This window comes from Carcharodon carcharias (assembly GCF_017639515.1).
Source record: "Carcharodon carcharias isolate sCarCar2 chromosome 18 unlocalized genomic scaffold, sCarCar2.pri SUPER_18_unloc_1, whole genome shotgun sequence".
Taxonomy (NCBI): Eukaryota; Metazoa; Chordata; class Chondrichthyes; order Lamniformes; family Lamnidae; genus Carcharodon; species Carcharodon carcharias.
In genome coordinates, this window is record NW_024470559.1 from 242,369 (window position 1) to 365,055 (window position 122,687).

The following is a 122,687-nucleotide window of genomic DNA, read 5'->3' on the forward strand; positions in this document are numbered from 1 at the left end:
GTCCAATCATTAATTTTGCCAGTTATTAATTTTGCTTAAGCAATTAACATTTTCATACCTAACTATTAATTGACCTTCATCTTCAGAATCATTTCTCAATTAATCTCACTAATCCATCTTTAGTATATCAAATATTAAATTGATTTTAATCATGCGTTATTAGCATAATCAAATAATTCTTAATATGAATAATCCATCATTAGCTTATTAATAAAACATCTCAAATAATACTTCTATTTCTAACTATACAGATGTAATACCTTATTCAGAGCAATGAATTAAAAAATAATTCAATTCTCAAATCTTTATTGAACAATTAATATGCAATCTCAGACGCAAACTTAAAACAGTGGTTACTTCGAAATAATTTGCAAAATAGACACAAAATTAAGAATTCCTCACACTGTAAAGCCTGCAAATTAATCCTTAGACACTTCAAAAATAACTTCCACTGCCTGAATTAAAAAATCAACTCAGCTTCATTGTTGGATTTGTTGAATTACTGAACCAGTTGAGTGTGGTGCTTGAAATTGGTCTGTTTCTGGTGAAGGTTAGAGTACAGGTTAAGATTATAAGGGGAGTTGAGCTGAGTGGACATCTCTGTCTTTGGCACTGGTTGATCAGTTGAGGGTGAAGGGGGATTGCGGGGGTCTAAAGGGCTCCCCAGGCACCCTGGGCAGAGAGGAGTTGATGATGACTAATGAACAGGAGGTGATGTCGAGTCATTGAGTATGATGAAGATAATGACTTGCCCGACCTGATCATGGATATCGAAGATGACGTCTTGGACGAATGGGATTATGAGGATGTCGAAAGCCAAAGTGAGTGCGAGTGAACAAACTCCTGCCCGGCATTGGGTCCATTCTCCTTGCCCTCGAGCACCTCCCCAACCCATCACTGCACAATACCTGCAAAACCTCCCTGCTCCCTAACTTTCATCGTGGTCTTGTGCGCACCACACATTATAATAACTCAAACAGTGGTAGCCAATCCTTTGATTTTCTCTTCAGTGACTGGGCGGCGCACTGTCGGAGGCTGAGTACTGAGGGAGCGCTGTGCTGTTGGAGGGTCAGTACAGAGGGATTGCCACACTGTTGGAGGTTCTGTGCTGAGGTAGTGCTGCACTGTCGGACAGTCAGTGCTGAGGGAGTGCCGCACTGTCGAAGGGTCAGTGCTGAGGGAGCGCCGCACTGTTGGGTCTGTGCTGAGGGATCGCTGCAATGTCGGAGGGTCAGTGCTGATGAAGGGCCGCACTGTCAGAGGGTCAGTACTGAGGAAGTGCTGCACTGTCGGAGGGTCAGTACTGAGGGAGTGCCGCACTGTTGTGTCAATGCTGAGGGATCGCTGCACTGTCGGAGTGTCAGTGCTGAGGAAGTGCCGCACTGTCGGAGGGTCAGCACTGAGGGAGCGCCACACTGTCGGTGGGTCAGTGCTGAGGGAGCGCCGCACTGCCAGTGGGTCAGTACTGAGGGAGCGTCACACTGTCGGAGGGACAGTACTGAGGGAGCGCCGGACTGTCGGAGGGTCGGTGCTGAGGGAGCGCCGCACTGTTGGGTCAGTGCTGAGGGATCGCCGCACTTTTGGAGGGTCAGTGCTGAGGGAGAGCCGCACTGTTGTGTCAGTGCTGAGGGAGCGCCGCACCATTGGAGGGTCAGTGCTGAGGGAGCGCTGCACTGTTGTGTCAGTACTGAGGGAGTGCTGCACTGTCGGACCGTCAGTGCTGAGGGAGTGCTGCACTGTTGTAGAATCAGTCCTGAGGGTGTGCTGCACTGTTGTAGAGTCAGTCCTGAGGAAGTACCGCACTTTCGGAGGGTCAGTGTGGAGGAAGTGCCTTACAGTTGGAGGGTCAGTGCTGAGGGAGTGCCACACTGTCGGAGAGTCAGCGCTGAGGGAGTGCCGCACTGTCGAAGGGTCAGTGCTGAGGGAGTGCTGCACTGTTGGGTCAGTGCTGAGGGATCGCTGCACTGTCGGAGGGTCAGTGCTGAGGAAGTGCCGCACTGTCAGAGGGTCAGTAATGAGGAAGTGCCACACTGTTGGGTCAGTGCTGAGGGATCGCTGCACTGTCGGAGGGTCAGTGCTGAGGAAGTGTCACACTGTCGGAGTGTCAGTACTGAGGGAGCGCTGCACTGTCGGAGGGTCAGTGCTGGGGGAGCGCCACACTGTCGGACGGTCAGTACTGAGGGAGCGACGCACTTTCAGAGGGTCGGTACTGAGGGAGCGCCGCACTGTCAGTGGGTCAGTGCTGAGGGAGAGGCGCACTGTCAGCAGGTCAGTACTGAGGGAGCACCGCATTGTCGGAGGGTCAGTACTGAAGGAGCGCCGGACTGTCGGAGGGTCAGTGCTGAGGGAGAGCCGCACTGTTGTGTCAGTGCTCAGGGAGCGCCGCACCATTGGAGGGTCAGTGCTGGGGGAGCGCCACACTGTTGTGTCAGTACTGAGGGAGCGCCGCACCGTTGGAGGGTCAGTGCTGAGGGAGAGCCGCACTGTTGTGCCAGTACTGAGGGAGTGCCGCACTCTTGGAGCATCAGTGCTGAGGGAGCGCCGCCCTGTTGGTGGGTCAGTGCTGAGGGAGTGCCACACCGTCTGTGGGTCAGTGCTGAGGGAGTGCTGCACTGTCTGTGGGTCAGTGCTGAAGGAGCGCCGGATGGTCGGAGGGTCAGTGCTGAATGAGCGCCAGATGGTCGGAGGTTCAGTACTGAGGGAGCACTGGACAGTCGGATGGCGAGTGCGGAGGGAGCGCCGGATGGTCGGAGGGCGAGTGCGGAGGGAGCGCCGGATGGTCGGAGGGCGAGTGCGGAGGGAGCGACGGACGGTCGGAGGGTGAGTACTGAGGGAGCACTGGAGGGTTGGAGGGTGAGTCCTGAGGGAGCGCTGGACAGTCGGAGGGCGAGTGCAGAGGGAGCGCCGGATGGTCGGAGGGTGAGTACTGAGGGAATGGTGGACGGTTGGAGGGTGAGTACTGAGGGAGCACTGGACGGTCGGAGGGCGAGTGCGGAGGTAGCGCCGGATGGTCGGAGGGCGAGTGCGGAGGGAGCGCCGGATGGTCGGAGGGCGAGTGCGGAGGGAGCGACGGATGGTCAGAGGGCGAGTGCAGAGGGAGCGCCGGACGGTCGGAGGGTGAGTACTGAGGGAGCACTGGAGGGTTGGAGGGTGAGTCCTGAGGGAGCGCTGGACAGTCGGAGGGCGAGTGCTGAGGGAGCGCCGTATGGTTGCAGGGTGAGTCCTGAGGGAGCACTGGATGGTCGGAGGGTGAGTACTGAGGGAGCGCCGTATGGTCGGAGAGTGAGTACTGAGGAAGCACTGGACGGTCGGAGGGTGAGCACTGAGGGAGTGCTGGATGGTCGGAGGGTCAGTACTGAGGGAGTGCTGGTTGGTCGGAGGGTGAGTACTGAGGGAGCGCCACACTGTCCGAGGATCAGTACTGAGGGAGCACATTATAGCGCAGGTCCCACCTGCCACCTGAGGTGGATGTAAATGTCCTCCTGACCAGCACTGTAAACGAGCTGGGGGATTGGGGACATTGCTCCCCAATTCCCTGGAGCCATGATTTCCCCCTCAACCCACATCACTGGGAGCACAGATGATTTGGGTCCTTATTTCCTTGCCATTTGGGGTTCTTGCTGTGTGTAAATGTGGTGACATGCTTCCTGTACTGTAACCGGGTCAACTGTTCCAATATTGTGGTGATTGGCTGGTGAATTGTGATAGAAGAATGCAGTTTCTATTATTCCCTTTTCTTTCTGTGATGTCAGGGGCAGCTGCCGGTGAAAAGAGGATCCAAACTACCTTCACAGCATTGGCAATCGCTGGTGTCGTCGCCTGTGTGGTCCTACTTTGCCTAGTGTCATACGTTGCAACAAACTGTAAGTACACAAGCACGGTTGGTGAGACCGCTGTGTCTAGTTTGCTCTCCTTAATTAACGAGAAATCTCCTTACACTTCAACAGTTCAGGCAAGGTTCACTGAGCTGATTCCTGGGGCGAAGGGGTTTATCTCAGTGACGAACGAATTCGGAGCAGGGCTGGGCCCCTCAACCCCTTGAGCCTGCTCCGCCTTTCAATAAGATCATGGCTGATCTGATTGTAACCTTGACCCCACATTCCTGCCTCCCCCCTGATAACCTTTCACCCCATTGTTAATCAAGAATCATTCTCGCTCCACCTCAATAATATTCAAAGGCTCTGCTTCCACGACCTTTTGAGGAAGACACTTCAAAATACTCACGACCCTTTGAGAGAAAACACTGCTCTTCTCTGTCTGAAATGGGTGAACCCTCATTTTAAAACTGCTCGTTCTCCATTCTCTCACAAGGGGAATCATCCTCCCCACACCCTCTCCGTCCACACTCCTCTGGATCTTAAAGTTTTCAACCAAATCGCCTCATACTTTTCTAAAGTCCAGTGGATACAAGCCCAGCCTGACCAACCCTACCTAATAGGACAACCCGCCCATTCCTGGTATTAGTCTGGTAAACCTTCTCTGAATTGTTTCCAATGTATTTACATCATTTATGAAATAAGGTGATTAATACTGTGCACAGGACTCCAGATGTGGCCCCACTAATGCCCTGTATAACTGAAGCATAACTTCCTACTTTTGTATTCGATTCTCCCTCGCAATAAGTTATAACATTCTCTGAGTTTTCCTAGTAAGTTGCCCTACCTGCAGACTAACCTGTTGTGATTCATACGCTAAGACAGCCAGATCTCCCTGAAACAAAGTTTCGACAGTTTGCCGACAAATCGGCATTCATTAGAATCAGAGGTGATCTTATTGAAACATATAAGATCCTGAGAGGTACTTGAGAGGGTGGATGCTTCCCCCTCACGGTGGAATCAAGAACCAGGAGACTCAGTTTCTGTATGAGGGGCCCCCCATTGAAGATGGTTTTAGTTGATTCTTTTGGGTGTGGCAAGGTCAGCACATGTTACCCATCCCTAATGCCCGTTTCCATGGACTGAGTGGCTTGCTTGGCCATTTCAGAGGGCAGTGAAGAGTCAACCACATTGCTGGGGTTCTGGAGTCACAAGTAGGCCAGGCCGAGTATGGACAGCAGATTTCCTTCCCTGAAGGACATTAGTGACCCCGATGGGTATCGAGAACAATAAGTGATAGATTTTTGGTGGCCGTTATAGAAACTAGATTTAAATTTCAGATTTTATTACTTGAATTTAAATTCCACCAGTTGCTGAGGTAGGATTTGAACCCCAGAGTACCAGCCTAGGGCTGCTGCATTATTAATCCAGTGACGTTACTTCTCACAACCACCGACTCCCCAATTGACATAAGGCATTCTTTTTTTCCTGTGTTTCCTGTGTTAGTCTGTGGATTTCTCACCCCCAGAGAGCAGTGGATACCGAGTCATTGAATATATTCAAGGCTTTGTTAGACCTGTTTTTGATCAGTAAGGGAGTCCAGGGTTATTTCGTGGGGTCGGGGGGTGGGGGGGTGAGGGGTGGGGGCGGAGATGGGGGTTGGGGAGAGAGTGGGGAGGGGCAGGCAGGAAAGTGCAGCTGAGTCTACAATCAGGTCAGCCACAATCTTACAAGACGGTAAAGCGCAGGAGTAGAAGGTGGCCATTCAGCGCATTGAGTCTGCGCCACCATACAGTGAGACCATGGCTGATTTGATAATGCTCAACTCGGCTATCCTGCCATTTCCCCATGCCCCTTGTTTCCCTTCCTGATTAAAGACCTGTCTACACCAATCTTGAATATAATTAACGATTCAGCAGATACAAATCCAGGATTCCACAGATCCACCACGCTCTGAGAGAGGAAATTCCTCCTCATCTCTGTGTTAAATGGGCACCCCTTACTCTGATATTATGCCCTCTGGTCCTAGACTCTCACACAAGGGGAATCAGCCTCTCAGCAGCTACCCTGCCAAGCCCCCTAGGAATGTTTTATGTTTTATTAAGGTCACCTCTCATTCTCCTAAACTCCAATGACTACAGGCCCAACCAACTCAACCTCTCCTCATAAAAAATCCCTCCATCCCTGGGATCAACCTAGTGAACATTCTTTCGGCTGCCACCAATGCCTGTTATCTCCTAACTAGACTAACTAGGACTAAAACGGTTCACAGTATCATCGGTGTGGTCCAACTGGTGCCTTGAATAGTTTTAGCAAGACTTCCTTGTCTTCACACTCCATTCCATTTGATATAAAATCCAACACTCTATATGCCTTCCCGATTACCTGCTGAATTATGTATTAGCTTTTTGTGACCCATGCACAAGGACTCCTAAATCCCTCTGTGCCATAGCTTTCTGCAGTCTTTCTCCATGTAAATAACATTCAGTTCTTCTAATCGTCCTGTCAAAGTGCTTAACTTCCACATTTTCCCATATTATATTCCATTTGTCAAGTTTCCGCCCTCTCACTTAACCTGCCAATGCCCCTATGTAGACTTATTTTGTTATCCCCACCACTTGCCTTTCCACCTATTTTTGTGTCATCCACAACCTTGGTGATAGTACATTCACTTCCACCATCCAAGTCATGAATGCATGTTGAAAACAAGTTTGGCCCCAGCACTGATCCCTGTGGCACTCCACTTGTTACAGGCTGCCATCCTGAAAATGCCCCCATTATCTCAACTCTCTGTCTTCTAATAGTTAGCCAATCCTCTATCCATACTCATATGCAACCTCGTACACCATGGGCTCTTATCTTTTTAAGGAGCCTTATGACCGGTACCTTACTGAATGTCTTTTGGAAGTACAAATATATCACATCTACTGGTTCCCCTTTATCTATCCTGCTTGTTACCTCTTCAAATATTTCTAATAATTTTGTCAAACATGGTTCCCCTTTGTTGAACCAATGCTGACAATGCTTGATTATATTATGAATTTGCAAATGTTCTGCTATTACATCCTTTATAATAAATTCTAATATTTTCTCAATGGCAGATGTTAAGCAAACTGGACGATAGTTAGCTGTTTTTTTGTCTCCCTGCCTTTTTGTATAAGGGTTTTATTGAATATTATTGAATAATTATTAGTGTTATTATAAATATTAACCTATTGAATTGTTATTGAATTATCTGACTGAATGGCGGAGCAAGGTCGAGGGGCCGAGTGGCCTACTCCTGCTAATTTGTATGATTTGATGATCCTAACACACCTACTTCGTGGGAGCTTTCTGTGCACAGGTTACTGCTGGAGAGAAGACAGGAAGCCGAGTTTCCTTTATTTATTCATGGGATGCGGGAGTCGCTGGCTGGGCCAGCATTTATTGCCCATCCCTAATTGCCGCTTGAGAAGGTGGTGGTGAGCTGCAGTGCATCTTGTAGATGTTCCCGATGGCGGGAGTCTAGAACAAGTGGTCACAGTCTGCGGACACGGGGTAGACCATGTGGTTCTGAGATGAAATGGAAATTCTTCACCCAGAGAATGGAGAGCCTGATGAATTCGCTACCACAAAAAAAAGATTTGGCCAAAATATCGCATGTTTTCAAGAAGGAGTCAGATACAGCTCTTGGACAAAAGGGATCAAAGGATAAAGGAGAAAATGGGAGCAGGCTGTTGACTTGGGTGATCGACCATAATCATAGTGAATGGCGGAGCAGTCCCAGAGGCCTGAATGGCCTACTCCTGGCCCTAGTTTCTATATTTAAATGTCCGTGCTGTGTGTGTGTGTGTGTGTGTGTGTGTGTGTGTGTGTGTGTTGGCCTTTGAGCACAGTACTCTGCTGCTGAGACTAAAGGTGCACTTCGTGAGGTGCGGAGTGTTGCGGTGGCAACACCCGATGCTCTATTCTGGTGTTGACCTTTGCTGTCTTATTCGTCCAATGTTTATGGAGATAAATCTAGATTCCCTACTAAATTCAGGGAACAACTGATGAACGCGGGGAAATACACGTTGAAAATAAACGTCAGCATATTTAAATATGCTAATCAGAGGCAAACGTTTCAAAGTGTTTTACCTCGGCACATTCAGGAGAGAACCTGCATTCTTTGGAGGAATTGCCTTTAAACCAATCCTTCAAATATTACAGAAAATACCTGGTGGGAATGATTGTGATTTAAGCACAATGACATCATTGTTTACTCGTCATTCTTTATTTATAATATGTCATGAAATAAAAGATGGAATGAAACGTATACTGAATATGATTTAGTCTTTTCTTGTTCTGCTGAGAACACTTATTTGGATGACCTGAAAGGTAGACGTAACATTTCCTTACTTGAATCATTTCTTTCAATTAGAATGTAGTGGGAGAATATAAAAATTTTAACCCGCGACAATGAGATTTTAATTAAAAATTGCGGGCTGATTAATATAAGTGAGCGCTGATTGGTTCATGGTAAATCTTCTTTGTGTAACCTCATTGAGTTACTTGGTGAATCAATGGGGAAGATGGATGAGCATAATGCTTACTCAAGTGCAAATGGACTTCACAGGTTAGCCAGTATGGTGCCACATCAAAGAATGTTCACCACTGACGTGCATTGGTTTAAAGGGGGAATGGCTCTGTGGATACGATATTGGCTAACAGTCAGAAATCATCGAGAAGAGTCAACGGATGTTCTGTTTCCCCCAAAATGAAAAGACGGATTCCAATTCTGTTCCTCTAGCTCTCGCTGATGGGACCGCTGCACGCAATTTTGAGACATACAATTATAATTAGAGAGAAGACACGGTATCAACGATTCCAGAGGCAACCTATTTAAACACAGAATAAACAGCATGAAGCATAGTAGCATGTGACAGCGGAGCTTGGGAAATGCACATGCAAGCGTCAAGTGGCATTCATTCAGGGAAACGTGAAATAATATTTTTTTATCACGAATATTAATGGGCACAGTGTCACGTAAATGTCACAAGGTTAAGGAATGCCCTGGAGAGATAGAATTGGGGCTTTAATCTCTGAATTTCAGGGTTGTAACTGGCTTCACCACGCTCTCAGACCGTGCCTCCAAGAGGCTGTGCAATTGGTTGTAAAGGACACATTTTCCCAGATTTCACCATTAAATTGTTTTGTCAATCACAATAACTTGCTACGAAATGGTTCTTGATCCTTCCACCATTGAGTACGGAATTGCAATTCATCTGTTCATATGTTCCATTCATTTATGGATGATACACGCGGCTCCCACTATGCGTCAGGAGCAATGAGAGTGAATGTTTAAGGACTCCGCCATCATTGAGTTTGCATTGCATTGGATGGTGTCGAGCATCTCGGATTCTGTCGAAGGCATTTTTCCAGGAAATTGGAGACAGTGCAATATCTTGAAACGCACACCCATGATCTACCCGCCGGCCATAGCTCCCACACGGCCCTTGAACCAGCCATTTGCTGATCAAACTCTCAGTTCACCAACAGCCCCGTTAAGAAATAACGGTGATCCAAGCCGAAGCTTAGTGCCCAATCCACTGCTGCCGCTCAGCGTCTCCAGTAACTGAGATTCGGGAACATTTTTAGTAAATGATGAATAGTTCTTCAAATTACGGCCATCTCCCTCCCCCACCCCTCCCATTTATGTGTCGGCGTTCTGGGCGCCTGCCCATCGGTTTATAGCAGCCCTGATTGACTTTTGCTAAGAGGAATGTAAACTGATGTGCGCAGAAAATTGACTGATGTAAATTACATTAAAACAGAATGTTGTAGCTGGAATATGGATTTCACTTTGAAAATCTTAGAATCTTCATGTTGATAGAGTTGTGCATTGCGTAAGATAATCCTTGAGATGCGGAAATGTGGTTAATATAAATAGACTTAAGTTAATTTTGGCAAGGAAATGGGCATTTTCCATGCAGATTTTGGTTACAATTCCAACATCGAAGGATAATCATTAATCCGGGCTACATCGTAGTGATCGTCTGTTTCACTATTATCCTGGTATTTGGACTCAAGTTTTAATTAACATGAACCTTGCAGAGAATACAGGGCGATAACAGAGAAAGTGACAATGCAGCAACATCCAATGTACTCAGCAATACACAAGAATTGCTGACATGCTGCTAAATCACACCAGATTGAATGTTACTAGTAATATGACAGATTGAAAGGAGTCCCTTGACAATTTCCTGCAGTACTGTTGAGCAGAATCATTTATCCCAGACTCAGTGACTTTCTTGCTCTTCCTCCAGAGAGCACAGTTAGAATTCAGCGCGAACTCTAACATCTGTCTGATGGCTGGCATTGCACAGCCCAGCAGTTTCTTTTTAGAAGTTAATGTTTATGAAAGTGTATATATTATATGATCTCTCCGTGCTGAACTCACTCTTTAACACAATATGGTCTGCTTCACATGTTTGCTTCTCAGTTATGGTGTCCGTCCCTGTGGGGATACTTCACTTCCTCATCCTCTTTATAGGACGATGATTAAAATGGTGCAATCTAGACCCTTGGGGGTAGACGGAGCTAACGGTGCCGGTCCAGCTTTTGAAACCCATTGTTTGTTTTGCTCTGGTTACTATTTTTGAACTGACCCAATTGGAGAACATTTTGACTGAGCTGGAAGAAAGAAAGTAGGCGTTAGAGGAGGCTGGTGTGGGGGAACTTGTTCAGAGTTATCTCGTTAACTTAATGTAACATTGATGAATGTATGTAACTTTAAGCAACAAAACGAACCAGTGCACTGTGTAGCGAATGATGTCCTCCTTTGCCTGGGCTTTTGCTCAGTGAATGTTTCTGTTTCATATTCCTGATCTGCCGCACACTGTGGCTCCACTTCTCTTTGAGTGACTTCTTCTGTATCAGTTCTCTCATGTTTTTATTCCCTTTCTGTTATTTAATTTACTGTCTCCCCGACTACTCCACCTGTTTAGTCATCTTCACTCAACCTTCCCCGGATTTCATTTTTGTTTCCTTCCACTCCCTTTCACATTTACCCCTTTTGCATACATGTGACGCAAATGTTCCATTTACCTCACATCTGCCATCAGTTCATTTCTTCATCGTTAGTCCCTTCTGCACTTTCCTATCTCTTTAAAATATATTGCTAAATGATATTCTATCTCTGTGTTTAATGAATCTAGAACTCGTACCTGAGTATGTCCTCCTTCTCCTTGCCTTCCCCCCTCTTGTTTGCTCCTGGGTTCAAGTCCTTTCCCTTTCGCTGTCCTCCCAGTTTGTGTTTATTTTGGATTTTCTTTGTATGTTTCACTCTCTGAAACTTTATTTCATATTTTAATTTCTTCATCCCGTTTCTTCTGTTCTTCCTAAATTTCTATTTCCATATCACTTCCTGATGTATCCTCACACTTCACGATTTGTCTTGATCGCCAACTTATGTCCTGTCTGCCTTTAGCTTTCTTGGTGCAATCTTTGTGTCTATTTGTTTCTTTCCTTTCCTGGCTCCCTCTGGAATCTCTCTTTAGTGCACATTTCACGAGCAGCTCTATTGATTGCTAAAGGCAACATATCGACATTCGTCACTTACACTGTTTAATTGTCTTGTTGCTCCCCCGTTTGTATGAATCAGCCCAGGCCACTGGGATCAGTATTCAGATGACAGGGTAGATACAAACCAAAGTCGCTGAAATGCTTGGTCCATCCGTCAAAACAGTTAACCATGTTCTTTCCACTGGCACGTGTCAACAGCCCCTTCATGCAACCGCTGAGAGTTTGTCGAAGTTGAGGACCATAAATTATGAGGCAGCCCAAAGAGAGCGGCGAATCGGGCCATCCTCCAAGGCCACAGCCCTGAATGGGGATCATCGCGGGTTGTGAATGCATAGAGCTCACAAAGGCCCTGAGACATGCTGAGCACCCTTTGCATCTGGAGCGTCTCCAGCCGCTCTGGTCGCTCTTTTTACTGCATATAATTATTCCTGGAGGAAAGGTGGAGGCTGACGATCAGTGTATTCTCACTCCGTGCATTCGAATTCATCAATAAATCATGCTAATCATTTTTAATGATTTTATTATTTATGATACAACATCTCTCAGTAACAAGCTCTAGTGACAATGGGATGGGGGTTAAACAGCAGTTCATGCTGCAGTGGGCGCTATAACCACAAACCTGCAGTCGGGCTATTCAATCCATGGGATCTTTAGACACTGGATGGAAGACAAAGGGGAAATCAGCCGGGACGAAGCGATTGAGCAGCGCTTCTCAGGATCAAACTGTTCACTTCCTGCTATGAGGGACAGACTGGGACAAATTCCCTGACAGTTGTCTGTTTAGGCCAAGGGCATAACCGGGAGTCCCACTGGTAAGGAAATAGGTTACTTATTATTAAATAAATAAAATGTGAGACGGATCTCATGATGAATTGCACAGGCGCACTCTCAAGTTAAACCTCAGAGCCGCCACATTGCAGGAAGATTTTCTTTGCTAAGTAGTTAGTTAGGTGAACACGCAGATCGAAACATTCAAGGAACTTCGCCTGCCTGAGGAGGGACCAAAGAAGTAAATCTCAGGTCACATATGCTGTTAATGACCATGGAAATGTAAAATGGTGGGAAGCTTGTACAAGGCTTTTTGTCGTGAACAATAATTTCAATATGTTGTCTTGCCTTCCTAAACGTGTGGTCTGATGGTAATGGAACTGCCGCTGCATTAAAACATGCAAACAACTCTCGTCAGATTGCAGATCCAGTCCATGAACGGCACTGAAGGGTTAATGCACGCATTTTAAAATCACAGGGTGAACGTGGGTTTCTTCCACACAATATCAGTCAACTTCATCATTTTTGGTGACTTCATCACATGGGTTGTTGCAGATAACCAGACATAGGAAGGGCTCACAACAAACATGACATTGGAAGTTGCTGTGCTGCAAATGGGTGAAGAACATCGCCTTTTAATCAACTGTTTTCCACCACTCCAATTGGAACATGAGTCAATGGGTGCACCCCGGCTCTGACCACTGGCTTTTAATCGACCATGTCATCACCAGGCACAGGGCAGGTATGGTGTTCGGATAATGAAGCCTTGAGAGGCGTTGGTTGCTGAGCTGACCACTGTCTTATCCTTTCAAACATACACATTTTAGGCTCACACATTGGTATTGTCAGGTCTTAAAGCACACAAGTCTTTCAAAGTCTCAAGTTTGAAACAGGCAGGCAAGAAGGAATCTCTCTCAGAGAACTTCTGAGTGACAAATGAACAGGGAAAATGTGACACTGAATTGAGGAGATGTGGGCAGAATTCAGGGATGCAGAGTACTCCAGTGCTGTCCATGAACTTTGTCTTACCATTCATATGAATCAACATTTGTTGAATGAAAACTATCAACGGATCGAATAACTAATGGAAGAGAATCATTGCCTTTACTGGGATGTACTCAATCACATGTCCGCTACATTTAAGCACGTAGACTACTCAAAGCTCCGCAGCATTGAAGGATGCAAGCTCAGAAAGATGTAAGACGAATGGTTCAATCAGAAGAGCGAATAAATTGCCTAATTTCCCGACAACACAAGATAGAAGAGTTCGAATGATTCTCCAAAACTGCTGGAAGTCACAGGCCTTGGTTGGTTTATCAGCAGCCTTCTGAGCCTATGGGCCAAGACCATAGGTAGAGCAAAAACACAATCTCCAAAGATGGGCGGAACCCCACAAAAACATTCTCATTCGGCTTTCATACATCAATGAAAAGGTACGTTTTCCATCACCGTTCTCTTGACAAAGCTTCCACCAAACAGAAAACGAATAAAACTGTCAATCTTCCGTCTTTAGTTAAATGTAAAGAAGCTGATGATGTCCCAACCATTGTCTGAATGACTGGATGCCAATGCGTCGTCAATAGCGTAATTAAATTCATTCACCCTATGAGGGAGAAAGAGAATGTTCCAGAATAATACAAGGTACCTCATTGCCAAGCTGCACAAATGGAATGGAACCCGCCAACCATCAAACAATCATAGTGAAATTTCACGCCACATCATCTGTGGGAAAAGCTTCACTATAAGTGTTCCGATCATCTTAGTGCAACATCTCGACCAGGATCTGGTGCCAGTGGAGACTGCAGTTCAATCAATGCTCCTAGAATCACTGACTTGGCTCTTGCAGTAAGGCAGCTTAAACACGTCGGGTTAGAAATTTCAACTAATTGGTTTTGGCTTCTAAACCACTTATGATTATTTGAAAAAGGTCAGCCTTGAGAGGCTTTAGAAGGTCAGGAAAACATTCTGCTGCCCTGAGAAATTCATCACTCTGGTCCAACCGTCCCACGACGCCATGGTCACAAATTCCCTGGAAGATGGTGAGTCTTCTCACCTGTATCTGGTCATTAATGGAGTTAAACAGGGCTGTGGGCTGGAATCGACTCTCTTCAGCATGTTTCCTTTTCTCTCCATTCTCTTCAATGCCCTCCATATGGCGATGCCGAGATTGAAATCAAATATCACACAAGCAGGAATCTCAACATCCTGTGACTACTCCAGACAAGGAACAAAGTGTCTAAGAACATTCTTCATCACTTTGTGTTTTCAGATGACTGTGCCCGTGCTACCAGTTCAGAGCTGGGAATGCAGGTAGCACAGACTTGACCACCAATCATGCAACAACTTGTACCTCATGATCATCATGACGAAAAATGAATGAATGTACCAGCATGTACCAGGGCGCAATGATTCAGTCTATGCACACAAGGTGTTTACAATGGAGCGCACTCAATCACACTATAGTTAAAGAGGCTTGTTCAAGAATGTAAAACAAACATGAAAAGTGTAACCTTCGGATGCCTCCTGAAATCAACCTGGAAATGAAGAGTAATCTGACCGCTTACCTAAGTGAAAGTCCACACTGCAATATGACTGTCAACGTTGCACAAAGTTTGCAAATCTGATTGTGCACAAACACCATGTCATGAAGCGCAATCATTTTTAGTTGAGCTGCCTGAGGAAAGCTCTGCAGCCCAGATAGCTGGGAATAATACTAGACATTGAACTGACACGTCACACATTCAGTCTTTCACCAGAAACAAAGATGTCCTACCCATTTTGTGCAACCAAAATACTTTAACAAGTTAACCAAATTAAATTTCTATGGAGGATTTGAGCCTGGGTTGCGCTCTCATTGAAGACAATGGAAGCGCTGCAGGGACACTCTGAAGACTTCTCTTTGGAGTTTTAATATTCAACAAGAGTGAGGAAGAGTCTCATATTGGACAAGGAAAATATCACAGATGTGTAAGTAGGACAGTCCGGAGGGCTCATCTACAGAGGCCTCATGGGTGGAGCTGAGGAATGGGGAAGGTGTGACCACACTAATAGTGTTGTATTATAGACCGCCCAATAATCAGAGAGAATTGGAGGAGCAAATATGTAGAGGGATAGCAGGCCGAAGTAAGAAACATAAACGTGTGATAGTAGGAGATTTTAACATTCCACATATTGACTGGGATTCCGATACTGAAAGGGCTGGATGGCTTGGAGTTTGTCAAATGTGTTCAGGAAAGTTTTCTAAATCAATATATAGAGGTACCAATGAGAGAGGATGCAATACTTGATCGCCTATTATGGAACCAGGCAGCTCAGGTGACAGCAGTATGTGTAGGCGAACATTTTGCATCCAGTGACCACAATGTCACTAGTTTAAAGCGAATTATGGATAAGGATAGGTCTGGTCCTCGAGTTGAGATTAAAAATTGGAGAAAGGCGAATTTTGTGGAAATGAGAAAGGATCTAGGAAGAGTGGATTGGAATAAGTTGTTTTTCTTGCAATGATGTGACAGTATGTGGAAGGCATTCAAAGGCGAAATTTTGAGATTGCATGTTCTTTGTTAGGACTAAAGGCAAAGTTAACAGGCATACAGAACCTTGGTTTTCAAGGAATATTGGCGATCTGGTTAAGAAGAAGAGAGAGGTGTATAGCAGGTATAGGCAACAAGAAGCAAATGAGGTACTTGTAGAGTATAGAAAACGTAAGAAAAAACTAAAAAAAGGAACTCAGGAAGGCAAAAAGAAGACATGAGGTTCCTTTGTCAGATAATGTGAAGGTAAACCCGAAGGGTTCCTAAAAGTATAGTAAGAGTAAAAGGATAGGAAGGGACACAATTGGTCCCCTGAAGATCAGCGTGGTCGTCTATGTGCGGAGCCTCACGAGAAGGGGGAGATCATGAACAGTTTTTTTGAATCAGTTTTTACTCAGGAAAGTGGCATAGTGTATATGGAAGGAAGGGAAACAAGCAGTAGTTTCATGGAACATATAGATATTAAACAGAAGGAGGTGCTTGCTGCCTTACAGCGAATAAAGGTAGATAAATCCCCTCGGCCTGACATGATATTCCCTCGGACCTTGAGGCAGACTAGTGTAAAAATTGTACGGGCCCTGGCAGAACTATTTAAAAAGTCCTTTGACACGGGAGAGGTGCCGGAGGATTGGCGGGTAGCTCATGTTATTCTGTTGTTTAAAAAAGTCTCCAAAAGTAAACCAGGTAATTTCAGGTCATTGAGCCTGACGTCAGTACTAGGTAAATTATTGGAAGGTGTTCTGAGAGGTCAGATATATAGTTATTTGGACAGTCAAGGGCTGATTAAGGTTAGTCAACATGGCTTTTTGCATGGTAGGTCGTGTTTAACGAAAATTGCAGAGTCTTTCGAGGAAGTTACCAAGAAAGTAGATGAAGGAAAGGCTGTGGTTGTTGTCTACATGGACTTTAATAAGGCCTTTGACAAAGCCCCCATGGGAGGTCAGTTCAGAAGTTTCAGAAACTTGGGTATCCATGGAGAGGATGTAAACTGGATTCGAAATTGGCTGTCTGGGAGAAGGCAGGGAGTGGTAGTGGATGATTGCTTCTGAGACTAGAGGTCTGTGACTAGTGGTGTGCCTCAGGGATCTGTGCTGGGACCATTGTTGTTTGTTGTATATATCAATGATTTGGATGATTATGTGGTGAATTGGATCAGCAAGTTTGCTGATGGCACTAAGATTGGAGGAGTTGTGGACAGCGAGGAAGGCTTTCAAAGCTTGCAGAGAGATCTGGACCAACTGGAAAAATGGGCCAAAAAATGGCGGATGGAATTTAATGCGGGAAAGTGTGAGGTGTTACATTTTGGAAGATCAAACTAAGTTAGGACATACAAAGTAAATGGTAGGGCACTGAGGAGTGCGGAGGAACAAAGGGATCTGGGAGTTCAGATACATAGTTCCCTGAAATTGGCGTCACAGGTAGACAAGGTTGTAAAGAAAGCTTTTGGCATACTGGCCTTCATAAATCAAAGTATTTAGTATAGGAGTTGGGATGTTATGGTAAGGTTGTATAAGACATTGGTGAGGCCAACTTTGGAGTATTGTGTGTAGTTCTGGTCGACTAACTTCAGGAAGGATATCAGTAAGATTGAGAAAGTGCAGAGAAGATTTACTAGGATGTTTCCAGGTATTAAGGAGTTGGGTTACAGGGAAAGAGTAAACAGGTTAGGACTTTATTCATTGGATACTAGAAGAATGAGGGGAGAAATGTTATAAGTTTACAAAATTATGAGGGGTATAGACAGAGTAAATGCGAGTAGGCTTTTTCCACTTAGATTAGGAGAAAAAAACATGAGAGGACATGGCTTTAGCGTGAAAGCGGAAAGTTTTAGGGTGAACATTAGCGGGAACTTCTTCACTCAGAGAGTGGTGAGAGTGTGGAACGAGCGGCCATCTGACATGGTAAATGTGGGCTCCGTCTTAAGTTTTAAGAATAAATTAGAAGGATACATGGATGGGAGAGGTCTGGAATGTTATAGATTATGTGCAGGTCAGTGGGACTAGCGGAGTAATATTTCGGCACAGACTAGAAGGGCCGAATGGCCGGTTTTCTGTGCGGTAGTGTTCTATGGTTCTATGATTCTAAGAGCCTTAGAATAAGCTCAATGAAGATGTTTGTGCCTTTGTACAGCCAATGTAAAAATGAAGGTTAAAGTCTTTAGTGTTTCAAATGGCATTTATTTCTCGTTCTTGAAATCCATCTTCTCGCTGAAGTATTTTAATAATCTAACAAGCAGTTTGAATGGGTATATCAACAGGTTCTTAAACTCCTCTCTGAATTTCGCCTGTGTCACAGCGTAAATACACGTGTTGGTGCAGGTACTGAGAAGCTGCAACATCATTGCTGTACTTTCTGTGATATAAAGGGGGTCAGTGGCACGAAAGACATATTGTTCTGTAATTCGTTGATAAGCGGTCATTACAACCTGTGTCACCCATAACATTAAAAAACTGCCTGTTATGCTGAACAGTAAAATGATAGCTTTTCTTCTCTGATCCATCTCTGGATCCTTGCGGTTCTCTCCACTGCTGAGGCTCTGGAGACCCCTGCGGACTCTGCTGGTCACTAAAATACATCTGACAGTCAGAAGGTTGAGAATGCAAATTAGAATAAATGGGACACAAGGAGACAAAATTCGGTGAAACAACTCATATGCTGCCCAAGCAGGAGAGTTAATGAAGCTAGATTTACGGGTACAATACCAGGGAACGTTATCAATTATAAATACAGGTTCAGAGGTGAAGTACCAAGGGGTACACTCTAAGGAGCATAGCACAGTCACTGTTGCTAGAACCACAGCTGCCGTTTTCGGGGTACAATATTTTGTTTTCAGCTTCCCGCAACAAATTGCCACGAAACGATCAAAGGTGAACACCACTGTTAGCCATACAGAAACAGTCGTGGCTGCAAAAACCAGGAAGTTGTTGAGGGAGCAAACGGGAGTAATGTCCATAAATGAACCTGGGAAGTATCTTGGAAATATGCCTCTTAAGATAGGATCAGTGATGATGACGAGCAGATCGGCCATTGCCATGCCCAACAGGTAACGGTTGATACATTTGGAGAGACAACACTTTCCTCTGAATAATATCAGAATCGTTAGCACGTTAACTGGAACAGAGGAAAGTAATGAAACACATAAACAATGATCAGCCATTGAAGAAATCCGCAGTCTGTCAGTTTATAGGATGACTTTGCTGTTGCATCCAAAATGGATTGTGTAAGAAATGGGTTCGGTGGTGTTTTTGAGCAGATATTTTTTTTCTCAATTTATTGTAAAATCATATTTGAGATCTATCGGTTATTAATGCGAATACATTTCACACTGGAGTGAGTGAAAGGGAAAAGTGAGGTTGTCGAACCATTGCCTCGGAGTGAATGTCCTTCAGAAAGCAACGACATTGTTTGTTTAAACCAGCTTTGGGTTCCATGCCGATGAAGAAAATTCGGTACATGCTGAAAGCAACTAATTAGTTGTTCAAGCTTATGCAAGCTAAACTTGGTTCAGACAAATCAGAGGGAAATTAATCAGTACGAATGGGGAGGAGACATTAATTGTGGGAATTGCTTGGGAGATTCATCTAGAAACTGAACATATGCCTGAAATTGGGAGGGAGCCGTCTAAGATCTGAATGGGATGCCTGAGCAATTAGTTTGGGAAAGTGGGTAAACCTGAGTGTTGGATAAGAAGATAGAGGATTCAGTGCAATGCAGTAAGAGACTGAGATTCTGAGATTGGTATGGAAGTAAAACCTGAGGGGAAGTCTAATACATGGATCACCTATATACACAACTCAATTATTAGGTTTAACCATTGATACCTAATATAATTGGGTTTGGGATAGAGCTCAATGGTCCTGAAATACGTTCCATAAAATTATATTTCACATTCCATTGCTTATAAATGAGAAACGGACACAATGAAGGTAATGCACATCGTCCTTGATGAAATTGAGCAAATACGTATTTTCAAAGCATTATCTAATAATACATCAGGTTTAGTGAAAAAGAAAGAAATGGTTCAATCATGCCTGTTCACTCTGTTCATATATCGAGAAAAAGAACTTCACGGAATGAGGTAAACACACAACAAATGAGTGTAACAGTGAAAACTAACGAACCTGCAACATATTTCGTAGGCCCTCATTTCAGTTTTCCTCACAAATCCTTCAATAAACTTTAGCATTTGATCACCATAATTACTCACACCGTATGGTATCTTATTTACAACCCACTTCTCTGCCCCCCACGTCCGCGCCACCTCTCTCTCTCCCTAAATCTCTGTCTCTCTCTAACTCTCACTCTCTTTCACTTGCACCCTCTGTCTCTCTCTCACTCTTTCATTACTTTTCCTATGTCATCTCCTGCTGATCCCTCTATACCTCTAACATCGTTCTTGCATTGCTCCGTTTCACATCTGACTTACTGCTATTATCCTGAGCGAGTATCCTAGTCATAAATGCTACTTGCTTGTATTTAAATTTCGGCGAGTATTTTTTATGTTCATTTAGAAATGTTTGCGAAAAGTTTAATATTTCAACAGATGATCACAGTCTCTACTTGTTAACTTGTTTTTTTTTTTCTTGTTCAAGTCCGTTCCTTTACTTAAAAGAAAAAAATACAGACCTCATATGTTTCAGGTGAAAGTCCACAGAATCGAGTAATTAATGAAAAAAAACAAGCAATAATTTAGTGTTTGCACACACTTAACCATCATTATCTCATGATACGCGGCCTATCGAGATTACTCATGACAATCACATTCCATATTCCAGCTTGACCAAGAGTTTCTTCAAGCGTCTTAAAATATGTCAACATTTCGGCTCCATATTCCATGCAAAATATATTAAGATAATAGTGCGTCAAAATACAAAAATATGTACATCAGAGGCATAGAAAGAAAATTCAATTCTATCCTCTCTCACCCTCCTTCAATTACTGATTCATGGTTATATCATTAATTACATTTCATTAATTTAACAGTCAGTAACTAATCATAAATTTGCAGGAAAGTAAAAAACTCGGTTCAGTGACATCACTTATTTATTCTGCTCCCCGTCTTTGCCTCCATTTCCCTTAGTGAATGTATTCAATTTTCAGAAGAATGTTGTTTCTCTCATAAGTTAAATGCAAAATACTGCGGATGCTGGAAACCATAAGTAAAAACTGAAGACACTTTTGAAACTCAGCAGGTCGAGCGGCACCTGTAGAAAAAATCGAAACGGAATTAGCGCTTTGTGTTCGTATGACTTCTTCCAGATCTGAAGGAGGACCGTACCGACGCAGAACATTAATTTGGTTCCGCTTTCCACAGCTGCTGCACGTGTGCTGACCCGCAAATATCCCGGGAGACAAATAATGTGAGCATTCTGTCCCACGTCATGTTCAATCTGTGTGCGAAGCAAGGAACAAGCAAAGCATCATTGCTTTGTCAGAGAACCCTAAACTTAAATGAAACTCCATTTGTCGTAATTGTAAAATTCAGATTGAGCAGGGGGATTGTCTAACACAACATTGATACTGCTCATCCTAGATTACAACTAACATGAAAGATTTGTTAGTCTCTCAGATGCACTGTAAACAAATTCAATATAACAGCAATACATTCCATTCCACAATCAGTTCCGGCAACAGCCTGTAAATTCATTCAAATTCATTCAGGGAAGACTATGTGAAAGAAACAGGAACAGAGTGAGTTCGGCAGCGAAGCATACAGCGTGGCAGAAGGGAATAATATTTTGGATCACTGAAAAGGAAAACAATGATTGAATTTGTGGCAAAACTGATTAATGTTGTTTAGCTTTAGAGGTCTGATATTGCGCACCCTCCTGTAGCAGCACGCTGCCTCGTTATGAATCACTGAGAAGATTTGAGAAGTGATAATCCACGACAGATTCGGACCGCAAAGTGATACTGGCAGGAACAATCGATCCTCTTCTGCGTGTTGTTATGACACTGGTGAGAGCCAATCTGTTATGTCACACGCAGTATTGATCTACTGAGATAACGGGTGAAATATTGAATTGGAGGCAGTTTAGGCAAGGATTATTGGATTTGGTTCTGTGTTGACAGAGTTATATGAGAAAATTTTGAGCTGGTTGCATCCACAATCAAAGGAGTTGATAAGAATAAGAGCTGACATTACTGCAACGTACAAGATACAGAGGTCGTTTAAAGAGGAATTGACAGAATATATTCTGCCAGGATTTTTCACCTCATGAACTAATAAAGGCCATATGGGCACTATTTCATACTCACCTTCTGCACATTCAAACTGGGGATGATTAAGGTTATATTCACTGCGAGGGTCTGAAATCTCTGGAATTGTCTTGGAAAAATAAATTTGGATGCCCAGATATTGAAAATACTCAAGGTTTTGATAAACTGGGATTTACCCTATAGCAGAGTAATGGAATATTGGGAAACCAATGGAAAATTGAGCTTTGGGCGCCTTCAAATGAGTCAATAACTGATCGTCAGGCTGAACAGGCTGCTCGTGCTGTCCGCCATACTTCACCTCCTGTTTCAATGTCCTTGTGTTCTTACCCAGACAGCTGAAAACAATTCACCCAGTAAACAAATAATCTTTTAGAATTGCCAAGATTGCATCCGAAATGGTCAAGCAGATACATGAAATTCACAAAGGGTCGACAGAGCAAAAAATAAGGAATTTCATTCCTCAGCGTATAAATCTGATAAGTCAGCTTTAAACATATACTTACTGAAACAAAGGCGATTCGAGCAGTTATGTCAAATACCGAGTTAGAACATTAAGAACTGGACGCAATAGCTCACCAAATACTCCAATTGGCGGAAGAACAAGAAAGTAAGTATCTTCTATTTGATAGATGACTGGATATTCCATTACTGTGAGGGAGACTCGAACCCACAGCTCAGGCACGCACTCTGAGCTCACCCATTCTGATGGTAATTGATATATCAAGGGTATGTTATTCCGCAGAGGCGGTTGTATACCTGATTAATGTTATTAGTCACACTGTGTAAACAAACACATTACATCAGCAGCTTTGACTCCGCTGTAAATTACATTGTGTAATAATTATTCTGAAGCAAGATCGCATCAAAAAACAGGGCATAGTGTAATCCCTGTAAATCCCGATAACACGATGCAAACTATGATTGCCGAGCAGCAACATAACAATAAACAAAGATTGAAAATTACATTGTTGATGCTAATATTCGCTTTGTCTGTTTAAGTTAGATCGTTAATGGAATGGTACTGACAGAAATGGTTCGGCACAGAAAGCGAGAGAGAGAGAGACAGAGAGCGAGACAGAAAGACTGAAGAAAGAGAGCTGGTGGGAGAGCAGAGAGTGGAGGGTTAGGGAGATTGGTAGAGAGCCAGAATTCATTTGTGCATGTTTACTATTCGCCAGCCAAAGGTCTCTCCATTTTCTCTGCCGGCTACCTCTGTATTATCATAATTCATGAAGCTCTCAAGAATGGAGAAAGCTCAAACCTATATCATTCGCCTCATCAGCAACATCGTTCGCTTTGCACCAACAACATTCACCTCCCTATCTGGTGCTTTAAGATGATTATGGATTTCTTTTTCATCGATTCCTAATTCCTCTCTGTCACGGGTTTCCAGTATCATTGCTCCTACACCACATTTCTGAATCCCTCAAATGACCAGTTGCTTGTCTTGCTTGGGCTCATTTTCCGAATGTAAAATGTATTTGTTACATAGACTCTCTAACCTTCTCCTACATTCCATTGCCATTTTCTATCTCTGACATCCATCTCTTAGTTGGGCTGCCATTATTGGATTCCACTCTTACCCAACCGAACTAAAGCAGAGAACCTCCAGCACTGGCTTCTCCCACGACTTTGCAATATCATGGTCTTTGATGGGTCTCCACTTTCCTATCTAAATTTCATATGGAAGGTTATCATCAGCAGGAGTGTGTCTGGATTTCGTTGTACGCTAATGACATCAGCTTCTTCTCTCGATGTAATGTCTCATCAATTCTTCCCGTTATCGCTGTGTAAGCTGTACAACTATCAAATGTCATGCTTGCAAGGTTAACATGTTAGTCTTATCATGCACTGACAAGGCGGAATGCGCCACTGTCAACTGAAACAAAACAACCATGTATTAAAGTCACTAAGTGAAATTCACATCATTTTCATTTGCTGCTAGTGATCATCAGCACAATATTTGACGCCCGCTTATCTACCAAGCCCATGGGCCGCAGTTTGAAAAATGCTGCCTTCAGTGGGTTTGGTGCGATTGCTCTCACCTCAGTCCAGCTGACATTATGTTGTTCGTCCATGTCTTTATCTGTTGCAGACTCAGCTATGGACAAATGCACCTAGGTGACACTCATCGCTCTTTCCGTTATTGATCCAAAGCCCTGATTCCCTTACCTATTTTTTTTTTAGGAAATTACTGATCTCCTTAATCACCTACATTGTATGGAGCATTCTCGAAGCATCACATTTTTTCCACTCCTTCCCTGTATTTAAAACACAGGACGTACTAAACCTTCCTCAATAAAGTGTCTATTCTCTTGATGCTGTATTCTTTCACATTATTGATTCCTGATGAGACTCAGTGTGGCAATTTTCAGTTGACGCCACAGATTTCTGTACAGTACCTGACAACGTCTCTCCGAATCTACAGTTTCTAACTTCTGATCATTTAGGAAATACTCTGATCCGTCCATTTCCAGTGGAAAGTAGATGACATTGCACAGCAAAAAAAAATTATGCCCTGTAAGTGTCGCTGGCCAGTTCATGATAACTTGTCGTTTTTGAAGACAATATAAAATAATTTTACAATTCAAAAGAATGTGCAGCTACACTGTGAAATTTGTTTATATATGCACTTGTTGTTGGAGATTTTGGAAAGGGGTTGAAAAGGCTTAAAAGGTCATGATGTTTATAACTAGATAGAAACATCTGATCAATCTTCATGAAGTAGTTGTCGGTCTCAAATGTGGTTTTGCATCCAACTCCTCTCCAAACTTATAAAAGAGTAGAAGTGAAAGCAGATTGAAACCATTTGAACTGACATCAAACCCTGTGCATCAAAAGCTGCAATCTCTCTTGGTCCCACCAGATATAGTTCCTAACATCAATCTTTCGAGCTTTATTTATTTTTATTTGCCTGATTGCAGCAACTATTCTGTACAAGCCAGCATCTCACCGGGCAGTCTTGTCCATCGCTAATTCCCAAAGTATTTTGCCATGTGAAATTAATCATTGAACTGCATGTTGTATTGAGCTTCTCAATGTAATTAGTTTTTTTTTTACTGTATAAATAGACGCTTTGCTAATATTATTATTCCATGTTAATGGCTGATTGAATTTTGTGTTTTTATGTCAGTCACCTGGTCTTCATCCTTTTCTGATACTTGCATTTTTTGGCCACGATTAATGATTTAATCTCGATTCTTTCCGAAATCACCTTTCCAAAGCTATATTTGAACAAGCGATAGGCCACTACTATTGTCAAGCAGAGCAGCATGTCTAAATGTGGACGAGACTGAAATATGCCCTTACGTAATAATTTATCAGCACTTTCGCAGACAGTGAACATATGGGCACCTATCTTTGTGCTCGTTTCCTCAAGATTAACGTTTAATTTGTTTTGAATTAGTGTCACGACTCCCAGTGGTGAATGTGCTGTAATGCCAAATTCCATTGTTCCTGAGCAGCGAGAAATGCGATAAGTTTGAATGAACCACCAGGATTCCTCAATTCTAATGTATCCATCATTTGAGGTTAACAGAGTACGAGCACTAGGTTTGGAAACTTAATAATTTAAAAAGAAACTGTTTAACGACCAAACTGTCATTGACCAGTGGCAGAAGTATGAAATATGAGCGACCAATTTATATCTCTGGAGCCTAAAATCTAACTCCTTTAAAATCCCTCTACAATCACATAGAGGACACATAAGACACACAAATAAAATGTGGGATTTAAAGGTGGAATAAAATAGCTAGTACATGCAGTCTATGGTGTGTAGGTACATGAACAGTGCTGATAAGATGTCGGTTGCAATATTTGATTCAGATAAACTGAAGGAAATGTAGCATATTAACAAGTCAAAATAAAATGCTGTAGTTGTTGGAAATGTTTAAAAAATACTCGAAAAAACTGAGCAGATCTGACAGCTTCTGCAGAGAGGAAAACAGGGTCAGCCTTTGGAGTCCGTTTGAAGTTGAGTCATACGGACACGACACGTTTTTGCTGACTTTATTTCCATATCTGGCTGGTGAGTGACTTGGAGGGGAATTTCCACGTGCTGCTGTCCCCATCTTACCTGCTGCCCTTCTCCTTCCAGGTGGCAGTGGACATTTATTCAGATGGTGCTTTCGAAGGATCCCTGGTGAATTCCTGCTGTGCACCTTGTTGATGGTACACACAACAACTAATGTGCGTGGGTGGGGGAGTGATAGAATAATTGTTGTTGCAGTGCTAATCAAGCGGGTTGTGTAGCCATAGACTATGGGATGCTGTTTGAGTTGAGGGCAGAAGGCCAGCTCACTGTTCGGTCAGTGCAAGGAAGTGGGGTGAATAACAGATGGCCCAGCCAATGGGAGGAGAGAGATGTCAGTGTCGGGGACGTCGTTCGCTAACCTTGGCTAGGCAGGAGGGATTGCTTGATGGAGAAGAGTGATGCCATTGTGGGAGGCTGAGATCTCTGTACAAATAATGCAAGGGGACAGCTTGATTGGCAGGTGGACCAGGGGCAGATGTGAGGACGGGAGAATCGATATCAAACAGTTTCATGGAGTGGGATTCTGTCCAGGTCATATTGGCCAAAGGTAGGTGAGTGATACTCACTGTCGATGCCAGGGGACAATATGATGAAGATGATTTGGCTAAGGGGGTGTGCTGGTTCACGTGCAATGAGAACGAGGGAGCGTGACTTCTCAAGGTGCGTGGGGTTTCAGGGAGCAAGAAATGGGCAGATGGAACGGCCAATGATTGACGGATGCTGCAAGAAGTGGGGGATATTGATCTCCAATAGGAGACAGTTTCGTAGATGATTGGCAGCCAGGCCAGCTAATAGGAAGGGACCGATGCTGGGGGTGGCCCGACACCTCACTTTCCAATCATTGTTAGAGAGCAGAGTGATAGACAGAGGGGTCAGCTAATGAGAGAGCAGTGATAACAGGGAAGATATCTTGTTGTCCAATCGCTAAAAGGGATATGAATTTCTGAATGCCGATTTTTAAATATAATAAATGACTATAGTGCCATGTTACCCCCATGTATCTGCTTCCATAATGACATCTCCTGCTGTGTTACCAAATTGAGGTGACCACCAGCTCTGTTATCGTCATCATGCACTGCAAACTCTGCTCTTGCGATATTGGCACCACCCCACTCTGAAACCATAGTGACATCTCCAGCTTCTCCCTGAAACAACAACCACCGGACCATGTGGTGCATTGCACAGCACTGTTCCAAAGTGACAGTCCACCTCCAGCCCTGTGTTCAAAGTAACGAGCCCGGTTGCAATCTTGGATACATAAGCGAAATTCCCCGCTTTGTTTTTATGGTGACAGCCAAGTCTGGCACCTGTAATTGATTGTAAAAAAATGTTGTAAACTGCCAGTGCCTACTTCTTCATATCATTGAATGAACTTAAGGATTGGGAACAAGGGGTATTTCAGCCCTATCTTCAACTGCTCTCTGAACTTTTCTGGGACACGGCATAATTACATGTGTTTGTGCAGCAAGTCAAGACCTGCAGCATGACTTCCAATACCCACACAGAATATCCCATCCACGCATTCATATACCCCAAATGCCAAATCTGGAACAAAATGGAATAAACTATTAATAGTGACCACAATGAACGAAATTGGCAGAGATAACACATAGCAAAATGATAGATTTCCTTCGACTCTCCAAGTCTGGGTCCCTGCCACTCTCGCCAGTGCTCTGTGTCCATGATCTCCTGCGGGCTTTGTGTTCAGTTAAATGTGTCTGACGGTGAAAATATTGTGCAGCATAAATAGGAAAACTGGGATCAATGGAGTTAGAATTTGATGGAGGAACTCGATTGTTCCTCAGGCTGAGAAAGAAGAACATCTATTGTTCCAGCACAATAGCTGGGTCCGTTCGACCATGCATAGAGACCTGTTTACATAAAGTACCAGAAAATGTTCTTTAAAAAGCTCAGCACAGCAACTGATCCCAGAGGCAAAGTTGCAGTTTTCTCCATGTAATATTTACATTTCACGTTCAGGAAACATGGCCAAAAATCAATCAAAGGTGAAAGAAATAGTGAACCAAACAGAACAGTCCATGGCTGCATAAAGCAGGACAAAATGGATAATACGCAGAGAGATGGAATAAAGGAAATAAAAATATTCATAATCAACAATTGGAATATGCCTCAGTATCGGGTCGAGGATCACAACAAGGAGATCCGCTGCTGCCATGGCCAAAGGGTAACGTGTGACACAATTAGAGAGAGCACATTTTTCGTGACTGACGATCACAATTGTTAAGCTGTTGACTGCAAGGAAATTAAATAATTATTAAAATTATATACCAGGCTTGAGCAAAAATGTTATTTCGATTAACTATATATCCGAGCTTTAAAAAATTTACTCTATCCAGTTATATAATGAGGTAATTGCACATGAAAGAGCGAATGTGAGGCGCTGTGATATGCTGTAAAGCAGGGTCAATCAAATGGTAAAAGCTGAGGGTAATGTGCGAGGGGATGCAGGTCTCCTAAGGAGCAGGGGTAATGCTGGATAAGCAAGTGATGAATGTGATGGGAAAGGAGGGGGTTAGAAGTGTTGCAGTGATTACATGGCAGCTTCGGGTTAAGGGGTTAAGGAGGGGATCCTGGGATGAAGGAGGGAAGTGAGGCAATGGGCCTGGCACCTGTGAACAGGAAGTTGAGTGGGGGTCAGGGGAGAGATCAAGATGCCATGGAAGCCCTGGTGAAGGATAGAGCGTGAATCAAGGTTTATGGGGGAAAAGCCAGGAAAATGGTCTTCAGGCTTGTCAGATCAGCCATGATCTCACTGAATGGCGGCCAATACATGATGGGACGAATGACCTGCTTCAGCTCCTATGCTCTCTGTTCTTATAGGATAGTCCCGAAAATTTGGGCCTGTGTCTCCTATTGACAGGGGCAAGAAACCTTGGTCAGCATCATCCCCACCAACCCACCTGCTGCAGGTTCATCTGGCCATGACGAGAGTATTGGTAGGAGCGACCACCTCTTGGTATGAGTGCAGACGAAGTCCACACTTTCCACTGAGGGTAGACTCCAACAGCAAGTATCGAGACACAGTCTCATAGCGAGGCAGAGATAATGTATACAAGCTCTACATATTTGAAGAGACTTTAATGGGCTCAGGAGTTCCAAAAATACTTTTTCAGCCAATGACGTGTGGCACCATACAAGAATCAAGCTAAGTAAACACTAAAAACTGACTTAGCTACCATCGGTGGCCTGCAACGCAAAAGGAGTGTAAGTTAAACATGAAATCACATGTGATTTAGGAATCATTGTATACTATGCGTTACACACACAATAAAGCACACGTCAATAATTGGCATGTTTGCGTTGATGGGATGTGAAGGAATTGGGGTGAGTCTTTACTATTCAACCTGCGACCCTCTGATTTTTGATCTTCTCCTGATCCACTCTGTCCCAGACCCGTCATGATTTTGAACAGCTCTCCTCCAGACCAAATCTTCTCTGTGGAGAAGAGTCCCAATTGCTTCAATCGATCCATGGAACTGAAGTTCCTCATCCCTAGAACCATTTTGTGCTTGCACATTTTCAGCTTCGACTTTTCTTCAGTCTGCCTGAACTGAACGGCTGGAAACACATTCTGACCGATGCAGTTGGTTGAACGGATTTAATTAAAAATCCCAGAGGCAAACTTTAAACAACAGCCATAAACTATAATGTTGAGTGTTATGTTTGAGATACGACTCTAAATTCAATAATTAGACCACCAGTTCTCATGGTTTCACATTAAAGTAAATGAAACATTTTATTAATTTACACTGGTTAAAACACATGATTAAAAATTAATAGTATCATTACTTATAGCAAATTCCCAAACCAATCTCCATTAAGGCAACAGCAGCCCGTAGAGTTAACGAGATACAGGCAAAACATTGGCACCTTGCGAATTCAAAATGAGGTTCTTTTCACTTTGGTTCCAGTGAAGCCCGTTGGAGGCTTACAGCTGCCTTTTGATCTCACATTGTTTCTGCCCTGCTCACCCGAAAACTGCTGAAGTTACACCCACCAGGCCCATTGCATGTGAATTCTCATGTCATCAGCAACGTCTGAACTAAACCCCTTTAACAAATAAAACCCCTTTCATAGTGCCGATTTGATTGGTAATGTAAACAATATTGCTTTGTAGCTGCTAGACAGGTGTCATCTTTCACTCCACTTCTTCAATGATTCAATCAGAAAAATGCAAATGCACTCTATCTCACTACTGTATCAAAATTAGTGCCCATCACCAGATGGCTTTAATCCAGTTAAGGCACACCCACAGACTAAACCTCCATTCTGAATGAAAAATACTTCCAATAATATTACATATATTAATGCTTCCTGACACACATGATCAGCCGCTACTGGTATTGGATGGCTCTGTTACGCTGGATATGGACTCAACCGGATTCTGTTTCACCACAACTTTCCTTTTTAGTTGTTGTTTTCTTGGAAGCAGGGAGGGAAAGGTTCCTTTCATTGTTTTAATTTGTTTCCATTTCCAGTTTCCGCTCTCACTTTCCCTTTTCAGTTTGAGCCTGCTTCTGAAAATACAACCTCTGACAACACAGACTCCAACACAATCCCTGTTGCTGCTGCTGCTGGGCCGAAGGAGGCCCTTCGTCTCTGTGCTGGCTTTCAGATTCAGGAAATAATCAATTTCCCCCCTGCTCCCGTCAATCCAGCACATTCCTCCTTCCCGGGTAACAAACCGATTTCCTCTGGAACTAATCAATACACCCTTCAGCCCCCAAACTCTCGGGAGCGCATTCCAGGTCCTAACCCCTCGATTGACCATCCCTCATTAACCCTCTCAGGCCCTAAATCCAGACCCTAACCCCTGGAATCACCCTCCCACCTGGACACTCTCAGGCATTGCAGTCCAGATCCTAACCCCTCGATACACCCTTCATTCCTGGACACTCTCAGGCATTGCGGTCCAGATCCTAACCCCTCAACACACCCTCCATTCCTGGACACTCTGAGGCATTGCGGTCCAGATCCTAACCCCTCGATTGACATCTCCTGCCTCACCTACACTCTCAGGCAGCGCGTTCCAGATCCCAACTGATCGATTGACGTTCCCTCCCCTACACTTACAGGCAGTGCGTTCCAGATCCTAACCCCTCGATTGACCCTCCCTCCCCTTCAATCTCAGGTACCGCGTTCCAGATCATAATCCCTCGATTGACCCTCCCACCCCCTCAGTCTCAGGCAGCACGTTCCAGATCCTAACCCCTACAGTGACCCTCCCTCCCCCTCAGTCTCAGGCAGCACATTCCAGATCCTAACCCCTCGATTGACCCTCCCTCCCCGTCAATCTCAGGGAGCGCATTGCAGATCCTAATCTCTTCAGTTAGCCATTCCTCCCCCACACTCTCAGACTGCACATGTCAAATCCTTATCCCTCATTTTACACTCACTGCACCATACTCTCAGACTGCACATTTAAGATCTTAACCCCTAGATTGGCCCTCCATTCTCAGGCAGCCCGTTCCAGATACTAAAAACTCGCTGCATGATAAAGTTTATCCTCATGTCTCTTTCGGTCTTTTTATCCAGTTCCCTGACCGAGGTCTCGTCTTGTTTGGGTCTAGTGAATGGGCGGGGCCAGCTCATTTGGCCAGGGTCTATGGGTTTTAGGGTCTAGTCCCTTGTTTGGGCCAGATCGCTGTACCCAAGATCTGTGGGTCTTTGGGTCTAGTCCATTGCCTGGACCCATCACTGTCCCGAGGTCTGATGGTGAAAACATTCAACAACGTCAGCATTGAAAACACCAACAAGTTGAACAACCTCAACATTGAAAAAAACAACAAATTCAACAACATCAGCATTGAAAACACCAGCAAATTCAACAACCTCAACATTGCTAAACACCAAAAAATTCAACAACATCAGCATTGAAAACACCAACAAATTCAACAACAACCTCAACTTTGAAAAACACAAAAAAATTCAACAACATTAGCATTGAAAAACGCCAACAAATTCAACTAAAGCCTTTCCATGGAAAAAAAAAATTTGAACAAATTTAACAACAACCTCAACTTTGAAATAATGAAACAAATTTAACAAATACAAAATTGAAAACACCAATTATTAAAACAATAAATTCAACATTGAAAGCACCAACGATTTCAACAAGAAACTCAACATGGAAAATCGCCAACAAATTCAACAATAACATCATTTTTTTTAAAACCACCAAAGAATTGAATACCAACTTTTACATTGAAGAACACCAACAAATTCAACAACAACTTCAAAATTCAAAATTACCAACAAATTCAACAACAACCTCAAAATGCAAAATTACCGACAAATTCAACAACAACCTCAAAATTCAAAATCACCAACAAATTCAACAATAACCTCAAAATTCAAAATCACCAAAAAATTCAACAACAACCACAAAATTCAAAATCACCAACAAATTCAACAACAACCTTTAGATTTAAAAATAAAAAATTCAAAAACAACCGCAACTTTGAAAAACTATGACAAATTCAACAAGCTCAACATTACCAAAACACCATCAAATTCAACAACAACCTCAACATTGAAAAAAACACCAACAAATTAAAAAACAACCTCAAGACTGAAAAATGCCAACGAATGCAAAAACAACCACAACTATGAAAAACTACAAAAAATTCAACAACAACCCCAAAATTGAAAAAAACACAAATTCAACAACAACCTCAAGATTGAAACATACTAAGAAATTCAACAACAACCTATATTTTGAAGAACTCCAACATATTCACCAACCTCTACACTGAAAAACACAAACAAATTGAACAAGCTCAAAATTGAAAAATATTAACAAATTCAAAAACCACAGGATTTAAAACACCAACAAATTCAACAACAACCTCAACATCAAAGAAACACCAACAAATTCATTAACATTAACATTCAAGACTACAAACTAATTTTCTAAAAAAACACAAATTCAACAACAACTTTAACTAAGGTTGCAAAAAATCATCAGCAACATCAACATTGAATGAAAACAACAAATTGAACAACAACTTCATTTTTGAAACACACCAGTAAAGTTAACAAGATTGTCAACACCAACAAAATTAAAAACAGCCTCGCCACCGAAAAAAATCACCAAGAATTTCAACAAGAAGCTCAACAATGAAATGACCAAGAAATGCATTAACAACCTCAAAGTTGGACAACAAATAATTAATTAGCAAACTCACCATTGCTGAACAGCAACAAAGAGAACAATTGGTTCACACTGCCAAACACAAACAAATTCATTAACAAATTCAACATAAGAAGAAACAACAAATTGATCAACAACCTTGACATTGAAAAAACTGGAGCACTTTCAACAACTTCAAAATGAATAGCACATACAGATTCAACAGCAACCTGAATATTGAAAAACATGGATTTAAATTGAACAATACGCACAATATTGAAAAGCACCAAGACATTTGAAAACGACAACATTGAAATCACCAACAAATTCAACAACAACCTCGACATTGAAAACACCAACAAATTCAGCAACATACTCAAAATTGAAAAGACCAACGAATTAAAAAAAAACAACCTCAACATTGAAAAACTACAACAAATTCAACAAGCTCAACATTTCAAAAACAACAAGAAATTCAACCACAACCTTTCCATGGAAAAACCCCAACAAATTCTACCACAACCTTTCCATGGAAGAACCCCAACAAATTCAACAACAACTTGAACTTTGAAATAAAGCAACAGATTTAACAAACTCAACATTGAAATCACCAACTATTTCAATAAAACATTCAACGTGGAAAAACACCAACACATTCAACAACTTCTACGTTGAAGAAAGCCAACAAATTCAGCAACAGCTTCAAAATTGAAATAAACACCAACAAATTCAACAACAACCTCAAGATTTAAAAATACCAACGAATTTAACAACAACCTCAACTTTAAAAATGTTCCAACAAAGTTAACCATCTCAACATTTCAAAAACACCAACAAATTTAACAACAACTTCAACTTTGGAAAAAATACAACAACTTTAACAAACTCGACATTGAAAACACCAACTATTAAACAACAAAGTCAACATTGAAAGCACCAATGAGTTCAACCGCAAACTCAACGTGGGAAAATGCCAATAACTTCAACAACAGCATCAAAAATGAAGAACACCAACAATTTCAACAGCAACCTCAAAATTGAACAAGCACAACAAATTCAACAGCAGAATCAAAATTGAACAAGCACAACAAATTCAAAAACAACCTCAAAATTGAAAAAATCAACAAATTCAAAAACAAAGTCAACTTTGAAAAATTATAACAAATTCAACAACCTCAACATTTCAAAAACAGCAACATATTCAACAACAAATGCTACATTAAAAAACACTAAGAAACTCAACAACAACCTCACCTTTGAAGAACTCCAACAAATTCAACAATCTCAACATTGAAAAACATCGACAAGTTCAACAACAATCTCTAAATAAATAAAACCAACCAATTCAAAAACAACCTCAACAGTGAAAAACACCAACAAACTCCACAACAGCCTCAAGATTTAAAAATACTAACAAATACAACATCAATCTATAATTTGAAGTACTCCAACAACTTCAACAACCTCTAGATTGAAAAACACCAACAAATTCAACAACCTCTACATTGGAAAACACCAATAAATTCAACAACATCTACATTGAAAACACCAACAAATTCAACAACATCAACATTGAAAATCAATAAAAAATTCATCAACCTCTACATTGAAAAGCAATAAAAAATTCATCAACCTCTACATTGAAAAACACCAACAAATTCAACAACCTCTACATTGAAATCACCAACAAATTCAACAACATCAACATTGAAAAACACTAACATCTTCAACAGCCTCAACATTTGAAAAACACCAAGAAATTCAACAACAACCGCAAAATTGACAGAGGGAGAGAGATAACCGGAGAGACACGGACCAGAGAGAGCCACAGAGGGAGAACACAGTTAACAATCTGAACACAGAGGCGTCACTGAACATCGGGCCTAGTCTGAATGCAGGTTTTCTTTGTACACAGGGCCAATTCTGCTCTTAACGCCGAACCTGAACACAGGGCCCACTCTGAGCAAAGAGCAAACACTGATCACAGAGCTCACACTGAACACAGAGCCCAAAACTGAACATAGAGCTCACACTGAACAGAGAGCCCACACTGAACACAGAGCCCAAAACAGAACATAGTGCTCACCCTGAACAGAGAGCCCACACTGAACACAGAGCATGCACTGAACACAGGTCACACTGTGATCACCGAGGCCACGCTGAAAACAGGGCCCTCGCTGAATTCCGAGCCGACACTGGACAAAGGACCCACGCTACATACAGAGACCATGCTGAACACAGAGCCCAAAATGAACACAGACCCAGAAGTGAACACAGAGCTCAAAATGAACACAGAGCTCAGACTAAACAGAGAGCTCACAATGAACACAGACCAACACTGAATTGGCGGAGCTAGCCCACAGACTAGTCGAGCATCTGGTTGAAAAACTAACCCGCTCACAATCATACCCCGAAGCCAATAGCCCAGACTTCCCTTTCACCGTCCCAGGGAATAATCAAATCCAGCGTCAGGGCAGGCTCACCAGAGTCAGGAGGGGGTAGTCCAGAGAGCACTCGACGTTCACTCCACATCGCGTGAAGTCTCATGGTATCTGGACAAAGAATGGGGATGATGTCTTGGCACAGAATCGCTTCAGTGTCCACCCTCTCCAAGATACGCTCCACCGACAATCCCGGGCTCCTTCAACAGAGCCTTCCAAGCCTATGACACCAAGCACCTTTTAGGACAAAGGCTTCGGGTACATGGGAGGACAGTCATTGAAGTTACGTCTCCAAGCCACACATCATTCTGACTGGAACTATATCACTGTTACTGCACTTTTTTCCTAGCTCCAACCCTGGAACTCCTTCCCTAACAGTGCTGTGGATGTACCGACACAACAAGGTCTGCAGTTGCTCAAGAAGGTGGCTCACCCACCACCTTCGCATGGGACAGTTAGGGATGGGCAATGTATGTTGGTTTTTCTCTCAGTATGCCCACATTATCGTCACATCACTTACGTTGATCACAGGTTCTGTATGTGTATATTTGTCTGTGTATGCATACGCTGCTAATGGAGCATCTGCACCCAGTATATCGCAGTATTTGATGGATTTGTCTGATGATATGTGGACGTTGAATAGTTGAGTGTTTTGTGTATTGTACCCACAGGTAGGCAGTGATCTACTGGATTATATCCAGGGACAGCTCATTCCTAACTGGAGTCAGACAGGATGGTGACTGGGGAAAGGCCAGTTCTGCTTCAGCGGCAAATATTTAACAAACCGACGGTGGCCTGAAATTATAAATATTTAACCACCTTTGTACCTCATCTCCTGTCTCAGCAAACCGCAACATTTTTGCCACACAAATGACAGGCAATGGCCCGGTGTTCAGAGCTGGATGTATTAATAAAGCTGTGGCCTCAGCAGGGATTAATAATTGTTCAGAAAAATATTCCCTGGTTTTGTACCCAACACTTGTATTTAAGAGTGTCAGTTCATGACCATCTCCAACAGGAGAGAAACTAAGCATTGCCCCCTTGATGTTCAATGGCAATACCATCACTGAATCCCCCACTGTCAACATCATGGGGGTTACCATTGACCAGAAACTGAGATGGACAAGCCAATTTAATTCTGCAGCTCCAAGAGCAGGTCAGAGGAATGAGAGGGAATAAGAAGGAGGGAGAAAACAATAGAGGTTGAAAGCGGGGCTGAGAGATAGTGAGATGGAGAGAAAGAGAGAGAGAGACAGAGACATCAGAGGGAAATGGCCGGAAATGCAATTAAAATGAAAGGGAGACTTTTCTATCACCCCTTTCAGTGCCCCGGGGTATCCCACAGTTTCCACAGAAAGTGAAATAATGTTGGCATTTGCCTATTGTTGTGAAGTAGGGAACATGAAAGTCAATTTGTGCACAGCAAGATCCCACAAGCAGCAGTGGTATAATGGCTGTAGAACCTGTTTTGTTGATTCTGGTCGATGGAAAAACCTTGTGACAATGGGATCTAGGGCGAAATCCTCAATTCTACTTCCAATAGTGGTGGTGGAGTGTTTAGAGGGTGGATAGTTTGGGGGGTCAGCAGAAATACTTTGATAATAATTCACAAATGAAGTGGAGGGAAGATGAAGAGAATGTGTTGTTGACACAAAGCTGTTGTGATCGGAAATGTGCCGCCCAAAAAGCTATTGAAGCAGCTTATACAGCAAGTTTGAAATGGGGATTTGTAACAATAGCTGACATGGAAAATAATAGCGGGGCAATAGGGAAAGAGAAGAGATTGATGTGGCATAAATCAGGATATCTTTCACAGAGGCAGCAGAGACACCCGTTGGCCAAATGGCTCCCTTAATCTGAAAAATGTGTCTTACTTTAAACATAGAGATGAATCCTTTCACCCTTCAGCTTTTCAATCTTTACAGAGATGCGTCTCTCTGTTGATTACTAAAATCCGGTCTGGGAGATACATGTAGTGGTGGATTACAGTTACTGTCGGCCTCAGTTAGTGAATTGTTCCTTTAACCTGACCAAGGTACAGCCAACACTCACGGTGTGTCTGTGATTATTAACGACTTAATTCTCTCTCAGTTCATAGAAATTGCTTGCGAGCACCAGTCATCTCACCAACAAATTCAACAGCCTCAACATTGTGAAACACCAACAAATTCAACGACCACCTGGACATTGCTAAAGACCAAAAAATTCAACAACAACATCAGCATTGAAAACACCAACCAATTCAACAACATCAACATTGAAAACACCAACAAATTCAACAATCTCAACATTGAAAACAACAACAAATTCAACAACATGAGCATTGAAAACACCAACAAATTCAACAACCTCAGCATTGAAAACTCCAACAAATTCAACAACATCAACATTGCGAAACACCAACAAATTCAACGACCACCTGGACATTGCTAAAGACCAAAAAATTCAACAACAACATCAGCATTGAAAACACCAACCAATTCAACAACATCAACATTGAAAACACCAACAAATTCAACAACCTCAACATTGAAAACAACAAAAAATTCAACAACATGAGCATTGAAAACACCAACAAATTCAACAACCTCAGCATTGAAAACTCCAACAAATTCAACAACATCAACGTTGCTAAACACCAACAAATTCAACAACCTCAACATTGCTAAACACCAACAAATTCAACAACAACCTCAAAATTGAACAACCACAACAAATTCAAAAACAACCTCAAAATTGAAAAAAACAACCAATTCAAAAAAGTCAACTGTGAAAAATTATAACAAATTCAACAACCTCAACATTTCAAAACCAGCAACATATTCAACCAGAAATGCTGCTTTAAAAAACATTCAGAAATTCAACAACAAACTCACCTTTGAAGAACTCCAACAAATTCAACAATCTGAACATTGAAAAACATCAACAAGTTCAACAACAATCTCAAAATAAATAAAACCAACAAATTCAAAAACAACCTCAACATTGAAAAACACCAACAAACTCAAGATTTAAAATTACTAACAAATACAACAACAACCTATAATTTGAAGAACTCCAGCAACTTCAACAACCTCAACATTTGAAAAACACCAAGAAATTCAACAACCTCTACATTGAAAAATACCAACAAATTCAACAATTTCTACATTGAAAACACCAAAAAATTCAACAACATCAACATTGAAAAACACCAAGAAATCCAACAACAACCGCAAAATTGACAGAGGGAGAGAGGTAACCAGAGAGGCACGGACCAGAGAGGGCCACAGAGGGAGAATACAGGTAACAGTCTGAACACAGAGGCAACACTGAACATCGGGCCCACTCTGAATACAGGCTTTCTCTGAACACAGGGCCAAATCTGAACTTAAGGCTGAATCTGAACCCAGGGCCCATTCTGAACAAAGAGCCAAAACTGATCACAGGGCCCACACTGAGCACAGAGCCCAAAACTGAACAGAGAGCTCACACTGAACAGACAGCCCACGGTGAACACAGAACATGCACTGAACACAGGTCACACTGTGATCTCCGAGGCCACGGTGAAAACAGTGCCCTCGATGAATTCCGAGCCCACACTGGACAAAGGACCCAAGCTGCACACAGACCCCGCTGAACACAGAGCCGAAAATGAACACAGAGCTCACAATGAACACAGAGCTCAGACTGAACACAGAGCCCGCAAGGAACACAGACCCGACACTGAATTGGCGGAGCGAGCCCACAGACTAGTTGAGCATCTGGCTGAAAAACTAACCCGCTCCCAATCATACCCCGAAACCAATGGCCCAGACTTCCCTATCACCGTCCCTGGGAATAATTATCCCCAGCGTCAGGGCAGGCTCACCAGAGTCAGGAGGGGGTGGTCCAGAGAGCAATCGACGTTCACTCCACATCCCGCGAAGCCTCATGGTATCTGGTCAAAGAATGGGGATGATGTCTTGACACAGAATCGCTTCACTGTCCACACTCTCCAGGTTGCACTGCACCAACAATCCAGGAATCCTTCAACAGAGCCTTCTCAACCTATGATCCCAACCACCTTTTAGGACAAAGGCTTCGGGTACATGGGAGGACAGTCATTGAAGGTACGTCTCCAAGCCACACATCATTCTGACTGGAACGATATCACTGTTACTGCACCTTTTGCTGGCTCCAACCCTGGAACTCCTTCCCTAACAGTGCTGTGGATGTACCGACACAACAAGGTCTGGTGTTGCTCAAGAAGGTGGCTCACCCACCACCTTCGCATGGGACAGTTAGGGATGGGCAATGTATGTTGCTTTTTCCCTCAGTATTCCCATATTATCGTCACGTCCCTTACGTTGATCACAGCTTCTGTATGTGTATATTTGTCTGTGTATGCATACGCTCCAAATGGAGCATCTACACCCAGTATTTGATGGATTTGTCTGATGATATGTGGACATTGACTAGTTGAGTGTTTTGTGTATTGTCCCCACAGGTAGGCAGTGATCTACTGGATTATATCCAGGGACAGCTCATTCCTAACTGGAGTCAGACAGGATGGTGACTGGGGAAAGGGCAGTTCCACTTCAGCGGCAAATATTTAACAAACCGACGGTGGCCTGAAATTATAAATATTTAACCACCTTTGTACCTCATCTCCTGTCTCAGCAAACCGCAACATTTTTGCCACACAAATGACAGACAATGGCCCGGTGTTCAGAGCTGGATGTATTAATAAAGCTGTGGCCTCAGCAGGGATTAATAATTGTTCAGAAAAATATTCCCTGGTTTTGTACCCAACACTTGTTTTTAAGAGTGTCAGTTCATGACCATCTCCAACAGGAGAGAAACTAAGCATTGCCCCCTTGATGTTCAATGGCAATACCATCACTGAATTCCCCACTGTCAACATCATGGGGGTTACCATGACCAGAAGCTGTGATGGACAAGCCAATTTAATACTGTAGTTCAAAGAGCAGATCAGAGGAATGAGAGGGAATAAGAAGGAGGGAGAAAGCAATAGAGGTTGAAAGCGGGGCTGAGAGATAGTGAGATGGAGAGAAAGAGAGAGAGAGGGAGACATCAGAGGGAAATGGCGGGAAATGCAAAGAAAATGAAAGGGAGACTTTTCTTTCACACCTTTCAGTGCCCCGGGGTATCCCACAGCTTCCACAGAAAGTGAAATAATGTTGGCATTTGCCCATTGTTGTGAAGTAAGGAACATGATAGTCAATTTGTGCACAGCACGGTCCCACAAGCAGCAGTGGTATAATGGCTGTAGAACCTGTTCTGTTGATTCTGGTCGATGGAAAAACCTTGTGACAATGGGATCTAGGGCGAATTCCTCAATTCTACTTCCAGTAGTGGTGGTGGAGTGTTTAGAGGGTGGAAAGATTGGGGGGTCAGCAGAAATACTTTGATAATAATTCACAAATGAAGTGGAGGGAAGATGAAGAGACTGTATTGTTGACACAAAGCTGCTCTGATCGGAAATTGCCGCCCAAAAAGCTATTGAAGCAGCTTATATAGCAACTTTGAAACGTGGGTTTGTAACAATAGCTGACATGGAAAATAATAGCGGGGCAATAGGGAAAGAGAAGAGATTTTTTGGGGCATAAATTAGCATATCTTTCACAGAGCCAGCAGAGACACCGTTGGCCAAATGGCCCCCTTAATCTGAAAAATGTTTCTTATTTAAACATAGCCATGAATTCCTTTCACCCTTCAGCTGTTCAATCTTTACAGAGATGCGTCTCTCTTTTGATTACTAAAATCCGGTCTGGGAGATACATGTAGTGGTGGATTACAGTTACTGTCGGCCTCAAATAGTGAATTGTTCCTTTAACCTGACCAAGGTATATCCAACACTCACGGTGTGTCTGTGATTATTAATGACTTAATTCTGTCTCAGTTCATAGAAATTGCTTGCGAGCACCAGTCATCTCACCAACAAATTCAACAACCTCAACATTGCTAAACACCAACAAATTCAACTACCACCTGGACATTGCTAAAGACCAAAAAATTCAACAACAACATCAGCATTGAAAACACCAACAAATTCAGCAACATCAACATTGAAAACACCAACAAATTCAACAAAATCAACATTGAAAACAACAACAAATTCAACAACCTCAACATTGAAAACACCAACAAATTCAACAGCATCGACGTTGAAAAACGCCAATAAATTCAACAACAACCTCAACTTTGAAAAACACAAAAAAATTCAACAACATTAGCCTAGAAAAACACCAACAAATTCAACCAAAGCATTTCCATGGAAAAAAAAAGAACAAATTCAATAACAACCTAAACTTTGAAATAATGAAACAAATTTAACAAACACAACATTGAAAACACCAACTATTAAAACAACAAATTCAGCATTGAAAGCACCAAGGATTTCAACAAGAAACTCAACATGGAAAATCGCCAACAAATTCAACAATAACATCACATTTTTAAAACCACCAAAATATTCAATACCAACTTCTACATTGAAGAACACCAACACATTCAACAACAATCTCAAAATTCAAGACTACCAACAAATTCAACAACAACCTCAAGATTCAAAATTATCAACAAATTCAACAACAACCTCAAAATTCAAAATTACCAACAAATTCAACAGGAGCCTCGAAATTCAAAATCACCAACAAATTCAACAACCTCAATATTCAAAATTACCAACAGATTCAACAACAACCTCAAAATTCAAAATCACCAACAAATTCAACAACAACCTCAAAATTCAAAATCACCAACAAATTCAACAACAACCTCAAAATTCAAAACCATCAAATTCAAAAACAACCTCAAAATTCAAAATCACCAACAAATTCAAAAACAACCTCTAGATTTAAATATAACAAATTCAAAAACAACCACAACTTTGAAAAACCATGACAAATACAACAATCTCAACATTACAAAAACACCAACAGATTCAACAACAACCTGAACATTGAAAAACAACACCAACAAATTAAAAAACAACCTCAAGATTGAAAAATGCCAACGAATGCAAAAACAATCAAAACTATGAAAAACTGCAACAATTTCAACAACAACCCCAAAAATGAAAAAAAAAGCACAAATTCAACAACTACCTCAAGATTGAAACATACTAAGAAATTCAACAACAACCTATATTTTGAAGAACTCCAACATATTCAACAACCTCTACATTGAAAAACACGAACAAATTCAACAAGCTCAACATTGAAAAATATTAACAAATTCAAAAAACACAATATTTAAAACATCAACAAATTCAACAACAACCTCAACATCGAACAAAAACCAACAAATTCAACAACAACTTTAACTAAGGTTTCAAAAAATCAACAGCAACATCAACATTGAAAGTAATCAGCAAATTGAGCAACAACTTCAACTTTGAAACACACCAGTAAATTTAATAAGATTATCAAGACCAACAAAATGAAAAACAGCCTCGCCAAAGAAAAACATCACCAAGAAATTCAACAAGAAGCTCAACAATGAAATGACCAAGCAATGCATTAACCAGCTTAAAGTTGGTCAACAAATAATTAATTAGCAAACTCACCATTGCAGAACAGCAACAAAGCCAACAATTGGTTCACACTGCCAATCACAAACAAATTCATTAACAACTTGAACATAAGAAGAAACAACAAATTGATCAACAACCTCGACATTGAAAAAACTGGAGCACTTTCAACAACTTCAAAATGAATACCACATACAGATTCAATAGCAACCTGAATATTGAATAACATTGATTTAAATTGAACAATACGCACAATATTGAAAAACACCAACAAATTCAACAATCTCTACATTGAAAACACCAAGAAATTCAAAAACATCAACATTGAAAAACACCAAGAAATTCAACAACAACCGCGAAATTTACAGAGGGAGAGAGGTAACCACAGAGGCACGGACCAGGGAGGGCCACAGAGGGAGAATACAGGTAACAATCTGAACACAGAGGCAACACTGAACATCGGGCCCACTCTGAATACAAACTTTCTCTGAACACAGGGCCAAATCTGAACTTAAGGCTGAATCTGAACACAGGGCCCATTCTGAACACAGAGCCCAAAATTGAACATAGAGCTCACACTGAACAGACAGAGCTGCTGAACACACAACATGCACTGAAAACAGGTCACACTGTGATCTCCGAGAGCACGCTGAAAACAGGGCCCTCGCTGAATTCCAAGCCCACACTGGACAAAGGATACAGACCACGCTGAACACAGAGCCCAATTGAACACAGAGCCCTAACTATACATGGAGCTCACAGTGAACACAGATCCCGCACTGAACACAGACCCAAAAGTGAACACCGAGCTCACAATGAACACAGAGCTCAGACTGAACACAGAACCCACAATGAACACCGACCCGACACTGAATTGGCAGAGCTAGCCCACAGACTAGACGAGCATCTGGCTGAAAAACTAATCTGCTCCCAATCATACCCCGAAGCCAATGGCCCAGACGTCCCTATCACCGTCCCTGGGAATAATCATCCCCAGCATCAGGGCAGGCTCACCAAAGTCAGGAGGGGGTGGTCCAGAGAGCAATCGACGTTCACTCCACATCACTGCACAGTTCTTGTCTCCATAGCGCTCTGTTTGATCTGGAGTACTGTGCACAGTTCTGGTTTCCATATATCTTGGTTAGATCTGGATCACTGTGCACAGTTCTGGTCTTCATATCCCTTGGTTAGACCAAAGCATCAGCATTGTGCACAGTTCTGGACGCATTATCCCTCATTTAGGACATTTTAGAGTATTGCGTTGTTCTTGTGCTCATATTCCCTAGTCAGTCCGACTTACAGAGCTGTGTGCATGACATGTCTAATTATATATGGGTTCGAGAGAGCTGAACGCTCAGAGACCCTAACTGTTGTCTCTTCCTTTCTGATTTCCAGCTTGGAACCTCGAATGTGCCAGAAAAGTAGGAAACTGTCGAAAAGACCAGTGTCGCAAATGTGAAAATCTGGTCACCTGGCAGTGCCTCTGGCCTTACAAGTGCTGCAGGCTCCTGATCTACAATGTGGGAATCTCTAACGGTGTGACGCCCGTCTGAGTCACGGGCTGACTCTCACTGTAATGTCAGTTATTCAGGGTCTGAAACATTGTGTGGATCTAATGACCCCTGAACTACTGCTTTCTGAGTCATGTGAATAAAACTGGCTGCAGCGATCATCGCCACTTGTCTGTAGCTCATTTCTCACTCAGATAGGTGTATTTCCGCAATGCCGGGGGGTGGGTGGGGGGTGGGGGGTGGGGGGGTGATGGAGAGCTCAGGAAATGACAGGGCCATGTTGACCTATTGTAACTCCAATATAGTCAGGGTCACAAAAGTGTACCTTACAGCGAATGATCACCGCTCATCCATCACATCGCTGAGAATAGCTGGTACTGCTGGCAGGGCGGAACCATAAGAGGTGCTGGAACAGTGGCATACAGCCAGGAGGGTCAGGTTCTGTAATGACTCCAAAATCTTTGATTCCTAATGGCATCAGGGCAAACACAGCTTGCAATAATACTTCAGATGCACATTAACTGGCCCAGGCAGACAGTAATTCATTCTCTTTTCTTGCCTCTGTATCTCACAGATGTCTGCTGACCACACAAGGGTAAAACCTTAAACACTGCAACAAAAAAAAAATCACAGCCTGCATCGGATTTGCCTGGCTTCATAGGGAAGCCTGTAAACTGATCGCAAAATGGCTTCCTCTAACACCTTCTGCCAATGTAACGGGTGGCACATTAATCTTCTATCCAAGTAGAAATGTTGAACCGAGACCCATGATCACAATGACCTTTCATCTTAGTAACGAAGGGACAGGTTACAGCACAATGATGAGGGTGTTGTCTAATCAAGAAAGGCTGGTCGGTGTCTGCCCAAACCCATTAGAGTTTGGAAGAACACAGCGTGATAAAAAGCGTTTCCTATCGGGAGTGTATTTGATAAGGGTGGTACCGGGAAGGCGCTTCCACTTGTGTGGGAAACGAGAACCAATATTTACAGATTAGGAAAAACGCGTCTTTCTGGATTGCAGAGATGAGGAGATTGTTCTTATCCATCAATGGCTCATTAGTCTGTTGAATTCGGTCCCCCAGAAAGAAGTGTAGGCTGGGTGATTGCATTTATTCAATGCAGAATTTAATAGGATTTTGTTAGACAAGTGTCTCAGGGGAGATCGTGGGACAGGTGATAGAGTTTCGTTGAGATACAGCCATATGAGCTGTGATCTAATTGGTCGATGGATCAGTCTCAAGGAGCAAAATGGCCGTCTACTGCTCCAAAGTCCTTTTTTCCTAAGTTCCTGCAAATGTTTGCAAATTGTATTCGTTAAAGCCTTTCGACGCCTTAGCCAGCTGAATGTTTATTCACTTGAGAGTAGAAATAGATGCCGCTGTCTACAATTGTAAATATCTGGCCCCTCCTTCCCATTAAACATCTGGAGTTTTTGCTTGTCCTTTAAGGATTAACACAGCTACATTTACTGTCAGGCAGCATGATGTACATGACGACCCTTCAATTACTTCAATCAGAGAGGCTGATCCAGACACTAACAGTTTCATATAGCAAAATAAATAGTCCAAAACTTAATGATTAAGTAAACCACACTATTGGACCAGGAGGCTGAGAAATAGAGAGGGGGGAACAATCAGACAGTAGGACAACGTCATGAAAGGGAGTGAGAAAAATAAATGTTGATAAAGAGAAGATTTAGTTTCTGCGACACCTTTCACCAGCACATTGTTAAAGGGTGGTCAGTGCTAGAATCTACAAGTAGTGGCTGACAATTGGTGCACAGGAAGCTCCCTCCAGCAAGTCGATACTGACCAGATAACCTGTGATCGTTTTGTTGGTGGATGGATGAACACTCGCCCCAGGAAACCAGGCAGAGATCTCGAAACTCTCTCCCCGTAGCGGCCGAAGGTTATTTTAGGATTACTATAAACCTTTGTGAGCTGAATCATTATTCTGATCTGTCCCACCGCTAATGAATGAAAGCTTACTTGCTTCCAGTTAATTTTGGACGAAGTGAATCTCCCTTCAAATTTACCAAGGTGGGGTCTAGCCGTGAAGCACGAGTGAGACTATTAAGTACAGTATGCACCATGTTCATATAAGGAGTGTCTGTGCTCCAGGTATCCCATTGTGACCTGGGAGGAGATCAGCAGACAATGAGGAAAGCACTGTTTTTGCTACTTGGGTTCCTCGTGCTGGTGCAGCCCAACACTTCTGATGAGTGCAAGATGTATATTGGGTTGTTAGTACATCTCAGAGTACACAACCCAAAGAAGCATTAAAAGAGATAGGACGAGGCCATTCAAACCATCAAAGCTGCGCTGCATTTCACTTGGATTGTGGATGATATGTGTTGGAACTCCATCAAAGCACGTTGGCTCTGTGACAGGAAAAATATCACCAAAGTGAAATCTATCAAACTTAGTATATAAAATGTTTCATTTGTTTTCTAAATTAACTACAATCCACCCTGTAGTTGTTCCCAGTCTCCTGGTACTGCCCATCTCCCTGTTGTCACTCGGTGATATCTTGCGTCATTTATATACATGTTTCCAAATCCCTGACTCGGCTGACCTGCTCCCTACCTCTGTGATCACCAACTGCCCAATAATTAATCCAGGTATTGGTGACTCTCGAATTCAGGCCTCCTTTGGGTTTCCAGAATTTCACTGGGGGATCAGCCATTGGCAGCAATGCATTTGGCTGCTGGAGCCTCGAGCTCTGGTATTCCCTCCGTATTCCTCTCCCACTCTCTCTCCCCGTTCTAGATAAACCATAAAATCAACTTTTCTTGAGTGAAGTTTTTGCCGTCTGTCCTTAATATCTTTTGATGTGGTTTTCTGTCATTTTTTTCCGTCTCAGGCTCCTGTCTGGCGCCTTGGAACATTGCCTCACTCTACAGCAGCGACAAAGGTTACACCGTGCTAGATGGGCAGATCAGAGGTGTCTTTCCCTCTCGGTTTGAAACAATTGGGGCTCTCTGAATATGGCTGTTCCCATGCCTCTCACTACAACTGCAGTTAGAGTACTATGTGCAGTGCTGGTCTCTGTATCCCTCGGTTAGAGCACACTTGGAGCACTGCGCACATTTTCGATGGCCACATCCCTCTGTTAGACCACACTCAGAACACTCTGCAGAGTTCCTCTCTCCATATCAATCAGTTAGACCACACTCGGAGCATTGTGCACCGTTCTGGCCTCCATATCCCTTGGTTGGACTACACCTACAGCAATCTGCACAGCTCTGGTCTCCATACCGCTCGGTTAGACAACACCTGGAGCACTGTGCAGATTTCTGATGTCCATTTCCCTCAGTTAGGCCACATTCAGAGCACTATGCACAATTCTGGTCCTCATATCTCTTGTGTAGACCGCTCTTGGAGCACTGTGCTCAACCTTTGTCTTCCTATTGCTGGGTGAGACCACACTAGGTGCACTGTGCATAGCTCTGATCTTCCTACCGTTGGTTTAGACCAAACTCGGTGTACTGTGCACAGCTCTGGGCTCCATGTTTCGCCATGCTATCATCGCTGTTCATAGTTGAGCTCTCAGTATGCATCAGGAATCAAAAGCCTTACACTCAACTACATGGATAAATCAATTCCTTAAGAGTTATGACGTTGGGATTTTGGGATACTGGAGGGGCCTGTACTATAGAGGATGCAATGAAGAGGAGGCTTTAATGCCCAGGAATTACTGGTTAATTTCTAATTGTTGTGATGCTGATGAGGTACAAAAAGGTGTATATGTCGCACTGCCATGTCAACTTGAGGATTTGGCTGAGACTGATTAAATTTGTGTAATTCTGGCTCTGATGCATTGTGTGGATTCAATGCTCACTCCTTTCTGAATCATGTGAAGAAAACCAGCTAGGTCGATCGATGCCTCTTGTCAATGTATCATTTCACACTCAAATCACTGTGTCAACATATCGACAGGGAAGGAGGAGATGTCAGAAAATGGAAAGGACACGTTGACATCTTAACACTCCAATTTATCCATATGGGTAGAAGATGGCAGGCCTCATTGGCATCTTGTAACTCCTGAATCGTCATGTTATCAGAATGAGAATTTCACAGCCAATGGCAAAGGTTGGCCATCCATATTCTTGGGTCTGTCATGCCCCACTGACGGGAGGAAGTTACCAGGCTTGATGGCACAGGGGAATACAATAGATATGGGCTTGCACTGGGAGTTCTCTGCATTGAATCCAGGCTCTGTGATGTCACAAGGCATGAGGGAAAACAGAACCTCATGCTTATTCCCACCTTGTACTCTTCCCGAAACCAATCATTTGTAAAACTTATGGAGGAAGCACTAAGCGTATCAAGGGCACATAATGTTCTCTGCTGTGGGGTCTGCATGTCCATCACCAAGAGTGGCTCAGGTTCAGCGTTACAGTCACAAGTGACTAAGCACCGAAAGGCAGAATAGGTCTGAGGCAGGTGGAACAACAAGAAGGAAAACTCTACTTGGCCCCTTCATCACCAATATACCTGCTGCAGATGCACCTGTCCCTAACGGTGTTGGCAGGAATGACCACAGTACAGTCATTGTGACAACAGACCTCTGCCTTCAAACTAGGGAGACACTTCATTTTGTTGTTTGACATGCATTGCTGTCAATGCGATTGGTTCAAAAGAGATCACACAGCTCAAATCTCAACATCCATGAGGTGCCATGGGCCATCAGCAGCAGCAGAATTAAATTCAGGCACAATCTGCAAGACCATGGCTCGGCATACTCCTCCTCCTACCCCGACCTTTAAAACAAAGGATCAAGTGTGGTTCTTGGCCAGTGGAATGAGAACTTCTGACATTTTCTACAACAATCTAGCCTTAATTTTTGCCTATTCCTTACAATTCTAGCCCTCAGTCTACCCTTCTAGCCAATTGGCATTCAGTTTTGGCATCTGTTAAATAATAATATTAGACTTTCCAGAGCCCCATAGCAAAATGTTTCCCAATTACAAACTCAGTTTCAGACTGCAGGAGACGATGTAAAGACCAGCATCAAGCACACCAGAGGATCTGACCCTGTGGGCCGTCACCCCATTGACGCATTGCTCTATTTGGCCAGGCTTAATTTACCAATGGCACTTCATAGCAGCTGGGAAATGCAACAATATAATTCCTATGCACATTTGAAATGTTGTTAAGTTGAACGAGAGTTCTTTATTCTATTAATGACAATGTGCTGTAACGCAATGTTAAGGAGAAAAGGCAGCACACAATGGAACCGAGGTTGTAGTTGGGAAATATTTTGACATGGGCTCCAGATAGTCTCGCGTTCTCATTCACCCAAAGCCAAAACTGGATGCCGATTGTCTAGAATGGTGGACTGAGGGCTAGAAATGTAAGGAACGGGACAAGTTAAGGCTCGATTGTGGCAGGAAAATCAAAGGTTCTCGCCCCATTGATCGAGAATGGGCAGACTAGGATAATAGCTATGGTTGGTATGTCGTAGGGAAGCACTGTTACCATTGTGTGCGAATCACAAGGATTTCCAAAAGGCAGGCAACAAATTCTGGCCTTTCCAGTGAAGATAACATATTGCCTGAAAGAATTGTAAAAATAATGCACATAAAAGACCCATAATTAGCAACATGAATGAATTGAAGAAAATAATGGGACTTTAACATGGTAAATCCCCAAGTTCAGATCGTTTCCATCCCAGCGATTGAAGGAAACAGCTGAGAAATTGGGGATGTCTGTTTTTTAATATCCCGCAGTCATTCTAAAAGCCAAACTGCTTTAAGCAATTACGGACAAGTTACCCTAATGAGATTTGTCAGGCGTGGAGGGAATGCAAGATATGTTTACCAGAAGGTTAATTTTTTGTGTGTTCATTTATTCTGTCCAAGCACCTGACTGTGACTTGCCATCTGAAAGTCACCGCTCCTTCTGTAGAAATGTCCTCCAACTCCTTTGGAGGGATAATTTCAAAACTTCATCCTCTCTCCCTTCCTTCCCACCACACTGATAACAGTTTGCTGGGAAGTTGCTGTACGCTCCTCCTGCCTGCCATTCTTTTCTTTCAGGTCCTCCTCTCTCTTTTTAAAGTTAACATACTCCAGTGAGTCTGTGTTTTTTTCGGTGTATGTTTGCCCCTGACAGCTCGAATCACGGATTGATTTTAATCTTGACCTCAGCTTTTTTCCGTTGATGAATTGCCCGTGTTATGGTTAAATCATCCACACATTACAACTGGTGAGACAATGCTTCATCCTAGACTCCGAGGGCCTAATCTGTTCTTGCTTTGTTCAGCATTAAGCTGCCATGTTCAATTTTTCTGCAAGTCAATGCAAGCCGTGGATAAGTGTATTCCTTCCTTTCCATTTTTGCTGTGAATGCTTCTTAAATCTAATTGGCAGGACAATGGCAATATTTCAAAGACAGAATTAGGCATTGGGTGTTTTTATTAGTTCATTGTACAAAGTTTGTTCAGCTTCGTTCCCTTTCCAGTGTACGATATTGTCTGCACAGCCACCCACAATCTTTAATATCGTATTGACCTTCCCACTGCCATCTTTTTCAGCGAGACTCCACATATTACAACAGCTGCAAAACCCAGGTGCCAACTCAGCAATGTGCATGTCTGGCTCAGATCTACCGCCTGCTCTAAGCTTTCTGCTCGTGCTAGGACTCCCTGTGCTTCTTCGTTCACGCGCTGCCAACATATCGTTGGCATCGTAATTACTTCACAAAATATTTACAATTTCCGCTGATGTCTGCAAAGCGTTAAGTTCTAATGGAGAAACATCTTTCCTGTGGCTTCTGCCTGCCATGAATTCGAAAAGAAAATGTGAGATCATTAGACGTTGCCTCACTTCCTGTGATGATGTATAATGTGTCTCATTAACATATCACACAGCTAGCATTCAGCCCTTATCCTAACGAGAGTGCCAGTCTGCATCAGGAGGGCAGAATGTGAAAACTGACATGAAATTCCCATGTTCGTGTTTGCCCTGATGACATGACGCATGGTGGTATCTGTAGTAATTGTTAAGGGCTCTCTGACCCACTCCGCCTGACTGAACGCCAGTGTTCAATGACCCCTGCCCTCCCAGTGAAACCGGCCAAAACAGGCCTCTTAATGGAGGGGCCTGGGACATTGTAGAATTGGCAAAGGGGTGATATTCTGTGTGTGTGAGGCTATGTTGGAGCTATGAAATGACAACGTGGCCCTGTCATTCTCTGACGGCCCCCAACACGCGCTCCCCGAATGCCTTCATTTCAACATGACCATCGGCTGATCCGAGTGAGAAATGACACCGGGAAAAAGGTGATGATGAATGCAGCAATATTTAATCACATTTTCATACAGCAGTGTGTCAGGGATCGCGGGGCCTCCACAATCAAGTGAATTCTGATTAAATATTGTGGTCTGTCTCAGCCTCGGACGGGTTCACATCTTAATGCTGTATTATAGATGAATTACCCTTGCAGCATTGATGGCCCCAGAGACAAAGTCCCGGCACCAGAAACTGACGTGTCCCGCACGGCAAGGCTTCGCATGTCCCACCTTGTTTTGTGCATCCCAAGAGACGAGCTGAAAAGTAGCAACGGAAAATTAATCGCTCTGTTTGACTGTGTGGGAGAACAGTAAGGCAACAAGATGCTACACTGACCTGATGAATGTGATAATGCATATAAATACTTTCCCTCTCACACACTAATCCAGTTTGAGTTTAAATACACTAATCCAGTTTGAATTTAAATACATCCATTCTATTTACCCCAAACAGTCCCTGTGCTGGCCAGTTCCAAATGTGTATTGCTCCCTGACTGAACAGGTTTCCGCTGCAGTCTTTCTTACATTTATTGTCGATTTTTTTTAATTGGCGTTTCGTAGATTGTTCCTGCCGACCAGAAGTGACAATATCTTCCCTCCCTCTACCAAGCAGATCCTTCCTTATCTTATAAAACAACAAGAACTGAGAGAACCTGGCACCCAATATTTCCTCCCAAGGTATTTCACAGCAGAGATCTCAAACGCAATCATTCATCCACCCGCCTAAGGAGTGACCTGGACAGGTGACAAAAACACTTGTTCGCAGAGAAAGGGTTAAGGAGGAAAAGGCTTCGGGATAGGAAATGGGAGGAATTCCAGTTTTCAGATCCCTGACACCTGAAGGAACAGCCGCCAATGTCGCAGCGATATTAATCAGGCATTCTCCAGAGTCCAGAATTGGAGGAGCACAGAGATCTCTGGCAATTGTGTGCCTGGATGAGTTTCCAGAGCAAGAACGAGAATGGCCAGCGGGGTATTGGACAATAGGAAAGACAGATTTAATTCCTGGTTATCGCGTAAGGAGGAACCAAAATACTTTAGTGAGCTCATGGTTTGATTGATGAATGGGGACCAAAGTGAATTAGGTCGCACAGGCAGCAGAGTTTTGGAATGGCCTCAGTTTATGGTGATTAGAATGCGATCGAACAGCCAGGAATGCATTGGGGTAGTCATGTGTAAAAGTTACAAATGCATCCATGAGAATTTCAGCTGCAGATGAGCTGAGACAGGGGACAGGTTGGGCGATAATACTGAGGTGGATTGAAGGGCCCTTCGCAATAAAAGAGGCCTGTGTTTGAAACTGGACAACAGTTTTTCTTTTAAATCGTTGTGTCTGTACCTGAGACAGGTTCGAGGAACAGGGCCGGCGCTGTTATCCAGGGCATGGAGTTTGGCGTGGGACTTGAAATAATTGTCCTAAACATTGTATAAATATATTCCATTTGGTGTAAAATTTTGTGGATCCGGATATTGCATCAGCAATCTGATAATGTCGAGGAAGCGGCGAGATTGCAAGACCAGCTGGCGCGTTAGGTTCCTCTGTGGATGTGGGGAAGCCTATGCGGTGTTTTTAGATGATTTTACTTGTGGCTGCGCGGAGATGGGAAATCGGACAGGGCCAAGGAGGAATCATTGGAGGATGGCAAAAAGCTGAAGATAACGTCCATTCATCCAAATATTAGCATATTTTAATAGTCTGCAATCGTTCTTACATGAACTTGATATATTTTGTACGAGGAAACTTGATTAAAGATTCTGGAATCAAGGTTCGCTAATGGAGTTGCGATACTGATCAGAAAAAAAAAAATCTCTTTTTATTTTGAAATTACCTTGAGGAGCGTAATGACCTCCTCCTGCACCTGACAATGTTTCACAATATAGATTACGGAGAGAGACTTACCAATCAAATCCATAGGAAAATGGCGCTCCCTGGCAAAGATGGGCTGCGCCACCATCAGGACTCCAAATAGCAAGAACAGTGCCTTCTTCATCTTCCGCTGAGCTCCTCAGAGACTCAGAGAGATGGCTGGAGGGCTGATGCAGTTTATATCAGCTCATAACCGATTCAGTAGTTAATAATCACACTCGCACTGACCGGACAACCTCCACCTTAATTAAAAATTAAACCAATAAATGAGATGATATTGGGAATCAAAGATGAAGCTTGTCTCACAGCAATGATTTATTTACTTAATTTCAGATGGTCCAATTTGGTTAATGATCCCACTGAGGAAAAACGTGTTTGCTGTCCTTATAGTAAGTAGCATAAGCAGAATACGGCCTTCAAGTCATTGAGTAGATGCTTTCTCTTTGAACCAGCGACCTAACTGCAGCACTTTTAAGATGCTGTCTCCACATCGTCCTGCAGTTTATTTCTTTCAGTTATTATAGCACCTCATATTCTGGAAGTTCTTGTTGAACCTGTTGCCAGGCAGAACATTGTAGATCACAACAACCATCAGCTTTAATTGGCAGTCTCCTCAGCTTTGATATAGTTCAGTTTGCTGTTGTCTACAATTATATTCAATGTTGTTCTGCTGATCACCAGATGTCCCAGTCTGGAAAATAATATGGGGCCACCATTAGATGCAGTTTGGCTCTGGGAAAAAAAAAAACAGATTTCTCTGGAACAAAATCACAGATCATCCAATTAGTATTCATCAGGGGTAGTTTGCCAAGGGCGAATTGTTTCCCCGAAGTTAGATCAGTGAAGGCACTTGAATATTCACGTTGAAACTCTTTGGAACATTCTTACGTATTAAGGGCGCTATAGGAATGCAAATGTTGTTTTCATACAAAACATGTTTCCACCTCTTCCTTCATCTCCTTTATTTCCCTCTCTCCTCTCTCCCTGTCAAGCTAACAATGGATCCTTTGTGTTTATATCACGCTATCTCCTTCTGCATTTTCGTCTGCCCCTTCCTCAACCTCCTTCCCCAGCTTCCCGTCGTTCTTGCTCTCTCTCTGAATCTCTCTCACCCATCCTTAACCAGCTCCCCAAGTGGTTAAATATTTCTAAGTTTTAAGTGTTGACGTTTTGTTAATATTTGTCTTCTTACACGGAACTGCCCTGTCGCCATCCTGTCTGACAGCCTTAACAAGTTAAAGACTCAGCTGTCCCTGAATATGTGCCAGCGGAACACTGTCCCTCTATGAGGACAAAACACAAACTCACAAATGCTGGATGTCTAATTATCACCAGAGAAACTAATTGAATGCAACTGTTTGCTTCAAATGACCTTGGTGAAAGTCTTCAGAAACTGCCAACACAATTTCAGAGTCCATCGTCCACGATGGTATCCATTGCATTCAGCCAAATGTTGAATATCCTGTGGAGAGAAGAGAAACGGTTGAAGACTGGCATGTGTGCTTTGCTTGGCCACAGGAGAAGGCCGATGCATCTCATCCAATCAGCACGACTATCAGAACGTGTTTGCAAATACTTAAGCCCTGTCTGTTGTATTCGCATGCTTAACTACCTCATCATTGAGAATGGGGATATTTAAGGAAACTCCTTCTCCATTTAGTTGTTCTACTGTCCATCACCATTTAGAAATGGATGGGATAGGGCCAGAGAGATGTGATCTGATCCGCTGCTTTTGTGAGTGCTTAGCTGAGTATCACTTGCAGCTTTCGCTGTTTGTCTTGCATGTAATCCTGTGTTGCAGCACCAGAAGTTTGGAATCGGAGTTTAAATGTGGGTGATGCTCTTCCTAACGTTCTCTAATACACTCCAGATTGAATCAGGCTTGATCACTTACCTTGATGTTAACTGATCTGAGGGATGTGACATCCCATGTGGGTATAGACTATAGATGAACACAATTATTGCCCTTTCTCTTTCTCTCACTCTCACCAGCTTTCTTCCCCTGTCTCCCCCTCTCTCTCTCTCTCACCCTCATTAGTTTTCTTAACCTCTCTCTCTCTCTCGCTCCACCTTTCTTGCCCTCTCTCTCTCTATCTCTCTCTCTCTCCCTCCCTGTCTCACCAGCTTTCTTGCCCTGTCTCACTCGCTCTCTCAGGAGTTTTCTTGCCCTGTTTTCTCTCTCTCTCTCTCACCAGGTTTCTTGCCCCGTACTACTCTTTCCCCCTCTCTGCACAAATGTTCTTGCCTTGTCCCTCTCACTGTTCCACTCTCACCAGCTCTGTTGCACTACCTTTCTCCCTCCAGCTTTCGTGCCCTATCTCTCTCTCACCAGCATTCTTGTCCTGTCTCTCTCTCACGCACTCTCTCTCCAGCTTTATTGCCCTGCCTCTCCCTCACACATTCTCTCACCAGCATTCTTGTACTGTCTCTCTCTCACACATAAACTCTTTCTCCAGCTTTCTTTACTGCCTCTCATCACACACACCATCTATTTAACATGTCTCTCTCCATCTTTCTCTCAGCAGGTTTCAAGCCCTCTCTCTCTCTCTCTCTTTATGTCTCTTCTCTCTTTCTCTCTCAACAGCTTTCTTGCCCAGTCTCTCTCCCTCGATCTCTCTCCACACAAACGTTCTTGCCCTGTCTCTCTCTCTGCCTCTCTAACTAACTTTCTTGCCCTCTCTCACTCTATCTTTCTCACCAGCTTTCTTGCCCTATCTCTCTATCTCTCTCGCCAGCTTTTTTACCCAGCCCCTCTCTGTCTTTCACCAGCTATCTTGACCTGTCTCTCTCCCTCTGTCTCTCTCTCACCAGCTCTATTGTCTATTGCCATGCCTGTTGTCTGCATCTCTCGCTCTCTCTCTCTAACCAGCATTCATGACCTGTCTCTCTCCCTCTCTAACACCAGCTTTCTTGCCCCTCTCTCCCTCTCTCTGTCTCATCAGCCCTCTTGTCCTGTCTCTCTCTGTCACACACACGAGGTTTCAAGCCGCTCGTCTATCTCTCTCAGTATCTTCTCTCTCTCTCACCAGCTTTCTTGCTCTGTCTCTCTCTCTCACACACAAGCTTCCATGTCGTCTCTCACTCTCCCCCTGCCTCTCTCACCAGCTTGCTTGCCCTGTCTCTCACTCTCTGTTTCGCTTCTCCCTCTCTCACCATCTTTCTTGCCCTGCCTCTCTCTCTCTCACCAGCTATCTTGCTCTGTCTCTATCTCCCACACAAGCTTTCTTGCCCTGTCTCTCACTCTGTCCCTCTCTCAACAGCTTTCTTGCCCTCTCCCTCTCTAAATCTCTGTCCTTCTTTCACCAGCCCTCTTGCCCTTTCTTTCTCTCGCTCTCTCGCTCTCTCACCTGGTATCTTGCCCTGTCTCTCTTCATTTCTTTCATCAGCTTTCTTGCTCTTTCTCACTTTCTCACTCTCTCACCAATTTTCATGACCTTTTCCTCACCTCTCTCTATCACACCAGCTATCTTGCTCTGTCTCTCTCTCTGTCCCGCTCACACCAGCTTTCCTTTCATCTCCCTCTCTCTCTATCTCTCTCTTTCTCAATTTATCTCTCTCTCCCATCAGCTTTCTTGCCCTGTCTCCTTCTTTCTATGAATACATCAAACTGTCAACATCGAATCCACAATAATGCAAAGATTTAAATAAATTAGTGTGACTGAATTTGAACAATCATTAGTTAAGAGATTGTGTACTGTCTCAACAGAAAGACTGTGAGCTGCTGCTTCATATTCAGGTACAGCTCATTCCTCTCTATTCGTTAAAGGGTGTCAGACAGGTTGGCAACTGGTGACAGGACAGTTCCCTTTCAGAATGAAATATTTAGTCATCCACCAACAGCTTAGATTTGGAAATATTAAGCGGAGAGATAACAAGAGTGGAACTTGGCGAATGGGATGGATGAAGAAGGAGACACAAGTGATGAGTTAGAGTAGCAGAGCTAGATGGAGAAAGAGGAAATTAACATAAACTCAGAGAGGCGGGGGCGGGGGTGGCGGTAGGGGGGGAGTAATAGGATGCATATGGATGGAGAGGTTCAAAGAGAATTAGAAAATACAATATTGCATTTCTATACCATCATTTGCAGCTTTAGAAATTCGCTAAGATTTCCGCAAAGAAATGTTAAGGTGTCATCAATGATGTAATGTAGATAGTGTGATAGCCAATCGGTGTACAGAAAGCTCCCACTGAAGAGGTAATAACCTGATCAACTGCTTCAGTAATGTCAGACGGTCAAACAAATGCCCCAGCCAAGTATTCTGCCCACAGACACTATGGGTTATGTTAGAGAGCGGGAGGTTAGGTAACCAGTGAAAACTGAATAACGATAATTGGAAAATGATCTAAGTCGAAGATGACAAAGATTTAATTTTACATGTTTTTAGTCTATTTAACTGCAGCCAATGACGGTTAAAAATCCTCCCAAAGTGAATCATTATTCAGACTTATTCATGGATTTCAATTAAAAAACAGCTTTGGCAACACATTACATCATTGATTAAGTAACTCTTGATCTTCGTTCCAGGGCTCTTTTAACATGTCCAAGATGTAACCAATCCTGTGTGTGTGCGTATGTGTGTGTGTGTGTGTGTGTGTGTGTGTGTGTGTGTGTGTGTGCGTGTGTGTTTGTGTGTGTGTGTGTGTGTGTGTGATAATTAACCATAGGATGATTTCTGAGCCCATATAAAGAGCTTCCATATTCTGATCATCTCATTTTGACTCTGAGGAACTCAGCAAAATTTTGAAAAGACAGCTTTTGGTTTTTGGTGTCTTGCGGCTGATACAGCCTTTCACTGTCGGATGGTTACTGTACTCTCAGAATTGGCAGTTCAGTATCCCACTCCGGATCCAACACATGGCGCTATTTTAAGGAACAGGCGGAGACATTCTGCAGCTCGGGGTACCTTCAACATAGCATTGGATTGTTGTTGATCGGCACCTCACCTCACTTTACCCACTTTGTTTCTGTACACTGAACATCATTTTTATCAAAAAGGCCCCACAATTTCTCTGCTGTATAATTGTAAAATATTGAACTGTGCATTAATTTGAATTATCCGACCAGCTGCCCCTTTTCCCTGCTCTTCCATGTCGGTACTTCCCCCGCCTCAATTTGTGGAGACCCTTGGACACATCAGCCGATAATGCAGTGTTATTATGCACAAGTATGGCGCTAAGCCCTAACTCCTGACTACACCTGTCAACTCATACAATTTCTCTCCATAACACAATTGCTTATCGAGCATCCAATGGTGGATGTGGACATATTTGCTTCAACTAAGTATCACCAAAATCGCCCAGCCCTTGGCTAATAACCAAGTTGGAACCTTTCACTCACCTGCTGTCATATATGATTGCAAGAGTGATTCATGTCACATCATCTATGTCATCCACTGGAGATGAGGTCAGTGACCAGGACTGTTTCCAGGACTGTCACTGACCTCAACTCCTCTGGAGATCTCCCTCCCACAGATTCCAACCAAATAGTCGATCAACTTCGCCCAACCTCCCACCCAAAATGCACAAACAGAACTGTCCCGGTAGACCGATCGTGTCAGCCTGCTCCTGCCCCACGGAACTCATTTCTCGTTATCATGACTCCCTTCTCTCTCCCCTTGTCCAGTCCCTTCACACCTACATCCGTGATTCCTCTGACACCTTACGTCACATCAACAATTTCCAGTTCCCTGGCCCCAACCGCTTCCTCTTCACCATGGACGTCCAATCCCTCTACACCTCCATTCCCCACAAGGATGGTCTGAGGGCCCTTATCTTGTTCCTCGAACAAAGGCCCGAACAATCCCCATCCACCACTACTCTCCTCCATCTGGCTGAATTTGTTCTCACACTGAACCATTTCTCCTTTAACTCCTCTCACTTGCTCCAAATAAAAGGTGTGGTTATGGGTACCCGCATGGGCCCCAGCTATGCTTGTCTCTTTATGGGGTATGTGAAACAGTCGTTGTTCCAGTCTTACTCTGGCCCCCATCCACAACTCTTTCTCTGGTACATTGATGATTACTTCAGTGCTGCTTCATGCTCTCATCTGGACTTGAAAACTTTATTAATTTTGCTTCCAATCTCCACCCTTCCATCATTTTCAACGGTCCATTTCTGACACTCCCCTTCCCTTCCTTGACCTCTCTGTCTCAATCTCTGGTGATAGACTGTCCACCAATATCCATTACAAGCCTACCGACTCCCACAGCACCTCACACCCCACTTCGTGTAAGGAATCGATCCCATTCTCTCAGTTCTTCGCCTCCATTGCATCTGTTCTGATGATGCTAACTTCAAAAACAGTTCCTCTGACATGCCCTTCTTCTTCCTTAACCGAGGTTTTCCACCCACGGTCGTTGACAGGGCCCTTAACCGAGTCTGGCCAATCTCCTGTGCATCCACCCTCACCCCTTCTCCTTCCTGCCAGAAACTTGATAGGGTCCCCCTTGTCCTCAATTATCACCCCACCAGCCTCCGCATTCAAAGGATCATCCTCCACCATTTCCGCCAACGCCAATGTGATGCCACCACCAAACACATCTTCCCTTCCCCCCCGCGGCGGCATTCCATAGGGATCGCTCCCTCCAGGACACCCTGGTCCACTCCTTCATCACCCCCTACTACTCAACCTCCACCTATGGCACCTCCCCATGCCCATGCAAAAGGTGCCATAGCTGCCCCTTCACTTCCTCTCTCCTCACTGTCCAAGGGGTTAAACACTCCTTAAAAATGAGGCAGGATTTCAGTTGCATTTCCCCCAACTTAGTCTACTGCATTTTTTGCTCCCAATGCAGTCTCCTCTACATTGGAGAGACCAAACGTAAACTGGGCGATCGTTTTGCATAAAACCTGTGGTCAGTCTGCAAGAAGGACCCAAACCGCCCTGTTGCTTGCCATTTTGTAGACTCCACCCTGCTCTCCTGCCCACAAGCCTGTCCTTGGCTTGCTGCAATGTTCCAGTGAAGCTGAAGGCAAACTGGAGGAACAGCAACTCATCTTCTGACTAGGCACTTCACAGCCTTCCGGACTGAATATTGATTTCAACAACTTTAGATATTGAACTCCCTCCTCCTTCCCCACCCACTTTATGTTTCTCCCCCCTTCCTTTTGTTTTCTCCAATAATTCATATAGATTTTTCTTTTACCACATATTTCAATTATTTTTAAATATTTCATGCCCTGCTAGTCTTTCCATCCCACCCCACTAGAGCGGTACCGTGAGTGCCCTACCACCAATTCTTACTTAGCACATTCCTTTAGTAAATATCACCAACTTTGACACCTCTGTGTTACTTTGTCCTTTTGTCTGTGGCATTTTTCGATTAACTGCTCCTATCACTGCTGGCTTGTCCCTACAACCACACCACCAATTCCATTTCTCTCCCCCCACCCCCCCCCCCCCCCACACCCCACCCCCCACCACCTTAAACCAGCTTATATTTCACCCCTCTCCTTATATTCCCTAAGTTCTGTGGAAGGGTTGTGAGGACTCGAAACGTCAACTCTTTTCTTCTCCGCCGATGCTGCCAGACCTGCTGAGTTTATCCAGGAGTAAATCACTGTCTATTCCAAACTTTGGGGCAGCCCGAGCTGGGGAAGGGTCTGCAAGTTTTTATCCTTTTCAGTTGCACATTATTTAGATTGCTCATCATCATCTCTCACTCTCTTCTCTCTCTCTCTTTATTGCTGTTCCTTTCATTCCATATCACGGCCTAGGTCAATCTCTCTGACTCTTTCTCTCAGTACTTCCTGTCTCTTCGTCTGCATCTCCCCATCTGCTCTCTCTCCCTCTTCCTTCTCTCACTTCTTAGCTCTCTTCATCTCGATGATTTTATTTTGCTCTATCATACATTGTGTGCTGATCCTGCTTTTTTTGTACTTTTCTCAGGAAATCTTTTAAATCGTGTTGTGTGTTCATGATTGATCCAGTAAATGAAAACACACATTTTGCTTGACCAGTTAGCAATCTCTATGGGGATTGCAATTCTCTCTCTTTCTCTCTCTCTTTCTCTCTCTCTCTCTCTCACTCTCACTCTCACTTTCCATTCACTCTATTATCCTCCTCTCCACGTTTCTCTCTATCTTAATCTCTTTCTAATTATATTGGTCCTTCAACCTCTCTCAACCCCTAGTCAATCTCACCAATTCTGTGTCTTGATTATTTTATCTTGCTCCATTTCCCACTCGCCCTCTCGCCCATAGAACCATCGATTGGTACCCGAGCAGAAGGATAACAATTGTCCCTCGTTCCTGAACTGCTTCTCTGCGAGGGTGTTTCACCAAATCTCTATCCACGTCATTTCACCGTGGCCATGCATATGCTTCCCCTACTGATACTGCTTGAATCCCCTTCTGAAAGCCCGGCTGGAATCTTCCTACTCCTGCGTATCAGCCAGTTCATTCCAGATGCTAAAAGCTCCCGGTCTAAAAACAACTACTTCCCTATAATCGCCATTGACTCTTTTGAAAACCTGATTAAATTTCAGCCCCCTGCTCCGTTACCCATTTCCATCTCCTTCTCCATCTTTCTTTTGTGATCTCCCTACTTCTCTCTCTCAATCTTCCATATCCATCTGCCTGGATGACTAAATATTTCTGATGATAAACCTGCTGCATATTTGTTTCGGTGCTGTTGCCATTCTTCATGAAGAATTTTCCTTCTTTGTTCATAAATTCCCTTCATCTGAGCTGGAAGCTCCCGGTTTAATTCCCATCTCCAGCTCATCTACGACTTGGAAGGATTGCACAAGGCGACTGTCCAACATTGATACCTAAGCTGGTAATCCTTCCGATTCTTGCATGCTATACCACTAAGCTGGGTGGGAGACAGGTGCAGAGAGTGGTAGGTTGGTGGGGCGTCGACTCTGTTTTTGAGAATGTGTGAAACAAACAATCCTGTGTGATACCCTTCAACAAGATGTCAGCACCAGATTGCCCTTGAAAGTGAAAAAAGTATTAGACTGTCTCTCTGTTGCATCCATTAAATTCAACTGAATTGATAACACTGGAGTGAATTAAATTGGCTAAATGTTGGTACCTGTGATCTTGGAAACCTCAGGAGGAGGCCGAAGAACATCATTCACTTGACACATCTTTCTGGGCATATTTCGAACACATCAGCCTTGGAACAAATGCTGTTGAGTTGGACACGCTCTTCACCCAGGGTGGAGATAGGTCTGCAGAACCCTCCTCTGGATTTTTTTTTTGATTAGGGAACCAGCAGACGTGGCCGGGCTCCAGATCTCTGCCCTGATCCTTTGATTGTGGGAGCACAGAACACTGGCAATGACGTGCTGATAAGGTAACATATAAGGTCGAGTGTGTCCTGCGTGTTGTGACAAAAGCTCAGCATCAATGAACTATGCCGTAGTCACTCCAACTAATACTGTCAAGGACACGCATCAGTGACAGGCACATCATTGAGGGCGAGATCATGTACCACCTGACATAGGCCAACTTTGACAGGTTATTTACATACGTTTCCAAGAGGCGTGATTATAGCTTTTGTTGCTCTTCCCTTATTGCCCTTAACTAATTGCTCATGATACGCCTTCTGAACCATTACAGTCTATTTATTTGCAGGCTGGGCTAACTCGTCCATGTTGGTGCTCACTGTCATACTTGATAATTGCCATTCAAGACTGACATCCAGGGTACATTATTCGCAGTCATTCGTTCTTGCAAGTGGTGTATAGTTTGGTGTGGGGGGCGGGGTCATAAAGATTCATCTGCCTAGGGAGACAGGGAGATGGGATGAAGCAGTAATCTTCCTTTCCCGTGTTTGCCATGATGCCGTGTGAGACACCATAACGCCTGTAGTCAATATTGGGGCCTTACAGTGCCAACCCCTCTCAACTGGTAGGCACTTCACCATCACCCCTAGAGTATCTGTCCAGCTACTATGTGTGGACATCTCAGGCATGGGTGAAAACGAAATTGAACATTGGTTGGAAGTTGTGTGATCTCCACCGATGACTATATTTGCACTGCAAATTGTCAATGTGGCCCTGCCATTTTCTAACCTCCCGTTCAACACTGTTAATATGGCAACACAGCGATCGAACTAAGGCATCATTGCTGTACAAGAAGCAGCGTGCAAGGCAATGCATTTTATTCACATTATTCGGGAACCAGGGAGCAATGGGTCATCAGATCTAAGCAATTTGGCAGATCGTGAATTGCAGAAATTACAGTGAGCTTCAGCCAAGGCCTCAGGCAACTCTCAAATGACAAACATTTAGTTGTGGTAACTCACTTAATCTTGCAGCAGACACATGTAAGAAAACATCACTTTCTGAGTCGGGTCCAGCCTGACTTAGAGTCGTCTAGACTGCATCTCCCTAATATCAAATCACATTCCATGGTGAGGCCTGGCGAAGTGAAAGGAAACAATCATTGATGGCCATCATTGTTCCAATTGTGGACTAACCGTGGAATGTTGAAACCAGGACAGTGAACAGTGATCTCAGTTTGGACAACCGGAGGGATATGTCGATTACTTCTGGACTCCGTGCTGCAAGATAACTCTAAGCATGGGTTACGGATAACGTGACTGAGCACAGCGAGAATGTAAACAACTTGTATCGTGAATTCAACGTCTTGAAAATACACGCGAGAGTCAGCAGGAGCATAACGAAAAATAATTTCCCCAGAGCAACGCACTCATGATTGTTTTGGGAACACTGAAGAATCTGACCCCAGCCGCAGAAGTCACAGCCGTCAATGAGGTACCGATTGATATCAGAACATACAGATTCAGGCAGAATTGGGGTTCCCACTTATCTCGCAGGCTTGTCAGACTAGAGAAAATCATACGATGGTGAATAATGTGCGTGTTCAAAGCATGGTATAGAGTGAATGTAATATATCACCGAGGGACAGCATGTGGATGACAGCACATGTAGGGGCTATGGGCAGATGACTTGATGACGTTGATGGTTACTGAAAAAGCCGAAAATAAATACAATGATCAATACTTTATTTTTGAAAGGGACCAACACTGAAATTGATAGGTTTACATTTTGAAAGGATTTTAAGAGTAATGGAAATAAATTGGTGTAATGGTAGTCAGCGCACATCAGCCAGTTGTCATTTGAGTATAGATACAGGCTTGAGGCGCTGTATGGACACCTCCGGTTCTATTCAATATTGATCTATAGCGGCAAATGTGAAATAAACTCACCTCCCATAGTATAATGATTGTGGCTAAAAAGCAGCCCAGCCATGGCCATGAAAACAAGTACGAAAAACAAAGCTTTCCACAACACTTGAGCTCCTCAGAGTAACAATGAGATAACAGGAGTGCGGATGCTCTTTATAGGAACTGAGTGACTCTTCTTTATTTAAAAATATCATGCGCACAAGGAAGATTTTCTCCACTTTGTGTATGTTAAAGATGCAGTCTCCCAAGCCGGATACTTGTTAATCAATAGAGATACATAGTTGTGCAATGATTGAACTTACGAAGGTTTAAAATAATTCTGAACGGGGTTTAAAGTCAGAGACAATTTAAAGGGAAAAGACCCATTTGGTCCATTTGGCCCTTTGAGCCTCTGCTGGATGTTTGAAATAGCTAAAGAATCCTGCCCACTGGATCTTTTCACTTTTCCATTGCTCTGCCATCGCTTTTTTTTTCCCGGTCAATTATGTCCATAACTCCTCGTTTGTAATTGACCATCGCACCTTCCTCCATTCCCCTTTCAGGAAGCACCTGACATGTCATATGGACAGGCTTTGTAAAAGTACATTTTCCCACATCAGCCATCGGCTTCCTCTGACTATCATGTTCAATGTGTTTCTCCCGATTACCCAAAACCCCACTCTGGCTGTCTCTAATGTCAGAATAAATGTTGATTTCCCCCTGGGAGCGATATTGATCAGTTGAACAGTATCAGTAAAACAGATTACCTGGTTAGTAACTCGCTGAGGAGTTTTGGAGTTTGTAAACAGTGACGTCCCCTCAGGAGTAAATCATTGTCTGTTCCAAGCTTTGGGGAAGACCGAGGTGGGGGAGGCTCTGCAGGGATTTACCCATTTCAGTAGCTCATTTTAAACATTTCCAGACATATCTCTCTTCCTCCCTCTCTCCCTGTCCATTTATCTCCCTCTCCATTTCTAGACCAGTCTCCCTGCCTTTCTCTCTATCAGTACGTCCTCTCTCTCTCTCTGGCTCTTTCTGCATCTTCCCCTCTGCCCTGTCTCTCCCTCTTCCTTCGCCTACTCTCTATGTCTCGATGATTTTCTCTTGCTCTGTCTCGCTCCTTTCATCTGTTTCATTTATTTTATCCTCTTTTCTGCATCTCATCCTCCTTCATTTCAGTTTCCTTCTGTCTCATATTAGAAATTAGCACGGATAGGTAAATATTTCTAATTTTAATAACTATTATTCTTGTTAAATATTTGCCTGTGAAAAGAAACTGCGCTGTTACTGGTCGCTTTCCTGTCTTGCACCGTTCAGCAGGGGCTGGGGAATGAGCTGCCCCTGAATATCTAGCAGGAGTTCACTGTCTGTCTGTGGGAGCAAAGCACAAGTAGTCAACTCCTGACTGTCAAAATAACATAATTATAATACTTTTATTATATGCAGATGTTATCGGAGCAGATTATATACACACAGATAAACATACAAAATCAAATATGTGAACATGTTAGCGAGCCTACGGATGTTTTCTCAGTCATGATTAGCGAAGCTGGCTAGGCCACTTATTTGATTGACCATCACTATTTGCCCTTGAGAATCAGGTGGTCAGCCTCTATCCTGAAACATTGCATTCCATATGATTTAGAAACAAACACAGTGTGGTTGAGGAAGTTGCAGTCAGGTACCAATAAAAAATTTCCTGGTTCAAGATGCTGACACTATGTTCAGCGTCCGGAGTTGTTGTATTTTTTATCAAGCCTCTGTCTCTTTAACTAGGACCAGTGAGTTAGTCACCATTCTCTGAGTACATGCAGAGATGCATCCTCGTCCACCCCGCTAGCCCCGAAGTACACTCCCCTACAGTACAAAATCTCCCCCAAAAACCCTAATTGTCTCCCAACACTGGTGGCTCTTGACCAGCCGAAATACTTTCCAATTTCCTCACCAACCCGCACGGCTTTTCATTTCCTCTTACCAAAGCTTCGAACAAAATGGCCTTGTGAGCAACGAATTCAGGAGACTAAATGGAGGGAAGTGCAGATGAAATGCTGCTTCACTTGAAATGATTCTTTTGGCCCTTGCACGGTGAGGAGACAGTAAGTAAAGGGGCAGATGTTGCAACATCTGCGGTTGCACGGGAAGGTGAAAAGGGAGGGGTTTGTGGTGTAGACGGCGATGGAGGAGTGCACCATGGTGTCCCAGAGGGAAAGTCCCTGCGGAATGCCGCCTACTGCATTAGCCTACTGCAAATGTTGCTCAAGTACGGGTTTCCTCTACATTGCAGAGACTAACACAGACTGGTTTGTCTGCAAGCGTGACCCACCTCTTCCTGTCGCTGGACATTTCAATACTCCAGCCTGCTCTCATGCCCAGATATCCCTCCTTGGCCTCCTGCATTGTTCCAGTGAAACTGTTGGAACATCAACTCATCTTCCGACTAGGCACTTTACAGCCCTCAATACTGAATATTGTGTTCAAAAATTTTAGATCATGAACTCTTTCCTCCTACACTCACCCTTTCTAATGCCCACCTTTCTTTCCCAATAATTGATATAGAATTTTATTTTCCCACCGCTTTCCATTATTTTTAAATGTATTTCCAGCCACTGTTTTATCAATACCTTTTAGACGTTTACATTCCCTTCACGCCGCCTCACTCCAACTACGACTACCTGCAGGTCACTTGTCCTGCTTTCTATCGTTAATTTGCACATGCCTTACATAATATCACTACCTTCAACACCTCTTTGTCCTTCTGCCGATGCCATCTTTTGGCTACCTCCATCTATCACTTGCCTTCTATCCAGCTCTACCACCCCACAGCCCCCCACCTCCTATTACCAGCTTATATTTCACCTCTTTTCTATTTTTACTTAGTTCTTTCGAAAAGACATACGGACTCGAAACGTTAACTGTTTCCCTCTCTGCAGATGCTTCCAGACCTGCTGGGTTTTTCCAGGTATTTTTATTTTTGTTTTTCTTTTAAGTAATATATTTTATTTTATTTTTTTGTTTTAAATAGTATCAGTTTCCGGGTGTTTGAATAAAGTTCAGTGTTGCGATGTTTCAGAAATTTCTGTTAGAGAATGTCAGCCATGGAATGCTTCAGAAATATCCGATGTTTGATGCATCAAGGAGGTCATATTATTTCCAAAAATGTCAGTTTTAGGTTGTTTTAAAAATAGTAATGTTTTTTTTTACAAAAATTGAGTTACATTTTATTTGAAAAAAAACAATTGTGTGGCATTTCTGAAAGCACCATTTAAAGATTGTTTCAAGAATATCAGTTAATTGATTTTTGAAAAACCCAATCATGTGTTTCTTTTCAAAAATAAGTCAGAAAGTCTTTGGAAAAAATAGTCGGTTATAGCATGTTTCGGATGATGCCATTCATAAAATGTTTCAGAAAGATCAGTCACATTGTCTTTCAAAACATCCAGTTGCTCATGATTTAAGAAATGTCAGTTATAGAATATTTAAAACCATTCAATTATACAGTTTTTAATAAATATCAGTTATAGAATGTTTTATACTTATTGGAGTTTAGATGTTTCATGGAAGTCCGTTATTAATTGCTACACGAAATATCAGTTTTCAAATGGTTCAAATAGCGTGAGTTTATATATTTAATGTTTCGAATCTCAGTACTGGAACGGTTCAAACTGTGTCCCAGCAGCAATAAGGCAAAATACATTCTGAGTGTCGTGGGGAAGAATATCTGGGAGTAATACCTATCATGTGGTTTAAATCATTTCAGTCAATGAAAATCAATGGAACTGCATGTATTTTTGGTCTGTGAACGTCTGCTAAGTCATCTCAATTTTCCCTGATAAATGGGGTACATTTCAAGTTTGAATGGAGTTGGGATCGCCCTATTGACTAGGATTGGGAAATAATTATAATGTGGGAGACAGACAGCAGGAAGGAAGGTGGTATCCGCTAAACGTTCGGATGTGGCCGAACGTGTCCGCTCAGGATCTGCACGCAGCCTCAGCTGCCAGTTCAGTAAAAAGCACAAGGAAAGCTGATGCAGCATTATGGAGCTTTATATCAAAGTTTAATAATGGCATTTGGTGAGACAGTGACAAAAATCTGTAGATGTGTTTGTGAAATTTGGAATGTGCATTTACCGATTAAAAGGAATAGCAAATCTTTGAGAATAGAGGCCAATTCTGAGAGAGCAGGGGGCCATTCACTTAGGCCGTAAATACAAAGCTACATTATTGCATGGATGGTCATCAACTACGAGAATGGTGCAGTCCCCATGGCTAACTCTGGAAGGCAAGCGTGTTATATACTGAAAGAAAAAATGCACAGTGAAACCGGAATTATCTTTCGGCCTGAGAATGAGAACATTGCTGCAAATGGAAAATTGTTCCCAAATACAACTTAGTTCTAGACATTAGGACATGCCTAGCAATAAATGCGATGACATGCATGAATAGTGTACTCAAACACTATGGAAGGAATGGAGGAACTAAACGTTATCACACAGTGAATGAAACTTGGATATTAAGCGGGGGGAGGAGGGCGGGGTAAGGAAATGGAGGCTGAATGTATTTTAACACGAGCGAAATCCCATTCACTGATCACCACTCTGCTGAATGTATTTTAAACAGTACGAAATGCAAATCAATGATTACCGCTCTGCTCTCCTACTGATTTGGGATTGCAATATAGACGATTTAATTATTCCCATCTTCTTGGCAAATCCTAAAATGGCATCACCCTGTTACTTTCTTTGAAAAAAAAATCTTCCGATCTTATAAATCTCTGAAATAAGTGTTTCTCCTATTTTATTCACTTGTCTGAGACGGAGTCCCTTTAACTTGGCTGTCTTCTATTGCTGCTATATGTTCTGAAATCCACTCCCCAAACCATTGTGCCCTGCAACCTGGCTCCGTATTTTAAATATTCCTTAAAAACGGTGCTTTTTTTAAGTAAACATGGGTTCTTCAGCCTTCTCAAGCTGATCATCTATACAGCTGAATGAGTCGGTAGCACTAGAGTGTAGACATCCACCATCGATAGAAGAACAAATTATCATCATTGTCTCGCCCGTTAGAGTACGGTGTGTAGAAGCAGATGTCGGCTTTTGGAAACATCAAGACTTCCCCACCATTCAATGTGGTCATGACTGATCCGATAAGTATCAACTGCACTTGCCTGCCTTCTACCCATCACCCTTGATCCCTTTGTTTATTAATAACCTGCATATCTCTGCATTGAATAGACTTAAAGGCCGCCACTGCTGCCCTCTCCGGTCGTTAATTCCATAGATTCACTACCCTCTGAGAAAAGAAATTCCTCCTCATTCCCGTTTTAAATGGAGGGCTCCTTACACTCAGATTGTACCCTCTGGTAATAAATTCGGCCACAAAAGGAAAAAAAAAACCTCAGCATCTGTACTGTCAAGCCCTCTAAGAATAATATCTTTTTCAAGAAGGTCGCCCCTCATTTCTCTATAACCCAATGAGTCCAGGCCCAAACAGCACTACTCCTCCTCATCAGAAAATCTCTCTATACCCGGGATCAAACCTGGTGAACTTTCTCTGGCCTGAGCAGAAACAAATGTAACTCCGCATAGTGCCATAACTCTCTCCTCAAACTCAGCACTGATAGCTCAAACTGAGTTTACCTTCGGGCGAGGTCGCAGAGAAGGCAGCCAATCCGAATTAAGTCCAAGGGAAATTCCGACCCTCGACAGTCCTGCATGATGTCACATGACAGACCCTTTCTGAACAGGCAATGTGTGGAGTCCAGGTCTGCCGTCTGATTCACTCCTCACCCCACTTTCTAAGTAGGTCTTGCTTTGCTGTATGAAAATACCTTTTAGTTCGAGTCTTGTAATGGTTCTTTGAAGGTAAATGCTAAAGAAACCTAAGCAAATGAGCAATCTAAATGATAGGTCCAATTTCAGTTAACATGTCACTGCTATAAAGACAGGATCACAAACAACCGGGAGCGATTCATTAGCTTCGTTATAGTCCAGTAAGTCCGTGAAACATTGTCTTGTCTTTGATGGAAATATAAGTTATTCACACCGTTTGCTTGAATCAATGCGAACGTGGGAATTAAACCTCTTTTGTTTGGATTTCAACATGGAAGGTGCCTGTGTGTCTATGTGTGCGTGTCTTTTTTTTTGCCAAAGAGACAATGATCAGGGTGGAGCCTCGGTTAACAAGCTATTTTGTTTCATTCATCTTTGTGTGTGTGTGTGTTTGCTGACAAAAGCAAGCACTTCAGTTTGGGTGCAGACAGTTGCAGTAGTACGATTCCTTTGGTGCAGTCTGCATGCCACAGAAACGAATAATATGGTTTATGAAGTTCAATACGGGAGTGATTCCAGATATTGAGGCCATAGGTCCCAAATCTGGTGGATTATATCAAACATCTCGTCGCTACGGCTGCACACAACAGGCAAAGCAATGACCATAATCGTCCATCACGTGCTTTTAAAGCACAAAGTATAGTGTCCAACATTAAATGTCTTTCTGCGTTTGGACAGCACTTACTAAATCATCTCGATTTTGCTAATAATTATACTGACAAGCAAGTTAAATGTATTGGTCGCACTCACGGAGTGGCTCACATATGTGTAATATATTTATTCAAACAAGGGGGCCTGCACTGTGCAAACAGAAAGATTATGCCTATGCATTGTGCCTTTTTGACTAGAAAAAACATTGGAGATAATGGTTCATTCACCACATAAATGCCTTGAGCAATCACAGTCGTCTTGCCTGTTTCGAATTTAAAAATAAGCTTGGCAGTTAACTCTTTCCTGGTGCATTCGGCTTAACAGTGACCCACTAATCAGAGTCCAATTAATCAACACCCTCTTGTCTTGCAATATAAATTTCACCCTTTGAGATTTGCTATTCTTGCAAACCTTTCCTGATGAGTGCCTAACAAATAGCTTCAATAGCATTTGACTTTTTAATGCAATACTCATGCTCTGTACAACCAAGTGGCTGTTGTTTACACTGTCAACCTCAATTGATGGATCTTCTCAATTTGTGAAGTCACCTCCAAATCTTATCCCACGAGAACACTATTGTAACATGTCATACCTGTGTTCCTCAGGCCATTTCATTTAGGTAAACGTTTTTCTCCTACGGTCATTACGTTTATGTGTCAAGCAAATCTGCTCTCCAAAAAAAAAGGAACGAGAACTGGTCGCTGGATGCCCTTTCCAATGCACCAGCTTGGGGCATTTGCTTCAATCAATTCTAGTTCAAGTGCTCGTACTTCTCTTTCAAATTCGTGATTCAACGTTTATCTTCCTAATCCTCTGACAACAATGGAATGAAAAGCACAGTTTTTTTTAAAAAAAAACCTTTTAACTTCACAATTAAAGTCGCTATTATTCGAGGTTTAACATCTGGATGATATTGCAAACTAAGGGGAAAATTTCACTTCAACAATCGACGAAATGAAGGGATGCTAATGGAGTTAACAGCATTCGCTTTGCTTCTCCCAGAAACGGGGCACCACGTGCAATCATACTGTTTCTGGCTCGGCTCCCGCTTGGATCTCGTACTTTCCATTCAATTGCCATTCCGTCGTGTTCACCAGCTGATATATTACGTCAGACATCCCCAGGCATGGTTATCACCAAAAAGCTGCACGTCTACGACCCCATCTGCATTCCATTCACCACAGTTCTGTTGGCACAGGACCCGTTTCTCTGCTAGACTTTTAAGTTCTGGTGATGTCTGACAACACTCAAGCAGTAACAAAGGACCTTGCCCAATTCATAATCACTTCCCCTTCCTCCTATCAATTTTACTCTCTTTCCACCGATACAACACGCATAACAGTACAGTATCTGATCTATTCTCACAGACCTGGTTTTCCACGAGAATCTAATTGAAAAATGATATAAATAAACCTGCTCTATTTTGAGGGAACCATGCCTGTTTCGTTCCACATGAATTCTCAGTTTGTTCTAAGCTGCCCAATAAAATAATTAGACTATCAGCCACAAAACTCTAATTGGCATTCAATTAGTCCTTTCCTTCCTAAAGGTCTTTCCCATAGCAAGATATCGCACAGACAATAAGAAAGAAAACATTATCAAGCTTTTGGAATACTCCTCAGTCCACATTGCCCTCAAAGGGGGCATGGCAGAAGTAAGAAAAGTAATACTTAGTTTTCCCAAGGATGTGGATGGGTCATCACATGACCCAATGATGCCAAATCGTCATCCTCGCTCAACATTGCAAATTCACTCATTCTCTCCTGATTGACAAACAATATATTGTCTTAGGATGCTCTTTACGCTCTTTCATCTCCCAGCGCACCTGCACGTCTGTTCCGATGTTCTTTTAGCTTCCAAGAACTGCAACTTACCAAGTAGTAGTGCAGCAGCAAGAAGAGGAGGGGGGTGGATGTTGAAGAGAATACCCAAGATGAAGCACCACAAGTGATTCTGACACTGCCAGCCACTTGCTCAGATATTGGCACTTTGTGTATTTTAGAGCGTGGTTAGAGGGGGATAGAACGCTGTATACGGCCAGCAGGAAAGTGTGACATAGGCCTCAACTCTTTCGATGGCGAGGCGGCTCTTGTTCTGCTGCAGAGGTTTCAGTGATGGGGGTCGCTTGTGACAGCATTTCAAAAAATGCCGAGGGATATGTCCACATGTATGTTTCGTCCATCGCCAGGTCCACTTGTGCACTATGTTTTATGCCAAGGAGTACGAAGGAATCCAGCAGCATAACTTCCTCAAAAATTCACGCAAAGTTGGGGAGCCATCCTCAGTGGAAATGTGATACCAGCGCCATTACCGCAGTTATTCATTTAACAGCGTCGCAACTGATGCCAGATGGAGCAGCTTCCATGGCAGTGCAAGCTGAAGGCATCCCATTTCTCAGTGTTGTTTGGCAGCTAAAAGTCCAGTAAAGCAGGCTTAGCTTGTTGCCGTCCATGCACAAGTTATTGCAATCCCAGTCCAGGCTGCTGCCATCAGAGATGCTGATGTCAGTGTTCAAAGGGTAAAGCAGTGTCTTGCAGCATTCAAGTATGCCGCCCTCCAACACAATACAAGGGCTGCTGAAGCACCTCCCCGCCCGAACAGCAACGTCTCCATGCATCAACCAATTGCTGTCCGCTCTTAGGGTCACATCATTCATCCTCCCAGAAGAGGCACCCCCGTATTTTTTGGTACCTTTCTGCCGGCCTGTGTACACTGCTGCTGCCAAGCTGAGGTGGGGCAATCTGAATCATGTGGTTTAGGATCAGGGCTGCTCGAGGAAGTGCATCAGGATGACCTGCACTCCGACCAACTGAAAGTCATCATTGTCACAACCACCATGCTGCAGCAACTGGGCTCTACTGGATCAGGGCGCTGGGCCAGGCATGGGCTCATGGATGTGTAAGACTATGGATTTGGGGGCCATAGATACCTTAGATGGCCAGTGGACTATCAGTAACTAGGTTTCAGATAATTTAATAAGAAGCAACAGTTTATCTATGATGCATGAATTAATTAGCCAGGACAAGGCTTTGGTTCATGAGAATTGGAAGCTCTTTATTGATCCCAGGGGATGAACATGCAGTTGGCGCACAGCTTGGTAAGCTCAATATGTCCTGATAGTAACATCCTACACTCCAATCCAAGTGTTAGGGAACTCTTCCCACGATCCTGCTCCACTCGCTCCTATCCATCTTCCATGTTCAGAGTTCAGCTGTGTCGAGAAAACTAGTCCTCCGCTGTACTGCCCCCTCTTCTCGAGTGCTTGTTAATGTACCTTTTTTTCCCGGGGGCTGGCAGCTTGTACAGCACCTATTACCTATTCAAACTCTTCCATTCAATGTTTACGGGACGGGGAACAAAGCTGTCAGTGTCGTTAACACCTCCCCTTCTCGAGTTTGGAATATTAGCTTACACCTGGCTGACGAACACGCCCTGGTCTATCGTGAAGACTTGCACAGATAAAGGGATGCAAAAGCCCCCATCCTATCCATGTAGGAATGTCAAGATGGAAACCTGAATCAAGTGGCCCTAACATTTCTGGAGGCTGATTAAAATTGTTGCCTGCTTAGAAATGGCATTTTTTAGAAAATGTTTTTTTCTGGAGAGAGATAATCGATGCTGTTTTGGAAACCTTAGAAGAGGTTTTTTTTTCACAATCATTACATTATATGTCCTTTATGCGCCATGATTCCTGTCAGACAGCAGGTACAAAGCGAAAGCAGAAGATAATTTGTGGATTTCTCAATGAAATTGATTAACAGTTTGATTTATAAAATTACAAGATTTATTTGTGTGGTACCTTCCATTTCTGCATTGTGCCAGAGAGGGCACAGCACCGGGGGAAATTAAAGTGTGGCTCTGATGTTCACTGAGGGTTTGTTATTGGATTCACTGGTGCCAAAGTCGAATGAGGCCAAGATCGGCTGTCCAGTCAGGAAGGATCTGTGTGGGTTTGTGAGATCCATTCCTCTCCATCTTCCTCATCTGCCTCCTGCTTCTCCTTGGTTTCTCTGCTTCCTGCTGAGTGAAAAGGAAACATAGTATGCATTCTTTCCATATAAAGCATAGTAAACTTCCCCTCTAATATTCTGGGTAGTGACCAGTTAGATATTGGGATAGAATGGCTACTATCACCTTTATTAGCGATAAAGAAACATTGTTCATCCTTCCGGAAACGGGGTAGATTTCATGAGGAAAGGCAGAGGGAAGCAAATATATTTCACACTGCTCTTCATTGAGGATACGTTGTAGAATTTATGTCTGTAGACCCAAATCTGAAAACACATTCATCCCTTTCCCAGAGCCCTATCGCACTCTGGGTATCCTCTGTCCATTCTACCGGCCAGACTACAGACCAAGGTAGACGGAAACATTTCTCCCATGATTGGGTGCGGGAGATCTGAGCAGAAACATTATGTTCAGATTCATGGCCTTCACTACGCGAAAGAAGACTTCATGTAAGCTCCAGCAACTGGACCTAGCAGTACAAAATACACCAATGACTTTAATCCACTTAACAACCACCAGTAGAAATCAATCAGCAACTCAACAACAAAGGGTATTCTTTGGAGGCTTGGGGGTCATTCTCGTTCTTGATCGCATGTCCATCACTGAGGGGCAAAATGAGGGTGTTTCATTGAGGGTTGAAATCCAAAATGGCGGCTTTATCAGGCGGAGGCGTGCGCCCCTATCAATGAAGATTTAAATCAGTCAAACAATGCAAAATGTGCGCTGGGCTTATTTACCCCACACGCTCGGCATATTGGAGACTCGATGCAACGTGTCCTTTGTTCTAGGACAGGGAGGCAATCGCACTGGTGTCCCAAATCCCGTCGAACCTGGTGCATAATAACAGGAGAAGGCCAGTCAGCCCCTTGGGCCTCTGACACTGGGACAGAAAGAGGCCATAAATTCATTTGAACATTTATTTAGGAACAGATGAGAGGCAAGGAGCACCTGGAGCCTGCACCAGATTGTAATAATATATATATGACCTGCTCACTAACTCAATTCCACCAACTTACCTCCAAATACCTTCATACTCCTTCTGCTAAATGCCTCAGTCTCAGTCTCGAAAACCAAAGTTGATCCCTTTTTTGAGTCAGTTCCAAATTTCCACTAACTGTGTTTTAATAATTTGTTTGTTGCTGTTTCCTGGAAAGTCGGTGGATTAGCAAGTGCAACATCAGTTTACCATCCCCACTTGATCTTGAACTGAATGTTGTGCTTGGCTATTTAATAGTCAACCACATTGCAGTGGGCCTATGGTCACATGTCTCAAACAGCATGTAAGGGCGGCAGATTTCTTTCCCTAATGGACATTAATGAACCAGATGTGTTTTTACGTAGTTCGTCACCATAAATGAGATGAGTTTTATATGCCCAGATGTAATAGCTGAGTTTCGCTTCCACTGGATGCCGTGGAGAGCTTTGATTACATTGCGCCACCATCTCCCCGTGCTGCCTGCCGTGCCTCCTGAGTGACACACCTGTAGTATCACTTTGTTCTCGACACCGTCTTAAAAGGGATTTATTGCTGTGAAGTACACAACCATATCACTTAATCATCCATTATCAACATTGTTAATTCAACCGGTCCACCATCAAACTCTTTCATCCCACGGCAACATTCGCATACACCTGGGCAGTGTCCCCCTTAGCTGCCAAGATCCAGTTGCTGCTCGCTGCTGGCAGGATCTGACACAGGCTCTGTAAACTGCAGTGTGCTTCCCCCAGCTTTGCATTCCAAGCCTTTGTAGATTAAAAGGGGGCTGGACTCTCTTCTTGATTTTGGCTTCATTCCACTCGATAAGATCTGAACTTCGATCAGCTGGTATTGACGCTTCTTGGCAGATCGACCTTCAGGGCATAGATCTGAGAAGCTTCTGGTGTGCAAGCAGAAAGCAGTGATCCAAGGAAACTTACACATTTTTCTCACAGAATTAATGTGTGCAATATTACCTTTTTCAAAGTACTGTGCGATTGATTGTCTATTGAAAATTCCTTGTAGATGTATGTTTAATTCATTCTCGCCCTGTGGGCGTGAGTGCATATCTCGATTCCCACAACCAGCCCCAAAGCCCCTATGACTTGCTGAAATGTTGCTGCTCTTGTCTATCCAGGTGCTTAGGGTAGAAGTTTGGAAAACGTGAGCGAACACGAATTCTATTTTTAAAAGAAAAACTTTTCCAATTCGAATTATGGGATAGAGAACAGGGCAGCCCTCACCCAACACCGAAAACTGGAGTTATGCAGAACCTCTTCATAACCTTTGGCGAACGAATGTCCCCTCATTACTGACAAGAACCTATGTTTCATCTGTCAGAACAACCCTCCCAAAAGTGCGGAGCTCATTATGATCTGGCCCTCTGACAAGGCAGCATGAACTCAGTACAGAAGGTTGACAGTGCAGCATTCCCTTTATAGACCATTTCCGAAAATGAAAGGCTCTCTCAGTACAAAGCCTCTAAAAGTGCAGCACTCTGGTTGTACTGATCACCAACACTGCAGCGCTGCCTCAAAACTGGCCCTCCGAAAGTGCATCACACTGTCAGTACTGAAATAAGACAGAGCAGCGCACCCTCAGTATTGATCCTCAAACAGTGCAGCACTCCCTCAGTACTGACTCTCTGACAGTGCAGCGCTCCCTGAATACTGACCCTCCGACAGTGCAGCACTCCCTCAGTACTGACGCTCCCATAGTACAGCGCTCCCTGATTGCTCACCCTCTGACAATATAGCTCTCTGTTAGAACTGCTAAACAACATTTGCAGGCGAGGAGCATTGGGCTAAAGTTTCTTGAGTGTGACTGGATCCCTTGATATTCCATCTCAGAGTGCTGACTGTTGTCGACATTGCACTTACACAGTTATAGTATAATGAAAAACCTTAGCCAATGTTACAGAGCACGATGAATACACTTAAATTGCCGTTATCACTGAAAAACGTTTATGCTCTGGACTTTGAATTCTGTAAGGTCAATTGACTTAATGATTTGCAACAGCATCGAATCACGGAACTGGAGCTTATTTTATTCAGATTCAGTCTCACTGTTTCCATCAGACTTGACCACAATTCCTTTCCCCCTCATTCCTTCACTCCCCTGGCCCCCCACTCCGTCGATCACTCACTAACTCACCTCATTGCTCACCCATCAGTTTGACGGTGTACAATATTCCTCACATGCATTCGACCAAGCACAAGTGGTTGTTATTATTAATCATACATTCAATTTATGTAGGAGCTGGTTAGATGATTGTTTGCTGAAAACCCTAAATATCCCTTGAGAAAGTAGTGTTGAGCTGCCATCTTGAATCACAGCAGACCCTGTTAGTGTAGGTGCACCAACAGCGCTGTTAGGGTGGCAGTTCCAGGATTCTGACTCAGCGACAGTGAAGAGATGATGATATAATTCCATGTCAGTATGACCTATAGCTTGCAGTGGATCTTCCAGCTGGCGCAGTTGCCATATATCTTCTGCCCTTTTCCTCCTAAATGGTAGTAGTGGTGGATGTAGAAGGTACCATTTCAGAAGCCTTGGTGAGTAACTGCAGTGCATGTTGTAGATCACACAAACTGCTACTACTGTGTGTCGGTGGTGGGGGCCTAATGCTTGTAGGTGGGGTGACATTCAAACAGGCAGCTTTGCCCTGGATGGTGACTTCTTGAGTGTTGTTGGATCTGTGCCCTTCCAGTGAAGAGGAGAATATTCCATTACACCCCTGACTTGTGACTTGTAGGTGTTGGGCATGGCTTGGGGTATCAGGAGGTGAGTAATTGCAGCGGGATTCCCGGCCTCTGGCATGCTCTTGTAGCCAAATCATGTATATGTCTGGTCCAGTTCAGTTACCACTCAATGTTGCTTCCCAAGATCTTGATGATCAGGGTTTTAAAATTGGTAATGCTTTTGAATACCGCTAGTGTCCTGAACCAAATGCTTTCCACTTAAGTGAACATTACAGAAATATGAAGATATTTTCTGTTTACTGATTGGCAACCACAATATATACCTTTCAACATAGATTGCGCATATTTCTAAAATATAATTATCTGGCTGTGAAACTCTTTAAGGCAAACTGAGATCCTGATGGGCGCTACATAAATGCAATTTGTTTTGGGATAATCATTGATGCTCCCACAGACATTGATCATTCTGACTCCCAGCTGCTGGCAGCTCCATTGTTTCATGGCCCCACTCGTGTTATGACTGTTTAGGTCGCATCTGATTTCTGGTTTGACCAATCAGGGAACAAGAAATGTTGATCTGTATTTTCAGCAATGGCGTCCATGACTGATGAAAATGCTCGCGGGAAGTTCGAGGACATTTTGAATAAGTTCGACACTCCGAATCTTCAGTTCGTCTTGAGGCACATGTTAACCTTCAGAGACTTCATCATCTGTAAGGCCGACCCTGTCGCCTTAAGCAATGGTTTCCTTGAATTTATTTGTTGCATGTCTAGGAATAAGAGAGCTGAAACATTTGCTTTATTTTGATTCCTATTTTGGAGGCGTTAATGGTCCTCTCTTCTTTTATAGATATTATGCTTCCATCCACTCTTAACTCTTTCCTTTCTTCCTAAATCCTTGCAGTCATTCCCCACTTGTTCCTGAATAGCAGGACAGGTTTACAAAGTGTTTAAGAGGGCCTATGGAATTGTTTTATTTCTAACTGAGGTATAGAAAAGACAAGCATGCGGATATACTGCAACTGCACAAAGCCTTAATCAGACAGCACGTGATTCCTGTGTGTAGTGCTGGTCACCGTATTACGGCAAAGATCTGATTGTATTGGAGAAGATACAATGGAGGCTTTAGAGGATGTCGCCACATCGGAATGGAAAACTGCAGCTGTGCAGAAAGAATGGATCCGCTGGGGTTGTTCTCCATGGAACAGCGGAGGCCCAGGGGTGGATCGGTTGACATGTAAATAATTATTAGGGGCCTGGCTAGAGAACATATGATGGTGATATTTCCTTTACCAAAGAAAAACTGCGATTTGGTAGCATAGATTTAAGTTGACATTTGTGGAAAAAAAATAGACAGGGAGTTGAAAATTTGTTTCAGACTGTGAGATGCAGGGTTCCGGAACTCATTGCCTGAAAGTGTAGTCGAGGCAGAAACCCTCATTTAACTTAAAATGTGTGTGGATACGCACATGAAGTGTTGTTGGCTGCAGGATTACGGAACAAATGCTGGAAAGTGGGATGAGGTGAGACGGCTTGTTTTTTAGCTGGTGCAGACACGATGCCCCAAGTGGCCTCTTTCTGCATAGTAACCAATGCAAAATTCTATAGTATTGAGCAGGAGGTCACTGTTGTAATTAGGTTAGAGATTAGTTTGCTTTGACTTTTAAGAGGAAGAATCCTTTAAGATTATGAATGATTTAGACAGGGTTCACGTAGAGTGAAAGCACCCAAATTCTGTGGAAGGAATTCTCGCCCTATCCATAATAATTATTGACTGATGCTTAGTGAAGGACTCATTTCTTCATTGAGTAAGTGGGTGTACTGTGTAACGCATGAGCCCAGGAAATGTTTCTGGCAGGCATCTTAAAGTCATCCTGGAAGAGCACTTGTATAAAGGTGATTGGAAATATGGGATTCAAGGCTCAAATGAGAAGCGACAATGGGATGAGACTTGGGTGAAGTCTAAACACTATTGCAGGCTAAAAGGGGCGGGTTGTCAGTTACAGCATGGTATATTCTACGTAATTCCAACCACTTTCTATTCCTGCTTCCTACCTTCAATTGCATCCCTCTTCCCGGCATTCACTGCCATACATCATTCATTTCTTCCAAACTAACTTCCCTCTTCCTCCATTTCATTTCCGAATTTTCTGTCAGATTGATAGAACTAATGCACTCTGACAAATGCTGCTCTCTTATTTCTAGTTAAGGTCTCTGGAAGTCTGAAGAATTCCCGGCAGAGGATCAGTGATCTGCTCGACCGCTGTGATGACAATCTGCTCGCCTTCTTCTTTAATCAGTTCTTAGTCTTCAGAAACGACATTCAAAGTGAGTTCTGCAGGTGGATTGTAACTGTTCTGTTGAATGTTAAGGTTTCCTACTCTATGATGTCCACATTCCATCTTCAACCTGGGATCCACGGACCTTTACTGGAAAAGGATACAGAACTTTAACATTTTCATATATGCTTTTAGCAAATCGCTCTGTCATTTCCACCCTCCAGTCATTCAAGCCCTCCCAGCTCCTTACATTCCTCCGGATCCAGGCCCTTGTACATTCTTGATAATCATCACTTGGCTATTGGCAGACATGTCTTGGACTACGTTACACATCGCCTCCGTGACACACTCCACAGTCAATAAAAAGCCAAGTCCTCGGTCTCCTATGTCAAGTACTTGACAAATTCTAACTCCACAGTGCGAACGTTTGGTGTTGGATTCTGTGACTGCTCTTCATTTCATTTACAGGAATTATCTCCAGTGGTGACTGGGAAAATGCAAAGACTCATCGACAAAATCTCGACTATCTTCTCGACCAGGCAGAGGAACGAGATCTCATAGGTTTTGAGGAGATTATATCAAGCTACGCTTCCATTGCTGGAGGTGAGTCACAGCTCCTATCATCTAAGATCTCTCAAAGACCACGCGTGCCAACAGTTTATTATTAAACAATCAAAGTTCATGGAAGTCCACAGTTTATTATTATACACGCGAAGCTCATGGAAGCCCATAGGTTATTATTATAAAAGCAAATTAATATATGTCTACAGTTTATTATTACACAATCAAAGTTCAAGTATACTGACAGAAAAATGTACAATCACTAACATGTGGAGCCTGATGTGTGCATTTGTGATGTCCCATCAAGGCTATGGCCTAGTGCTGAAAAATTGGATTAGAATAGTTGGGTGATTGAATGGCGCAGGCTCGATGGGCCGAATGTCCTTTTACCGTCCTTTAAACCTCTGTGAATCTATGATTATATTCAGCTTGGCTTGAGGCCTGCGTCTGCTGGCTAAGGAGATGAATCAGATTCCCAGCATGCACAGTGTTTAACTTCTGTTTGAGGTTTTGCCTCTTGCTCTTAACCATTGGTCACCAATTAAAAATCCGGCCATGTGTATGAGAATGTTAACCATTAGTTATAGAGCACCATTTAGTACACAAACTCATTGTAGCGATTAACAGCAATGATATCAAACGGTCATTTAGCTCCGCTTCATATAAGGAGGCGTGAGGACAGGCTAATGAGGATTTCATCCAAAGGGGTGGTTTTAAGGAACAGAGACAATTAGAGAGGCACAAAGGCTTGGGAGTGGGATTCATAAGTTCAGAATATAAGCAGTTGGTAACTAATGTTGGAGTTGTTAATAATAATGATGCTCATGATGCCAGAAACCAAGGGGCAGAGATGGAATGTTTGCCATAACGTGTTCTCTGTGTTCCACTTCTTCCCATTCTCTAATAAGCCTCTGCTGTTGATACTACCATCACTGTGTATTTCTCATAAAGTAATACGAGTACCAGTAGTTCATTGATCCGTTCAAGTCTGTGTCCTCAGTCAATGACCTAAATTTACCTAGAAGTTTGTGGGATAAGATAAAGCAGATAAAAAAGGCCTTATGACATGCACAAGCAGCTTAAATCTGTAGGCAGCCTGTAGAGGTATAGAAAGTACAGGGACGAGGAAAAATAAGGAAATTAGGAAACCAACGAGGTGGTAAGAAACAATTTTGGCAGTAAAAATCAAACAAAACCTCACGATTCTTATCAGTAAATTAGGAACAAGAGAATAATTGAGGAAATGGTCAGGCCTAACAGAGGCCTCCATGGAAAATTGTGGGATGCTGCTGAAGATGTGGGCAGGGTTTTCAATGCGCACTTTGTCTCTGTCTTCACTAAGGAGAGGGATGATGCAGACATTCTACTTAAGGAGAAGGAATGTGAAAGCTTACATGCAATAAGCATAGTGAGAGACGGCGCACTGAAGGAATGGCTTCAATGAAGTTCGATAAATTACCAGGGCCAGATGGGTAATATACCAGGCTGTTAAAGGAAGCCAGGGAGGAAATAGCAAATGCTCCGAAGAGCACTTTCCAATCCTCACCAGATACAAGCAAGGTAGAAGAGGATTGGGAGCCTGCAAGAGCTGTACCAAATTTTGAAAAAGTTTGTGAGGGAGTGGCCATAGATTTATAGTCCAATCAGTATGCCTTCGATGGTGGTCAAATAATTGGTATCAATTGTGAGAGGCAGCATATAATGTCACTTAGAAAGGAAGAGATTGTTTATGGGTAGTCAGCATGTTTTTTTTTTAGTTGAATATAGTGCCTTACCAAATAAATAGACATTTCTTTAGGAAGTAACAAGTAGGATTGATGAGAGTAGTTCAGCAGATGTTTTAAACAAGGATATTCCCAAGGCAGTTGACAAGGTCACACATGAAAGGCTGATCAAAAAAGTGAGATCCCATTGGAAACGGCGCAAGGTGGCAAGTTCGGTGCATAGTTGGCTCATTAACAACAGACAAATTGCAATGGTCGATGGATGTCTTTGCCAGTGCAAAGCGACTCCCAGTGGATTCCAAAGGGCTCGGTGTTGGGGTTATTGCTGTTTAAATCCAATTTGCACTTAAAAGTGTGTCGGAAAACTTGCAGACGATCCAAAAATTGGCCCTGTACAAAACAGTAATTTGGATAAGTGCTGCCTTCAGGATGCTATCAATGGTTTGGATGAGTAGGCAAAAAGTTGCCAAATAGAAATTAATCCAGAAGAAGCGTGAGCTAATGCATTTCGGGAGGGCAACACAAGCAAGGGGATGCTCAATAAACTGGAACTTATTGATTGGGGTTGAGGAAGTGCTAGACTTGGGAGTGCATGTCAACAGGTCACCAAATGTTGCAGTGAACGTGGATCAGGTGGTCAAGAACACAAATCGAATATTTTCCTTTATTGGGTGAGGTATTGAACACAAAAGCAAGGAACCAATGCTGGAAATGTCTAAAATAATGGTTAAGCTGCAGCTGGAATTTTGTGTAGAATTCCAGTCACCACATTACTGGAAGGATAACAGTGTTTTGTGACAGTGCAGAATGGATTTCCAGGAATGCTGCCAGGTCATTAAACGGGGAGTGGGATGTGGCGGGCGCTGTGCCAGCGGTGGGATGGGGGGTGGGGGAGGGGTTGGGGGGGCTGCCATTGGTAGAGGGATTAAGGGTGACATAAAGAAAACACTTTTCACCCAGAGGATGCTGGGTGCCTGGGAATCACGGCCTAAACTGGTGGTTGAATCTGAAACGTTCAACTGAATTAAATGGTACCTGCGTCTGGACCTGACGTGCTGTAACCCACATTGTTCTGGAACAGGTGCGGGAAATTGGGGTTAAAACTGAGCGACTGGTTCATTTGGATTTCTCTTTCCATGGCCGGTGCAGACATGGTGGCTGATTAGGCCCCTTCTTTGCTTTAACTTTCTTGTGGTTCATAACCCTCACCTCTCGGCCCCCTATCCCTCTGGACATTTGGTTGACAAAACTGCTAATGTACACCTCAATGTTTATAATTGTTCAAGCGCAAATTCCCATTATTGGAAGATCTCTTCACAACATTACAGTATCTTTACAGTGCAGAAGGAGGCTGTTTGGCACATCAAGCTCCATCTGAAAGAACATTCTAACGAGTCCACTATCCATTGTCTTATCCCTGTGACCTTGAACATTCTCTCTTTTCAGGTAAGAATCCAATTCCCTTTTGAAAACCTCGATGGGAATTGCATCCAGCTAATTCCAGGAAGTTTGTGACGGATGCCAAATCCCATCTGGGCGAAAAAAATCAGTTCCCCTCTCTTCATTTCTGCACGTTTGCTAATCATTTAGAATATGTGCCATCTAGTTCTTGATGCTCTCTTAGTTGGGAATATTTCCTCACTATTTACCCTGTTCACACTCCTCAGGATCTTCAATACCTTAATAAAGTTTCCTCTCAGCCTTATTTTCTTCAAAGGAAAGCGGTTCCAACTTCTCTAACCTATCCTCATAGCTACAAATCTACATGTCAGGGATATTTCTTGTGAATCTCCTCCATACTCGATCTATTGTCTTCACATCCTTCCTTAAGTAGAGTGCCCGAAACAGGACCTGCACTCCACATGAGGCCTAATTATTGTATTATACAAGTTCAGCAAGATCGCCTAACTCTTATAGTCAATGCCCCTATTAATAAAGCCCAAGATAGTATATGATTTACGAACTGTGCACTCAACACACGCTGCCACCTTCAAAGACCTATGAACGAATACACTGAGATTCCTCTGTTCATGCACTTCTTTTAGAAGCTCTCCCTTCATTTCATATCGTCTCACCATAACTTTCCTGATGAAACGAATCGCCTCACGCTCTCTGCAATGAACTTCATCTGTCTCTTCTGTTCATGATCCGCTAACACGTCTATATCCATTTCAAGTTCAAGATTGTCCCCGACGCAGTTCACAACAATTTCAAACTTCATATCATGTGTACATTTTGAAATCATGCCCTGCACACCAGATTCTGGGTCATTAATATATATCAGGAAGAGCAAGGGCCCCAGGACTGTTATCTGAGGAACTCCAAACCTTCCTCCAATCTTAAAAACAACCATCTATCGCTCTTCTCTGTTTCCTTTCAATCAGCCAATTTCATAATCAATTGCCTACTTTCCTTTTTATTCCATGGCATTGAATTTCGCTCACAGGTCTGTTGTGTGGCACTGTATAAAATTACATTTGAAAACACTTATAGACAAAATCAACAACCTTCAACTTATCAAAAGCTTACCATTTAAATGACATTTCCCTTTATTTCAATTAGAGAAGGTCAAGCCGACTTTTTTATTTACCTTTTGTACCCACCTCGCAACGAACATCCACAACAACCCCCAGCATGCTAAAATGTCCAACGAGCTGATCATTTATTTATTCATTTATTTTTCTCAATCGCCAGTCTCAGCTCTAGTTAACATCGTGGAAATGTCGAGAAGGTTATTTCTGAATCTTCAAAAATCAAAGGATACCATACAATTTGCTTGATCCCCTGCCTCCCAAAATGCCCCCACCCCACACACCACCACACCCCACACCCACACCTCGCCTTTTTATTTATTTATTGCAGCCCAGGCAATGTTGCCCTTAGCCTACCCTGATTTGTTCCACCTTTTAGGCAAATACATGGCAGGAACATTTCAGGTATACCTGACCCAGGTGTTTATTTAGCTGAGGCTGAATGATCAGGCACCCGTTAGCCTCTTTAGTTTATATTCGGTATGTTGAAAGCCGTCTTGTGAATATCAGTTTATTCTGTTGATGCAGAAATATAAAACCAGTGTTTAAGCCAAAAACATTCCTGTATAGTTTCAGCAACAGCAACTGGCAGGGAAGAGAATCCTCGTGAAATCATCGACTCTCTTCTGGATAAGCTTGATGCCGCCAGTCTCAGCGCCGTCTTGCAACATCTTTTAATACTGCGGGAGCACGGTGTCCGTAAGCATCTGTTTGCATTCATATTCTTCAAATAATTCAGGGTGCACTGTGAGAAACAGGAAATCATCCATGCTTACCTAATTTCAAAGAATTTTTGTATAGCTTTATTTTTACACACAGAGGGAAGTAGGGTAGGAGTTGGTGGGGGGTGGGGGCGTTTATTCAGGAGCTCATTTAGGAACCCATGTACATAAGTAACTAAAAACTAATGGACAGCTAGAAAAAGCTGGGACGTATTAAGGGTAAAGACTGATGAGATTTAGAGGTATCCTTCGAGGGATAAGGGCTCATGTCAAGTGGTGGCGTTTTTGCTGTTCACTGGAGAGTGTAAATAAAAACACGACAGTTCCATTGCACGAACGGTGGTTAACAACTCGCTCTAAAAACAATAGTTTTTCAGTGGAGAGTGATTATACAATGCTGTGGCATGGAGAGATCCGGATGTCCTTGTACATGAGACACAAAGCATTCATATGCAGTTGAAACAGCTACCAGATGGAAAATGAATGTTCACCTTTATTGAAAACGGTTGGCTCCTAAGCATAGGGGTGTATTGGGGCAACGGCGCAGTTTGCAAATGAGCACATTGCAGGCAATATTGATCACATTATGTGAGGAATAATATAAATGATTTGGAACCCCTCCATAAGAGGTTCAATATTTGTTATTCTTCAAATAATTCAGCTTAGCTTGATACTCATTGGGGTGTGGAAGAATATGAGGAAAAGCTTTGAAATCGTTTCATAATCTTGATGGGAGTTAATGGGTTGGATAGTGAGTGAATTTTCCCCTCGTGGAGGAATCTAGAAGAAATGGAGCGTCGATTGGGAATCAGAGGGCGTCTATAACGGATTACGCCCAGGAGTATCTTCTCCTCTAAGATGGTGCTGATTTGTTTCCATTATCCAGTCCAGAGAGCTGCAGAAACCGTCATAATAGCTCCGAAACAAAGAGAATAAGAGCAGGAGACGGTCATTCGGCTCATTAAGCCTGCTCCAACATTCAATGTGATCATCCATGACCAACTACCTCAACGCCGTGCTGCCACTCTGTCGCCATACACCTTTGACGTCTTTAGAGATGAGAGATATATCTATCTCCTCCACAAGTATATTCAGTGATTTGGCCGCCATAAAATTTTGTGGTAGAGAATTCCACACGTTCCCCCACATCGGAATGAAGAGGTCCAAAATGGCCTACCCCGGATCGTGAGACTTAGACCACTTGACCTAAATCGCCCCCAGTCAAAAGGTTCATTTTCCGTTCACCCAGTCTGTCCAGCCCTGTCAGAATTCTTTAGGTTTCATTAAGATTCCTTCTCAGTCTTTTAAATTCCATTGTGTACAGTCCTAGCCGGCCCAGACTGCCCTCTTATGACAATCCTATATTGCAAGGAATCATTTCAATGAACCTTCGCTGCAGTCCACCTATGGTAAGTATGTGTTTTATTCGGTAAGGAGACTAAAACTGCGCACAATACCCCAGGTGTTTTCTCACTGCGGGTCTTTCCAGCTGCAGTAATGCATCCTTGCCCCTGTATTCAAGGACATTCATGGCTGGAATTGGCAGAATTTGAAACAATCAGAGGTGTCAAGGGTAATGGTGAACAGACTGGTAATTAGAAATGAGATTAAAATAATATCAGCCATGAATGGCAGAGCACACCTCAGGGGTTACGCGCCCTGCTCCTGAGTCTATTATTATTATTATAATAATTATTATTATTACAATTAATCTTATTTTAATTATTATGCTCTTATATATTTGAGCTCATTGATCAAACAGCCAGTGTTGAGATGAGGAGAAGCTTTTTTTCAAGCAGCAATTTCTTCTGAGTGAGAATTCCTCAAGACCAGAATGCTTCTTTTTGATCGGGGGGAGCGGGGTGGGGGTGGTGTGGGGGCACTTGAGGGGGACAGTGGGTGGGGTGGACGCGCAAGGGCTGCGATTAATTTAGCAGCTCGACCTGAAAGCCAAAACAGACACAGCCCACAGAATTGGCTCCGTTATATGAGCAACAAACTGTACTAATTTCATGTTGCCGTTGTGCAAAGATTTCTGGAACGTGGAAAGATGAACGTTGTGATTCGGTAATGCTGAGAACTGAATACTCCACATGTGGAATATTCATTCTGATTTGGGCATTGCACTTCTGGTCTGAATTTCTGACGATGGACAGAGGGTGCGCCTGTTTATAGAATTATATTGCAGTTATCTGGCAGGTTATTTTTGTTTTGATTATGTGCCTTGTTTGGCTCCACAGGCATTTCTGCTCAGCTCAATCCTTGATGTTTTACAGCTGCTGACTAAAAATCACACCCTCACAGATGAAGTACACTCTAATCCTTCCGCTGAAAAGCACTCATTAAAAAATGTACTTAAAATTGCACCTGTCGTTCCTGGTCCCTGATTAAAACAGCTTTGGAGTCGACACACAGGGAAATGGCTGGGTGTAAGATCATGAGGCAGTGCAAGAGGCATGAAGAGAATTGTGTATTATTCGAGTCAATCGCTTGGGAATAGATCAGTTAATTACCCTTGCAAGTGTCCTTAGTGAGCTGGTGTCAAGACAATGCGGGCCCCTTGAGAACTGAGGATAGGCAGCACAACAAAAAAATCTTCAGAATCACATTGGCATGAGTTTTGACCATACACCTCCTGGTATAATCCCTTCCTGATTTGTCAGCTTTCTGTTTGTACAAATATTCCACTGCATTTCATTCGGTCCAACAGTAAAAGTCATGCTTATCACCTAGCTCTCTCTGATTGTAAGTGCTTCGGTGCACATGACTCATGCTTCCAAAACCATGATAGTGCCCCCGGTATATCAGTTCACTTTGTTCATTCGCTCCTCAGTACTCTTCACTTCGTGTTTTACTCTGTGAGCACTCCCCTGTGGGTGTCCCGTCTCCCTGCTCCCTCTTGCACTGGGACACAGTTTAATCCATCCCTCTCTGACCAATCATCCTGCCTCTCTCCTCACTGCTGCATTGCTGTTGTTTTCCACAACTTTCTGCCATATTTGCACAATTCTGTCTTGTGATCCATTAAACTCATAAATTTATCTTTCTGCTGTGGTTTTCAGCTTCTCAGTGAACTCTCCTACAGTGACCTCAGCTGTCCCAGGTTGGTTTTGTAAGACTGTTTTTCAACGCAAGTTAGGTTAATTGGTCAGACTTAGATGGGTTGTACATGTTGTCTCCTGTAGGGAATGGCTGATCTCTGTTAAACGAAATGTATGTCATCTTAGTTTAGTGGGTTTTCTTGGACATTATGCTGTGGCCTTTACCGTCTTATTGCAGGGAATGTTTGATCAGAAAGCATTTATTAGTTCTACCCTCTGAACTGGGAGGACAGATTTGGCTTTGTTTAGAGACCTGAACATCGACAGTTTTGATTGTGCAGCGTTTAGGGAAAAGTACATTCTCCTCTCACATTTGATTGGGTAGCGTCAATGGATCGTTACACGCTGACGGAGCATTAACCTGAGTCTCTGGAATTTTTATTTATTTATTATCTCGGGGGATCAGGGCGTCTCTGACAAGACTAACATTACTTGCCCTCTTAAGTTTAGCACTTTGCCAGCAATTCCAAAGGGAAGTTGACATTCAACCACATTACAGTGTCTATGCACTCACATATATTAGATCTGATCGCGAGATAGCTTCATGGGACAGTGCTAGGAGACCTCACTGTGCCTGGTAACATTAATTGCCTGACACTTGTGTGGCGTGAATGCTAATTGCCAGCGACCATCCAAGATTGAAAGTCGTCTCCATTATTCCATATGAACACATACTGCAATAGGAGAGGAGGTATGCACCATTGTGCAGTCATCCAGGAATATTCCCACTTAAGGGTTATGGTGCAGGGAAGATTATTGATGAGTCAGCTGAAGGCGGTTGGGCCATGGAAACCACTCTGAGGATCCCCTGAAGCAGTATCCTGCTACTGAGATGAGCGATCTCATACAACGGCCATGTGTTCTGTTAGGAATCACCCAAATAATACAAAGTTCTTTCCGACCGCCTCACCATCCGCTCCCACAACCACCAAATACCCAAACACCACCCCAACACCCACCCACACCCCCCCAGACCCCAGTCCACTCTTTTTTCCAATGAATACGAGTTTTGCTCGGGCTCCTTGCTGCCTCGTTCGTTCATGTGGCGCTTTGACGTCAATGACACACACTCGCGCTTGAGCCCTTCAGTTCAGAAATTTGCTCCATGGTGGAACCAAGGCTGCAAACCTTTAATGAGGTCAGTAGCTGATTGGCCCAAGCTGAGTGAGAGAGAGAGCAGATTTTTGCTGATTAAGTGCCGCTTCATGGCGCTGTCAACCACACCTTCCATCATTCAATTGAAATTACACGGTAGGATTTAAACAGTTGAAAACCTCCCTTCCCCTCTGAATTATTATACCAGTGACAGTGCAATTATGCAAAGACGCACTGAATATTTCTTTTTGTGGAACATCATTGTGCTGTGTTGTGGTGTGTGTTGAAGGAGCTACTGAATTTTTCATCGCTTTCCAATGTTCACAATGTGCATCATAATAAATTATTTAATTATAATCTGAATAATTTCATTAATTTTCTATCTCCCCAAGATGCCGGGTTCAAAACTCCCTGAGTTAACACCAGGTATGTTGCTGAGTTCCACAGTGAATCAAGAGTCGCGTCTGATTCTGCCTCCTATTTGCGTTCTTGTGAGGAGCGGTTGTGAAACCGTATGTCACAAATCAGAAAAAAGACAGCCTTTTAGAAGGAGGGTCATTTTTACGAGAGACTGGGAAGAATAGACTCTCCCCATCATCAAGCACAGTTAAGACCAACTAAATGGAAAAGGTGAACGATTACCAACATATGAAAACAGGAACAAAAACAGAAAGTGATGGGGAAGCTCAGCAGGTGCAACAGCATCAGTGGAGAGAGAAACAACAGAGTTAACGTTTCGAGTCCTTATTACTCTTCTTCAGTGCTAAAGAGAAATATATGTTTTTATTCATTTTAATTATCTTTAGCTGTCTAACTGTCCAGTAGCAGAAATAGTCTGCTAGAATACTTCAATAAGCACAATGTTTTTACCAGCACGTTATTTCAGTGTGTGTGAAAAAAGGCCACTTGCCTTACTACCTCAGTACCAAGCTGCCCAGGTCACTGCCTTCTAAGGCACTGTTTTCCCCGAATTATCCATTCCCTCAATCCACTTGCATTAACACTTGACCCACACTGAAATGAATTTCACGTGATTGGTATACCGCTTGATATTTGCTTTCCATGCGCTTAACATGGCTGGATGTTACACCTTTTGTCACATGTTATAAAATATCAGCGTTTAAAATAAGGAGCATGTTTTATTTTCACAGAGCGAGAGCAATGTTCGCTTCAGATTGGAGGCAGCGATGAGATCTCTGGACAAAGCTGGGTGATAAAATACACAGACAAATAGGAGGGAGAGCGTTGGCTGTTTTTCTGTTTACAGCAATTTTAGCATTGCCAAGGATATGTTAGAAAATAAGCACAGGATACAATGCTGTATGATGCTCCTAATAGGCCGCATCTGAAGTACTTGCAGAGTAGTAGCAAACTTACAGCATATCAGGAGGCCACTCTGCCCATCGGGTCAGTACCAACAAAAAGCACATTTTCCCTTCTCCCCCCTTGCGGAATTCAGGAGGTTTTGTTTCCTCCGGTAGACGCTGGTCCACGCCTCCATCACCCTCTACAGCTCAACCCTCTCCCATGGCACCTTGCCATGCAACCGCAGAAGGTGCAACCTCTGCCACTTTACTTCCTCTCTCCTCAACGTCCAGGTGCCCAAACACTCCTTTCAAGTCTAGCAGCATTTCACTTGCGCTTCCCTCAATTTAAACTACTGCATTCGTTGCTCCCAATGCGGTTTCCTCTACACTGCAGACGGACCAAATGCAGATGGACTGTCTGCAAGCATTACCCAGACCTCCGTGTTGCTTGCCATTTCAACACTCCACCCTGCTCTCATGCCCACATGTCCATCCTTGGCCTGCTGCATTGTTCCAGTGAAGCTCAACGCACACTGGGGAACAACAAATCATATTCTGGATCGACACTTTACAGCATTCTGGAATTAGAATTGAGTTCAACAACATCAGACCATGAAGTGTCTCGTCCAAACTCGCCCTTTTTTTGATTTCTTTCCTTCAATATTCATTTTAATATTTCATTTATTTCATTCCCATTATTTTTATAATTGTTTTTTTAATTTGTTTATTTTTTGTTGTTTATTGTTTTATCCCCAGCTTTTTTCCTGTTTACGATATTTTTCTTCCCACCACCGTCCCCTCACTCGATGGCGCCCCCATGAGTGACACCTATCACTTGCTCAGATCTTATTCGAGGACTGCCTACCCTGGTCTGCCTGTTATCGTATTCTGCTTTCTAACTTAATTGGGCCATTAGCACCTCCTTTAGCCAGTATCACCACGATCCTTTCACCCTTCCTTCATGACAATTATTGCAATCTCTCCTGTGCCTCCACCTATCACTGACTTTCAATCGAGCTGCACCTGTTCCACCACTCTTAAACAATATATGTTTCTCCACTTTTCTGCTTCCCATGAGACCTGAAGGAGGGTCATACGCACTCAAAACATTAACGCTATCTTCTTCTCAACAGATGCTGTCAGACCTGCTGAGATTTCCCAGCATTGTTTGTAATTGTGCCATGGCTAAATCGTCTTGAAATGCATTGCATCATTAACATAAACATTAACTGTTTACTCTGTTCCCTGCAACATGTAAATATCTCCTTGTCTAAAATTCTCCGCCCATGTCTCCAGTCCCTAATCAATAACTGTGTTGCCCTTTGTTAAGCACTAACATATCAAGAGTCGCTGGCCTAACACTCACTGCCATGTGAATAGCGCTTGTGCCACGATCAACCTAACGCTTCCATTTGTCTCATGGCCAATGCGTAAAGGCATCTGTCAAATCCCCCTAAAGAGCCCCGTCGAAAACCTACCGTCTGAATAGCCCTTGACTAAACCACCACCACCCAGTGACGAGTTATGCCCCTATTTCTTCGTATGCACAGCCCCTAATCTAAAGCTCAGACAAATGAACAGCCCTTTAAGCAATCAGTCCACAGGTGAACAGCCATTATCTAATCCTCCCCTGCATACATGTGAGCAGTGCTGTCCATAACCATCTAATTGAACAACACCCTGCCTACAACTCCCTCATGTGAACAGCCATTGTCGATCCACCAACTTAACAAAGCTTTGTCTAATCCCTCCAGCATGTGAAACACCCGTTGTCTAACCCACATGCGAACAATGCTAGTTTATTCTCCCCACTCTTGTGAAAAAATCCTTGCTGAAAGCATTCCTTATGCTCTCGATACCAGGTGTGTTGCCCTTTGCAATAACATTGCTGCTCAGAACTTTGTCCTGCCACTCACGTTGTAAAATTATTTCAGAGAGTAAATTTGGAAAATTATCATTCGCATTTTATGAGTGCAGTCTGTTATGAAAGCACATAATTGATAAAGAAGTGAAGTAAGAACGAGTGACTGGTCGGCTACCATGTTTCCTCTGAGCTAAACCCATTCTTTTGTCAAGTCTGCTAGTGCAGTCTGCCAAACTCCAAGCTTGTTTTTGTCAGGCGATGGCTGATTTTTTTCATCTAGTCAGTGGTCTTGGAGACATTACATCCAAGTTAGAAAACCTTCCATATAGAACAGAAAGTTGCGTTGTTCATAGTGGTTGTTATATCTTGGAGCAGGTGGCAAGCGGCAGACTTATACCCGGTTTCATTATCTTCAGAGATATTGTCAGTCCAAAGCATTCTGATTCTAGGCAAAGCCGTTAGCAAGCAGCTAAATGTGTCCAGAGTATGACCTATGAGGGTGCATTGGTCTGAAAATAAGACTTCCCTCAGTAGACTCTGTGTAAGATTTTTGCTTTGACTCGTTGAAATGCTTCCGGTTTTCTCTGAATTGAATTTGTAACCTGTGCCAAGATTTTAGAGCGCACACTGGAGAATGCCAGACAAGAATACGACAAGCAGAACTAGAGTCATCGCTCAGCCAGGCTTGATGCCGTTCATGACCGGAAAGTCGTCCTCTGATGTACCATGTTGCATTAAATTTATGATTAGTTTCTCGTCAAAAGAGCGAATGAAATGGATCATTTTTTCGGGGCTGCCATATATTTAAGACTGGGTTGTATAGTTGCTTTTCCAAAAGGGAGAGTTTGGTAATGAGGATATGTGTCTGTGCATTTTGGTGTCTGTGATGTTGTAGTTAGTGTGGGACGGGACGCGCGGTGGTTGTCCGTGTGGGACGGCATTTGGAGGGGGTGTGGGTGGGCGAGGTCAGAATGTTAAAGTGGATTTGTGCCCCCCATCAGAAAAACCGTGATCTTATGGATTGACAGAGGATGCTCAAGAGACCGAAATAACTAACACTGTCCTTCGTTCGTCTGTTGCTGGTAGTTATATGAAATGCCATCCAAAACCACAACGATACTTACGCCCCATTACATTGAGGGTCTCCATCTACAATGATTGGCTGAAGAAAGTATGTGACGGCCGAATATTAAATGTGCTTATTATTTGATTCAACAATATTTTCCATGGATTGGGTGAGTTAGAGCAATGCGAGACTCAGGGGATCGTATCTGAGGGTGTATCACTTTGGGATGTTTCTGAACATTTTACTTTGAAGTGTTTCTATTGAGGAAGCAGGAAACTTCTCTGCAGAGTTTCTGTTGCAATTCACGTAAGCAGCAATACCAAATCCCAGGTCATATGTTTGCAACGATATTTTGCAGATGGAATGGTGCAAGTTGCTGTGCTATGCCATAGAATGCAGGCGAAGTCAACTATGGAAGGTTCAGTGCCAGAAGAATCTATGGGTGGATCCCGGCATGTTATGTCTTCCCTCTGAAAATTTCAATGACACAGACAAGCATCATACATATGCCCTGGTGCGACATAGCATGGGCCAGACACAAGCACCATTGGTGAACAACTGTTCGTTCCACACGATTTCTCCGGGAGGTTCAGGCCCATTGAGTTTCCTAGATTTGTTTATATCTATATTATTAACGGTTCCTTTCCCAACATTGCTTTGTTGGTCAATCATTTCCCGCCCTGATCAATGCATTGAATATTTGCTTGTTGTTTGGTAACATGCAGCCCCTTCCATTGTTTTGACTGCAGACGTTATTCCAATATTTGATATTTAACATTGAAGTGGGACATTGCATACTGCTAACCTGGGAGGAAAGAGGCTGACGTAACCTATTTGTTCAATAACTGAAACTAATGTATTTCTTCAGGGAACATGAAATTGCTAATGGGGATTTACCTGCTGTATAAGTGAGAGTTGAGCTGATCGGATCAACCCATGTTTCCAACTGGCACACTGTATCTGCTTCAACAGGAATCAGCTCTTCTCACACTGAATAGAATTTGCTTTGCTTCATCAGTTACTGGCTATTTACAAACCTATTCTCGACGTTCTTGTTATTCTATGTAAGTTCATTTTTATACTCCCAGACTAAACATGCATTTCTGTGTATGCTTTCATTCATTGGATGTGGGCGAAGCGAGCTAGGGCAGCATTTATTGCCCATCCCTAATTAGCCTTGAGAATGTTGTTTCAGCTGTTTTTGAACTGCTGCAGGCTGTGCGGTGCAGGTACAGCCACAGTGCTGTTTACTGCTGGGTGCGAGTTTTGCAGCTTTAAGCCATGGTGAAGGATGGGCGATACATTTCCAAATCAGGATGATGAATAGTTTGGAGGGGATCGGAGACTCGAGCTGGTGGCGTTCACATGTCTATATGGCCCAATTATGTCTACATAGGTTTGGAAGGTTATCTGCAAGAACTCATTGCTGCAAAAGGTTGCAGCTTTTATTTGTTCCCTGCGATCAATGCTCTGCTGCCGGTTTGACTCTGATATTCACCTTTTATTGACGGTGGAATCTCCTTCAGATCCTCTAGTGATTTCATTCTGTTTCTTTGTTTTCTGAAATGTATTTAAAGGAGACGAAAATGTGTATGTTTCAGCTCAAACGTTCCATTCCACCTTGGCTATCCATCTCAGCAGGAAACACATTTTCTCATAAAGATGGGGGAACTGATCCTTCGTCAGATGGAAGCCATTTACTATCCTACACTTGCGGCTATTGGCGTTCCTGGTAAGAGACCATGCAAAGCAATTAGACATTCAAATTGTTTGTTCGTTGCTTCTCAAGCGATGTTTCTGATCTCGCAAAAGTGCTGATTTACGTTTTGAGAGCCTGGGGTGTTTATTTAACCCTAACATCAGCTGATTGCTTAATGCTGATTCATTTTTTACACCATGTTCTCTAGCGGTGATATCTTATTCATTAATTTGGGAATGATTTAAATGGATGGGCTCTGCAATAAATATCATAACCAAATTCAATCCGAGTTTGACATGATAGATGCCACAACCAGTGATATTCAATGAAGAGGAACTTCGCATTCTGCAACATTCACCTTGACATAATTGAAAGCGCTTGCAAATGATTTTCATCTGCTTTTCACTATTACAAGCAACGGGCACCCTATCAAACTACTTAGATTTTAATGCAGCGATCTTTAACAGATCAGCGTGCAGTGAAGGTAGCTGGAAGTTAGGGTAAAACACAAAGCTGGATGTGGGGAAAACATTGCGACATCATACTTACATGTATGTCGAAAGATATTTATTTCTTTAGTCTCGTTTCTTTCTTTAGACCACTTTAGGGGCTTTATTTCTATAGACCACCTTACTGGCTTTAAATAGAAAGATAGAATCAAGGAAAGATGGACAATAGAAGCAGGAGTGGGCCATTCTGCCATTCGAGCCTTCTACGCTATTCATCAAAACAATAACTAATCATCCAGTTCAATGGCCTCCGCTGCTTTCTCCCGAAATAGTTTGATCCCTTGCTCCCTAAATGTTATATTTAACTACTTTTTGAAATCATACAATGTTTCCGCCTCAACTACTTTCTGTGCTCGCTGATTCCTCAGGTTCACCATTCTATGGGTGAGAACTTTGTCCTCATCTCAGTCCTAAATGGTAAATCCTGTCCTCTCAAACTATGACCACTGGTTCTGGACTGCCCCACATTCGGAACATCCTTCCTGCCCTATCTAGTCCTATTAGAATTTTGTAGGTTTCAATGAGAGCCCCTCTAAAAGTTATGAACTCCAGCCAAAATAATCCTAACCGACAAAATATCTCCTCATATGTCAGCCTCACCATCCCAGGAATCAGTCTGGAAAACCATTGCTGCACTCACCCTACTGGAAGAACATCCTTCCTCAGAAAAGGAGGACAAAACTGTGCACAATATTCGAGGTGTGATTCACCAAGGCCCTGCATATTTGCAGCAAGACATCCCTGCTCCTATACTCGAATCCTGTCACTAAGAAAGCCAACATTTGCCTTCTTTACTGGCTGCGACTGTACACCACTTGCGACTGGTGTACAAAGAAACCCAGGTCTCGTTGCATACTTCCCTCTCTCAATTTATAGACATTCAGATAATAATCTTCCATTCTGCTTCTTTTATCCAAGTGGATAGCATCAAATTTATCCACAGCATACTCCATCTGCCACGAATTTGCCCACTCATTCAGCTTGTCCAAATCTCAATGAAGCATCTCGGCAACTTTCTCAGTGCACACCCTCCTCCCAGCATTGTGTTATCTGGAAATTTGGAGATGATACATTTAGCTCCCCCATTTAAATCATCAATATTTTGAATTGTTGCGGTACCAGCCACGAACTCTGCGGCACCCAAATCATCGCACCCTGCCATTTGGATAAAATACCCATTTATTCTATTCCTTGTTTCCTGTCCTCCAACCATTATTCTATCCATCTCAATACACTACCCACAATCCCATGCGCTTTAGTTTTTACTTGTTAATCTCTTATTTAGGGCATTGGCGAAAACATTCTGAAATATGAAGTAAACCACATCCACTGGTTCCACCTCATCAACTCTACTCGTTACTTCCTCGAAAAATTCCTGTAGCTTTGCCAAGCATGATCCCCTTTCTTAAAATCATGCTGACTCTGTCCGATTCTGCCAATGTTTTCCAAGTTTTGAGCTGTTAAATCTTTTAAACTGGTCTCTAGAATTTTCCCAACTACCAACGTCAGGCTAACTGGTCTATAATTTTTTTTTTCCCCTCTGACTCCCTTCTTAACTAGTGGAGTTACATTACCTACCCTCCAACTTGTTGGAAGTGCTTCAGAGTCTATTGAGTCACGGAAGATGACCACCAATGCAACCACTATTTCTAGGGAAACTTCCTTAGGTATTCTGGGATGTAGATGATCTGGTCCTGGGGATTTACCGGAATTCAATTAGATCAGTTTATTCAGCACAATCACCCTACTAATTTTGTTTCTGTTTTCAGTTCCTCCCTCTCACTAAACTCTTTGTTCCCAAAAACACCTGGTATGTTTTTTTTCTGTCCTCCTTTGTGAAGACAGAACCAACGTACATATTTAGTTGGTCCAGCATTTCTTTACACACGGTTATAAAGTCCCGTGTTTCTGACTGTGAGGGGCCTGCATTTGTCTGCACCAACCTTTTCAGCAAAGAATTATTTGCCTAGAATCTTGTTCTCAAGTACTGAGGCCTGTCATAAATGTATGAACATCAATCCCAGTACGGAAATTGCAACTAGATGAGCCATAACTGGTAGACTTTTGAAACACCTATACACCAGGAGTACTTATTTGTCCTTCATTATTCTGGTTATTTCAACTTCTGGACGTCCACTTCCTACTGGTTCTTACTCCAAAATCTATTTGATTTATATTGAGAATTGAAGTGAATTAATATTAAGCATTGTCGGACACCCCTGTTTCAATGGGAAACTCACATTCGCACGGTACATGCAGGTGCTTTTAAAGGGACATAAGGATATAAGATATAGGACTAGAATTTGTCCATTAGGCCGCTCGACCTTGCTCCATTACTCAAGTAAACCATGGCTGAAATCATGGCTCTAATCCATTCTTTTACACTTTTTCATATCTCTGGGTGCATTAAATACTTAGAATTCAGTTCATCGCTTCCATGAACAGACTCAATGACTGAGCGTCCAAAGATTCGGAGGTATGTTATTCCGAACTTTCATCATCCTTCAACGAATTGGATCCTCCTCTTCTCAATCCAAAAGGGCATAGCTCATCTTCTGTGTGTGTGCATCCTGTTTTCAGGCATGCCCACCAAGGGGAACATCCACCCTGCAGCTGTTCCAATAAAACCCTATCAAATCATTGTTTGCATCTGTGAGATAACTTCTAAATTAGCAAGTCTCCAAAGAGCACAGGCTCACTCTCGTCAATATCTCCCCATGGGGCTATTTCAGTTAAACCCCAGTATTCCAAGGCATTCGTTTGGTGAACTCTTCTTGCTACATCACGTCGCCTCTTAACTCCCCACACACTTCCCCACTGACAGTCCGTGGCAAGTTTTTTTTTTCACTTTGTTAAAAAGACCAATAGGCTATATGACACTTCATTTGTGCTAATGCCCATAAGTCACATTGTTTGGTCACCAATATTCAATTACTTCATCACTGTAGTTTCATCGATACGTTGGAAAGTAATGGAGATCCTCTTTGATGGTTGCAAAACTAACATTCACACGTCCTCACTCCCTGAATGAGGTGTTGCCTAAATTAAGCAATTGGAGAGAAAGTAACATGTTCACCGCATTAGCGTCTGTGAATAAGCATCCATAACGAAAATGGAAATCTCCAATTGTTTTTCAAGGGCTGTGCTGTTGCACAATCCCCTACAATCGGCATCTCAGCATCGTTGTAAAATTAAACATGTCGGCCATATAAAAACAGGCCTAGAAGTGTAAGTTAGACCTTTCAAATTCTGCGGAGAGCATCTGAACTCGTAACTCTTCAGAATCTCACCACCATCAACTGACCATCCGGAGGTTCGTGTGATACATTGAGATTGCCCGGATGATTTGAGAACAACCAATAAACTCTGTACCAATGGAACAACGTATCCTGCTTGATCAGCACCACAACAGTCAGCATAAATATTCTACACGGGAATTGCAGTGTTGGGGATGCATCAGGCTTTAGGTTACACATTCTGTTTGTGCACAACTCTGCTCAGTGTCTCATGAAAACCCAGTTTTAATTTACAGCTCTGGCTGAAAGTTACGCCATTTAGCATCATGATAGTGCCATAAAACGCGATGGAAGGAATTTCCAATGTGAAGGTGGACTTCTTCTGCACAAGAACTGTTGGTGGTCAATCCTATCAATAACATTATGGGCACATGGACCTGCGACGTGTGGGTTGGTGGAGTGAGTTCAGTTAGGGTTTTCCGCCTTGTATGTTCCCTGACCACCTGCCAAAGACCCGGCCTAGCAGTTATCTTTACGATTAGACCAGCTCGGCATTAGTTGTGCTACTGACCCTCTCTTGGTCATAAACATTGAAATCCCCTATGTAGAACATAGTTTTTCCATGGAACCCCAAATCTCCCTCTATTGATGATCACTCATTCATCAGCTGAGGGGAACGGTAGGTAACATAAAGCAGGGGGTATTCCATGCCAATGTTTCAGCTGATGCCATGGGATTTCATTGTATTACCATGCTGTTTTAACGTTAAGACAATTTTTTTCACTCTTAACGTAAATACTTTGAAGCAATGGCATTTAGGGAAGCAAAAAGTCTATTGGGCGATGCCCAGAAATTGGGTGGAAAATTCACATTTTACATCACGTTATTTACTCAGATTTTGTCTGATGATTGGAGATGAACGTTGAAAGCAGTAAGAACAATTATTCAGATAAAGTTAAATAGGTTGAATACTGATGGTGACAGAATGCATATCAGAACCACAGGCTGCTTTGTCCTGGATTAATTCAATGTTCGTTAATGTTAGAGCAGATCTAATCCAGACAATGTAGTGTATTCTATCATACCCCTGATTTGCAACTTGAAATGAAGGCTTTGCGGAATGAGAGGGTGATTTCCTCCCTGCAGGATTCTCAGGTGCTGACGTACCCTTCTAGTCACAGTTTCTGGTCAATGATATTTCTGAGGATGTTGGAAATGGAGGATTAAGCGATCGTAATGGCATTAAATTTTAAGGATATTTGCATTGAAACTCTGATGGCGTTGATGGCCATTGCCTGTCAATTATGTGGAGTGAATATTACTCGTCGGTTTTCAGCACCGACCTGGATATTGCTGAGGCCTTTTTATACATGGGCACGGAATTCTGTTAAGTCGAGAATGGTGCTGAAGTTTGAGCAAACATCAGCGGGCGCTAATCCATCTGCACCTCTGCCCATGCCTACCCCTCCCGACACACCTTCACCACAATAATCCCCCTTCTGTGATATTGAATGATAGACTTTCAACGATAAAGAAGATGAAGATGGTACGGATCAGGACTCTAGTCCGAGGATCTCGTGCAATGATGTAATGAGGCTGAGAGGTACCACCTGCAAATAAACACATTTAATTGTGCTAGGTATTATTCCATTTAGTGGAGGCTTTTCCCACTTATTCTTATTGACTCCGATTTCTTTGAGACCATACTCTGTCAATTGTCATGATATGCAGCGCAGGCTATCTCCCATCAAGTCATGAGTTCCCCATGTTTGATTCAAGACTGAACTAATAGCTGGGGATCATACAAAACACAAAATTAGCTTCACTGGGTAGCTTAGTGTCGAGTAAAAGGCAATTTCCACCCTGTACATTACTCTTTCAGTCACTTTGCTAATGATCAAGAGTGAGTGGGTGGTCCAGAAATTGGATTTTTGTGTATGCCTTGCTTTTGGGGCACGACCTACCTGTGCTTTTCGTTTCACATGTTCGCTAAAATGCCAGTATTTTAGCTGTCCTACTCCAGCTTGGCTCGGATGGCTTGTTGAGGGGCACTGGTCTCCCGCCTTATTGGTGGAAACTTACAGGAACCGTAGCCTCTGCATAATCTAGTCCCATCTGTCGTTTCATAATATCACGTACTGTGCATCATATTGGCTGAAGGCTGCTATCTCAGATTCTGTCATCCTCAGGAGGAGGCAGCAACGTTTCATCCACTGGTTACTTCAGGCTGAATGTGGCTGCAAATTTTTTAGGCATATCTTTGCAGTGATGACCTGGGCTCAACAATCATTGCTGATGAAGACATTGATGGAGAGTCCTCAGGCAGTGATTTATTCAATTGCCCATCACCATTCAAAACAGTATGTGACAGCCCTTCAGAGCTGAGATTTGGTTATTGGTTTGCCCAGTCAATTGCGCCCTGCTTCCCCTATTTTACCTGCAAGTTGTCCTGCCTTGGAGCTGCATCGGGTAAGCCTCCATTATCTGCTACTTCTGGTTCAACTCTAGGCATATGACATATGTCGGCAAAGGTCCTTCCTCAGTACCTCTGAGCACGTGGCCTTGAACAATTGGAGGAACAAGGGCAGAATCCGCATGGAAGCAGGATTACTTGCAAACTCCTTTCCAAGTCACACATCAACATGCCTTTTAAATACATTAGTTTCTTTTCCCGACTGACACTGGATCAACTGCTGGAACTCCCTAGCTCGTAGCACAGTGTGTCCATCTGCATCATATGGACTGCAAAACTATTAAAAAATCCCTTTCAAGGAGAATTAGTGAAAACGAATAAACGCTGATCTTGTCAATATATCGAATGAAAGGAAAATGATGTATCACGCCGAATCTATGCTTATTGCGCCTTTGTGCATTGAAATGACGGCCCTTTCTGTTTGTTTCGTGTAGGGTAGACTAAGATTAAGTATAACATTCTTATGTTGCTTTAATTTTTTCCAGTATTCTCGTCCCTAAGTGAGGACCTGTATGTTCAATCACTCGTGAAAATCTAAGCCTGTAACCAAATAAATTGGCCGATTTGATAGCTAACATAACGAATAATTTCTTTGCTAGTTTACTATTCAATTTGGCAGATAATTGAGTGCTTCATTCAATGTGTATTTCAACGTTTTGTTTGGAGGAACATTCAAGAAGTGCATTGACAATTTAATGATTTTTTTTGTAATTGATTTTCTTCTCATTTCGGCTCCTTAAATACATAATTGTATGTATTACTGAGTTTTTGTTAAGGGGTTGCATCTTGACAGTGCTGGCCAACACAATTTGGGTGATGATATATTTGTTAGCATCTTTAAATAAATCAAAACAGTGAAATCCTGGAATGCAAAATACAACTTAATTATCTCAGTGTAAATTCATGGTGTTGTACTGATACGAATATTGGTTTTGCTCAACTGATACCTTTATATGGAAAGGGCAACTAATGTCAACCTTCATTTTTGTCAACATTTGTCTCGGATTGTAGTTAAACCAAAAGGTCTTTGATTTTCCAATGCTTCCCTCCTTTCCAGTACAGCCTACATGGGCATCAGGAAATGAATTTTCAATTTATGCCCATCACCCAGTATTTGCAAGTCTGCTTATAATTAGCTGTTGCAGTTTCATCAAGTCAATGAACGTTTGATGCTAGCTTTCGAGTTTGAAAACTTTGAATGAGAGGCAGCAGCTGCCACATGAGCTTTGGATGTTGCATGAAGAGACCTCTTTTTATTTGTGTGGTCGAAGTTTATCAACTTTCAAGCTGAGACAGAAATATGCAAATCTGTTTACCTTTCTCCGACTAATTCTTCTTATTGCTTTAAAAATTAATTTAAAGCATTAATCAGCAACTGAATTAAATAATCTTATTCAAAGTGTTGCTTCATCAACCCATCGTCAGTCTTGCTCCATTGCATTGTTGCTATCGTAAATGTCATAAAACTTTAAATCATTCTGCACCATTTTGTATAGCCTTAAAAAGAACTTGGTACTTCAATGAACTCCCTATTCATTCTTCCTCCATTGTGAAAATGTGAATTTTCCATTCCTTAACCTTTGTCCCCTGTGATTGACCAAAGATTTCAGTCTAAAAGATATTCTGCACGGTTACTAGATCCATGATTTCCGATCTTGCAACACAGCCACCAGGGCTCCACACAAAATTTCAATTCAATTCAAATTCAGACAATTTCAATTACTTACTTTGGATATTAATGAAGCTCGAGTTCTACGCTTTTTTAAAATAGTACATAATAATTTGACAAACGTATGCAATAAAGAAAGCATTTCCAGTCGCAACAAGTTGGTTCATTCGGTTTAACTGAAACATGTTATATTTCGAAAAGCATATGGTGGTTAATTAAGTAAGAAACATGAATTATATCATGCAGCCCTGACTAGCCAGGGCTCATGGCAATTTCACTTGATTTATATGCATTATTGATTGTAATCAGTAATTATACGAAGTGTTTTAACTGTAATCTCCTATGTAATAACTATACGTTAAATTAATTCACTAATTTATGAAAAGTTTCCTGAATTTTGAAAAATAAATAAGAATGTTCCTAAATCATTTTAAAATCTGTGGCTGTTCTGAGATGCCAATCTAAAATTAAAGTAGCTACAGAGGTTTTTATTATAAATATGGTTTTGTTAAGAGTTACTTCGATAACATAAGGTCGTCAACAATTCACAAATTCACACTTCTAATCATATCTTAGTTTTCCAAATGCGTTACTGACTCAAGTCAATTTGTCCATCACTGTCAATATCTCTCTGGATCTTCTACAAATGGTGTCCAACAGGAATCTGTGTTCAGCTTCATGTATCGAAACAGTTCACAATGATGCGGCTCTTGAGATGAATAGAAATATTTTCTGACTTTTCAGCAACCAAGTGCTTTGTTCGTCATCCGATCAAAGAAGGGAACATCTCTCCGGACTCCTGAGTAGCGAAAAGATGACTTACACCTCATTTGAATAACAATTTTGAATTGCTCATTTGCCATATTGTGGGAATCACTCTGATTCTCATTGCCTCTCCATTTTACGATATCTGTGCAATGTACTTAAAAACTAGCCTGCCCAGCAAGAAACGTGGCCCTGCACAACACCTCATGTTGGTCAATATATGCTCCCCACTCAATCTGAGCAGTCGGTATAACAATATAACTTTATCCTAGTTGGCTATGAAACTGCCCCCACCCAGCCTGCCCAGCCTGTGTAGCAACTTTGATTCAGTCTTGCTGCTATGAAGCAGCGATACATTCCGCCTGAACCAGAACTTTACAATGCTCAGCCTGCATATCAATCTGGCAACACTCAAACTGCTTAAACTACCTGACTGATCGGCCCTCAACTCGGAGATATACTTCACTCTGCGATCAACATAAGCATTTTACCTTATTTTGATTGTCATTCACCACCACCGTGAGGACGTCCCGGTGAATGTTCACTCAGCTTCGTATATGTTGGTCCCTCTTTGTAGTCTATTCACTATTATACCTTGTCCTGTTCAGTCTCAACGTTACCCTCCCAAGTGTTCCGAGTACATTCGTGCCTCTCGGTATTCAAGCTGTCAGCCTTGTTGCACAGTACCCTTTCCTGGAACTTATTGCAAGACTCTACATTGCGTCCTCTTCCCAGATCCCGTTGCACTTTCAGACATGAATTGGCTCTTTAACCCCTGCCATATCACACTTAAAAGTTACCATGCCAAGGCATTTTTGTGACTTCAAATTCTTCACATTCTTGCTCAACAGGCTCAACAGCTGCCCAGTCTTAATGGAGGATTTTTCTACCAGAAAACGAATAATCAATGAACGTTTCCCATCCGTGTGCACTTGTATAAGGTTCAGTCCATGTTTAAACACGTTTTTCTCAGAAAGCATGCAACACATGCTTGGATGAAATACATGAAATGATGCAAAAGTAAGCGAAATTTGTTTTGAGCGCCCTTTGCTGCCATCAGAAAAAACTTTTTCACATTTGTCGAATATTTCATGTTTTGTCTCTACCTCCCTTACAGTGAACGCTGTTGCAATTGTGATTCTTTCCCGACGAAAGTGTGGTCTCTCGAAATGTGTTACATGCTATATGATGGCCATGGCAGCAACTGACCTTCTGGTTGTATGTACTGACGTAATACTTACGAGTACAGTGGATATTTATTGCCCCAGTTCATTCTTCACAATGACCCCTGTGTGCTGTCTAACACTAACACTGAGTTACGTATTCACATCAGCCTCTGTCTGGCTAACAGTGATGTTCACATTCGATCGTTTTGTGGCCATATGTTGTGAGAAGAGTAAAAAAAAATATTGCACAGAGAAAACGGCAGCTGCTGTCATAACAGTGGTATCTGTGTTGAGCTGCTTGATAAACATTCCCTGGTATTTTGCATATGAAGCTGAAAATATAGTGGACAATGTAAATCACGGTTGTGTCCTAAAACAGACATTTATCATTTCTGCTGAATGGGCCACATTTGACTTGTTTACCCTTACCTTTACCCCCTGTGTTCCATTCATTCTAATTTTGTTGTTAAATGTGTTGATGGTTAGGCGTATTTTAGTGGCCAATAAGGTCCGCAGGGGCCTCCATGTTTGCAGCAATCACGAGCATCACAAGGATTCAGAGATAGAAAGCCGAAGAAAATCCATGATTTTACTTTTCAGTATATCCAGCAGTTTTATATTGTTGTGGGCCACTCTGGTTGTATATTTTATCTCTTTGCATACAAAAATCATTTCATATTCTGGTCTTAATAAGCTTGAATCAGTTGCATATATGCTTGTACTTCTCAGTTGCTGCACAAATACATTCATTTACGTTTTGACACAGGCTAAGTTTAGGGAGGAGCTGAAGAATGGGATGTGGTACCTTAAGAAAATGTGCGTAAAATTATTCAAATCATAATTACAGCTGAAAATGCATTGACATACTCAGGAGAACACACGCGTGTACCTTGAAGCAACACATGTTAGCAAAGTGCTTTACATGATGCTTATACTCTCTGGATAAAATTGTGTACCTACTGTTTTATAATATAAGGTCAAATTGTACTCTTTTGCAATATATTATGTAGTCAAGATGAATGTGATGTGTAATAATAATAATAAAGCATTGCAGAGCTGGAAAGAGTGAATTGAGGCTCCAGGCTCTGACCGTATAATTGGAAGAGTTGTTCATTTCAGTAAGAAACCACATCAAACATCTCCAGCTGTTTCACCCATGACATGAAAACATTTAACAAGAACAAGAAACGTCACATGTTTTCTGCAATATCTCTTCTGATCCAAAGAGTAACTGGGGTATATTTGTAGAACAGTTTTTATGGAATGTGGCACCCTCCAAATCTCGGAGAGTTGCACAAGGAGCTGCTTCTCAGTTTTCCTTATAGCTCATATGATTTAAAAAATGAAAGCCTGATCAACATGTATTTTGTGAAAGGATGCGCCTTGGCAGGGGTGATCACAAGGTGAAATGAATCATTGACCCGCCATGATCCATAGGCTAGAGAGATTGTTCGATGCATTGGATTAAAAACGTTCAGAACCGATTTTCCTGCGATTCATTTGAAAGTGCTTACAGCTCATGTATTTCTTTTATGATCAGAGGGGGTTCCTCCTCCCCAAATGCTCATTCACAAAACTCTCTGCTTCCTTTTCTCTGGTTATTTCACACACGCTCAACAAATGATTGTTATCATAATTCTCATGTTATCCGTTTAAAATTATTAATTTGAAGCCTAATCATCAATCTACCGAGTGATGCTTCAGCCAGACATCTGCACGAATTCCCAGCTGTCAGTCTTCCACTTGCATGTTTTCCGAGCATCAACTTGCTCCTTTCTATTGCTATGCACATTGAATATGAACAAATACTATGTACTTCTTCTCATTTAAATATTCATATCAATTCTCATTTACTTCACTTAAAAATAGTTCGAAGAATGTAATCTGATGCTAGTTACAGCACAAAGCAGACCATTGGACAGCTGTGTCCCCTTTCCCCACCTCAAGGAACAAGCAATCTGGCAAAAAAAAAACCTTCTGCTTTCTATGATGAACAGATCATTCGACTTTTCTGGAAAATAACCCAACATCGTCTTGACCATTGCAAGTTGACTTTTCGAATCATCCCGCCAGATACTTTACCAGAAGAGCTGCCAGTTAACATGGCGAATGACATTTGGGGTGAAATGGAAATCTATGCCTGTCACGCTGGCATACATTCACCTTATTAAAATGTGCACTCTTTCATGTCATGAGGGGCATTTCTGTCAAGAACAAAAACAGTTATTTTCAATCCCTAATTGTTGTTAGCACAAGGTGATCATGTGCAGACTTTATGAACAGCTACAGTGTATGTGCAATCTGCGTAGAGGCTGCATAGGACCTGGAAATCTGAATACCTACGGTACGCACATCAAGCAATATTTTCTAAATACTTGCTCTGAAATTTCGGCATCTGCACTTTCTAAATCTCCAAATTGAATGCTCAGCTCTCTGTCCTTTTAGTTCCTAATGGATCCTGCGTTCGTCAGGGCAGTGTGCTTGGTCCAGCCATCTTCAGCTGCTTCATCAATTACCTTCCCCCATTCATTAGGTCAGAACTGGGGTTGTTCGCTAATGATTGCACAAGGTGCAACGCAATTCTTGGCTCGTGAGGTAATGAAGCAGTCCGTGATCAAATTGAGAATGAACTGGACAATGCACGCCCTTTAGCTCACAAGTGGAAAACAACTTTCACGAGCCAGGCAATGACCATCATAAAAAGATACAATCTATCTATTGCCCCTTGAAATTCAATGTCATTACCACGGATGAATTGCACACTATCAACTTTATTACGGTTCTCACTGGCCAGTACTGGACCTTGAATAATCATATAAACACTATGCTTCCCAATGCAGGCCAGAGGTTAATAACGCAGCGCGAAACTTCTCTCTTGGCTCCCCAAACCCTGTCCTAACTGGACAAGGCACAAGATCGCTCTCCACTTACTTGAAAGTTTGCAGCTCCAGCAACACGAACGAAGCAGAGCGCCATCCAGAACAAAGCAGCCTCCTTAATTAGCACCAATTTCACAAATATTCACTCCCTCCACCACTGACGCAATTGTAGCAGCAGTGCCAGCCACCTAAAAACATGCTTTGCAAAAATTCACCAAAGCTCCTTAGACAACCTCTTCCAAGTCCAGCACCGCTTACATCCCGTAGTGCAGGAACAGCAGATGCACCGGAAGACCTGCAAATTGAAGTTTAGCTTCAAGACATCCACCATTCTGACGGGAAGTATATCGCCGTCCCTTCACTGTCTGTGTCAAAACCCTTCCAATCATTGCTGTGGCTGTAGGGACAGCACAGAAACTCCAGCAGTTCAAAAGGAAACTCACCACCAGCTTCGCAAGGGAACAAATCAATAAATGCAAGCCTAACAAATGGCGCCCAAATCTCGTAAATGAATAATAATGATAAAAATCGTCTCTGTCGCTGCAGATCTACCGCGCTTGCGAACAGCGTGTGCGGAGGGGAAACAAAATGTAGCGTTTCCAGTCCGTGTGATTATTCTTCACACTCCATGTATTAGCTCTCCAAGCCATCCCGCTGCCTAACACCCGTCTCAGTCTGAACCAGGCTATTAACGGACTTGCTACCATACAATTGACGCCATCACTTAGGCCGTTTCTATCACTCAATTTTAATCCTGCCTCACTTAATCTACTGCTGGATTCACATCTAAAACTTCGTTCCTTCTAGACTTCAGAATTCCAACGCAGCAATTCTAACCTCCCACACTCTAACTTCCATAAATTTGATGTCATTTAAATCTCTGCTGCAGCGCCCAAGCTTACAGCAAGCCTCATTTCTCTATCAATCCTATGTTCTCAGGCCAGCAGGGGATAGCGGGCAAGCATCATGTTGCCTTCAATGTATTAATCTTTCTTTTTAAATCCCATCAATCACTTACCTCTCCCAACTTATTTCCAACTCTTCCAGCCCCCACGGCACTTCGCAACATCTGAGTTCCTCGAATTCTAGCATCTTGTATGTCTCTGGTTTCAGTCGAACTACAATGATGGCCAGGGCTGCAGCAGCCTGGCCCCTAAGCTCTGGAGAGCAGTTTCCAGCGCCATCGTATTTTTTATAGTACAAACTTGGTGTTTTCTTTTAGCTTTTACTATTTTCTAAATCTCCACTAGAATCAACGTTGTCTTTTGCTCCAAAATATGTCGGTAGAGCCCAGGAACTTCGCCATGACTCAAGGGGGAAACTGTGCTGCTACATCAAAACCCGCTGCTCCCCGCACCATCACACATGTGAAATGGTTGATGGAACCTCCATTTTGTTTAATTTAGGTTAGTAGAATACAAGCAACAGGGTTGTAAACTAAATAAATAAATAAGTGTGCATTGAAAAATTTGCCTTTAACCAGAGGCAAAAGGAAGAAATATGAACCACTCACTACTAACTCTATGACCTAAACCCCATCCCTCCTTAAACTCCTATTTACACAGACACAATACTCAAAAGTCACAAGAAACGTTGGAAGGATGAGATGAAAAAGATTAGTAGCGCCAATTCCAGAATACAGGATTCGATTAGTTTATATTGATTAATGTCTTTCAAATTCATTTTTGTTCGTGATAATGACACGACGTGGCCTTCCAGTGTCTCCAGTCTTTAACTCACTAGTTGAACACTTGCCTTTCAGTGCTTTGAAAGGTGCTTTTCCCATTTTCCTTTTGAAAGGGGATTTCCAGAGAGGGTAAGAGCAGGGTATAGAGATGTGAGCGTGAAAAACAATCGCGTATTATTATAGAATTATTGGAATATTGCGCACACAGGAGAAACATGTTTTAGGTCTATTTATTTTCTGGCAACAGCTAGTCTACTGCATTTCTCTCAAACAAGCCCTGGTCGCCTGACCAGAGACCAAATAATATGATGCGGCAAGGCAGTTCCCAATTAGTTCAGACTGCTCCTCTGTAGCACTCTGTCATACATGGCAAAGACTTCTCCAGGAGAGCAGAATTGTGTATTTCCCTCACACTGTTCAAGTAACCTGCCTCTCAAACTGTAGCTATTGCAATTATAATGCACAGACCAGCAGAAATATAAAAAAAAATAGACTCTTTACACAGTGTCCACATTGATGGTTCCATCGGGAATTAGTCTGGAAAAATGGCCTGGTTATCATGACCTTTTATCACTATTAATATTGCTTTATTTCGAGCAGAGTTCAGCAGAGGTAAGGGCAGCTCAGGGACCATATATTTTGCCGGCTCCTGGCTTTCCTGGTTACTATGGCCAAGAGGCATAACCTGCGGTTTCAATTTCACACTTAAGACCATAAAACCATAAGACATAAGAGTAGAAATTAGGCTATTAGGCCCGTCGAGTCTGCTTCACATTCAATCATGGCTGATAAGTTTGTCAACCCCATTCTCCCGGATTCTCCCCGTAACCTTTGATCCCATTACCATTCAAGAACATATCTATTTCGTTCTTAAGTACACTCAATGGCCTGGCCTCCACAGCCTTCTGTGGCAATGAATTCCATAGATTCACCAGTCTCTGGCTAAAGAATTTCCCGCTCATCTCTGTCCTAAAATGTCTTCACTTTTCTCTGTTTCTGTGCCCTCGGGTCCTAGTCTCTCCTATTATTGGAAACACCCTCCCCACGTCCACACTAACCAGGCCTTTTGGTATTCTGTAACTTTCAATCAGATCCCCCCTCATCCTTCTAAACTCCATCGAGTATAGACCCAGAGTCCTCCAACTTTCCTCATAAGTTAAGACTTTCATTCCTGGGATCTTTCTCATGAACCTCCTCTGGACCCTCTCTCCAGGGCCAGCACATAATTCCTGAGATACGGGGACCAAAAGTGCTCAAAATATTCTAAATGTCGTTTGCCCAGAGCCTTTTAAAGCCACAGCAGCACATCCCTGGTTTTATATTCTATACCTCTAGAAATAATTGCCACTATTGCATTTGCCTTCCTAACTACCGACTCAACATGCAAGTTAACCTTAAAAAACTCCTAGACATACACTCCCAAGCCCCTTGCACTCCAGATTTCTGAAATCTCCCCACATATAGAAAATAGTCTATGCCTCTATTCTTCCTGGCAAAGTGCATGGCCTCACATTTTCCCACGTTGTATCTCATCTGACACTTCTTTGCATATTCTCCTAACCTGTCTAAATTCTTCTGCAGCCTCCAAGCCTCCTCAATACTACCTGTCTCCCCACCTATCTTTGTATCATCTACAAACTTAGCCAGGATTCCCTCAGTTCCTTCATCGAGATCATTCATGTATAAATGAAAAGCTGTGGTCCTAACACTGACCCTTGCGGAACTCCACAAGTTACCGGCCGCATCCTGAGAAGGAACACCTTTTATTCCCAATCTCTGCCTCCTGACAGACAGCTGATCTTCTATCCACGGTAGTACCTTGCCTCTAACACCATGGGCGCTTATCTTACTGACAGCCACATGTGCGGCACCTTGTCAAAGGCCTTCTGGAAGTCCAAGTAGATAACATCAATTGGCTCTCTTTTGTCTAATCTATTCGTTCTCTACTCAAAGAGTTCTAACAGATGTGTCATGCATGAACTCCCCTTCTTGAAACCATGCTGACTTTGCCCTATTTTACCAAGCACTTTCAAGTATTCTGAAATCTCATCCTTATTAATGGACTCTAAAATCTTACCGATGACCGAGGTCAGGCTAATTGGCCTGAAAGTAACCATCTTTTTCCTAACACCCTTCTTAAACAGATGGGGTTACATTAGCGATTTTTCAGTCATCTGGGACCCTCCCTGACACCGGTAATTCCTGAAAGATAACCAATAACCCCCCCTCCCCCAACACCCACACACTATCTCTTCGGCTATCTCCTTCAGAACTCTGGGGTGTAGTCCATCAGGTCCAGGTGACTTATGCACCATTAGACCTTACAGCTTGCCTTGCACCTGCTCCTTGGTAATGGCCACCATACTCATATCTGCCCCCCCGACACTCTGGAACCTTGGGGATGTTACTCGTGTCTTCCAACGTGAAGATTGGCACAAAGTACCTATTCAGTTCCTCCGACATTTCTTTGTCCCCGACTGTTACTGCTCCAGCGTCATTTTCCAGCGGCCACTTTTGCCTCTCTCTTACCCTTTATATATCTAAAAATTTCTCTTGCAATCTTCTTTTATATTACTGGTTAGTTTACCCTCATATTGAAACTTTTCCTTCCTTATTTCTTTTTCAGTTGTCCTCTGTTGGTCTTTGTAGACTTCCCAATCCCCTCGTATCCCACTACTCTTTACCCCTTTTTATGCTTTCTCTTTAGCTTTTATGCCGCCCCTGACTTCTCTTGTCACCCATAGTTGCCTCGTCCTCCCTTTTCTGTGCTTCTTATTCCTAGGGATGAATTTTTGCTGTGCCTCCCAATTTACTCCCAGAAACTCCTGCCATTGCTGTTCCACTGTCTTTCCTGCTAGGCTCATCTCCCAGTCAATTCTGGCCAGCTGCTCCTTCATGCCTCTGTTGTTGCCTTTATTCATCAGTAGTACCGCTACACCTGGTTTCGGCTTTTTCCTCTCAAATTAAAGGGTAAATTCTATCATATTCATGTCACTTCCTCCTTAGGGTTCCTTCACCTTAAGTTCCCAGATCAAATCTGCCCCATTACACATCACTAAATCTAGAATTGCCTGTCCCCTAGTGGGCTCCACCACAAGCTGCTCCAAAAAGCCATCTCGTAGACATTCCACAAATTCCTTTTCTTGGGATTCACTACCAACCAGTCTACCTGCGTATTGAAATCCCCATGATCACTGTAACCTTTTGTTTCTTACACGCGTTTTCTATATCATGGTGTATCTTGTGCCCCACATCCGGACTACTTTTTGGAGGCCTGTACATAACTGCCATTATGTATTTTTTTTACCTTTGCGGTTCCTCGACTCTACCAACACAGATTCTATATCATCTGACCCTACGGCATTTCTAGCTATCGATTTCATTTCATTTCTTACAAAAGAAGCATCCCCACCCCCTCTGTAAACCTGCTTATCTTTTTGATATGATGTATATCCTTGGATATTTAGCTCCCAGTCCTGATACCCTTGCAGCCATGTCTCCGTGATGCCCACCACATCATACCTGCCAATTTCAATCTGTGCCACACTTGCTTCAGGCCATAGCACTTGTCCCCGTGTACTTCCAGTTCCCCCCACAAAACATTTTTCCGTTGCTACATCAACGAACTTCCCTCCATCTTTGGTGGGGTCATTTACAGGTGTTGACCCAGCGTTCAGGAACATTTAGACCATATATAACATACTTGTGCAGTCAGTGGAAAATTTGTTGATGACTCCAAGGGCAGGTAGGAAAGTAAATTTTGAAGATGACATAAGGAGCCGATAAAAGTAGCTATACAGGTTACGTTAATGGGATAGAACTGGAAAATTGAATATAATGTGGATAATTTGAAATTGTCCACAGTGGCAGGAAAATAACTTTTTGAAAAAGAAACCTGTTATCTAAATGTTGAGAGATTGCTGAACTGTCAGATGTGGCATGCAGAGTTGCAGAAGCACCTGAGTGTCCCAATGCAGATACCTGGCCAACGTATGATTTTTCATCCTCCAGAAACTGATGATCATTAAAGAAAATTGTTTCCCATATCTGAATTTTCGCCAAATACCGATCGCCTATCATCCCCATCCTGGTTGACCTGCATGGATTCTTGGTCTCAGATTTAAAATTCACCTCCCTTTTGTCATTCACAGTATAGCCTTTCCTGTCCCTATCTCTGGAAGACCGTGCAGCACAATAACGCTTTGAGGCATCTCCACACCTCTAATCGTAGGACAAACCAGGCTTCAATCTCTCCACCAATGGTGGTCGTGCCTTTAGGTGCCTGGGATATTGACTCTGGAGCTACCTCCCTGAAATCCTCTGCCTCTAACGTGTTTTCTCCATTCACCTACTTTCATCCTGTTCCCTCCTTTAATTTGCCCCCTTCCTCTCCCAGGCTTCTCATCTCTCAACATTTGACTTTCTGCAGTCCTGTCGCTGCTTTAGTTCACATCAGTGAAATGTATTTGCTGTATTTCCGACAGCAGGGACTACATTTTAAAAGGATGCCATTGTTTTTAATGTTCTTGGATCTTGACTTTGAGACTCATTATATTTCCTTGCGTAGAAAAACGTAAACGCTAAACCAAAACACTGAATTAGGCCAGTCAACACATTGTGAATGTGATTTAAATGTTCATTGGAGCCTTTCTGCTGCCCTGCACCGCATAACGAGACCAAAACCTTTCCATGACTGCTGACCCTTCTTCCAGTCCTCCTGACAACCGCTGCACATCAACTAAAGCTCTTCAATCCCTGTAATTCCCGTTCCCCACCCACTGAAGCTCCTTCCATCCAATTGATCGTTCTTTCCCATGCACAGACACTCTCTGCTTTCAAGATCCAAGAACATTAAAAACAATCTCATCTACTTTCCCCACTCAGTTAATCTCGTCCCAACATTCTAACCATCATTCCCTATCCAATCAAACACTTCCCATTCATGTGATCGCACTCCCCTACCCACTGAAACTCTTCCCAAAATATCTGATCCACCCGCTGGAATTATTTCCGGCCCTCGATCTCCCTTCAACGCCGACTGAAACTATTAGCAGTCCTCTTATCATCCTCTTCCCAAACCCCAAACCCGTTGAAACTCTTTGCATCCTTTTGACCGCCCTTAGGCACCCAGTTAAACTGTTCCCCAAACTCTGGTCTCGCTTCCCCACCCACTGAAGTGACTCCCCAACAAAAGAAACACTGTTCCATTCTTCTGACTCGCTCACCACACTCTGACCAACTTCAAAATCCTGGAAACTATTTCACTTATGCCTAACGTGTTTCCACACTGTAATGGATTTCATGTTTCCTGACCTGCTAAGAAATTCTGTTTTGAAACAAAGCAATTTCATTTGTCTGCCCTGTGGCAACATGGATCAGTTGGTAGAGCCTCGGGTTTGAAAACTGAGGGCCCAGGTTTCCCATAACTGTCTGAATGCTGGTTCCTGCAAAACTCAGTCAATTCCCGTGAAAAGATGCAAAGTGAGGAATTGCCATTCAATTATGCTGCTCCCTCAGTGGGAGTTACGGACATTCTCCTTGAACCTGCAAGAATATCCATCCTATCAACATTTCAGCGGCTACAATCGTTTTGTTCTTGAATAACAAGTGAGTCAAAGTGCGCTAGGATCGGCAGGGTGAGAACGTGAGGGCACAATCATATCAACTGTGTTATTATTAAATGAAGGAGCAGGCAAATGGTCCGAATGGCCTACTATTGCACCAATTTCCTAAGACATAGACAGTTCCCCGTCCGCTCAAATGCTGAACCTCCCTTCGTGCCCCTACCCCATCCTGGATGCAATTCCCCAATCCCCACCCCCTTTGACTTTCCACTTCAACACCCTGAGAGCCTTATCTGCACCCTGATGTTTTTGACATATCTTGCTCCGTGAATGTTCAGAGTGGTGACACCCTGGGACACCTGTTTTATCCCGGTCCGCTTCTGTGTTTGTTATTCTGACATTTCAGAGGCTCCTTACAGTGAACTCCTCACCCCATTCCGTGTAATTCCCAAATCTTCGTCCAGCCTGATTAGTTCCTCAATCACCTTGTCATGAGACACCCTAATCTCAAAGAGAAACTAGACACGGGCAAAAAGATGTGATTAATGTAATACGTTTTATTTCAGAGTGCATCCCATTATCCAGACAGCAGTATACAGGGTCATAGGTCACTGATTTAAACAATCAAACAGAGCTTGTTTCCAATGAAGGAAGATATAGTTCATTAAGAACTTAGAGCGCTCAAGCTGCCGGAATCAGGCACTGGATGTTAAATTTTGGTCTGTAGAAAACTATCTTGTTCCTTTCACGGGCGGTGACACGGACGTTGCTTCCATAAATCCAAATCCTATAGCTTCCTCTGTCCACACGGCAGAACACCGGAAAACCTGTAAACCAAAATAAAGAGTGAACGGGCATCTATTTACTTAGCGCCCACACTTCCCTCCCTCCCCTGGATCTCTACAAACATGCGCTTTGTGTGAAAGTCATTCCAAGATTTTGTTTCTCAAACGGGTACACGATTACTCTCACAATCCGAGACCGGAGATAGTGCAATGAAAGGTTCAACATTTAAATCGAGTTATTTTCTGTCATCGAACGTTGAAAAGAGTTGAACAGAGCATGAGTATTTTTTTCCAAAGTGCCAAGACTCTTTTATGGTAAACACTGCAGCCAACCAGCTTTCAGCAAACTCCCACGAACGGAGACTGACATTTGATAGTCTGAGGAATCTCAGGCCATGTTGAAAGAGTGATTCTGTTCCAGTACACCACAGAGAACTGCCAGATATTCAAACAATTTAGCCTGATATACTCTTTTCCGATAAAGAGGTAGACGGGATCTCTATTTTACATTTAATCCAAACACTGACGCATCCAGCAGTGCAGCACTCTCCTTGTGTTGGGGTGGGTCTAGTGCAGTGGGACATCAACCCCCAATTTGTTCACTCAAAACCCGACCGAGGCAGAATGACAACGGATAAACTAACCACTTGTCTTATAGACATAACCTGTGTTCTCACACTCCAATCGCTGTGAAGGACGCAGTTTTACGTAATTTATTGAGCCAGTCTTAAAAATTTTTACCCTCCCTCCCTGCCATCATTATGGGAAGCTGACCGATGTCTCGGGATTTGTTTCACATTCATCCGGTGACTCTCCGAATTCTTCATTCATCACCTGGGAGGCGGGACAGTGAGAGTGTGTCAAAGGGGCTGAGGGGACATCCGTTCCAGTCCGTGCACATAGTCCACACTCTCATACTTCAGAGCCGGTAACAGTGAACGGAACCGGTACTCAGGGTTACCACCATACGGTGTATCTGTGCACGATTAACTCTAGTGTGTCGTATGCAGATCATTCATACGCTTGTGATCCACCAGACCTGCGCTGCCCCTTTCTTGGTGCTCGATTCAGATCAGCTCCCAAACAACGCGCCTTCCCTCCAGCTGCTCAACTAATGACTAAACATTCAGTGAATTAACCTGTGGAACTGTTTAATATTAAATCTTTCAGCCTCACGCACAGTCATCTTAATTCAGCAGATGAAAACATGATTTTCAATTATGAACATTTAAAAAAAAAATCAATCTTTAAGAAAACTGGCTGCTGAGTCGGAGAAATGTAGAAGTATATACCTCTCTGGCTCAGTGGGGACATCTCTCCAGCAATGGCACGGGGCTGAATGAGCATTAAAACTACTATCCGCAAGATGAGATTTTTCATTATTTTCAGTGGATTTGCTGAGAGTTAGTATCAGGATGCTGGAGTTGAAGTGTCCTTATTCTAATCTCTGAAATTGTGCTGCCTTTATATTCACACACAAACATGTAGTGACATCACTCACTGAACTTATTGGGGCAGAAGGCGTTTCATTTCCTGCTGCATCTCATTTACCTGAGTGAAGGCTTCAGGCCAGAGCTCCACTCGGTAGTCGCTTGCTGAACGTAGTGAAGGTGGCCTTGAGGTGTATTTAAGTGGTGCAGTGTAGCTGAAACTGCAGCTGCACTTATTGTCAGGAGGCTGAATCTGAGTTTCCCTGTATGGATTGTCTGTAAAATGTAAAGGAGCAATGTGGAAGAGTGAAGGCGCTGACTGCAGTGTTGCAGTTCTTTAACCCAGGGCTCTGCAGGAGGACCGAGGCCACTTTTCTGTGGTGGGCCGTGCAGGAGAACATAAAACAAAATGATCAGGAGGAAATGATTGCAGGGGGCGAAGGAAGGAAGTTCCTAGAGTTTCTCCTCGAGGAACTAAAAGCATGCTACTCGATGTGCAACGCCATTGTATAGTCACTAGGGCAGAGAACGAGGACATTCGTCTTTGCCATCAATGCAAGTTCCTGTGCAATACGGGTAGCCCCATCTCCTGCCCTATCCCCACGTACCTGCATGTTAATTGCATCCAAACATTTTTTATTTGGTATCATGACTATCCCTGCTTCTACCATTAAAAGCAGCAAATTCCCAATCATTACCATTTGCTGCATCAAAGTTATTGTTCCCATCAGTCTGACACCCACCCCATACGTACGCTTCAGTAGGTCTTCAACAAAAGTCAAATTGAGGAGAACATACACAAGAATGGAGTGTGCAATGAAAGCTGCACGTGATATTCGAATCAGCACGTAAACATATCACGATTATATTATGAAAAGCACGGTTGGCATAAGCAGTGTTGGTCAGTTCAAAACTGATAATGATGTTCCTGTCAATGAAACTAATCAGGTAGCGGACAGGCTGGAACTATTTTTCAGTTATTGGGTTGAGGAATAGATCAGCCTGTCAGACAACCCATGGAAACTATTCCTGAATCAGGAGCAGGGATTCAACAAAGTTAATGCGAACAACAATAATATTAATAGACAAATTATAGACACATGGGTTGGGCAGATCTCCAAGACCAGAATTTTCAATCCCAGGGTTTGACAGGAAGTAAATGGGAAGGTTGTAGATTCCCTAATCATAAAGATAACATTTTTTTTCCACCTTGCCACCACTCCTTTCAATTGAAAAATATTGCCTGTCACTCTGCCACATCAGAAAAGTGTCAGACTGATACTAAGGAAATATATGGCATTTAGCCAAAGCTGTTTCAAATTCGCAAGAGTTGACTGTGAATTAAGGGGTCTCTGGACGCCTTCATTATTTTTCGGCTGTTAAGAGAAAGCGAACATGTAATTTTTAAAGTAAGTTACATCCGGCAATACGCAGAGAATTTTCTTGTCGAGGCAGCAGAAGCATTCATCAGTGCAATGGGAATGGATGCTATTTATGTCAACATTCAGAGGGCTCGTGATAATGGCTGACATCAGAAACTGTTAGCAGATATTAGCACTGCTGGAACTAAATCTTATTAATTGTCTAGGGCAGAGAGGTAGGAAAAAAGTGAATAGTAAAAATGAGAGGCATTAACGCGATGTTCCACAAGGATCTCAGATATTCACTGGGCTCAATAATAAGTAGAATTATGGATTTAAACATTACAAGTATAATGTTAGCAATGATAAAAATATGAACATCATTGCAATTTATATGCAAACAGAACATTAGAAAGAGACATTGATGGACAACGCAAATGGAGAAACTGTTACATAGGTCACAGTAAGTACTTTGAATTCTAAACATAAGAACATAAGTATTAATATTAGGCAGTACCATACAAACCCTCTTTTTCGCTCCAACATTCAATACAATCACGTGAGACCTCCTGTGACAACTTCACCTTCATAACCCTTCCCCACATCCCCTCCCCCTATGTGAATGCCAATCTTTTATTCAAAATACGGGAATCACAGAAAACAGAAAACTACAAGCCAGTTAGCTGAACATTTGTAACAGGGGAAATTATAGAAACTATATGTTAACATGTTATAGCCAAGCAGCTAGAACAATTCAAGTTAATTAGAAAAATTAAAGATAATTTTGTGAGTTGGAATTCATAATTAACCAAACGAATGGCTTTCATTGAAGAAGTAGAATGTGCTGAGGAAAGGGCAACAGGTGAATGTACTGTAATTCGATTTCTGGACGGCAATTGCTAAAGAGTGAGAAATGATATTGCTCTGAGATGCAAAAGGAACTTTGTGACTAAGTGCATGAAATGCGAAAGGTTAGAATGCAGGGACTGCAACTGTTTAGGAAGGCTAATAAACAGTTATTGCGAGCCTATTTGTTTGAAAATGTAAAGGGCTTATGCTTATTTTTTAAAGGGATTTGGTGAAACCACATCTGATGCACTCAGTAGAGTATTGGTCTCCTTATTTAAGGAAGGATGGAAATGCGTTGTAAGAAGAGCAGAGAATGTTTACTGGGATATTACCTGGTATGGGATTGTTGTCCTTTGAGGAAAGTTTGGACAAGCTAGGCTTGTATCCAATGGAGTTTCGATAAGTAATAGCGACTTGACTGAAACATATAAGCTATTGAGTGCTATTGGCAGGGTGGATGTGGAAAGGATGACTGTTCTTGAAGGCGAATCTAGAACTATTGCTCATTGTTTAAAAATGACGGGGCAATCCCGTAAGATAGAAATAAGGAGGCTTTTTTTTTCACTGAAAGAAACACGAACCGTTCGAGTGTTCATCCTTAAAGGCCAGTGGAAGCAGAACTTCTGAATAATATTTTAAGGCAGAACAAGATAAATTGCTGGTAGGCAAATGGTTGAAATTTTATCAATGGTAGGAGGAATGTAGACATGATGATATGGTCAGGTCAGTCTTTATATTATCAATTGTGAAGCAGTCAAGAGGGGCCGAGTGGACTACTGTACCTAATTCGTATTTTCATATGTTCGTATGTGTTATGTGATGGGGAGGGAAATCTGCTGCAAAGCTTGGAATCACTAATACGTTTTCACCTTGTTTAGCGACATACACAAGCAGGAATAGAAACCACAGAGAGGCTTATATGACAACTGGGGTTATAAATGCTGAGTTAGTGACATTGACATGTTCATCATGCTTGTTGGGATTGTGAGATCCTGTTTGCCTTCGGACGAAATGAGACGACAATAATCTTGTCATAAGACGGTAGACCTTTGTTGAGGGGGGGTGGGGGAGAGAAAGAGAGAGTGAAATGCAGCTAGACAGAGTGTAACTTTATCATTCCCAGTAAGACTTTTCAAATGCAACTTTATTTTTCAACTCCTGCATCTGGTTTAACTTTTATTTGTCTGTAGATCATTTTAACTTTATTTTATATATTCCTCATAATTTGATTGTGTACTTTATTTTTCCTTCCATTTCGACCCCATCCCAAGCCTAATTATTTCTTTCATTTTATCATTCCTGATTTTCCTGTCATTGTACTCACTGTTGAGTTTTGCCTTAAGCCCTGAATTCTAGGCTATCCAATCTCGT

The 122,687-nt window shown here is 42.8% G+C and overlaps 1 protein-coding gene across 1 annotated transcript; it reads right to left on the reverse strand.

The window, feature by feature from the left end:
• Positions 1-17,831: 17,831 nt before the first annotated feature.
• LOC121273416 (probable G-protein coupled receptor 139) lies at positions 17,832-76,760 on the reverse strand. Its single transcript, XM_041180599.1, has 2 exons — positions 76,655-76,760; positions 17,832-18,766 (listed from the first exon to the last, which is right to left on the reverse strand). Exons 1-2 carry the CDS (start codon positions 76,758-76,760, stop codon positions 17,832-17,834), a joined length of 1,041 nt encoding a protein of 346 aa, XP_041036533.1.
• Positions 76,761-122,687: the final 45,927 nt, after the last annotated feature.

Excerpts from the sequence above, each read along its gene's own strand:
- LOC121273416 (XM_041180599.1), bottom strand. The coding sequence starts at position 76,760 with ATGGTGGCGCAATGTAATCAAAGCTCTCCACGGCATCCAGTGGAAGCG. Across the intron at positions 18,767-76,654 it reads CATTTATGGTGACGAACTAC|TTAACGTGCTAACGATTCTG; the intron begins GTAAAAACACAT and ends CCTCTGTTCCAG.